This window comes from Cydia amplana, chromosome 4, assembly GCF_948474715.1.
Source record: "Cydia amplana chromosome 4, ilCydAmpl1.1, whole genome shotgun sequence".
NCBI lineage: Eukaryota > Metazoa > Arthropoda > Insecta > Lepidoptera > Tortricidae > Cydia > Cydia amplana.
Window position 1 is genome coordinate 3,239,558 of NC_086072.1, and position 144,179 is coordinate 3,383,736.

Genomic DNA, 144,179 nt, shown 5'->3' on the forward strand with positions numbered 1-144,179 from the left:
AATCGAGTAGTGTGAGTTTAGGAGGAAAGTAGACAACCGCTTTTCCAAAACAAACGTTACTAGTCCCTACTTTCCCCCCGAACTTCTGTGGAAGTTCATTTTATACGTCATAATTTGACATTCATGATGACATTCAACACTTTGTAATTAGCAAATGCCATGCACAGTTAGCTTAGTCCGACTCTATATAACTAAGTGATACCTTACTTCTTGTTCGTTTGTTATTGAGTTTGATTTTCTATACGCTAGCTAGCTTGTTAACCGTCTTAGTTCCTAAGTTGCCCTAAGTTGCCCTAAGTTGCTACTACGTTTACACTGTGCTAGCATTTCCCAAGAGCATCTCGTAGAGCGTCTACGAAGCACGTTCTACGAGTCATTGCTATTCCGTAGCACTAGAAACAATAAATTCTCCTCCGTCTTCCGACTATAGGGGTAATCTATTAATTACATCACACGTTTAGGGGGGAGGGGGGGGGGGGGGGTACAATTAACCTACTTAATTCAATTTGGCGATTTCGTTGAACAAATGTGACGTCACGCCAGGGGGGAGGGGTTTGCCAAATGTGACCAAGTGTGACAATGAGGGGGGAGGGGTCAAAAAACCTAGATACTCGTGTGATGTAATTAATGGATGACCCCCTACGTGTTATTGCCACTAGAGTTGCACTAGAGTAGATTTTATAGAGTAGACACGTATTGCAGCGTTACAGTTCATAGTTATAGATGTTTGGCTACGTATTACTTGGTTGTAACGGAATAATAGTTGCGTAGAGAGTAACACCATCTTTTGGCGTATTGTTGAACTTAGATGACAGGTAGAAGGTTTTGGAACGTCAAGTAGTTTAACTTGGGTGAAGGTAGGTACGAGGTGTGGCGTTTTTGTTGTTTTGGTTGGTACTTAGACTGGTCGGGCAGGTTTTGCCAACTTGACTTGGAGGCGGGAGCGGTTACGCTCCGCGGGCAGAATTGATCGGACCGAGCTAGATATCGGACGTTAGCCAACCTCGTGCTATTTTAGCTGTAAAGTAATACATCGAGGTACTACGCCCACCCGCGATCGCTCATGCATCCGTCATATATTCCGACTGCTGACACCGGCCGTATCCGTCAGCCATCACGGAAAATGTTGAATACAATATGGCGGCTAAAAATAGCATTCGGATAGAAAACCAATTTATCTAGTCGAGATTGGAGCTGGATTGCGTTTGAAACTGTATGATGTCGACTGTACATGATGTCGTGGGTTTATTGCCAGTTCAATGAAACTACAATGAAACACGTCTTAAACGGAAAATGGTATTAACCGAGAAAAAAGTGTCACCCGCGCTACATATTTCAGATAGCCTGCTGTCAGGACTAAGATTTTTAACCACTTAGGTAGCTACAGTGACTGAAAATACAAATATACTTTATTGCTCACCTATAAGAAAAAGAACATGACATAGGTACAGTCAGCAGCAGAAGTTACTAAGCGGGCCAGGTGTTCAAAATGATCTTGACGCAACTTTTTTGTTAAGAGAATAAGAGCGTGTCAAGGTAATTTTGAACACCTCGCCCGCTTTGCAACTTCTGCTGCTGACTGTACAAATACGTGAGTTAAATTGGAGTTAAGTAACTATTTAGAGTTGCTGGATCAGTGTCAAATGGCGTAGGCGGGACATCGCTACGTGATTCACAGTCATAACAAGTATTAAATTCGGCATTGCACGTAACTGCGTAAAAAGTTTCCGGTTTTGCATATTACAGTTATACAAAACCTCAAACTTGTTAAGAAAATTACGAGAGGTCCAGGCAAAAGGCAAATTTAATCAGAAGACGTGATGGAACTATATTAGAGATACACATTTTATTTTAAGTTACTTTAAGTTAAGTAAAGACTTATTGAGAGTATTTCGTTAGACATTAATGGCGTTATTCATAAACGGCTACTATCAGTTGATGATCGTCGTTTGTCCCCATCGGTCGTTATGCCATAGTGACGGACAAACAACGATCATAAGCTGATTAACTTAGTTGACGTTTATGAATTACGCCGTAAATAAATATTTGTACACAAATGCAACCAACATCAGAGCTATCTAAAGAACCGAGTGAAGCTTCATCTCTCAACGTTCCATGCATGTACAAATTTTAAAGTTCCATTTGAATAAGAAATAAAAGTACTAGTTTCTCCTTAAAAAGTTCTATGAAAGGCCAAACACGTGGATTCTACCTATAAGGCTGCAACAAGCTGTATCGATTCCCTGGCGCTGCGCCAACTTGCACAGTTTACGAGTACCTCACATATTAAATTTGCCTAAAGGATGTCTGGAATCTATACGCCAACATTTACAAAATACATATAATATTCCTATACATTATGGACTTGTAAACAGACAAGGTAGGTACCTACAGTGCAATATTGGAACAATGCCTCTCTGTTATAAATAACACAAAGAGTTCTTATAATGTAAATTTATTTAAAAAAATAATTAGTATGTTTTCCAAATTTTCTGTAGGTACTTATTTTTTTATATCAAAAATATATTTAAGTGCTATTTATTGATTAGGAATCAAAATTAAACCTCAGGTAAGAAATTAATTAAATGATTAATTATTTAATCAATTTTGGAGTCATGTCCAAATTATTGCGAGCAATGTCGCAAATTTGTCCGATCTCTGATTATAAAATATAAACGTTAAAAAGTGAATGTTAGATATTTGTCAGCACATTGGCCGCTCCAGTAAGTTATCAAACGTTATGATGACAATTATTGGCTTCTTAGCTTTATGAGAAGTGTAAAAAAAAGTGTCATGTATCCGACACTTTTCTGGAATGCCACTCATCATCTTCCTCGCGTTGTCCCGGCATTTTTGCCACGGCTCATGGGAGCCTGGGGTCTGCTTGGCAACTAATCCCAGTAATTGGCGTGGGGACTATTTTTTACGAAAGCGACTGCCATCTGACCTTCCAACCCAGAGGTTAACTAGGCCCGTATTGGGATTAGTCCGGTTTCCTCACGATGTTTTCCTTCACCGAAAAGCGACTGGTAAATATCAAATGATATTTCGTACATAAGTTCCGAAAAACTCATTGGTACGAGCCGGGGTTAGAACCCGCGACCTGCAAGTCGCACGCTCTTACCGCTAGGCCACCAGCGCTTCTGAATTTCGAATTTCTTTTGCGTTTTCTTACGTTGAATTATTTTTTGATAGGAGTTGGGTGGTTTTAAGGAACGTAATAAAGAGTTCGTTAAATTACTGGTATTAAGAACTTTCACTTTCCCCGTTTTATTAAAACACTACGATACAAAAGTGACCACACGCCAACGAGCTCTATCGATCTACCCTGGCGGTGCGCCAAACTTCTCCGTCATTGCACGGTGAAAGGATTTTTATTTTGTGAGGCAAACAGTGACAAAAATGGAACTTTATGAAAATAATTAACTGTTAGTCTGTGCGGGAAGAGAAGAGTCGTGGGATGTATGGGGCCCAATACATTTCATGACTCATCTCATTCCGCACAGACTACTCGCTTTTGGAGTCGAATGAATCAGGTAACAGTCCAAATAAGGGTCATTAGTGTAGTGGTAAATTAAGAGTGTTTTAGTACAAGTCATTTTAAATTATTTAGTACAAGTTCTCTCAACCAACGATAAAACCCAATTTGCCACATTTATACTGTGCGTTTTTGATGGCAGAATGATTACGTAAAAACATCCAATCTGTCAATCTTTTTAGAGTATTTAACATACTTACCTACTTAAAAAAAGGTAAAAGTACCTACAAATATAGGTACCTAAAACCAGAATCATTAATAATCTGGAGCATTCAAACAAAACGTCGTACTTTTTTTATTAAGTAAGTATGTCAATGAATTAGGTACCGCTACAATATATACATATAATGATTATAATGGTATTAAGCTTGTGGTAAATTCCATTTAGCAAAGCAGCCCACGTAACCACTTTACATTCACTAGCGTAAAATATGATTTACTTGAATATCTGATTTAGCTGATTTGACGAAACAGTATTAAGCGCAATTGCTGACGAAGCTTGGGATAAACCTTAAGGGGATCTATCATTATCCCTATACATATTTTAGTAGTTTATGTGACCGCTACATAATAAACATTTGATTGCCGTAAAAGTATAAAACTTTGTTATTTAACATAACTTTGCCCACCGCGTCACAGTTAAATAAAAGCGAATAAATATCTTATTAAAAGTAGTTACAGTTACAGATACACTTTCTTCAAATCAAATTTCTATTACGCCTTATGTGTATAATTGCATGAATTCTTAGTAATTTAAATTGTATTTTTTTACTTATTTTCTCGTAATGCATGTTAATTATAAGATGTTTTTTTTTAAAGATGTGTCCAATTGAGGGAGGACTTAAATCTTCTCGGGGCAGAGGTGTAGGGTTGGAGCTGGTCTACCTAGCTTTATTTGACGTTCATAAGCGCATTGTAATTATGCCTACTTGAATAAACTATCTTTTATCTTTATCTTTATCTTATCTTCATTGGGTGCTGAGTTACACGACACATTCTGCACTTTTGGTCTCCCAGAAATAGTTGATGTATAATTGTATATGATAACGGTCCACAGTTCACGTCATCAGATTTCAAACAATACTGTAAAAATCAAGGCATTTTGCAAAGGTAATCCATCCAAGAACCAATGGCCGTGAAGAAAGTGTACCTATCTGTAACTACTTTTACGTTATTTCGCTTCTACTGAACTGCGATGCGGTGGGCAAACTTATGTTAAAGGGCAAAATTTTATACTTTTACGGTACTAAAAGGAATGACAAACATACCTACCTCGATCCGTTTCAAAAATAATTCATTTAAACGTAATCTCCAGCGAGTGACTTTTGAAAGAACATTGACACAAAATCTTACGAAACACGATATTGTAATACGAAGTACATTTCTGGATTGAAGGTGTAAGCGACTTCGACTAACTTGCAAAGTTGTATCTGTAGCAAGTATCCTCTTAAATGCAAACTGCTTACAAAACTCCAGATAACAATGTACTCATTTCATGTCTGCAATGCAGAATGAACTTTCTTCGCCTGACTTAAGTTTGCTGCAATCGAGTCATTACACTTTAACCGTAGGTACGCTTAACTTTGACCTTTGTACACGTAACGGAATAAGATATAAAGAAAGTTTGGTTAAGCTATACTCAGAGAATTGCCAGACTTAAGTGGCAGTGGATGGGCCACATTGCTTGCAGAACCGATGGCCTGCCCCATCGCAGGAAGGTTCTCGAGTGGCGACCACGTACCCGAAGACGCAGCGTGTAGAGCTTGCAATTAGAATATTCGAATATTCGAATTTGTCGAATATTCGACCTGTTTTGATATTCGAATATTCGGCCGCTCAGGTTTCGAATATTCGAATATTTTTTATTACTATAAAAAAATCTATGTCATCCGCTGTAGTTACAGTTTCTGTGTGTTTTACGGGTATTTACAGTGAATGAGGAAGGGTAGGTACCCAAATACGAAGGAAATAATATTTTTACTGTATTCCTCTCGATAGACTTCGTGAATACAGTGAAACCTAACTCAATTTAAAAGAAAACGAAATCAAAAAGTATGTTATTTTTACGGTGCGTAAGTTTTAAGTTAAAGGGTCATTCTGTTTATTCAGTATAAGCGTAAGTTAAGCGAATTTTCGAAGTCTAAACCTTGCCACTTATCGCAATTCTCAAATTTAATCATACCAAACCTGCCCAACTTGGTAATCTAACCATGCACCTTTAGCTGACGAATAATCCACCCAGTACTCAACTAACTTTTTCCCTTAAATATTCCAATATTATATAATTAGCCGACCATTAGGAATAATAACTTGCCAAAACAAATAAAGTCAATAAAGATTCAAAATACAATGAAATTAAAGGCCTTTTTACAGGCCTCTGAGTGATTACAAGTTAATTTAAATCGGAAAATAATTAGGTACCTACTAAAAAAAAATATGTTACATTCCTAGGTGTTTGGATGGTTAAAGTTTTATTTCACGCTAAGACGCATTTATAATAAGTTTTATCTAGAAATATTAAATACGTCTAATTTTGGCGTTTTACTTGTTTTTAGAAATGTGGGCATCTTATAAATAGTAGGATGATAAAATCTAGTCAATTAAGTGGATTTCTGCCAAATATACTTAGTTTTAGCAATATGTGAAAAAAGCTTTTGAATAAAACGATAATAAACCGATTTCTCGTTCCTTTTCTTATTTTTTATAATATTCGAATAATTATTCGAATACGTCGTCAGAAAAAGTCGAATATTCGAATATCTGAAAGTTTCGAATATTTGCAAGCCCTAGCAGCGTGGCAAGGCCGCGGACTAAATGGACCATCTGGTTAAAGTCGCGGGAAACCGTTGGTTGAGGGCAGCGAATGACCGTTCGTTGTGGAGATCTTTGGGGGAGGTCTTTGTCCAGCAGTGGACTTTCGGCTGAGATGATGATGATAATATGCTCTTACAGCAACACTCTTTGAACTGCCCTAAGTGGACGTCGTTGAAGACGCAACACTGGCACGGCATAGAAAGGGTTGCCGAAGTGCAGTGGGGAAGAGAAAGTCAGAAAGCGGACATGTAGACTCCAAAATGTGTAATAATTGTTTACCCTACATGCATATTTTAATACATATGCTGAAATTTAAAACGATGTCATTACGCAGAACTTCAAGTTGCTCGCAAAGATATCGATTTAAAGCTCAGATATCTTTTTACATAACACAATTTGAAACCACAAACCGCCATCACGAGCTACCTATGCCAACATCATATTATCGCGGATCTAACAGCAAAGAACGAATATTTACGACGGAAATCTCGTTTTCTAGATCATTCTGTAAGTATATTTATACGGGATGAGGAAATGGTGGGTGCTATTTATTTGAAAGGGAGTATTTTGCCACGAAATATACTGTTACGCTCCTTTAGAATTTAAATAATTTATGTCGTAATGAGAGTGCCTCGGGGTTAGAAACTAGCCTGAGTTACTGGCGGAGCTGCTGCGAGCAACAGTTGCGAACTTCCGGGTTGAGTTGAGGTAAACTGAGTGAAGTTTCAATTCAACCGCTTGATTGATTTCGGTAATAGTCTGCAGTCGACTGCAATTATGTCTCACGAGAGCTAGTAGAGATCATATTTCTAAAGTTTGTGTACCGCTCCAGGTAGAAGTCAGTTATACATCAAACAGCAGTGTTAGGTAAACCTCAGCCAATCAGAGCGATTAATCGCCTGAGTAAACTGACCGAGCTGCGGCGAGCAACAGATGCGAACTTCAGGTTTGAGTCGAGGTGAACTGAGCATTTTCACCCGCTTGATCGACTTCGTTAATAGACTGCAGTTGACTGCAATTATATCTCACGACGAAGTGTGCAAAAATATCAGACTGGTGGATTGCTGTATGTTTTTAATAAGGTCAATACGGACAACTGTGGCTGCGGGGTAAATGTAGATAACTGGCCTTTATACCGGGGCCTATCGTAGACAACATGCCAATCGCTAACGCTACGTTGCGAACGAAACACAACTGTCACTGTTACACTAATATGGAAGAGTGATAAAGAGACACAAAGCGATTCGATGGGGAGCCCAAGCGATTACCACAAGACGGAACCTCTAACATTTTTTTACTGATTGTTCTCGTGAACCTAGGGTGATTTATATAGTTTTTAAATTCATCTTTATTGAACTGCTCTAATGCCAGCAACATCCCTACTTCCTCATGAACCGGCAACATATGGCATTCCGCAAATAATTCCTCATAATTACTTTTTTTACAGCGATTTTTGGTTTTTTCATACATTTACACGACACACGACATTTATACGAGTCCATACATTTGCCACTAAACTCAAATCGATAAACACTAATCAATGTGTAAACAAAGCCCAGTAAAGCCAACCTTACGAGTATACCTTAGTAAGTTTACAACGTCAGATCAGTGAGTTAAGCTAGTATTGACTTCTATTTCATAGAGACCAAAATCCGACTAACAGAATGTAAGACAAATCATTTACGAGTTCTAAAGAATCTCGTTCCAGAAACGAGCATGAGTCATATTAGCCCGCCCACGCCCGATCGATAGCCGTGGGCAGTACCTACAGGTAAGTCGGCCAGTGTAATGAGGAGAATAATTAGCTCAGGCAAATTTAAGAGGATTGCGAGGGTCTTTCCCGCGTAGCAGTTGAAAAACAACAGTTAATGTCATGTAATCATGTTCGTAATGTTTCATAACGTTAAAGTGATTCTGTCAAAAAGAAATCGTGGGTCGTAAGAATGTTTTTTGGAACTAGTGTACAAAATCTGATCCCTACTGGATTAATAGGTATTATAAATGCGAAAGTAACTGTCTGTCTGTCCTCTTCACGCTAAAAGCGCTGAACTGATATATACCTATACTTAGGTAGAAGAAATTTGGTATTGGAGATAGAGTATGATGCCAGGGTAACGATAGGATAGTTTTTATTAATCATCATCATCATTTCACGCAGAAGTTATAATATAACGTCAGGTGACAAGCAAAACTCACTAAGGATAAGCAAAACTCACTAAGTACCACCACAACTTCATAGCCATAGTGAACCATATTAGTACGCAAAGAAGGTTGATTTTTGTTTAAATATTTTATAGTACCTAATTAGTGACTTTTGCTTGTCATCTGACGATAATATAATATACAGGGTGGCCAACTTAGAGGTATACAACTTTTTTTTGCCGCCATTTTATTTTGGCGGTAAATATGACAGTTATTGCATGAAAATTAGTTTGTGTAGATACGGCAAATTTATTATGGAGCGTTTTACGACGGAACAACGTGTTTTAATCATTAAAAACAATAGAAACATTAAAAATAACGTTTCCCGGTCGATTAATTTCGAGAAACGGTGACATTGACTGGCCCCCAAGATCGCCTGATTTAACAGCTCCTGACTTTTTTTTCTAAAGGGACGAGTCTATGCTAATAGGCCAACGAACCTTCAGTAATTAAAACAAAATATTCGAAACACTGTCGCTAAGATAGCGCCAGAAATGTGTGAAAAAGTGATGAAAAACGCGATGAAAAGGGTTCGCATCTGCCATGCTGCTAGAGGTGGACATTTGTCTGACATTATTTTCCATGTGTAATTGCTGACCCTACATATTATATTTAACAAGGAATACTTAATATTTTTTATGTTTTATAGAATAAAATTTCAAAAATAAAGTGTATACCTCTTATTTGGCCACCCTGTATTATACCTTTCGTTATAAAAAGCCGTCAGCCGAAGCGAGTCAAAATGATCTGCAAAAGTAAGCTTAATGACGAGTTAAATAACTTCTGCTGCTGACTGTACTTAGGTAAAGCACCTATTAATGATACATAAATGAGTTACGTGACATTTCGGCCTGACCCGGATTTACCCAAGCCCAGAGATTATTCAAATTCATATTGAATTGTGAAGAGAGGATTCGATGGGTAATTGAGTAGGATCTCAAGCGGAAAAGGCAATGGACCTTGTTTTCAGAGTATAATATTGAGTCATTTTTTGAGAATAATGTTTTAATCTAGGGCAAATGCCAAGCAAAATTCACAAGAATCTAGACTAGGTACATCTGGGGCCAGTTTCTCAAAAGATTGTAACTTGTAATACAAGCGGATGTCACTTATTTTATTGACAGCTTTTGTTAGAAAAGGACGATCAGTCGATCACTTGTATTACAAGTTACAAGCTTTTGATAAACAGGGCTCAGGGGCCCGTAATAATATTGTAATAGGTACAACAGGTTTCTAACAAAAGCTGTCAAATAGTGATATCCGCTTGTATTACAAGTTACAAGCTTTTGAGAAACAGAGGGCACTGGTCTGATATACAAAGCTTTAACAACAAATAAGAAACAGTATTTCAATCGTCGTTAGGACCCTCAAAGCGAAGGTTAAGACCATGCGGACACGTTAGCAGTAAAACTTTACGAGCAAAAAGCCGAAGGTTCCTGTCGAAACAGCTTTCATTGGTTACCTTTTATAGCTCTGGGATTTCATCGGGGAAAGTAATGATAGGTAATACTTTTAGGAAGTTTGTTTTTGTAGCTCAGTTTCTGTTGTGAAAGTTAGGATTTATTTTTTGGCACTTAGAATAATGTGGTGTTGAAGGCAAATATGTTACTATCCGAATACAGGGTGCCATTTGAGTCGTGAACAGTAATATGTTTTTCTAACTCCATAAACAACGAGCAATTTAATGCCCCTACTCTTACTAAAATCAGACAAGATATTTTTTATTTTTTGTCATTTATTTTACTTTTATAAGTGGGTTTGGTATATTACAACGGCTTATTAAGATATTTAAATTAGTAAATTGAATCGCCTCTTTGAATCGGAACTGTCATTGACATCAATTTGGTCATTTGTCCCAGTTAGAAATAAAATTTACTTAATTTTTCATTTGAAATATCTTACAAAGCAGTTTAAATACCACATTGCCACTTGTAAAAGTAAAATAAATGACAAAAAATAAACAAAAAAATAAAAAAAATCTTGTCTGATTTTAGTAAGAGTAGGGGCATTAAAATGTTCGTTGTTTATGGAGTTAGAAAAACGTATTACTGATCACGACTCAAATGGCACCCTGTATAGAATTAAACTACCCATTTACTTGTTATTACCCTAATAAATCCAACAATATATAATACTAGCGACCCGCCCCGGCTTCGCACGGGTTAACAAATTATACATAAACCTTTCTCTTGAATCACTCTATCTATTAAAAAAAACCGCATCAAAATCCGTTGCGTAGTTTTAATGATCTAAGGGACAGACAGACAGCGGGAAGCGACTTTGTTTTATACTATGTAGTGATTGTTTTATACTACTTATGTAGTGACAAACAGTTTTCTTACACAATTTTTGGAATTAGATGATTGACTGAACCCGAGATTCCTTTAAGATGCAATCTCTGAAGATCCCCAATATGAAGTAGGTACATATCATAGGTGTTCAAACAACTCTTTCAGTGTCAAAGTTAAGTGCCAGGAGAAATAAACTTGCCTAGTAAAGGGGAACAGAATTATATACATTTAAACGCGTATGCAAGTGACGGGACGCGCGGACGCTAAAATTCATGTGGGTGGCCACTAATTCCACTAAACGACTTTCTCTAGAGAGAACTAGGTGCTTTATCGTTTATTCATGTATGACCTTTCAGTTAGAGAATTATAGTTTACCAACGCTAATTAATGACGATTTAATTTTCAAAAATGTTATAGTTTTACAGGTAGGAAATATAAATATAACCCTTTAAACTTCACACTATAACCAATCTAATAAACCATATGACTTCATTAAAAAAAAACAACTTTACGACAATTTTAACATTACTCAAAAAATATTGATATTACCTATAGTGCATCGTAGATTATTTGTTGTAATTGTCAAAAACAAACAAAAAACACGGCTAAGGTTGCGAATTTCAGTTAATAATTTCAGTCCTTTTTAACAATTAGGTAACATACCTACATAAAAAAGAACAAAGATCTCGACCAATCACAAAACCTCCTTTTTCAAGTCGGTTAATACCTAAAGCCATATTACAACTACAAGTAAGAGCAATAAATACTGATACTTGGAATAAGAAAATAACGAAACAAGTAGGTACTCACGGTACTTAATTAGGTAAAATAATGGACATGTTAAATCAAATTAATTGATTTTTGTAGGTAAATTGTTTCTCTTAATTAAATATATCAATTGAACGAGTGTACAAAATGATACAGCAGATACCTATTACCTATGTACCTACTGCCTACGCCGGACAGTATGGGCTCATTTAGATGATGCGAGTTTCATTACATTGCGGGTTTTGATCGGTCGGTTGAATTGAACGTAACCAGTTCGCAATGTAACTAAAACGGTACCTATATGACTTCGCGCGCCGTCTAAATCAGGCCTATGGCGCAGAAAAAACTACCCTTAATAATGGAAATAAATAGAAAGTGCCTAGTTATTTCCAGAAGTAACTAATACAATTACCGCGGGGTGTTTTACCCACTAGCTTAGTTACCTATTTGTTTCTAAGCGGTCGGTAGGTATAACCTAAAAATCTCAATCCGCTACGTACTAGATAAGTACGTAAGTAGTATATATGAGAATACCTAGTGATATACATCGCAATTTATCGCATCGCATCGAACGAATGGAAATTCAAATGAACTTGTTATTATCCGCCGATCAAAAGATACAAATACGAATTATATAACCGCTACACTCACAATCCGTATTATGTCATGTGTAATGTCCCCGCGTCAACGCGTGCGCTCTTGACAGAGGCTGCGGCGCAACTGACTGGCTCGGGCAAACTCAGCGACGTCCCCCACCCCCTCCGCATCGAACTGCTCTAATGAAAAACATTTTCGCACAGATCAAGCGAAATAAAACCGTATTACAGATACCTAAAGTCCTTGGCATGTGAAAGCATGTTTGTATCTTGGCATTGGCGCCCAACGTGGGACAGCTAATATTGCGGTACTTTATTACGTTTAGCATACATCGCTGTTTATGTGCGGCGGTGGTATTATGGGGCTATTGAACCAGTCGATGTATGGAACAGTAATCATGTTAACGACATTGCTGGATAGTGATCGTCCATTGTTAGCTATTGATGTGTAGTTTTTATTGAAATGTTTACTTAGTCGTGGTGATAAAGGACGCATTAAGAAATATGAACTTGGACATTGACGAGGTACCAAGGTATCGGTTTTCTCTGTATAATTATTTTGCCCTTCGTCTTGTCACGCAAGGACGAACGTGGAGCGAGAAAAGAAAAAATAAGACTTCAACATATTCGAAGGTTTGTTGAAATAAATGCAGGGGTGAATGAAAATAACAAAATGATTGTATATAAATTAATTTAATATATCATTAAATACGTGTCAATGATTGTACTTACAATAAATAATGTAAATGATTTACAAATTATCACAATTAGCTTTTTAAATTAATTTTTTGGTAGATTTTTATTATTTTACTAATATTTTTTTTGTATTTTTAACCTTTGATCTTATTTATTTGTAATTAGGTTTTTTTCTTTATTTAAACTATCAATATCAAATCAAATTATGCCAAAATAATATGCATCATATAACAATATCGCTGACTATCACAATTTTCAATCTTATATTCTGGAGTACGGGACTCATTATAATTCTAAAATAAATTTAGTTTACATAATACAAAAAAAACACAGTTTTGTAACTCAATAAAATAAAATACTTTAGTTATTACAGAGTATAATCAATAATTAAATGCAAATAAATACAAATTCAATTAAAGATAATCACTGAACTTCGAATACTTACAAGATCACTTCACCAAAATTACGATATTATATATTAGGTAGGTACCACAAAACAAAATAACTATAAGTAGGTTTTCTTAAACCATGTTTTTATATCCCCGACACTACAATGACAGTTCGATTGCCCCATTAAAAACAACCGATCAATCATTAGAAATAAACAATTATACAAAACAATGTTCATTCGATTTTTTTTTCAGAACAATATTGGTAAGCTTGCAAAATTGAGTAGTAAATTGGTCAGTCAAACTTTCATTTTAATTTCTGTGAAATAATACAGGATCATAACATATTATGCCATTCAATTATCCCACTCTCCCTTGCAAAAAAATAAAAAAAAACTGTGCAATACTAAACCGCGCAGACGGTTGAATATATGCCGTCATGTTAATGCCGCGGCTAGCCTAACTTTGTTTGCGCTCCTAATTACCTCGTTTGTACAGTCGAGTTGTTTTCATTTATTTGTGCGATGTTTTGTTAATTCGTAGTTCTTTATAGTGTTTTTTTTTAATATAAAATGGAATGAATATAAAAAAGTAAACATGAAAACGGAAACGGAAATCACATAAGATCGCATCCAAATCTTAAAAAGCAAGATAAATACAGGAAAAATAAGAAATAATTACAACACACACAGTGTCAAAATTAGAATATAAAAAATAATAATTAATATATATGACTTAATAATTGAAATTGAATGCATCATATAATAAAATTGTAGTCAACTTAAGATTAAATCGAGAAACTATGTATTTGACCTGCGATTTCTCACAGCAAAAACGTGATTGAAAGATTGAAATATTTATAATACTAAAATTAAAAGTATCCTAGCGATATACATACTTTCAGTAAAGAAAACTAAAGACAAAACACATGAATCAATAAAAAAATAGTTAATACGTATTAATAATACAACTCTTAGTATTAATAGTCCGTACTCACAATTTTGAGAACAGAAAAGGTTCTAGAAGAAATTATCGTTTTGGCTGGGGCACTACCGTACCCCCAGATCAATCCCATATCTTTGCTATAAGAAACCTAAGCACTGAATTTATTTGTGTGTTCGCCATACTGTGCACTACAATACTTTGTACTTGTGTTATCTACGCCATTACTATTATTTTTACACACCTTCAGTTATTCATTAAAGAGACCAATCAGAATCAGAACTGAAACAAAACATGAAAAAAAGTAAATTAATACAACGATAATCACAGAAATTAATTAAATTAGGTGACGAAAATATCATAAAATAAATAATGAATGAATGAGGACGCCAAGAAAATACTAGTAGTATTTTGTCCGGGAAGCCAACGACGATTAAAAGTAGTGGACGTCACATGTGTGTTAACTCACATTTATAGACAGGTCTAACTCGAAATTTATTCAATTATCTTTATTTACCGACGTTTCGACACAGGTTTCACTGGTCGTGGTCGCGGCTAACTGATGACCCAGCAAACCCTGCTGGCAACTACAGTTGCCAAAATCATGTGAGTAAAACTAATATGGCTCAGCGACCCAAAGAGGGTCTTGGCCTCCGAAACAAGAGCATGCCACTTTTCCCGATCCTGCGCCGCTTCCTGCCAATTATCGGCTTGAAGCTGACGCAGTTCCACTTCAACGCTATCTGGGTTGAAACACTCACTCACGCAGAATAGTTATTTATGATACAAATGCGGAAAAGAGTAAATTCGAAACGAGTGGCGAATTACCTATTCGCACGTGTATCGTACAACGTTTTACAGTACATATGGCAGTTTAAACTTTCGACATACGCACGGAAAGCTCTATTTCCCGCACTAGTTCGGGAAAGTAGCACCATATGTACTGTAATAAAAATTGCTTTACGGCTGTTCTTATTGGTTTAAACGTACCTTGGGTCTTTTTCCTGTGATACCTCGCGTTCCTATACACGTGTCCGCCTTGGGACACGAGGGTACCAAAAGATGAGGCGAGACTTAGTTCGTGGTGTAGAGAAGTGAGAGTGCCGCCATCTGTGGGGTTACACGTGTGTACTAACCTGGGGTTCTTGTTCCTGCGATACCTCGCGTTCCTGTACACGTGTCCGCCCTGGGACACGAGGGTACCACGGGAGGAAGCGGGGCTTAGAGCGGTGTGTAGAGAAGTGAGAGTGCCGCCATCTGTGGGGTTACACGTGGGTACTAACCTGGGGTTCTTGTTCCTGCGATACCTCGCGTTCCTGTACACGTGGCCACCCTGGGACACGAGGGTACCACGGGGAGGCGGGGCTTAGAGCGGTGTGTAGAGAAGTGGGAGAGCCGCCATCTGTGGGGTTACATGTGGCTACTAACCTGGGGTTCTTGTTCCTGCGATACCTCGCGTTCCTGTACACGTGTCCACCCTGGGACACGAGGGTACCACGGGAGGAAGCGGGGCTTAGACCGGTGTGTAGAGAAGTGAGAGTGCCGCCATCTGTGGGGTTACATGTGGGTACTAACCTGGAGTTCTTGTTCCTGCGATACCTCGCGTTCCTGTACACGTGGCCACCCTGGGACACGAGGGTACCACGGGAGGAAGCGGGGCTTAGAGCGGTGTGTAGAGAAGTGGGAGAGCTGGATAGAGGCGAGCCGCCATTTTGCTCGTTTGTGGGAGTTACGTCTCCTGCGGATAATAAATGGGGTTTGATGAGGAAATTATAAAATCAGAAAAGTTTAGTAAAATAACAATAGGGTATTTGAATGTATTTAAAATAAATTATTTTACAGCATGCATGAAATAGAGCACCAGAAGATTGAGAAACGTAGGAACGTAGCAGTTATTTTTAGACGCAATTTCTATTTTAAAACCCCTATAAAACTATAAAGAGTTTTATTGTGACGTCACACGCTAGTTTTTCATATCAATTCCATAATAGCAAAATCGTTTTGACAGTTCGAAAAAAGAAGCTGATTCGACTAGTAGTCATTTGACTAAATCAGTTTCACTGACTGACTGTCAAAACGATTTTCAAAAAGCATCTTTTCGACGCCGTGTCAAACACTAAAGCTGTCACGCTGGCGCCACGTCACCGAAGTGTCAAAACTGAAATTGAACTTTATGCATATGCACGGTAGGTCTATGTTGCTCTGTGATATGTGACCGATTAATCGGTCTTTGGCGTTGAACCTACGGTGCGGATATATCGGTCATTGGCGTCCAAAAGGTTAAACGCAATATTTTTTCTAAAGCATTCTGTCCTAAGTTCTGTTAAATGCTTACCGTCAAGACTACCTATAGGGGTCCGTCGCAAGAGGTCAGGACTACTGTTCCACGGACTCAAAGCCCCGAGGGGGCTGGACAGACCCGCTGTCACTAGGGTGTCATCATCGTCGTCTGTATCTAGAGAAATATAATTACTACACTTTACACACTCGTATCTAATACCTTTAAACGAGCAATTCTTGTTTATTTATTTATTTATATATATATATATATTTCGGGGATCTCGGAAACGGCTCTAACGATTTCGATGAAATTTGCTATACGGGGGTTTTCGGGGGCGAAAAATCGATCTAGCTAGGTCTTATCTCTGGGAAAACGCGCATTTTCGAGTATTTATATTCGCTCGGTCACCCAGATATTTTGCGTTATTTGACACATGACACTGATAACAGCAATAGAACGTAAAATATCTTGCACATCGAAATTACAAAGGAAGATTGCACTGCGAACGTTTACGTTCTACGTCTTTTTTTTTAAATTTAGGGTTGGCCGGACACCACCATTATGGATCGGTAGTCGTCTAAGTAAATCGATATAAATTTTTCAATTTAGGTCGCAACAATTCAATTCAATTCAATGTTTTATTCATAAAATATACATTTTACACGTCAAATTTTTAAACATTACCAAGTCTAGGTAAATTTTGTTATAAATCATTCATATTACAATAGTTATTAGATGTTTATAAGAAAGCATTATTAAATTTATTATATCTTCTTATTATTATTTATTAATATAATTCTAGCTTTATAACCAATCGTAATCGCTTGCTGTGACAATCGATTTGGGTTAGTTACATCTCTATATACGTCAGTCATAATGTGTCAAATAACGTAAATAAGAATAGTTCCACTATATTAACAAGGAACTCGGATCGGGGATTTGACAGACCCCGTCAGCGATGGTTGGATAAACTGGCGGCCTAGCCAAGGTGACGATCGCTATCGCTTCGCCATCGAATCGCTTTGCTTCTCTATCACTCTTTCATATTAGTGCGACAGTGACAGTTGCGTTTCGTTCGCTACGTAGCGATAGCGATTGGCATATTGTCGACGGGGCCTGAACTCCTTGAATGGCCAGACACAGCACTGGATCGAGATCAGTGGAAAAATTGGGTGGAGGCCTTTGCCCAACAGTGGGATAAGAAAGACTCGAAATAATAATAAAGATACCCACACAGGCTTTTTTGGGTTCCTAATTCAAAATGTAGATAGAGATTAAAACGATTTCAATTTTGATTAAATGATTATATAATAATAATAATAATAATTCGCCACCGCGCCCGACACCAGCGAGTCGAGCGACGAGTGCGGGCCGCCGCCGCCGCCGCCACGACCACCTGCGCGACGAGGGCGGCCACCGCTGCCGGCACGCTTGGGGCCTGCGGGACATCCTGCCCCGCCCACGGCTCCCGCTGCCGGTGGTATAGTGCGTCGCATGAGATGGACTCGACAAATGAACGAGAATGTCATGCGCGCCTATTATGGGGCTACAGAGGGGGGAACACAGCTATCCGCCTATCGTTCAAGAATACTGCCTCTGTTTCAGGCTCTTGAACCCACCATCACCGTGTCGGAGCAGCGATTATCGGATCAGGTGCGCGTCATTCAGCGGCTAAAGCGGTTGGATGACTCGACACTTGATCGGCTTCGCCTGGAGGCTCTCTCTGCTTGCGCGGCCTCCACCTCGGCGCGGGACCCGCCCGCGACGTCGCCGAATCCGGTGCCCGCACCCGACCGGGCACCGGGGGCACCGCGGTTGGATCTCAACGCCGACGAGGAGGAGATCGCGCAGAGTGTGAGTAGTACAGCCAATGAGCAACTGAGGAGGACTCTGGATGAGGCGATTACGCAGTATCGCTCCACTCCCAACACTAGGCCACGATTACCACGTTTGCCTATGAATAGACGCAATCTAGCGCTAATGGGAGCCCTAAACGCTTTACTAGAGCCATATTTGCGGACTAGTAAAGATTTAGATGATACGCACGCGATCATGTATTGCGGAGCCATCGCGGCGTGCCGTGTTGCACGAGTCAAGTTTCCGGACTCTGAACGTGCACCTAGGACCGCCGGAGGTGCCCCCGCATGGCAAATACGGATCGAGCGACGTATCAGCTCCTTTAGGACTCTTATCGCAAAGCTGATCTGCTTCAGGGGGGGCAACAATCGCCCCCGAGTAATGCGCTTTGTAAACCAGGCGTTCGCGGGGACGGATATCAGACCCCGCGACTACATGGCCAACGTTACGGAGCGCATCGACTTTCTAAAGCAGAAAGTCTATGCATGGGCAAACCGTATTCGCCGCTACAGAGAGCGTGTGGATCGATTCCAGCAGAATCGTCTTTTCCAGAGTGACCAAAGGAAGGTGTACCGAAAGTGGGAGGAAACCAACCTTCGTGAGTCCGACACGCAGCCGCCGGATCCTACTGTCATGACTGACTTCTGGCGTAGCATCTGGTCGGTGCCTGTCGGACACACCGAGGGGAGTTGGATGAATGTTGTCGAGCGTGAGTGCGAGTCCATCGAACCTATGGGGGTAGTCACTATCACCCCCGATGACGTAAGTTGTGCCATCCGCACGACCCAGAACTGGAAAAGTCCTGGGCCGGATGGATTGCACAACTTCTGGCTAAAATGGTTCCGATGCTCGCACTCCTGCTTGGCAGCACAATTTCAACAAGCCCTCGAGCTTGGTTCTCTCCCACCTTCCTTAACAACTGGTGTCACCTTCCTGCTCTTCAAGTCCGGTAGTACCACGGAAGCAAAAAACTACAGACCCATCACATGCTTGCCTACACTCTACAAGCTCCTTACATCCATTTTGAGAGCAAAAATCAACGCGCACATTGTCGCAAATAATATTTTGGCTTCCGCTCAAAATGGATGTAGGGTTGGGTCCCGTGGTACTAAAGAGCTCCTCCTCATAGACATGACCATATGCCAACAAATCCGGCGGAACAAGGGGGCCCTCTCAGCCGCTTGGATTGACTACAAGAAGGCCTATGATTCGGTGCCTCATTCATGGCTGGGGAGGGTCTTAGAGCTGTATAAAGTTGATGCAACTTTGAGAGCCTTCCTAAGCGCGTGTATGGGGCGGTGGACCACAGTCCTTCGTCAACCAGGAGGCGGGAATGACCGCTCTGGTCCGCAGGATTTTATAAGGATTGAGCGAGGAATCTTTCAGGGTGACAGTCTGAGTCCCCTGTGGTTCTGCCTAGCTCTGAATCCCCTCAGCACTCTGCTGAAAGATTTGGGACTAGGTTGCCGGCTTCGGAGAGAGGGTGAAGTCATTTCTCACCTTCTGTACATGGATGACCTCAAATTATTTGCACCAAATAACCAAGACTTGTTGGACCTACTGAAAACTACCGAAGTCTTCAGTAGTGCCATCAACATGGAGTTTGGTGTCGATAAATGTGCGGTTATACATGTAGAGCGGGGGAGGGTTATAAATTCAACAAATTTACAACTCTCTGAGACAATGGCTTTCAGATCTATCTCTGAATCAGAAACCTATAAATACCTTGGTATGTCACAGTCGTTGGGTATTGAGGACGAGGGTATTAGACGGTCGGTGAAGGAGCGCTTTTTCAGTCGGCTCACAAAAGTCCTTAACAGTCTTTTGTCAGGAGGCAACAAAGTGCGCGCCTTCAACGCCTGGGTAATGCCCCTACTCACATACTCCTTTGGCATACTAAGGTGGACTCAGACCGAGCTGGACGCCCTGGATCGGAGGGTCCGATCACTGCTCACCGCACATCGCATGCTACACCCACGCTCGTCAGTTATGAGATTGTACATCCCACGGAAATGTGGAGGCCGAGGCTTCCTAAACGCCAAGGATCTCCACAACCGCGAGGTGTACAATCTCAGGAATTATTTCCTTAACAACGAGTGTGGGATGCATCGTGATGTGGTGGCAGTAGACAGGAACCTCACGCCGCTCTCCTTGGCAAACGAGAACTGGCGCAAACCTGTGGTACTAAGTACTGCGGATCGCAAGGCGGCATGGGAGAGTAAAGTGCTACACGGGCGGTTCTACAAGGCCCTCACGGGACCTGATGTGGACCTGCTCGCGTCGGTGAACTGGTTACGATTCGGGGACCTCTTCGGAGAAACCGAGGGTTTTGCCTGTGCAATTGCGGACGAAGTAATGATGACGAACAACTATCGGAAATATATCCTGAAGGACGGTACGGTCGACATTTGTCGGGCATGCCGCCGTCCCGGAGAGTCACTCAGGCATATCATTTCCGGTTGTTCTCATCTTGCTAACGGCGAGTACTTGCACAGACATAATCTCGTAGCCAGGATTATTCACCAGCAGCTTGCTCTTCTATACGGCCTTGTGGACCGCGAAGTACCGTACTACAAGTATTCACCTGCGCAAGTTCTCGAGAATGGTCGTGCCACGCTCTATTGGGATCGATCTATCATCACTGACAGGACTATTGTAGCCAATAAGCCTGACATTGTGATAATAGATCGATCGCAGCGCCGGGCCGTGCTCGTTGACATCACCATCCCCCATGATGAGAATCTCGTGAAAGCCGAGAAGGACAAGTCTAGTAAGTACCTAGACTTGGCTCACGAGATAACCGCCATGTGGGATGTTGATTCGACGATCATTGTCCCGATAGTTGTTTCAGCGAACGGTCTAATAGCGAAGAGTCTCGACCAACATCTTGAGAGACTCTCGCTAGGTGGTTGGATCAAGGGTCAGATGCAGAAGGCGGTGATCTTGGACACGGCGCGGATAGTCCGTCGGTTCCTCTCTCTGCAGCCCTGACCACCGGCAGCTTGGGCCTTGCCCCGCTGCTGGCGGCACCCTAGGTTAGGTTTTTTATAATATGTTTATAAGTATTTTGTATTGTTTTTGTAAGTGTTTTTGTATTTTATTTTTATATCCATATTATAAAATAACCTAACTTAAGACCAAAAATAAATAAAGAGAATAATAATAAAATCATTTATTTCAGGCAAAGCCCATAAAAGTGTTAGTGTATATTTACAATTAAAGCATAACTTAAGACTAGCTAATACCTGTACGATTTTATTAATTTAGCAAAGGTATTTAAGGGTTCGTGCATTAAATTTAATAATTATTTTTACCTTCAAACACGTCGAAGAAATTCTCCTTCGAATCATTCTGAGACGGCGTTTTCTTCTTTCGTTTGCTCTACAACAAAAAATATTAGATTAAGGATTTTAATAGTATTTATTTATTTATTAAAAGCAGTACGTAGAAACAATGGATCGTAAGAATTACAGTACTACGTACCACGTGAACAAATAGATTAGATTAGATTAAGTAGAACTATTTATTTCTTAAAGAAAAAGACACAGTATTTTACACAACAGGATAAAACAAAGGCTTTCACTAAAAGATCGTCAACTTAACATTAAAAACAGAAAGAAAATATAATAGAATATAAAATGAATAAATAAAACAATGTCGTAATAAAAATAAATAAGAAAAAGGTAAAGTTTAAATACCTTAGTGAGTTCCTCCGCAACAGACATTTCTAAAGCGTGGTGCGTCCTCGCCAACGCTGCTAGAGCCTCTTCTAATACCCTGTTCCGTTCAATCTGTAACAAAAAAGTATATGAAAGTCAGCTATTCACTTAGAGATCAAAAATTGTATGGAATCCAATATTTATTTCTATCAGGGGCCTTCAAACTGAAGGTAGTTTCGGCCCATGGAAAGGAAGAGAGAAGGCTGAATGACTTTTATGATCAAATTCTTGCTAGGCGATAATCATTAAATTCATTAAACCTCGTGAATGTCAGCTGCCGCTACGTTGGCGGATTGAAAAACGAAATTTTCTCAAAAACGAATTATCAAAGTAGGTATGTTTTTAGTAATTTCCTACAAGTCAAATATACCTCTCGATTGAGTCGCGCAGAATCAGCGTCTCTGGCTTGAGCCACGAGCGCCGCGCAGTGACGTAAAGAGCTAAGCGCCTCGGCGCCCGTGCCGCACGCGTGCTGGAACCTCTGTTGGAAAATATTCCGATTAAATTAAAATAATCCTTATATAAAATAGGCGTGACATGTACCGTAATGGCATCAAACTCTAACTAACCATGTAAGCAGAGTGATGCAAGGAATTTCCAACGTTGACCGATGCAGATGGCAGCGACTATAGCGTTAGCGCCGCATTCTCGTAGTTGCGTGTCGAGTAGAGCGAGGCTTTTGGTCGCGGCGGTCAGTCTGACCGACTCACCATGTAAGCGGAGTGGTGCAACGAGTTGCCAACGTTGACCGATTTGTTGAGAGCTGCGACTATGGCACCGCACTCTCGTAGTTGCGTGTCGAGTAGAGCGAGGCTGTTGGTCGCGGCGGTCAGTCTGACCGTAACTCACCATGTAAGCGGAGTGGTGCAACGAGTTGCCAACGTTGACCGATTTGTCGAGAGCTGCGACTATGGCACCGCACTCTCGTAGTTGCGTGTCGAGTAGAACGAGGCTGTTGGTCGCAACGGTCAGTCTGACCGACTCACCATGTAAGCGGAGTGGTGCAACGAGTTGCCAACGTTGACCGATTTGTCGAGAGCTGCGACTATGGCACCGCACTCTCGTAGTTGCGTGTCGAGTAGAGCGAGGCTGTTGGTCGCAACGGTCAGTCTGACCGACTCACCATGTAAGCGGAGTGGTGGAACGAGTTGCCAACGTTGACCGATTTGTCGAGAGCTGCGACTATGGCACCGCACTCTCGTAGTTGCGTGTCGAGTAGAACGAGGCTGTTGGTCGCAACGGTCAGTCTGACCGACTCACCATGTAAGCGGAGTGGTGCAACGAGTTGCCAACGTTGACCGATTTGTCGAGAGCTGCGACTATGGCACCGCACTCTCGTAGTTGCGTGTCGAGTAGAACGAGGCTGTTGGTCGCAACGGTCAGTCTGACCGACTCACCATGTAAGCGGAGTGGTGCAACGAGTTGCCAACGTTGACCGATTTGTCGAGAGCTGCGACTATGGCACCGCACTCTCGTAGTTGCGTGTCGAGTAGAGCGAGGCTGTTGGTCGCAGCGGTCAGTCTGACCGACTCACCATGTAAGCGGAGTGGTGCAACGAGTTGCCAACGTTGACCGATTTGTCGAGAGCTGCGACTATGGCACCGCACTCTCGTAGTTGCGTGTCGAGTAGAACGAGGCTGTTGGTCGCAACGGTCAGTCTGACCGACTCACCATGTAAGCGGAGTGGTGCAACGAGTTGCCAACGTTGACCGATTTGTCGAGAGCTGCGACTATGGCACCGCACTCTCGTAGTTGCGTGTCGAGTAGAGCGAGGCTGTTGGTCGCAGCGGTCAGTCTGACCGACTCACCATGTAAGCGGAGTGGTGCAACGAGTTGCCAACGTTGACCGATTTGTCGAGAGCTGCGACTATGACGCCGCACTCTCGTAGTTGCGTGTCGAGTAGAGCGAGGCTTTTGGTCGCGGCGGTCAGTCTGACCGTAACTCACCATGTAAGCGGAGTGGTGCAACGAGTTGCCAACGTTGACCGATTTGTCGAGAGCTGCGACTATGGCACCGCACTCTCGTAGTTGCGTGTCGAGTAGAACGAGGCTGTTGGTCGCAACGGTCAGTCTGACCGACTCACCATGTAAGCGGAGTGGTGCAACGAGTTGCCAACGTTGACCGATTTGTCGAGAGCTGCGACTATGGCACCGCACTCTCGTAGTTGCGTGTCGAGTAGAGCGAGGCTGTTGGTCGCAGCGGTCAGTCTGACCGACTCACCATGTAAGCGGAGTGGTGCAACGAGTTGCCAACGTTGACCGATTTGTCGAGAGCTGCGACTATGGCACCGCACTCTCGTAGTTGCGTGTCGAGTAGAACGAGGCTGTTGGTCGCAACGGTCAGTCTGACCGACTCACCATGTAAGCGGAGTGGTGCAACGAGTTGCCAACGTTGACCGATTTGTCGAGAGCTGCGACTATGGCACCGCACTCTCGTAGTTGCGTGTCGAGTAGAGCGAGGCTGTTGGTCGCAGCGGTCAGTCTGACCGACTCACCATGTAAGCGGAGTGGTGCAACGAGTTGCCAACGTTGACCGATTTGTCGAGAGCTGCGACTATGACGCCGCACTCTCGTAGTTGCGTGTCGAGTAGAGCGAGGCTTTTGGTCGCGGCGGTCAGTCTGACCGTAACTCACCATGTAAGCGGAGTGGTGCAACGAGTTGCCAACGTTGACCGATTTGTCAAGTGCAGCGACTATGGCGCCGCATTCTCGGAGTTGCGTGTCGAGTAGAGCGAGGCTATTGGTCGCGGCGGTCAGGGCGTCTTGCATAGAACCTAGGCACGGTAACAGCATTGTGATAATTGGTTGTGACAGATCGTACTGATATTATAATTGTGAAAATTTGTGTATGGATGATTGTATTAATCTGTCAGCTCCCACGGCTCATATATGAGCCAGAACGCTTATGGTGACGTCATATCGTGGGATTCGACAGGTTAAGGAAGTTTACTAACCTAAGGGTTTGCATTCATCCTCCATATCCTCGGTGGCTTCTTTTGCGGTGTCAGGCGACGCACCAGCCCAAAGATAGTGCCCGGAATAGGCTATGTGCTCGTTGAGAGCTGTTATCCATGACTGAAACAAGTTATTGTAGCAAAGTCATCAACTTGACTTCATAGTCAACCGGCCAGCGAACGCAAAGTCTTCTGGAAGTCTATTTTCGCTCATGTCGTCTCGGATATGGTATCGATGCATTCAGTGTAATGCCCTGAACATATATGAGATGACAAGCGCGAAAGTGGTGGGGGTAGTTGCTGTGACGTCATAAAGTCGGCAGTACAAACTTTCATTTTATTTTCTTTTAAACATACCATATGGGGTACCAAATGAAAGGGCTTTGTGAGTAGATCACAAATATATAACTTACTGTAACTTTTTCAATACTTGGTCTAACCATAGAGAAAAAAATACATAGATTGCTCACTCCATACATCAGTTTGGGTACCAAAAAGACTATTAGCATCGGAAAGTCTTATCTCAACAGCATAAAACTTTCCGGTCGGTGCTACATCGATTGTCAAGTAGCAGTACTGATAGTTCCTGTTTAGGAATATATTATTTCTTCTAGCAACATTGTACTTCAAATTTACATTCTTTCATTTTACCGGATATCCGTAATTCGAAACTACATTCAGTCATTTTAGATTTAAAAAAAAAAACACTTCGACAATGGCGGTAATATGGCCGACACCGCGTCCACTTAGTGTTAATTTCGATTAAAGTAAAATATCAGTCCTTGTGCATTTTCTGCCTTCTGCATCCTATTTCTTTTATAACTAGACAGTGACAGACTTAATTTGTGAGAAAGAAGACAAGAAGATCATAGAAGTTCAGCGGGCCCGCTCTCCGCGGGATTGCCAAGTAATTTTCTCTCACTGACCAGGTACTGTTTTCTAAATCCCTTTTAATCTTCGCGCCCATTTCATTCTATCCTTATTCTGTTCCTAACATAAAATTTGGTCCATTCGAGCAGGATATTTAAAAATCTATTTAGTAGAACCGGACATATTCATTCGAAATAATTTCATTTCATACGGTCGGCCATTAATTGTCAAGTCAAATTTGTCCAACTAAAGTTAACTGTCTGCAAGATTGCATTTGTCGTAATTAATTTACTGTCTGTACTCGGTACATTTATGCCTGCAAGTTTGCATTTGTCGTACTTTTAAACACTTAAAAGTAATTGTCTGTCCTCGGTTCGTGGATATTTTATCAAAAGTGACTGCATGTGTTGCATTATTCTTACGAAAGTAATTAGTTTTCTTGTCTACGTGTAACGTATTATATGTATATCATACTTTGTCTTAAACGTTAAAAGAAATACGTCATTATACGTTTAATTGTCTGCTTTGCATTTTAGAGTCGTACGTTTTAAAAAAATTGAAGGTGGAATCACATTTCTTTTTCGTTAGTGGTGGTAGCAAGATAAGGCTAGTGTTCACGTTCACAATCAGTTTGAGCGTTTTTAAAAGTCATTCCCATTCCGTTCAGTTCGAGTACAGTGCAAACATACCTTATTTTTAGTCTATGCTCGTGAACGACTTGAACGAAGTGAAGTGTCATTCGATTCCTGTCCTGTCAGTGTCACGTTAATTTTTGAGGTTAGAATTAAACTTATTCGAGTTGTTTATTGCTTTAGTTTGCATAACAAAGCCCGCAGCTTTGTTACTTTGTGGTTTGTTATAGTGTTTTGAAGGAGTACGTGGTGTTGTGAAAAATGAGTGCAGAAATACGTTACAAATTGGCCAAACTTCAAATAGATTTGTTATACAGTGCCGCGGAATCTGCTGGAGAAGATAATACAAAACTTCTTGAATTCAAAACGAGATGCAGCGATCTCATTCAAACAAAAAACGAGTTTAAAGACGCTTATGTGTCGGTGGAAGCGGCGAAGCGTGCAGGTTTCGATCCTGACAAGCACCTCGAAGAGTTTTTGGCTTATGACGCGAAATTGAACAGTGTAAGTGTTATTTATACACAATTATTTCCGGCGAATACGTCGACGTCTGCGAACGTAGGTAACTCACAGTTTTGCACACCTGATATACCTCTGCCGCGTATTTCGCTTCCATCATTTACAGGCGATGTCACGAAATGGTCAAATTTCATAAATATATTCAAAAGTATAATTGACGAGAGTGCTACCATCAAACCTGTGAGAAAATTACATTATCTGATATCATGTTTATCAGGTGAACCTCTTGATTTAGTCAAGCACTTGCCGCTTACTGATCAAAACTATGGTGTTGCTTTGACATTATTGGAGAACCGATTTTCCAATATACGACTTATTGCCGATACGCATTTAGAAGCTATTATGTCGCTTCCTGCCATTGTGAATTTAAGGTCTGACTTGAGATCTTTCTTGAACACTTTCAATGAACACTTAGCCGCTCTTCGAGCCTTGAAATTTAAAACTGATGAGTGGTCCTTTATACTACTCCATGTCCTATTGAAAAAATTGCCTATGGAGATGCGCAGTAAATTTGAATTAAGTTTGTCTGGATCGGATATTCCTAAATATTCTGAACTTATTGCTTTCTTGGAATATCAATGTAAGGCATTAGAAATGTCTATTGCTTTGAAGGCAACAGTTAGCGGGTCACCTAAACAACCTGTTGTCAAGACACCGCCTCATCGCAATACTAAACTGGTAATGCATGTCCAAGAGGGCAATAAGGAAATAAATTGTCGATATTGTAATTTGGATCATTACATGTATATGTGCAATAAATTTAAGGCTTTGAATATTGATCAGCGTAGAGATTTTCTGAAATCTAAAAATTTGTGTTTTAATTGTTTTGGTACACACAAATATCATGAGTGTAGTTCATTACATAAATGTAAGTTGTGTAGGGCTAAACACCACACTTTGATCTGTCCGTCTTCAACACTACCTGATAGCACTCCACCTGTGGTGAAGTCAGCTGTTGTCGTGGCTGAAATGGTTGAGCCTTCATATCCAGAAGGTGAACAAGAACCTAATAGCATTACCAGTGTTAATAATGCTACAATGAAGTCTTTCATGGTAAAGGATACTAAGCCTAAGTTGCCAAATGTACTGTTAGCTACGGCCATGGGCCTTGCTGGGAATGGCGATGGACATTTCCAACCTGTTCGCTTGTTTATTGATCCAGGCGCTGAATGTTCGATAATCTCTGAGGAGTGTGTTCAAAGACTCCAACTCAAACATAACCATCAACCTGTGTCTATCTATGGTGTAGGGCCGAGTGTGCCTCATCGGTCTCATGGAATGACCAATGTGTTTTTAAAGTCCATGACTTCTGACAAGCCATTGCTTACTGTTTCGGCTGTCATTTTAAAGTATGCTACTGGCGACTTGCCCAGTGTCTCTCTGTCTGCGGACATAAAGTCAAATTATCAAGGCCTGCAATTGGCTGATAATGATTTTTTCCTGTCTAGGCCAATAGACATTTTATTAGGCAGTGATGTCTACAATGACATTTTCTGTGGTGAGAAGGTGTGGCCTTCCACTGACTTACCGGCGGCTTACCGAACCATTTTTGGTTGGGTAATAATCGGTAAATCCTTACCGACTACCAATTCGGTTCCTCATCTGTCATCTCATCATGTGGCGTTAGATGATTGTCTGACTAGATTCTGGGAGATTGAACAAATTCCCGAATCTGTACTTCCTGATCCCGATGATCAAATTATTGAGGATCATTTTTTAAATAATGTATCGCGGGATAATGAAAATCGTTTTATTGTACGTTTACCCTTCAAGGGAAATCAAAGTGAGTTGGGTGATAGTCGTGAATTGGCCGCTCGGAGACTTTTAAGTCTTGAGAGGAGATTTAAAAGAGATCCTAAACTCAAGGCAGACTATAGTGAGGTGTTTCAAGAATATCTGGACGAGAATCATATGGAGCCTGTCTTTGACCCTCCGGGTAGTGGTAAATATTACCTTAGCCATCATGCTGTGATAAAAGAGTCTTCATCAACTACAAAATGTAGGCCAGTCTTTGATGCGTCTATGCCCTCTTCTACGGGCGTGTCTTTGAACAACGTTCTGCATGTTGGTCCCAAACTTCAGCGTAACATAGTAGACGTACTTACACGTTTTCGTCTTCAGCCTGTCGCATTCACTTGTGACATCAAGGGTATGTACAGACAAGTACTTGTGCACCCGGACGATCGTGACTATCAAAGAGTTCTCTGGCGTCAACACCCTGATGACCCCATTAAAGAATTTCGTTTGAGGACGGTCACGTTCGGAGTCTCCTCAAGTCCGTTTCTCGCTATGAGGTGTATCTTGAGATTGGCAGAGGAGGCCAAGACCTCACACCCTGTCGCTAGTCAAATTTTGTCTGATCAAATTTTTGTTGATGACATAGTGACAGGAGCTCCTGATCCTGACACAGCTCGAAAGGTTCGAGCTGAACTGATCGACCTCCTAAGTCAAGGGTGTTTCGAATTGCGAAAGTGGTCGAGCAATAGTGATGAATTTCTATCTGATTTGCCTGACGACGTCCGTGAAGGACCATTGTCATTTGATCCTCAAAATGAAGGGTCTGTCAAGGTACTCGGTGTAAAGTGGAACCCTACATCTGATGTGTTCATGTATCATAGTAGAATTTCTAACACAGGAATGACTAAACGTGCCGTGCTTGCTAACATAGCTTGCATATATGACCCTTGTGGCTGGTTGATGCCAATTGTATTCATGGCCAAGGCTTTCATGCAACGGTTGTGGCTTTTAGGGATTGGCTGGGATGACCCCTTACCTGATGATGAACAGGCTCAGTGGCTTTCTTTTATAGGGGAGTTCTCTAGCTTATCAAACATTAAATTACGCAGATTTGTCTTGCCTACTGATGGCAATAAATTTTCTCTTCACGCATTTTCAGATGCGTCCCTTAAAGGTTACGCTGCAGTGGTCTACCTTCGTGTCGAGAGGATCAACGGTGAAGTGGAGGTCCACCTGCTCTTATCGAAGAGTAAAGTTTCGCCGTTACAGACAAAAATGACAATTCCGAGGCTGGAGCTGTGTGGAGCCCTGCTAGCGTCTAAACTTACCAAACATTCTTCAGAACTGATTAATGTTGCCCACGACATTGTAATCTGGTGTGACTCGAGCATTACATTGTCATGGATTCGCACACCCGTTTATCAGCTCAAAATGTTTGAGGGAAACCGAGTTTCTCAAATATTAGCGAACTCGTCTCCTTCTCTCTGGAGACATGTACCATCTTCAATGAATCCTGCAGATGCTGCCTCCCGAGGTTTGATGCCCTCGGAGCTTGGCTCACATCCTCTTTGGTGGGGTCCACCTTGGCTTAAGCAAGCGCCAGATACCTGGCCATCCGAAGATACCGTTGCGCGAAAAACGGTTTCTCCGGATCCTGAGAGGGAGGTAGTATCTACTGCCCACGTGAGCAAGGTCTCTTGTGAGGTAGATGCGACTGAATTCATGTTAAAATATAGTTCCCTTCACAAGCTCGTGAAGGTCCACGGATACTGTCTTCGATTTGTTCATAATTTGAAGAACCCTACTTTAAAACGAGTGGGTCCATTGACTTGCGTCGAATGGCGTAACGCCCTATACTCGTTAATAAAAATTGTCCAGGGTTCAGTTTTCGCCACTGAAATAAAATTAGTGCAACGTGGGTTACCTCACCGAACTAACTTTCGAAAACTGACTCCTTTCCTTGACTCAGAGGGTTTCCTGCGAGTGTTAGGAAGACTGAAGTATACAAACTTGTCCTCACAACGGAAACACCCAGTCATCCTTCCGAAATCACATCATTTAACAACTTTGTTGATAAACTATTATCACGAATTGTACTTGCATGTGGGAGTGCCCGTGCTACTGTCATTATTGCGTAAGCAATTCTGGATTTTATCGGCTCGGACTGTCATTAAACGACTAATACGTAAATGTCACAAATGCTTTAAGGCTAATCCTAAACCTGCCGATTATTTAATGGCTGATTTACCTCCATCAAGAGTCACGCCTTGTAGACCATTCTCAAAAGTTGGAGTAGACTATGCAGGTCCTTTCTTAATAAAAACGTCTAAGTTAAAACGTGCTCCAGTCACGAAAGCTTATTTGTGTATATTTGTCTGCATGGTCACGAAGGCGTGCCATTTGGAATTAGTATCGGATCTCTCTACAGATTGTTTCTTGGCCTGTCTTACTCGGTTTATTAGTAGACGAGGATGGTGCTCTGATGTCTTCTCTGATTGTGGCACCAATTTCGTTGGAGCAAACAATCATCTAAAAGAACTTTATTCCTTTCTGAAGCGGTGCACCGTGGATTCTGACGTGCAAAACTACTTTCTCAAACATCAACTTACGTGGCATTTCAATCCCCCTTCTGCTCCGAGTATGGGAGGACTTTGGGAATCGACCGTAAGATCGTCTAAATTACTATTAAGACGTATTCTGGGTGAAACTGTTCTTACCTTCGAGGAATTAAGCAGTGTATTTTGTAAACTGGAGTCGATTTTGAATTCTAGACCTTTATGTCCGATTTCTGACGACGTTGATGAGATTGACGTATTAACACCAGCCCATTTTCTCATAGGAGATAACATGGTTTCATTACCGGAATATGACTTACATACTGAAAAACTGAATAGATTATCTCGGTGGCAACTTCTTCAAAATTTAACTCAACAGTTCTGGCGTCGGTTCAATGTAGAATATTTGCATCATTTGCAAGGTCGTAATAAGTGGTTCAAACCATCTGAAAACTTAAAGGTGAATGACATCGTACTTATTGTGAACGAGAACACGACTCCTTACTGTTGGAAGTTAGCTCGCATAGTCTCTTTGTCGCCAGGACGAGATGGCATAGCACGCGTAGCTACTTTAAAGACTAGTACTGGCAATAATTTAGTTCGCCCTGTATCTAAACTTTGCCCTCTTCCTTACCAGCACTGATTGAAACATAGTAAAATAAATTTCATATCTAGTTTTAAGGAATAACGTACTTCTCTTTTAAGTTCTAGCAGATAATTTGTACTCATGTTTTAAGAAATCTTAGAGATTTCTTCCCGGGCAGTATGTTTAGGAATATATTATTTCTTCTAGCAACATTGTACTTCAAATTTACATTCTTTCATTTTACCGGATATCCGTCATTCGAAACTACATTCAGTCATTTTAGATTTAAAAAAAAAACACTTCGACAATGGCGGTAATATGGCCGACACCGCGTCCACTTAGTGTTAATTTCGATTAAAGTAAAATATCAGTCCTTGTGCATTTTCTGCCTTCTGCATCCTATTTCTTTTATAACTAGACAGTGACAGACTTAATTTGTGAGAAAGAAGACAAGAAGATCATAGAAGTTCAGCGGGCCCGCTCTCCGCGGGATTGCCAAGTAATTTTCTCTCACTGACCAGGTACTGTTTTCTAAATCCCTTTTAATCTTCGCGCCCATTTCATTCTATCCTTATTCTGTTCCTAACAGTTCCGCTACTCGATGCTAGATGTAGACACTGAAATTAATAGTCTAACTGATGCATGGAGTGAGCACTCTTGTCTTATTATATTTCTCTATGGTCTAACAAATTATTCTTCGTCGAGTAAAAATACTCAAGTTAACTTTAGGCACTTTTTAAAGGCTTTTAGCTACTTAGCTTTGGCCTTGGAGCCTGGTAGTGTCGCTGACCTGCCTGGTGGCGGCCACGTCCTGGTTGGGCAGCTGCGGCACGGCCAGGCGGTGCTGGTCGCCGTCGCTGAAGGCGGGCAGCAGCAGCGCGGGCTCGCGGTCGGGCGCGCTGACGGTGGCGCCGCCCAGGTACTTGTAGCTTTGGCCTTGGACCCTGGTAGTGTCGCTGACCTGCCTGGTGGCGGCCACGTCCTGGTTGGGCAGCTGCGGCACGGCCAGGCGGTGCTGGTCGCCGTCGCTGAAGGCGGGCAGCAGCAGCGCGGGCTCGCGGTCGGGCGCGCTGACGGTGGCGCCATCGAGGTACTTGCGCGCGCGCCAGCGGCCCGTCTGTCGAGCCGCCTCCGCGCGCGACCCGTAGTACAGCAGCACGCCGCGCTGGAGCACCGCCTGAGAAGGAAAGTTGGTCGAAAGACTTTATTGGTCCCTCCGGGGTTACCTTAAAACGTTGAGATGACGCGATTTGCTGAAATTAACTACTATATATTGTAATCTTTTAGTTATGATGACACTTAGAGACATTTACATCTCTAAATAATTTTAGATTATAGTTTTTGTATCTTTGTGTTTTTTTTTTTCAATACTATTGTTATTGCGTTTTTTGTAATTCGACATTTAGAGGCTTTATACATCTCTATGTTAGTTTGATTTGATATTTACGGCTTAGTTGTATTTTATAATTATTGATGTGTTTTTTTTTGCTGTATGTAAATTCCATATTGACGTGTAAAAGTGCCCTTGTGGCCTATTTGCTGAATAAATGTTGATATTTGATATTAAACAATGTTTCATTTCAGCAAATCGCGTCATCTCAACGTTTTAAGGTAACCCTGGAGGGACCACACCACAGTAGATTTTAAAGTGTAAAATAAAACAACGTTTCATTTTCCACTTTAAAATCTACTGTGGTGTGGATAAATAAATAAAGATTGAGTCTTACGACCAGCCTATGTGTTTATATGTGTGTTATTTATTCCACCATCTCAATATGTACATATTTTACATGGCGCAGTCGGTAGGATACGAACCTACGCTCCCATGTGATTCCACATCCTAAATTTGGAAAGGACTAGGTTCTAGACTGTGATACGGAATAAATAACCGACGTACAAAATTCTCACTGTTTTACAAAACCGGTTTTAAGTAGACAGTGGAACTCCCTAACGTAAAGCACAAGAAAAAAATCTTGTTTTGCCTCAACTTCTGCACGAAACAGTCTTGAACACACTTGAAAAATTAATATACCACTGACTAGTAAACTTTTTTTTAACTTAGGGTAAGTTTTTTTTTTTATTTAAAAGTGGCCCCTCGAAGCGCGCTGCCGTCCGCTGCAGCCTCTGCACTGGCCTCCCGCTGAGAACGTCACGCATTTTCTGGTCTTTCGCCATGTCTATGGCCAGACCGCCAGGACCAGTAAGCTTACCCAGACCGGTCTCCAGCCTAGAAACCGCGACCTCTTGAGCAGTGGCCCCTCGAAGCGCGCTGCCGTCCGCTGCAGCCTCTGTACCGGCCTCACGCTGAGAACGTCACGCATTTTCTGGTCTTTCGCCATGTCTATGGCCAGTTGACCTGGATATTAAATTAAATAAATTAGTATAAATCATTTTAGACCATCTTATACAGATCACCTAGCCCCAAACCTAAAAGAACAGAGTGTATAGAAATTATGTAGCCACAGTAAATTTACTGTCATCTTTCGACAGAATATTAAAACGTTTAGAACACCATTTGACTTTGATCCTTATTCTTTCACTGATAAGTATGTGTTAAATTTGTTAAATATCAAATAGTGTCGCCATCTACTCGAGACTAGGCCAAAGGTATGGCGCCATCGCTCGAAAAAATTGCACCATACCTTTGGCCTAGGCTACATAATTTACGTTGACAATCCGGCTCAAGATTTTTACTCTTTATATTACACAACGACGATCGTAAAAACAAAAAAAAAATAACTTAATTTTACACGATTAAGTCCCGTCGTTGTGAATAATAACAAGCAAAACTTGGTAAATAGTAGTATATTGCGCTGAAATGCTACATGAAAAAACCTTGTATAATATTAATGAGATTTTAAATGGACGGTTCCTTTAATTAAATAAATTTCTTAGCTTTAGCATTGACATTTGAATTATGTTGTATATAACTGTCTATTTTGATTAATGTGTTGTATGTCCTAGAGTTTAAGGTGTAAATTTGCATGCTACTATGTAGTTAATTGTGTGTTACTTAATAACAATAGCATAAGAACCACTGTACCATGTATTGCAAATAAATGAAATCTAATCTTTTAATCTAATGTTGCAACATCGCGACTAACGCGAGGAAGATGTTTTTCGTGCTTCTGAAAACGTACCACTATTATTTTTGAGAGTGGTATCCACTCCGTTCTGGAGCAGCAGTACGGCGAGGCGCGCGTGCCCGCGATAAGCTGCGCAGTGCAGGCACGTGTTGCCCTGCGCGTCCACGCAGTTGATGTTAGGCGGGTTGGGACTGCTTAGCTGCAACAAATTGTTATTTTTAAATTTACGTTGTTTTTACACACTTTTATTTAGCCCCGTATATACTTGAATTCTTTGATACGAGTATATGGAGCTTCAAATCTTGTAACTTTAATTTGTACCACTTCCAGGTGTCTCATTGAACTGAAATTTCGCATACTTCCGTATTTGCGATGACAATGCAATAATATGCTAACATGGAGCTGATCTGATGATGCAGTCGGAAGTTCGCCAAAGGAACACTTTGATGGGAAGAAATATAAACACATTGAGTTTAGGCTCATTTTAAAAGTCTCGAGAAGTACTTGATAGACATGCACATACGAGAATACAGTCGGCAATAAAAGTATAAAAAAATATTTTTGACGGTTACTTGTTTTTATGTAAGAAGGTGGTGGAAAGGGAGGCTTAACACACACACTACATGCGCCTATCTAGAAATTTTCTTTATAAATTCGCTTATTAATTACAATATGTGAAATAGTAGGTAGTTCAGCAGTTTCCTCTCTCGCTCATGCCGCTCAGACTAGTTGAGACAACATGACTTAGGCCAGTGAGGACTTATAAGCACAAAGGAGATCCTAAGAAGCTTATAGTCTCCTACCAGCGCCTGTAAACCCTCTATCTGTCCCGCTTTCGCAGCGTTGAGCAGTTTCCTCTCTCGCTCATGCCGCTCAGATCACTGGGCCACCACTTGAAGTCTGTACGTCTCGTACAGTTAAAGATATGTCTTACCAGCGCCTGTATGTCCTCTATCTGTCCCGCTTTCGCAGCGTTCAAAAGCTTCCTCTCTCGCTCATGCCGTTCAGAGCGCTGGGCTGCCTCTAGAAGTCTCTGAACGTCTCTCGTCTTGCAGACGTCACAGGCCGTACGTCCCTCGCCGTTCATGACGTTTACGTCTGCTTTGTGTTTTAGGAGGAGGATCACTAGTTCCTGTGAAGAAGACAGGGCTTTAGGAATGTATTAGGTAGGTACCACTACTAATGAAAAATATCCATTTATTTGCACATAAAAAGGGTTTACATTGAAGGTGTTATAAAAGTTACATGTCCTAGCCTTTTTGGTTTGATCAATCATTGGTATTCTTATTAGAAAGTTTAGTTTATTAGAAAAATAATTGAAACACGTTTAAACATGTTCTGCAGAGGGCGAGGGCTAAAGCCCCGTCTCCATATCGCGCGACAAGCTATCGAACATTGGCTCGCGCGGCTGCCGCGCGCAATGGATACCTGGTTGGCTCGCGAGCCAGCGAGTTGGCTCGCGAGCCAACCCGGTATCCATTGCGCGCGGCTGCCGCGCGAGCTAATGTTCGATAGTTTGCCGCGCAATATGGAGACGAGGCTTAATATCTTCCATGGACCACACACTCCACTTTTAATAAGAATGATGGGATTTTTGGTTTTTCTACTAAACCTTAAAATTATTTAAGGCTTCACTGTTGCTAAACACTCCAGCCCTAGTAGCACGGTCGCATTTTTATCGTTTGTCACCATGCCTGTCACGTTCTAACAAGTATGTAAGTGCGAAAGTGACGGGCATAGTGATAGTCGATAAAAATGGAACCGTGCTGAGCCCGCAGTACTCTCTTGGGAAGAGTCAACATGTTATAACCGACATCAAATGCTTCAGGTACCTCGTTCCCTATGAAAGAGGCCTTGTGCAGCGCGGTATCCCCCGCCTCGTTCACGTCGTCTACGTCCGCACCGGCTTCCAACAACGCCTCCACAACTTCTACGTGCGCGAAATATGACGCCAATATGAGCGGAGTCCATCCTAGATTGCTTTTTGTTTTGCCTGAAAAAAAAGACAAGTTACTCATGTGGGCTAGTAGTGGGGCTGAGTGGACGCTCGAAGCAGAGCGTTGGGCGGGGCGTGCAGCGTGGCGCCGGGATCGCAAGTGATTTAAGCAGCGTGCACTAAGGCCGCTCCTATACGTTTGCATTTGTTTAACATGCACGCCGCAGCCGTACGCCCCGCCCCGCTGCACGCCCATCTCGAGCGTCCACTCAGGACTTACACTTAAGGCTTCGTCACACAGGCGCGTTTTCCGGGCGGGGCGTGAGCGTTTTGTATGTAAAAGCGGCGCGCCCCGCTCACGCCGCGCCCGGAAAACGCGCCTGTGTGACGAAGCCTTTACGCAAGGCCACCGGCGGTCTACGTGCCGTCCTCACAGCGATGGTGAAGCCATGAACTTATTTTATATTTTTTATGCTCTGAAAGTGGCTCATTGCATATCTACGAAGCGGGTTGAAAGTGATACGTTTCTGCTATAGGGCGTTTTAATTTCCAAGTACGTTTTTATTCTTTTTAGGGTTTCGTACCCAAAGGGTAAAAACGGGACCCTATTACTAAGACTGCGCTGTCCGTCTGTCTGTCCGTCTGTGCGTCTGTCTGTCTGTCTGTCACCAGGCTGTATCTTACGAACCGTGATAGCTAGACAATTGAAATTTTCACAGATGATGTATTTCTGTTGCCGCAATACCAACAAATACTAAAAAGTACGGAACCCCCGGTGGGCGAGTCCGACTCGCACTTGTCCGGTTTTTGTTCAGTCTTTTAAAGTGGCTCATTGCATATCTACGAAGCGTTGTTTCTGCCCTAGGGCGTTTACTTTCCAATTCCAAGTACGTTTTTTTTATTGATGAAGAATGAAAATTCGATTTTAAATGGATTTGTTGTACAATTTCCATTCTGATATTAAATATCTGACTTGGAACACTCACTTCGTTCGGGCGCCATTGATGTATCTCGTCAGAAATGGATGCCTTTCATCCCTTGGTTAAATATCTACTTATTGATAGACTGAAATAGTTTAGAAACTGATATTTCAGATGTTTGTTTAATAAATCAATATACAATTGATATTTATTGTAAATTTAAACTGGCGTTTTGTTATCTAAATAAAAATGTCAAGTCAAAGGCGAATGACTAATGATAAGGAAGACTTTATGATATTAAAAATAAGATGTTTTCATTTTAATTATATGCCTCCTACTATAGCTAGACAGTTGAAATTTTCACAGATGATGTATGTATTTCTGTTGCCGCTATAACAACAAATACTAAAAACAGAATAAAATAAAGATTTAAGTGGGGCTCCCATACAACAAACGTGATTTTTGACCAAAGTTAAGCAACGTCGGCCGGGGTCAGTACTTGGATGTTGTTGTTGTTGTTTGTCCTAGGGCACCCCGGAGGTGCATAGGGCCTCCACAAGAACCTTCCACGCCTTCCTGTCTTGAGCAACCGTCTTGGCCTCGTTCCAGTTCAGTCCTACGGCTGTCAGCTCGTTCTCTATGCTGCGCCTCCAGGTGTGCACAGGGCGTTTGCGGGCTCGCTTCCCGCCCTGAGGTCGCCACTCCAACGCGATACTGGCGATGTTTGTATCTCCTCTTCGCAGGGTATGACCGATCCATCTCCACTTCCGCAGCGCTACTTCTTGGGCGACCGGAGGTTGTCGGCACATACTCCACAAATCCTCATTTCTTATGGTCTTCGGCCAGAATATGCGGAGAATCGACCGAAGTACTTGGATGGGTGACCGTTTTTTTGCTTGTTTTGCTCTATTTTTTGTTGATGGTGCGGAACCCTCCGTGCGCGAGTCCGACTCGCACTTGGCCGGTTTTTTACTATTGACTATGTGCGAAGTTGGTGGTGAAGTTGATAGATATATAGAAGTTGTTTGATATATTTGGCTTTACTTATTTTATTCTCCATTTCAATGAGATACTGTTCCCAAGCCATATGAGCAAATATGATATATAATAATAATAATAATAAGCCCGCAGGGCAGCTTGTGGCGAGCTGTTGGGGAGTAACGACCCCACGGACCCGAGTGCTCCAGAGAGTCGGTCAGGGTCTCCGTCTCTGGCGTGTCTTCGTCGGTCGGAGTGGACCCCAAGGGGACCCGCAGGACTCTCGGCTCTGGCTTGCCTTCATTGGCCGTCCAGAGAGGGGTCGTTAGAGCTGTATGCTCCAGGGGTGGAAGTGAAATTTGCGTAAGCGCGAGTTGGCACAGTGGCTGTTTACAGCCACTGGGTAGAAAGCGGTGTACACCTCTCGACACCCCTGAGCCGCTCACACCGATGTTGCCCCTGGTCGTCTTTACGACGACAGTTTCAGGGGCCCATCTAGTCAGCGGCGAGTCACCACCTGCCTCGATAACGTGTGTTAGCATTGTTATGGCAGGTGTCCGGACTTCTTTACAATAGCCCAGTATCATTGTCCACCCAAACTTCAATCCATAGACTGATATACTGTTTACTTTTTCTACAATAGTCCCAATGCCTGCTGCGACCGGTTCATGAGTGTCTATTGTTGCACCTGTGAACGGGTTCCAGCAGGCGTTCTACATGACATCAAATCTCTCCAAGGGGCCTCTACGTGTTGGATCTATATCCCCACGCAAGCCTATCAAAAGACCGGGATTTATAGGCCCGTGATCCCAAAAAAGGAGATACAAATAATAATAATAATAAAAAAAAACCGCTCTGACAATGACAGACGTCTCGTAAATTTTATTTGCTATAATTATATTTTTATACGTTTTTATTGTTAAAACTATTGTGTATTTTGCCATCAAATGAACCTTTGACCTGGCTAAATATGTGAAAACATAAAATATCCACTATAAATACGTGTGACTCAAATTATATTCACACGCCACGGACATGACATTTGTTTGACAAAACGGTCAACACAATATTACAGCAAACGGTAAAAAAAACGTATGAAACAATGATTACGAGGAGTCAAAGACGTGCAGCGGAGTCAACCAACAACGCACGCCCACCACCCCCGCCCGCCTCGTCCAGTTCCTCGTCCACACCATCGTCAGGCGACGAGTTCGCAACGGCGCCTGACACAGACGGGTCCAGTGATGAGAGCGGGCCGCCGCCGCCGCCGCCACGACCACCTGCGCGACGAGGGCGGCCACCGCTGCCGGCACGCTTGGGGCCTGCGGGACATCCTGCCCCGCCCACGGCTCCCGCTGCCGGTGGTATAGTGCGACGCATGCGATGGACTCGAGAAATGAACGAGAATGTCATGCGCGCCTATTATGGGGCTACAGAGGGGGGAACACAGCTATCCGCCTATCGTTCAAGAATACTGCCTCTGTTTCAGGCTCTTGAACCTACCATCACCGTGTCGGAGCAGCGATTATCGGATCAGGTGCGCGTCATTCAGAGGCTAAAGCGCCTGGATGACGCGACACTTGATCGGCTTCGCCAGGAGGCTCTCTCTGCTCGCGCGGACTCCACCTCGGTGCGAGATCTGCCCGCCATGTCGCCGGATCCGGTGCCCGCACCCGACCTGGCACCGGGGGCGCCACGGGTTGATTTTTGCACCGATGAGGGGGATTTTGCGAGTCAGAATGTGAGTACAACTGCTAATGAGCAACTGAGGAGGACTTTGGAAGAGGCGATTACGCAGTATCGTGCCACAACCAACTCTAGGCCCCGATTACCACGTCTGCCTATGAATAGACGCAATCTAGCGCAAAGCTGATCTGCTTCAGGGGGGGCAACAATCGCCCCCGAGTAATGCGCTTTGTGAACCAGGCGTTCGTGGGGACGGATATCAGGCCCCGCGACTACATGGCCAATGTCACAGAGCGCATCGACTTTCTAAAGCAGAAAGTCTATGCATGGGCAAACCGTATTCGCCGCTACAGAGAGCGTGTGGATCGATTCCAGCAGAATCGCCGTTTTCAAAGTGACCAAAGGAAGGTATACCGAAAGTGGGAGGAAACCAACCTTCGTGCGTCCGACACGCAGCCACCCGATGCTACTGCCATGACTGACTTCTGGCGTAGCATCTGGTCGGTGCCTGTCGGACACACCGAGGGGGGTTGGATGAGTGTTGTCGAGCGTGAGTGCGAGTCCATCGAATCCATGGGGGCAGTCACCATCAGCCCCGATGACGTGAGTTGTGCCATCCGCACGGCCCAGAACTGGAAAAGTCCTGGGCCGGATGGATTGCACAACTTCTGGCTAAAGTGGTTCCGATGCTCGCACTCGCGCTTGGCAGCACAATTTCAACAAGCCCTCGAGCTTGGTTCTCTCCCACCTTCCTTAACAACTGGTGTCACCTTCCTGCTCTATAAGTCCGGTAGTACCACGGAAGCGAAGAACTACAGACCCATCACATGCTTACCTACACTATACAAGCTCCTTACATCCATTTTGAGAGCAAAAATCAACGCGCACATTGTCGCAAACAATATTCTGGCTTCCGCTCAAAATGGATGTAGGGTTGGGTCCCGTGGTACTAAAGAGCTCCTCCTCATAGACATGACCATCTGCCAACAAGTCCGGCGGAACAGGGGTGCCCTCTCAGTCGCTTGGATTGACTATAAGAAGGCCTATGATTCGGTGCCTCATTCATGGCTGGGGAGGGTCTTAGAGCTTTATAAAGTTGATGCAGCTTTGAGAGCCTTCCTAAGCGCGTGTATGAGGCAGTGGACCACAGTCCTTCGTCAACCAGGAGGCGGAGATGACCGCCCTGGCCCGCAGGATTTTATAAGGATTGAGCGAGGAATCTTTCAGGGCGACAGTCTGAGTCCCCTGTGGTTCTGCCTAGCTTTGAATCCCCTCAGCACCCTGCTGAAGAATTTGGGACTAGGTTGCCGGCTCCGGAGTGGGGGTGAAGTCATTTCTCACCTTCTGTACATGGATGACCTCAAATTATTTGCACCAAATAGCCGAGACTTGTTGGAGCTACTGAAAACCACCGACGTCTTCAGTAGTGCCATCAACATGGAGTTTGGTGTCGATAAATGTGCGGTTATGCATGTACAGCGGGGCAGGGTTGTAAATTCAACAAATTTACAACCTTCTGAGACAATGTCTTTCAGATCTATCTCTGAGTCAGAAACCTATAAATACCTTGGTATGTCACAGTCGTTGGGTATTGAGGACGAGGGTATTAGACGGTCGGTGAAGGAGCGCTTTTTCAGTCGGCTCACAAAAGTCCTTAACAGTCTTTTGTCAGGAGGCAACAAAGTGCGCGCCTTCAACGCCTGGGTAATGCCCCTGCTCATATACTCCTTTGGCATACTAAGGTGGACTCAGACCGAGCTGGATGCCCTGGATCGGAGGGTCCGATCACTGCTCACCGCGCATCGCATGCTACACCCACGCTCGTCAGTTATGAGATTGTACATCCCACGGAAATGTGGAGGCCGAGGCTTCCTAAACGCCAAGGATCTCCACAACCGCGAGGTGTACAATCTCAGGAATTATTTCCTTAACAACGACTGTGGGATGCATCGTGATGTGGTGGCAGTAGACAGGAACCTCACGCCGCTCTCCTTGGCAAACGAGAACTGGCGCAAACCTGTGGTACTAAGTACTGCGGATCGCAAGGCGGCATGGGAGAGTAAGGTGCTACACGGGCGGTTCTACAAGGCCCTCACGGGACCCGATGTGGACCTGCTCGCGTCGGTGAACTGGTTACGATTCGGGGACCTCTTCGGAGAAACCGAGGGTTTTGCCTGTGCAATTGCGGATGTTAGGTTGGTATTAACTATTTGTATACTTTGAATGGTGTGTGTTGTCTGTGGCAGCTGACTCTCTCTTGCATTGAAGATGGCGTCGGTAACACTTATTATTGTTAGTGCTCCCACAAATATTAATCTAATAAATATATAAAAAGTCGTCAAGTGTTTCTTTCCACAACATGGTGTCAGAAGTGTTGTGATACTGATGAGTGACACAGAAGAAAACACGCAAGTCAAGCGAAAGCGAGACAAGGTCACACAAGGAAAACCTAAAACATCGGCAATGGCGGATGGAACTGAAGATCTCGGAATCAAGCCGCATGTGCTTGGTACATCTTTACCGAAGCTCATGATCTCGTCGGACACCACAAATAATAATGCAGAAGAATGGAAGAGGTGGTGGCAGCGGTTTGAAATATATTTATTGGCATCGGGACTTGACAAGGCGGAAGACAAGAGAAAAATAGCGATCATGTTGCACTCGATGGGCGCTAAAGGTTTGGAAATATTCAATTCTTTCAGCTTAGAATTCGACAAATGTCAATTGGCAGAAGTAAAAAAGAAGTTTGACACACATTTTGAACCACAAAAGAACCTAACCATGACTCGATATATGTTTTTCACACGGAAGCAGATGAAATCTGAAAACATCGATGATTTCATAACTGATTTAGAAAATAAAAGCAAAGATTGTGAATTTAAAGAGCTTAGGGAATCTCTCGTCAGAGATATTTTTATTGCAAACATGAGTTCAGAACTATCACATGTGCGACAACGGCTATTACAAGAGCCCAATTTGTCTTATTCCAGAACACGCGAGCTTGCAAAAGCTGTCATTGCGGCTCAACAAGATTCAGACAGAATAGTACAGGAAAGCACCGGCACACAGAATGTGTTGCAATTGAGGGGCAGAAGCAGTAACCGTGGTAGCAGTCATCACAGATCAAACAGTCAGTCAAGACATTCAACGTCAAGTCAGTCAGCATCAAGAAGTCAGTCAGCATCGAGAAGTCAGTCAGCGTCAAGAAATCAGTCAATGTCAAGGAATCGGTCAAGTCAATCAACGTCGGGATACCAGTCGTCGAGTCAACCACAATATACCCAGTCAGCTTCATCAAGATCGTGGCAGAGAGGTCAACATCAACAGTCTACATGCACGCGCTGTGGGCAGGTCCATCGCTTCAAGTGTCCAGCAGCCAACGTACAATGCAGGTCATGTAACTCTTATGGTCACTATGCTAAATTTTGCTTTAAAAATAAAAATATTAGACAACTTGAAGTAGACGACCTCAATGATGAAAATGCTTATTGCTCTGAGAGGTTATTTGTGGGGCAAGTAAAAAACAAAAATAGAAATAAAAAGTCTTGGTACTTAAAAGTCAATGTCAATGGTAGAGATATTAATTGCCTTTTGGATACAGGAGCAGAATTGGATTTGATGTCATTACACACTTACAAAAGTTTAGGTCTTAACAATCTAGTTGAAACAAGTCTTACAGCTAATGCATATAGAGGTCAACTACCGATTATAGGTGAAACTGAATTGGAATGTCATTTTAATGACCGTGTTGAAAAAATTACCTTTGCGGTCACAACCGTAAATGGTGAAACAATATTAGGCCTAGACACATGTGATCGAATAGGTATAGTCAAACGTGTGTATCACCTAACTGAAGAAGTAATAAAAGAAAGTAATTGTCAAATGCTTACACAATACAATGATGTTTTCCAGGGTCTGGGGTGCCTGCCTCCTGTCTGTCATCTGAAACTGAAGCCAGATGCTGTGCCATGCATTGATCCTCCAAGGAAGGTACCATTTGCGCTACTGAAGGATCTACGTGATGAGCTGGATCGTATGGAGAGCATGAAAGTCATTGAAAAAGTCACCAAACCAACGGCATGGGTCAACTCGGTGGTAGTCACTGTCAAGTCAACAGGTCAGCCTAGAATATGTCTAGATCCTAGAAATTTGAACAAAAATATTATGAGAGAACATTATCCATTAAAAAACATTGATGAGATTAGGTCACAATTGAAAGGTGCTACTTGTTTTTCACACCTTGATGCGTTCTCAGGATTTTGGTCTTTGAAACTTGATGAGGAGAGTTCAGAACTTTGCACATTCCAAACTCCCTTTGGCAGATATAAATATCTTAGATTACCGTTTGGCATAAATGCATCAACAGAGATTTTTTATAGGGTTATTAGTGAACTATTTGGCGACATAGAGGGTGTTCTCATTTTTGTAGATGATTTTTTAGTTTATGGAGAGACACCAGAGATTCATAATCAGAGACTTAAAAAAGTGCTAGATAGGGCTAGACAAGTCAATTTAAAATTAAATAAGTCAAAATGCAAATTCGGAGTGTCGGAAGTAGAATTTTTAGGATATATTTTTAACCGAGACGGTGTCAAAGTCAGTCAGGAAAGAGTCAAAGCGATCAAGGAAATGCCAAGTCCAAGTAATGTTAAAGAATTACAAAGATTTCTCGGGATGGTAAATTTTGTAGGATGTTTCATTGATAATTTGTCGGCAAAGACCACACTCATGAGAACTTTGTTAAAAAAAGACGTTCCCTGGCAGTGGGACAGTAACTATGAAAGAGAGTATTGTGAATTAAAAGAAATAATATGTAATACACCAGTCTTAGTACACTATGATGTCAATTTACCTCTGATTTTGTCAGTTGACTCGTCCAAGTCAGCGATAGGTGCTGTAATTATGCAAAATAATAGGCCAATTGCATATAGTTCTAGAACACTAACTAAGTCACAAGAAAATTTTGCACAAATTGAAAAAGAGCTATTTGCAATTCAATTTGGATGTTGTAAATTCAATCAATATGTCTATGGAAGTAAAGTCATAGTGCACACGGATCATAAACCGTTAGTTTATCTGTTTAAAAAACCTTTGCATGAGGTACCGGCAAGACTGCAGCGTATGATGTTAACTTTGCAGAAGTATGATTTAGAAGTGATTCACATACCTGGCAAGGAGATGTATATATCTGATACTTTGTCTAGAGCAGCTATGAAAGACCATTTTATTCCAGAAAATGAATCTGATATGTCTTACCATGTAAATTTAGTCGAGTCAAATTTGGCGATCAGTCAAGAGTACAAAAATAAATTGAAACGGGCAACCATTGATGACGAAACTCTTCAACTGTTAAAAAAATATTATTTTGAAGGATGGCCCAGTAGTAAAGATAAAATCAATTCATTAGTCAAACCATATTGGAACATGCAGGGTGAAATTCATGTTATAGGAGATTTAGTGTTCAAAGGGTCAAATTTAATTGTTCCGAAATCCATGCAAAAAGAAATATTAAATAAATTGCATGAAGGTCATCAAGGGATAAATAAGTGTCTAAGATTAGCTAGAGATTCATTATATTGGTCTAACATGTCTGCTGATATAAAAAATGCAGTGGAGCAATGTGACGTCTGTGCCAAGTTCAAGCCTTGTAATCAAAAAGAACCTTTAAAGAACTATGAAATTAGCAAATATCCTTGGCAAAGAGTCGGCATTGATCTAATGCATTTTGATAACTTAACCTATATTGTAGTAACTGATTATTACTCAAAGTACATAGAGACAGCCTTGTTAAAAAATAATAGTACAGCTCAAAATGTCATAATAAATTTGAAGTCAATATTTGCCAGACATGGGATACCTATGACATTAGTGTCAGATGGTGGTCCTCCCTTTCAGTCATCAGAATTTAAATCATTTTTATATGAATGGGACATAAACCATATAGTGACAGCTCCTTATCATTCTAACTCCAATGGTCAGGCAGAAAGTTCTGTCAAAATCATAAAAAACATATTTAAAAAATGTAAAGAAGATGGATCAGATCCTTACTTAGCTTTATTGCAGTATAGAAATACAGCTAAAAATCATATGTTGTCACCAGCTGAGTTATTAATGTCTAGAAAATTAAGAAGTAAAATACCAGTAAATTTTAACAAACTCAGACCTAAAGTTGTAACATTTAACGAATACAAGCAATCAGCTGTTAAAAATAATGAAGAGATGTCTAGATATTATGATAGGAATGCTAAATCATTGTCCATATTGTATCCAGGTGATCAGGTTTATTATAAGAAAAATCCACACAGTACTTGGGAAAAGGCTGTAATTGTAAAACGGTTAAGTAATAATAGGTCATATGTGATAAAAACTGATAATGATGTAACTTATGTAAGAAATAGGATTCATCTTATTCATAACTATAGTATCTTGAACAGTGACTTGACACAATCGTCTCCCATGCGATCTTGCTCACCACGAGGGGAAAGAAGTATGGAAGTGGCAGAGGCAAGACAGGAGACGGATACTCCAGCATCAGTAATGACTGATCACCGGGTGACTAGATCAGGACGTACTGTTATACCTCCAAAGCGTTATATAACAGAAATTTAAAATATAGTTTAGTCAACTGAATGTAATGTAGTTTTGTAGTTGTAGTTTTGTAAGCTATTTCATAAAAATGTAAACAGTCGTACTTAAACATAAACACATTAAATTTTAGTAATGACTTTAGAGACCAGTTAAAGGGATAGACTGTAATGTTTAGATGTGTAGATCATTTTATTGTTAAAACTTAGCTAACTCAAAGACTAACATAGCATGTTATAAAGATGAGTTAAACAAGAGACTGGTCATTAATGTAATTATGATGTATAACGTAAACTTAAGGAAAGGGATGTTAGGTTGGTATTAACTATTTGTATACTTTGAATGGTGTGTGTTGTCTGTGGCAGCTGACTCTCTCTTGCATTGAAGATGGCGTCGGTAACACTTATTATTGTTAGTGCTCCCACAAATATTAATCTAATAAATATATAAAAAGTCGTCAAGTGTTTCTTTCCACAACAGTAATGATGACGAACAACTATCGGAAATATATCCTGAAGGACGGTACGGTCGACATTTGTCGGGCATGCCGTCGTCCCGGAGAGTCACTCAGGCATATCATTTCCGGTTGTTCTCATCTTGCGAACGGCGAGTACTTGCACAGACATAATCTCGTAGCCAGGATTATACACCAGCAGCTTGCTCTTCTATACGGCCTTGTGAACCGCGAAGTACCGTACTACAAGTATTCACCTGCGCCAGTTCTCGAGAATGGTCGTGCCACGCTCTATTGGGATCGATCTGTCATCACTGACAGGACTATTGTAGCCAATAAGCCTGACATTGTGATAATAGATCGATCGCAACGCCGGGCCGTGCTCGTTGACATCACCATCCCCCATGATGAGAATCTCGTGAGAGCCGAGAAGGACAAGTCCAGCAAGTACCTAGACTTGGCTCACGAGATAACCGCCATGTGGGATGTTGATTCGACGATCATTGTCCCGATAGTCGTTTCAGTGAACGGTCTAATAGCGAAGAGTCTCGACCAACATCTTGAGAGACTCTCGCTAGGTGGTTGGATCAAGGGTCAGATGCAGAAGGCGGTGATCTTGGACACGGCGCGGATAGTCCGCCGGTTCCTCTCTCTGCAGCCCTGACCACCGGCAGCTTGGGCCTTGCCCCGCTGCTGGCGGCACCCTAGGTTAGGTTTTTTATAATATGTTTATAAGTATTTTGTATTGTTTTTGTAAGTGTTTTTGTATTTTATTTTTATATCCATATTATAAAATAACCTAACTTAAGACCAAAAATAAATAAAGAGAATAATAATATAGCCTTTATTTCTGACATTTCAACTTAATCTATATACATATATTAAATTGTTTTTTTTTTTAACTTGGTGTTTCCTTGTCAGTTTGCCTTCTGGCAAAGGCCTCCCCTAGAATTTGCCTGTCTTCCGTCCCTGGCTTGATTCAGGTTAGATTCTTGTTTTGCGTTCTTGAGTTGCTTTATTTATATATTTATTGTTTTAGGTATCTCGTTTTTATTAAGTTAGTTATGTTTTTACATTTTGTTTTTATATCTCGGTTTTTACATTTCGGTTTACTTTTTCTAGGGGGTGTTGGTCGTACTCCCCACGGGGACCAGCCGGATTGGGGAATGTTAAGTAATTCTAAGTTCTTGTTGTTATTGTAGTTGTTTTGCTTTCTTCCTCCCGGGTGCCTGCTAGTTGTTATTATTTCGAATGCATTACAGCATGAGCATCTATTTTATTCTTTTTGTTAGGTTGTTTCTTCTCAGGTTCATTGCTTGGACGTTCTGAACTCTTCTGAACATTATTTGGAGATTGTGTGGGAGATCGCTTCCTCTTCTCGTTGGGGGTTTCCTTTTCACCTGTGTTGTCCTCTACGATAAGTTTATCATATCGGATATATGCTTTCTTTCCCTTCTCTCTTTCTTGTATCAATTGTTCTTTTAGTTCTTTTCTTTTTATAAGAATCTCTTTAGGATAGTCTTCAGTAGCATAGATGTTATTATGGAATTGCTTGTTGTTTTTAAGAACCTCCATTTTTCTCCAAGTTAATGTTACTGTCACTAGTATCGGTCTAGGTTCGTCTCTTTTCTTTCCTAGCCTTGTTACTTTACTGATTTCCCATATATCCCACTTTTCCGTGTTTGCGTTTTCACTGAGTTTATTCAATGTTTCTACCACCAGTTTTAATAGATCGTTGGTGGACGTCTCGGTTTCACTGACTTTATGAAGTATAAAGTTATTCTTCTTAACTTCCTTCTCCAATATATGAACTTTTGTTTTTAATCTTCCTACTTCTACTTTGAGTTCCTTATTATCTTGTATTAGTGGTTTTAATTTCTCCTCTATAGTGGTAGACAAATTATCTGTTAATGTTTTCGTTTGGATTTTCATCTCTTCCTTCAGTTTTTCAAAGAGTGTTTCCATTTGCGCGTGCATAGTTTTTAGTTATCGAAATTAGCAGTTTTTCTACCAAATAGTAGTGTGTTATTCGCTCTGGCAATAATTACGTGCGAGTCTGGCAACACTAACGTGTTATGTCAACTGTCACTGACGGAACTGTCGGAAGTGCGTTAAATCAACTCGTATTTATAGCGCAATGTATACGTAGCTATATATAGATTTCGTCACGTTTTAGCACTTTTTAATCACTTTTTCGACAGGACAGGCTGTATTTCAGTACACTTCACGCGGCGCTCGATGTATATCACTGTTTTTTGTAACCTGCGGCGTAATTTGACGAGAAATAACTACTTTTCGTTTAATTTAATCACGGACCGAGTTCCCAACGATGCTTCTTTGACAGCTGCAACCGGAATACGAAATATGATATACTGCATACTAGGTCACTGAACAATACTGTGACACATACCATAGTCCACACTGTTGACTGACAATTTTAAACCATATGACACAGACATAAGGTTCACAATGAGTAATTTTAGAATGTTGCTGTTCATACAAACACAATGACTCATCAAGCTAAGGTTGTTCTAAGAAACAAACATAATCTTATGCATTATAAAACAATACAAGTAGATATAGTATGTATACTATCATTAAAAAGATGTAAAATTATTATTCTTATATTGAAGTGGAAGAAAGAGAGGGAGGCCTTTGCCCAGCAGTGGGACACAACAGGCTAACAAATAAACAAATAATAATAAATAAATAATTGAAGTCAAAATACCTCTTCAAACTGAATGAATTGATCTCATTTGCAGAGCATATATTATATCATAATCATATGCATTTTAGAAGATCAAAATAAAATCCGAATCTGTTAGGGCACTAAACATCCCTTTTACCGCCATTGTCAGTCATTTTATGCTCCCTTTTTAATGCGGCCAAGAGGTGGGTCCCAAATTTGACACTTTTTGTTAGACGGGTCAGAGCCCAGTCAACTTTGGGAACCACCGGGCTAAAGTATAAAATGAAAGTTGTTTAATTCTAATAATGTTTATAAAATAGTTGTCACAGTCAAGAATAAGGCTCTTGATCACCAAACCATAATAATATGAGTGAAAGACAAAGTATGTTGAAAATAAGCTTGCACTAAAGTTGATAATGTGAATACTTTTTGATGAATTTGAACCTTCTGGTTTTGACACTAAGGTTTATATTTAATTAGAAATAATTATGTGTAAGAATTACAGGAAAAAATGGTTTCTTTATATTATCACTCTATCCTATCATTCCTATTATGCTAGTTCTAATGAATACAAGCAAAGTTGTTTACTATGTGTTATCAGTCTGTATTGTAAAATCTTACCTAAACTTTGTGTGTTAGAAGAGTTTCAGAAAATCTAAGCATATTACATATTTTTCTGCGAATTTAAAATGGGCATGAATACCTCAATTGCAAGCAATCTTACTAAAGTTATTTGTAAGACTTATTTTATTGTCTAAAAAAAATACCAATGAACACTTTCCCACCAAAAACATTTCCTACCTCTCATTCAACCTTAATTTAATCTAGAGAAGGTAACCCCTGAACAACACAACCGCTTATTATAAACACAAACAGGATTGTTTTGCTAAAATGTACGTCACAAAACTTACCTTTGCAATTTATATCCAAGGTCAGTTCCCCCTCCTTTCTAGCTTCCAGCAATGCCTTGACTACCTTCAGCTCTCCATGTCTCGCAGAATACAGCAGAGACTCCTCCACTTCTAACTTAGGGTCACTATTATCTGAAGTAGCCATGGTAGGTGTTTTATGGTAACGCAATACGCGTTTATTTAGTAAACAAGGTGTACGCCATCGATCCTAGCCTGTTGAACGACTCTGGCCTTTCAAGTCGAATTAATTATTAACGCCGCGTTAAGTTTGTGTGCCGTGTGGGGATTTATTTATACTTCGATTAGCATTAACGTCGCAGTGCGATCGCCCGTCCTTAAATTTATTTGACAGTTAACTGACAGATTTGAAATTTTCGCGTTTTGTTTTGCAAACTGCAGTAGTAAGCTCACTTGACCCCATTTTCACAAATAATGGTATGGTTTAGCCGTAGCTTCTATCTTTACGTCTAGCAGTGCTAGAGAAAGAGACATGACAAGAAAAAAGGGTCAAGGTCATGCTATACTTGGTCAAGCAGATCTTGTCAGTAGAAGAAGGCGGCAAATTTGAAAAATGTAGGCGCGAAGGGATATCGTCCCATAAGCGTCCCGTAGAAAATTTTAATTTCGCGCCTTTTTTTTACTGACAAGATTTGCTTAACCAGCTATATACTTGGTCAATCTTGACAGTAGAAAAAGGCGCAAATTTGAAAAATGTAGGCGCGACGGGATATCGTCCCATAGAAAATTTGAATTTCGCACCTTTTTTTACTGACAAGATTTGGTTGACCAGCTTTAGTTACCATTTAGTTAAGCTTTGGATTCCTCCGAAAACGGTGCCGTCATATGACGGCCGTCATATAGCGGCAGCAAAAGACGGCCGTCTTTACGGTGGCGACATGTGGAAAGTACCACGGCGTCATAACACACCGTCATCCACCAAGGTCAAAGCGGCAAATTTGAAAAATGTAGGCGCGATGGGATAACGTCCCATAGAAAATTTGAATTTCGCGCCTTTTCCTACTGACAAGATTTGCTTGATCATCTATAATTTACTTGGAGGATGAAATATCATCAGAAGAGGAAAATAATCGTAGTACGGAATCATTTATTCAAATCTCGTGTCATTTATTCAAAATGGCGTCACCGCTATCTAATAAAACGTTCACGAAACTATCGACAAGGTCATGACGGCCGTCATCTTACGTTACGTTGACAGTCAACGTAACGTAACGCCGTCTAGGAAACCGCGCCATCTTGTTTACATAGACAACGTTCTAGTGACGTCAGTCAACGCTATATAGCGGCCGTAATATGACGGCACCGTTTTCGGAGGAATCCAAAGCTTTACGCATAAAGATGATAGCCGGTTTAACCTCTCGCGCGAGCCACGAGACGAGCCCAAAGAGTAGTAGTAGGGCTGAGTAGGGCTCGCGGCTCGTCTCGTGGCTCGCGCGAGAGTCTAAACCGCTTTTGACAACTTTGAAATTTGATTGTTTTTTTTTTCACTTGCAATACCAATAAGTTATTTTTTTTTGTACGACTAAAGACTTGTATCCATGGTCATGATATAAATTAAAAAAATAAAATTTTGACATTTAATTTGTTATTTGACTCGACATATCATATCTGTCAACTTTGTTTTGGTACCTATCGTAAATATTGAAAATCCTATTTATTTTATCTTTAGATATGTAGCCGATTCTGCTATATAATGAGTGAAAACTTTCAAAATTGTTGTCGAATATGTCTAGATGTAGATTCAGAGCACGTATCCATTCTTCAAGATCCTATTATCCATCTCCACGTGAAGTCTTGCCTTGCAATGACTATTTCGGCCACAGATACGCTTCCAAAAGAAATCTGTGGTTCCTGTGTCTCACAATTAAGTGAATTCTACAATTTCCAACTGAATGCACGCTGCTCACAAGACTGGCTGGAATCTTCTGCTGAAGAACAGTCAAAAAAATCGACTGAGACCAAGACACCTATTCAGCCATTACCAGACTCTGAATACAACTCGGATTCGCTCCTAGAGTTTTTAAATAATACTGCTAACATAGAGGAATACTTACACAACTTAGGGAAAGAAGATATACCATCTATAGTGAATATGTTGGATAGGAATAATGAAAATTCAATGGATGGGGTCAGTAAAATCTTACATGCTAAATCAACGAAAAACACTAGTCCAAAAAAGAAAGATAAGATTAAAACTGGCTTAAGCATGGAGGTAGATGTACTAGACTCTGACATAGAAATAGTGCAGGAAATTTTAATGAAAGAAGTTCCAAAGAAAATTGAAACAAAGATTTTAGAAGGAAATGTATGCTTTGCTTGTAGAATGAAGTTCGACACTATTCAAAAGCTATCCCAGCACATAAGTATTTGTGATAATGCCACAAGAACTTGTCTTGAATGTGGTCTTCTCTGTGATTCTAGAAGGAAAATGCTGCAGCATAGAATGACCCACAATACTTTAATGCCACTGACATGTGCTTGCGGAAAACGGTTCCAAAGCGAAGAGTTGCTATCGGACCATTTCCGAGTCTGTCATATTGATTACATGGCATTGCTTGGTTGTAACTTTAGGTGTAAGCAATGTGGCGAGTGTTTTAAGGAGAGGTTTCAGTTGTACCGGCATGCGAGGGGACATATTATGAAGGCTCAAGAAAGAGCTTGTGACATTTGTGGGCACGGCTTTGTTGGGGATGACGCACTATCAAAGCATAAGCTGGAAGAACATAATAAGAGTGATAAAACTCTGTACAGGTACTTATTCCTCTTAATTATTTTATCCCTACTGACAGAATACAAAATAAATGTGAAAGTAACTCTGTCTGTTTGTTACCTCTTCATGCTTTAACTGCTGAACCGATTTTGATAAAATTTGGTATGAAGATTGTTTATGGCCTGGGAAAGGACAAGGTAGTTTTGTCCAATCATCATCTTATGCAGACAAAATCACAAGCAGGACTCAGGAGCTAGTCATTTATACATATTTACTATTTAACATTTCCCAAAATTTATGATTTTTATATTTTCCATATAATTAACTATCTAATCTATTTCTGTTTATATTTTCAGATGCAAAGTCTGTGGAATGACCTCATCAAACCGTAAAGAGATCTATACACACATATTAGGCCACACAACCAAAACGGAACCCACCCGTCACCTCTGTGAATCCTGCGGCCGCAGCTTTAGCACTCACACATCTTTAGCCCGACACGCTATTCTACATAAAAATACTTACAGTTGCACTTTGTGTGAGGAGACGTTTACATGTGTGCGTTTAAGGGACGAGCATGTATTAGAGCATAGGGATATGACAATGTGTGAGAGATGTGGACAAAATGTTTATTGCTGTGAGTTGGAAAAGCATTTATGCTTTTGATTAGAGAGGTAAGCCAGTTGGTTTACACAAATTTCTTAGTTTAGAAACCCATCTGGGGACCGTCCATGCAAGAATCGCAAATTGTCTCAATGTGTCTAGTTAATACCTGGACAGTTTCAATGGTATTCTTATATATTGGCCACATAAGTGATATAACTTGTGATGCAAGTACCTTTTAAGTCAAGCTATGAAATAAGTGAAATGTCGTAAACATAATGACTACTGTTTAAAAATAAAACAAACTGAAATACCTAAAACAATATTTAATTGTTTAAATTCAATCATAAACCAATCATTATCTATTAAAATTAACTATAACGCCTAGTGAAATATACACTTCTATAAAACCGTAACTCCACTGTGAATTTCGTTTTTTATTACCTTGTACCATAGCGTCCATATGATAGCTATCATCTAACAGGGTAACTAAACTTATATGCTATTAGAAAAACTTATAGAGGTGACATTTAATATTAATAGTGACCTTTCTGTCTTTTGTTTGTAAATCCACGGGCTTGTGTGCCAAAGAGTTAAACTAAATATTTTTTATAAAGTCAGATATACGGCACTAATTTCCTGCGCATAGGAAAAACAACTTTAGTCCAAAACCGCAAGGTTGAAATTCACTCAACAGAAGCAGAACCACCCTCGGTGGCCAAAGTTGAAGAAGTCTGTGAAAATAATCCTTATCCTGTACGGCATAAGGTTGTTAAAGTCGATCAGTGTCTTCATAAAGGATGGTATGCAGACAATGCGATTGTTTTGCCGTATACCTGTAAAACAGAGAATAGCTTTAGACAGCTGAACCTCTGTAGATAGTCGCATTGAATTCACTACAACCGAGGCAGAGTACATGCCCCAGATTTAATTATTGCGAAGATGCCTGGTAACAAATACAGATGTGCCATTAGAAAGTTTCAAAACTTGCGAAATTCCTACAAGAGAAATTTTCGAAAACTTCTCATTTAAACCCTTTTCCAAAATATAAATTTTCCGCAACGCACGTCTGTAGAAACAAAGTATGAGACATTTAGATATGGAATTCATAGATTACAGCAAATAAGTTACGTTCGTATTGGTTATCGAGTTATCGTTAACCTCACTGGCGCAGTCAGTGGGATGTTCCATGCAACTTATATCGGAATCGACTTTGTTCGTGAGTTTATATCATATAAACACATTCTAAGAGGCCTTGTATAATACATACAATACATGAGACAAATAAGAGTAGGTAATATAAGACTTGAAATTGACCTAACCTTCAATGATCATTCTAGCCGCGTCATTAGGCGCGAGTTCGGGGCAGTAAAATGAGAATCTGTGCGTAGGTGTCGGATACATTCCGGTAGCCATGGTCGCCACGTACACGGATGTGGTGTGGATGTTCTTCGTCCACGCGTCCAGGCGGAGCTCTTCTGATATAGAGTCCATTAGACCTGGAGACGTAGGTGAGGAGTTTTTTTTTTTTTTTATAATAGGTAAACTGATCGGCGATTGGCTCTAGTCACACCTGATGGAAAGTGAAGATGGAGCTCACCGGTTCAATAATATTAGCCCATTCACTCTTGCTTTAAAGAGTCCGAGGTCATATTTCTCAGGGAATACAGATGACGGGAGCGCATTCCATTCCCTAGTCGTCCTTACCAAAAAAGACGAGGCAAATCGTTTTGTGCGGATAATGGAATGTAATTTTTTTGGAATTTAAATTGAAACCTAAACCTGTACATACATACTTAGCCACTTTTTATGCCTGTGAAACTAAGTTGGAAAAGTAATCGGAAACCTTATGGGACACTTATATGGAATCACTTTGGTCTTGCAAATCGGTAATTTTTTACTGCTCCTACAGAGTACTAAACGTATAACGTCGAGTTCAGCGTTAACCTGGAGCACAAAATAAGCCCGGAGAACGACTCATACGAATGTGTATGGGCAGGCGTGGCTCACTCCGCGATTTCGTCGCTTTGCTACAGGTAGCTAAAAGTACATCCGTTCCACCCCAATTTTGGGGAAAGCCATAAGCCGCGCGTGGCGCTGTCGCCACCTAGCGGCCATATCTGTGCTGATCGTAACAGACGCGTTTTGTTAGAGAGTAAGTCTTCTGTACCTAGTACTATTATTTATTCTGTGTGGTATGGGTTTTACCTACGGCGCCATATCGGCACATGACATAAGCCCTATCCATTACAAGTAGGTACCTACGTTTAGAATTGTGGTAAGTTAAGCGGTTGATCTATGTTACCTCTAAGACCGAATTTGGCTGCGCAGTACGGAGCCATATCTGCACAAGGCATGAGTCCTGCGCTTGAATTGATGGCCACGATGTGACCCCGCCGTCTTTCGATCATACTTGGCAGGAAAGCTTGGAACACCTGGCAGCAAAGAAAAGTTAAAGAAATCATTTCACCTGATCACCTTTCCAAGTAGGTACGGTAGTTACTTATCATTATTTGCTGCTAAGGAGTGACACTACGTATGAATGCGAACCATGGCGATAAACATTTTAATGAGTAACGTTCATTTTTTTAGCATTAGAAAGAACTTGAAAGAAGGTAAGCGATCTTGACATGTCTTTTAATTGAAAAACGCTTTTTAAAAATCAGTAACTATTATGAAAGCAGAAGAATATAAATGATCGTATTAGATTCATAATTGTTACATATTTGCCGTAACTTATTTTTAAAATGTGTTTTTCAATTAAAAGACACATCAAGATTGTTTACCTTATTTCTAATGCTAAAAAAACGAAGTATAGCCGTGTCGTGAAGGTGAGTTCTGGTACCGTTTACCCATATGTAGTGTGTACTTCAACTATCTTGACAACCTACTCGGACAAAACTACGGCGATGGCGCAGGGGTCTGTGGTTTTGTTGACAACCATTCCTGCCTCCGTCAGCTGCCGTTTCATGTTCTAGTTAACAATCCCATCCCAAGTGTCTGTGTCCCTGTCTCTTCAAGGTATTAGCGGATGAATTACAACGAAGATAATTATACCCAGAAATGCGCTAACAAGTTGACTTCAACTATCTTTGCGACCGCCTCAGGCCGAAGACAGGTGAGTGGCGCGGCGGTCACGGCACCCGCGTTGCTGACAACCATTGATACCTCCGTCTGCTGCCGCCGCATTAGGGTCGCTAGCGCGAATACTTGCTCGCGGACTGTCACGTCCACCGTGTAGCCGAAGCACTGGAGGGTTAAATAGGAAAAAGTTAAATTAATGCTAATGAAACAGTCAGCAAATAAACAATGGTAATCTGCACTATTAACTTGGCAGTGATAATGGCCGCGCCATATACGTAATATCTGAAATTAGCGGTCGTAGATACTGTAGATAGATTCGATATCTGGGGATGCTTCTGGATTGATCTCAAATCAATATTATTCGGAATTGGTAGGTACATACATATTTTAGTACTACACCAGCGATAAGATTTGGAAAATCCATAGGCCTTTCTCTTTCTTATTCTCAAGAACTGAGAGTGTTGAGACCAACCCGACATTGGTTCAGCCAAAGACCAAGAACTTAACCACCAGAGTAGTCAGCCCTTCAGATAGGTACAGAGTTTACCTCGCCATCCTTGCTCCTTATTTCGTTGACCACTGCATCGTTCCGCCTCGCGTCCTTGTCCCAGCAGACAACTGTAGCACCCAGTTCAGCGAATTGCATCGCTAGCTCCCGGCCTAGGCCATTGCCTGCTCCTGTTATCTGAAAATCAATTGGTGTTAGTTGTAATAGCATTCAATGTTCAAAAAATAATTCGATCCTAATAATTTATTAACAACTTCCAGCGCCCATTTCCTCTTGTTTACGGAACCACATAAGTATAATAGGCCCTTCCCCAAAGTGAATGAGCCACAAAGACAAACTGGGTATCTGTAGTACCTACCTACAGACTTTTTTGGCAAAATAAATTGTAGCAGGACTAAAGAAGTGCCTGACACCTGACAGCTGGTCCACGAAGACCCGCTTTTGCGGGTTTTTGCGATGGAGGAGGATCATTTTTATGCGTTTGGAAATTGTCATAATAAGCCAGCTGTGTGTTAAAATAATACAAACAAGAAGGCATTGTATTTCTTTGTCATCAGGTCATCACTCACCAATATAGTTTCTCCATGCAAACTCTTCATAACCGGCGGCACCAACACCCGAAACACCGCCATAGCACAAGTCGAACACAACTTAACCACCAACACCACCGTATCCAACGCCCACAGAGGCGCTAAAGCCAACCTACTACTCCCCCACCAAGGCAGGATCCAGATCTCCTGTAACGCCCTGAACTTCCTAGCCGCAGTGCCTACGCAACGCACTAATAAATTCTTCCTTCCCATAAAGATAAAATACATCTAAACAAATACAGTGAGCATACTGAATATGACAGTTATTTTTCCTTTCAAAAAAAACCGAATACAATTGCAAACTTTTTAAACTCATGTCATTTTTGGCACACAGCTGATTCTATGTTTATTTTTTTGGGCTGAATTTTGCAAAATAATGGCAAAGCCTTTGCAAAAGGAAAGAGATAATCGGTCGGCGGAGAAGAAAGACCTAACTTTCCACGCGTATACGATAACACCGGAGAGTGCTCATACTTCGATATTGCTTTTGGAGTCCACTGAACCGGAGATACTATGTCAGGTACCTAACAAGTTAGAGTGACTGCTATAGGTAGTTTATTGGCGACTCTTAACAATAAGGGCCAGTAGCACCAACCACATTTGACAGACTGATCAACGTCAGCCCGCACGCCCCAGCGCTTTACTATGAAACTTTCCATACATATAAATTTTGCGAACTCTTTAACGATACGAACAGTTTGGTGCAACCGACCCTAAGACTTCTATTGCCTTGTTTCTTTCAGATTTGTTAAGAGCGGTCAATTACTATGGAGGGGCCAATAACTGTAGCAGTCACCCTACCTATATACCTACCACTATCTTCACAGTTTCTTGATTGAAATTCGTTATTCCACTCTGACCAAAACTCACCTACTAATCGTATTGCTACCTATACCTACAGATGTTACTGTATACTTAGACTTATACCTCTAATCTTGGCAATCGATCAGGGTTTAATTCTATTAAACACCAACCAAGCAGTTTGCAAGTTGCGGAATATTTTCAAAAAGTTGAATATGTTCTCAGAAAATCGAATATTTTACTATAAATTATATACTTAGGACGTTTCCATTTTGAAAAGGGAAAATACCACCGTCTGCACCTCAAGTTTTCAAAATGGGAAAATATACCACAATTTTAACACAATTGAACATTATCTAATTTAAAATTGCCTAGAACTGCAATTTCTTTCTTGTAGACACTTCGAGCGATTACAAAGTTCTCCGCTCAAGATATTTACAACCGCTACGTGCTGTTCAACCTGAAGGCGATGGACTACATCTTACTACACGTAGACCACCGTGAACTAAATATTCGCAGGTTCGTCTTCTTTCTTCGTAGACTACACACCAACCACCAATTACAAAGTTCTGGTTCCAATATAAAGTAGGTAAAACTTCTACGTTCTATGTGATGTAGAACTTTCTCTTACCTTTTATATTCTTCACTAGCTGTGCCCGCGGCTCCGCCCGCGTGGAATTCGGTCTGTGTCAGTAAGCTAATTCATCCCTAATTTCTCTTTCTCTCCCCTGGAGGCGGAACTTGAAGTAAAGTTGACAGATGGATACGATTAGCGGACTGAAGTCCAGATAAAATATTTTACAATTAGGTAGGTACTTACCACTAAACAAAACTACACTCCAAAACCAATAGTTTTTTTCGCCCTTATTCCAATATTAGACGTGATTTAAACGACACAGAGTTATAGTAGGTGTATAACGGACCCCTGCGTGGGCGGGCGCGATGTGTAGCCAACGCGCCCAATGAGGTGAAGGGGTGATTTCCCCAAGAGTCGGGTCCGAGTCCGGACGGCCGCTGGTGAGGTTGCGGAAGAGTACTTCGGCGTTCCTGGGACCTCGCCTTATAGCAGCGAGGCGGCAACAGAGGGGTTTTAGTGGGTAAACCTGGGGTCTCATTAGCTCACAACACAACAGGGAGTCCCACATAACCATCCCGGCCCGTCCCCGCGCCGGGTGGTATGCTTAAAGCATTTCCCCTCTTAAAAAAAAAAAAAAAAGGTGTATAACGGACAATACAGTACTACTTTTGTATTTTTACGTTCTTGAGTGTACCTATCCAAAACATGTCCATAGCAAATATCATCCAATTCTGTCCTCCAGTCAAATCATTCTGAGCATGAAAAATTAAGATTTATACACATAGAAATCCATACTTCCTAACAAACTTTCGAATTTAGGTCTAATATTATATTAGTTAGAAGTAAGATTACAGGAAAGGAGAATATTATAAATATCAAAAACTTGAGGCCGAGTATTTACACTTTATTTACAGTTATGTTTATGTATGCACAACTAAATATCTACATATATGTATGTACCGGGGATTACTTTTAACAGTGTAAAAAAATGTAATTATAAATTGGCCTAAGTCGTAGTCGCTTGGTAGGGTGCCCAGAATGCCATCTTTATTAAAGTAGGGCTTAACCCTTAAAATCGTATTAAAAACGCGAGCGCAGCGAGCGCGAATTTTTTTTTATAGAAAAAAAATTGAGAGATGGGAGTAATGTTGTCAGGGACACAGCCGCAATGGTTTACGTGAAACGTTGGTGTGGATATCTAATGCGAAAGCCGAAGGCCGAGCTCCATGTAGGGCCGAAGGCCCGAAGCGTCCAGGCTGTCAGTACTTAAGCACAGAACAATAGTATCAGTGTCTAAATGCGAAGGCCGAAGGCCGAGCTCCACGTAGGGCCAAAGGCCCGAAGCGTCCAGGATGTAAGTGTTTAAGTCGTAGTAGTAGTCGCTCGATAGGGTGCCCAGAATGCCACCTTTATCAAATTAGGCTTAACCTTTAAAATCGTATTAAAAACGCGAGCGTAGCGAGCGCGAATTTTTTTTGATAGAAAAAAAATTAGAGAGGCTATGTCAGGGACATAGCCGCAGTGGTTTACGTGAAATTTTGGTGTGGATATCTAATGCGAAAGCCGAAGGCCGAGCTCCGCGTAGGGCCAAAGGCCCGAAGCGTCCAGGATGTCAGTGCTTAAGTCGTAGTAGTAGTCGCTCGGTAGGGTGCCCAGAATGCCATCTTTATCAGATTAGGCTTAACCTTTAAAATTGTATTAAAAACGCGAGCGAAGCGAGCGCGAATTTTTTTTGATAGAAAAAAAATTAGAGAGGCTATGTCAGGGACATAGTCGCAGTGGTTTACGTGAAATTTTGGTGTGGATATCTAATGCGAAAGCCGAAGGCCGAGCTCCATGTAGGGCCGAAGGCCCGAAGCGTCCAGGATGTCAGTGCTTAATCACAGAACAATGGTATCAGTGTCTAAATGCGAAAGCCGAAGGCCGAGCTCCGCTTAGAGCCGAAGGCCCGAAGTGTCCGTCGTAGTAGTAGTCGCTCGGTAGGATGCCCAGAATGCCACCTTTATCAAAGTAGGCTTAACCTTAAAAGTTAAAAACGCGAGCGTAGCGAGCGCGAATTTTTTTGATGGAAAAAATTGAGAGAGGCTATGTCAGGGACACCGCCGCAATGGTTGAATTTTGGTGTGGATATCTAATGCGAAAGCCGAAGGCCGAGCTCCGCGTAGGGCCGAAGGCCCGAAGCGTCCTGGATGTCAGTGCTTAATCACAGAACAATAGTATAACTGTCTAAGTGCGAAGGCCGAAGGCCGAGCTCCGCGTAGGGAGGAAGGCCCGAAGCGTCCAGGCTGTCAGTGCTTAAACACAGAACAATAGTATTAATGTAGGTTAATGTGTGTGCTGGACTCTCCAGTACCCGCTGATGCACCGCAGTACTTACCGTCGAGCGCGTCTGTCGTGCGAATCCGCTGAGCGGTCAACCGTTCTTCGCACTGCGTGAACGTCTCCGATTCTTCCTCAGATTCCTGAGACCGTGCTACCTTGTAACCTCAATACGTTGCGAGAATTTCGCGAAAAATTCGTTTTTTTCGGATAGGTATGGTAACGCGTTTAAAATGCAAGTCCCAAATTGTTTGACATTTACAATTACTTAATACCTATTTAAAAACTTTCGCGTTTCGAACACATATTAACTCACATTTATAGACGGGCCTATCTCGAAATTTATTTTATTACCTTTATTTACCGACGTTTCGACACAGGTTTCACTGGTCATGGTCGCGGCTAACTGATGTCCCAACAAAATTTCAAAACAGAGATTTGTGCAACTACCCGACGAAAAGTGTATGAAAAAGTTTGGGGTAGACATCATATTTTCAAACCACCCACTTCACATAATGTTAATTATATTGTCAATAAACCCGCGATAGACCCGTCTATAAATGTGATTTAATATGTATTTGCAAAGACGTTTGACATTGACTAAGAAAAATGTTGTTTTTTTTACAAAGTACATTCACAAAAAAAAAGTGTGCACCACTTTCTTAAGTTAGCGCCATAAGATTCAGGTGCAAACATAACTTAATTGAGTGTAGTGGCCACCCCCCCTTTTAGGGGTTGAATTTTTCTAGCCTAAAATAGGGCCAGGCAGTTTCTTGACAGATTAGTAAAGTTTGCATCAAAATCCGTTCAGCCGTTTTCACGTGATGCGCGGTCAAATAAACAGACAAACAGATAAACAGATAAACAGACAAACAGACAAACAGACAAAAATTCTAAAAACTGTTAGAACGTGTTCTGTTATCGATTCTAAGTATCCCCAACCAACTTTTTTTCGAATATCTTCCATGTACAGACTTTCGACCCTCTTCAGCTTTATTATATGTATAGAGTATAGATTATATTAAATGCCCTTGCCGTCATACGTACCGTTATATTTGACACCGTAGATCCACATAAGATATCCTTATGGTCACCACACACGTGGAAAAAAGTAGGTAGGTACCTAATAAGGTAAATATAAAAACATGTTCGAAAAGTTAGAAAATGTGAGTAATTCGATTAATTAAATGAGCTAATTTTACCTTGTAGGTACCATCGTTTTGGTTGTGTATATAATTTATTATTAAGTACCTAAAAATACATATTAGAAAAATGGAAGATAAAAAATTACTTAAATGCTGACGAAGCTATGTTTGCCCCAGGTTCGCGCTAAAAGCTCTAGCGCAGCTCTGCCAACTGCCGCGCGGCCCCGAGCAGGTGCTGGTAGACCCGCAGAACTTGAGGAAGATCGCGTATATGTTGGTGAAGGTAACTCTCAATAAATACCTAAGCCAGATTCTCAGCATTATCCAAAAAGTATTTACACTCGTACCGATACTTGTTTGCTACCGCGCAAACGCGCAAATCTCAGTGTTTTCCCTGTTACATCTAAGAGTCTGTGTGGAAAGAGAAGAATCGTGGAATATATTGGGCCCCATACATCCCACGACTCTTCTCTTTCCGCACAGATTCTACCAACGCAGAAGAAACATGGGTAATATCTCGTTATCAAGTCATATGAGTCATATCTGTTCAAAAACTGAGGCACTAAAGCCTTTTGGAAGTTAGGCAGGCGCTTGAGGGAGAAGATACCTACAGTGATTCTCGATCTGGATCGTGACTGGTCTATCAAGTTTCCATTATTATTCCGCTTGGTAATGCTACCCATAATATACGTAAGTATATCTTAGGAACTTTAAATCGGATGTCGGCTGGACTAAAAATTCGTTTAAAGGTTGCTGATAACATTTTTGTTTATACCGGATATAGAGTATAGAGTCCGTTCATTTTTAACTCAACTTACAGATTGAAGATATATTCGTCCTAGAATTCGCATCACTAGTTCTATCAGAGCTGACGAGAGAACCGCTCGGTTGCGAGCAACTGGTTTCAGCCAATATCCTGAACAGCCTTTTCTCGAGGATGAAGAACAGTCTGGACCCTGATGTGCAAAATAATTGCCTTCAGGTACGTAAGCAGTACTGTGTAGTGTGTGTTCAATTTAATTCTAAATAAGTACAGTAGAGTCCGGTTATAACGACGCCCAAGGGACCGCTGATATTACGTCGTACTAACCGGACGTCGTACAAAACGAACTGCCAATTTTAATATATATATTTTTAATCAAAAAAATTACGTGATTTTGTATTTATTAATACTTATAAATGCGACAATCAATAAAAAAAAAACATTTCCTTTAAAATATTTATTTACGTTAGTATTTACAACACTTTGTCTTAAATGGCTCTAGACTGGTGTGTTTAGAAGAAGCCACTTTTCAAGGTACGCGTAGTCAACACACTCGTCATCCGCAAATTACTCGAATCCCGTAAAATAAAAAGTCGTAAGTCTTGGGGATCTAATCCAGCTGACGTTGTTTTATCACCAGAGATCGGACAAATTTGCGTCATTGCTCGCAATAATGTGGACATGACTCCAAAATTGATTAAATAATTAATCATTTAGTTATGTAGGTATTCTTTATTCAGTTAGGTAACAAGACAAGCATTTTCGAATTACTTGTACCTTGTACCTAATCCTTAAATTATTTACTTAGTCATGTAGTCATAGTACATGACATCTGACAACTTTACATTTACATAGATGCAAACGTACGAACGTGTCTTGCTATTTCAGTCAGTCTCTGTACAAAAGTACTGACGTTGACTGAAGTAGCATGCTATTTTGGATTATATTTATTAATTTTCGACGGAGCTTGTTTACTGTAATCGCGTCTCCCTCGAGGTACTCAGATTCAATCGTTTACGATCATATTATGTGTGGTGTGTTCATTAATTAGTTAATTACTTTATCGTAGACCCTCAGCAACCTACTAGACGACCCGGTCTGTGCTTCAGAAGTAACCAAGAACCATCAATTCAGTTGGCCCTCACTCCTAGCACTGATGCAAAGCAAATACCTGGCCATACAGCATGCAGCGCTCAGGACGGTGGATCAACTGATATGTCGGTACAAAGACGAAGCGGTGCAGAAGACTTTTAGATCTTCCACGGGTGTGTTGGATCTTTGTGACATTTTAGAGGTCAGTAAACCGAAAGTAGATTTGATTTTTCCGAACTGACCTTATTAATACTTTGTTTCTGTTGTTGTACGAATTTACGCCTACCTACTACAGACCTAACCTACCTACTACCTACAGATTGTTAAGATAAGACAATGAATTTATCCACTTTTAATTTATTTCGAAACTTAATTCTATTACGGATGCTATTCAATCTCCACACAAAAACATAATAAGCTTCCGAAATTTACATTTGTAGAAATTTCGCAACCTTAGAAATTTTCCAGCAGCACATCAGTAACCTCAACTCTTCTTTCTTCCTCGCGTTGTCCCGGCATTTTGCCACGGCTCATGGGAGCCTGGGGTCCGCTTGGCAACTAATCCCAGTAATTGGCGTGGGCACTAGTTTTTACGAAAGCGACTGCCATCTAACCTTCCAACCCAGAGGGTAAACTAGGCCCGTATTGGGATTAGGCCGGTTTCCTCACGATGTTTTCCTTCACTGAAAAGCGACTGGTAAATATCAAATGATATTTCGTACATAATAAAGTTCCGAAAAACTCATTGGTACGAGCCGAGGTTCGAACCCGCGACCCCCGGATTGCAAGTCGCACGCTCTTACCGCTAGGCCACCAGCGCTTATCAGTAACCTCAACTACCCTAAAAATTATTATTTGAACAGTCGTACGAGTTCCGCGACGTTCACGCGGTGGTGTTAAACGTTCTCAAAAACTACGTGGAAACCGAAGAGAACGCGTCTCATGTATACCAGTCCGGGTGTATCGTGCGGCTGCTGGCATACTTGGAGATGGCGCTGCCGATGATGAAGCCCCACTGCTTGGCTGTGCTCACCAAGATATCCTTCTCTAATAACGGCAGAAATGTAGGTAGCGTGCTTCAGAATATACGCGTATCTAAGGAAACTTATTAGATAGATATAAAGCTAAGAACGAAACGTACATATTAAGAACCTGTCAGTCTCATTTGCAATTAATATTTCTTGTAGGTAGACCCCAGAGGCCTATGTACCTATGTATATGTATGTACTTATATATGTCATGAATTAAATCTTATTAACGTCAGCTGCTGCTCCTGTTGGTGAGGAACGGTGTTGGTCAAGCAAGAAGCAAGTTTGAAAAACCTAAATATTGGGAAAATATTCACGCATGACAAATCTTTATCGGATGTTTGTAAATCCAGTTTAGATTTAGTAGTTCTAGGCTACATAAAAAGTGCGCATAAATCGTAGTTCGCCTAGTAACGTGTCAATTTAAGTGCTCCTGGTATATCTTCAGGCTCTATACGAGACGGGAACAGACCTGGTCTTCTGCCATCAACTCATGGGATCTAACGTGGGTCTGCTTGCCGACGCGGCGATGGGCGTAGCCAACATGACCAAGCTGTTGCCCTCTGCAGTGCGCATGTCCGACACCAGCATTATCGAGGCCCTTTGTGGTAAAACATGAATTTCCTAATATTCGAGGAACGTCTTTGTTTGTCTTGGGTAGGTACTTTAAATGTCACAAAAACTCATTGGAGCCAGGATTTCAACTCCGGATCGAAAATCGGACGTCATATCCACTGAGCCACCACCGCTTCCAATGTTTAATTATAAAATGAGCAATTTAGTAGCTGGTCTTTTGCGTAGCTTTCAGATAGAATAAGTTTCCAATTACCATTTGTCCTCAACAGCGATACTAGCCGACGATGTAGCGGTGTGGTTCTACATCAGGATGAACGCGCTGCGGGCACTGGCCGCCCTCTGTCTGAAGATTCCGAAGGCGGCATACAGTCTCGTGGAACCGAAAACGTTTGCTGCTCTGAGGAATATTAACAAAAAGTGTAAGTCCAAAGACTGTCGCAAACCTAAGTACATGGGATAATAGCAAGCGAGCGACGTGAATTACTTTATTCCTAGGCGAATCTTTTCTCATTTTGTATGAACGGAAAATGAAATTATAATAGCTTTAACTATATGTGCTCATAACTCAATGTGTTGGTATTTCAGTTAAAGACAACCCAATCGAAGCGCAGCGTCTAGCCGTACAGTGCTATATGAATCTCCAGACTTATCACGTGAGCATGAAGGCCATGCTCAATGTCGATTTCGTTCAAGAGATGCTCAACATCTTGCAGGTACATGTCCTCCGAATCAACAACTACTTAAACAACAACGAAGAAACAACAACAATTAAATAATTGCTGAATCCTCATGCATAATCTGAGGGTCGTAGCGTGAGATCGTGACTACTATAAATCGCACTCACGAAACATTGTGCCCTACCTTTGTATATACTTAGCCTGATTTGGGCATTTTAATATGGTTCAATCTCATTACTCTCATTAGGTGAATAAACCATTGATCGAAGCCACCTTAAACGTTTTTACGTTTTAACCGTTATGTAAAGTTAACTAGAATAAGTGCCAGTTGCACCATCCGCACTTGACAGACTAATCAACGTCACACGGCGCGCACGGCGGTTTACTATTAAACTTTCCATACAATAAAACTTAGCGAACTCTTTAACGATGACAAACAGCTTGGTGTAAGTTGTAACCCTTAGGTAATAGGGCAGAACCCTTGGTATGATTTATACGACCCATGTTTTGTTTCAGCGCATTGACATCAGTTTGAAGAAGATGGCTTGCAACGTGCTATCTGGTCTTATGGTCGAGCCAGTCGCAAAGGAGTTGTTCACCCGCTGCAAGGGCGAGGAGGTAGAGTCTAGCTAATGAAAGGTGAGACTGTGAGATTTATTTAAAACTTTTTATATGGCAACTTTTATTGCTATCAAATAAGCTGTCATTTAATTTCATAGTAATTTTATTGCCAGGTGCGGTTTTTATTTAAATTCCCGCGTTATCTCAGTCTCACCTTTCATTAGCCAGACTCTACAGTCAGCAGTAATAGTTGCTAAGCGGACAAGGTGTTCAAATGATCTTTTTTTGGGTTTACTAATGAATGGGCCAAAAACGTTTCCCAAAGTATCACATCCCAAACTATGTTTCCCAAATTATCATTTCCCAAAAAAATTTTTGGCAAAACAACTTATCGCAATTTTTCAGTTAGCAATAGTCTTTTTTGGCAAGTTATTGTTTAGCAAATAATTACTTGGTCAAGTTTCATTTTACCAAGTATTATTTAGTCAAATGTATCATTAAGCATAATTTACATGTCCCAAAATATTACATGGCATACAATTTACATACCAATAGAGGGCCTGCAGTATTTTTATTTTTGCTTTCATTTGAAATACTTTATCATTTTGGTTATGTTTTACGCAAACGGATGTAATTTGTTGAACCATGAACATATCTGCAATAATATTTTAGAATTATATAAGGACCTAAAATAAAAATTAAGGAATTAAGATTCGGTAATCAATGGGATTGGCCGGTCAAAGTATTTAGCAGATGGCGCCAGCATAGATTGCTCTGTCAATCCCTAGAATTGTGTCAAATTCTTATTTTTTATATAGAATTTTATGCCCCTTTAAGCCAAATCTCATAGAACTCAACTAGAGAAGGGGCAAGCCCCGGCAAGCTATGATGGTGCCATCTATGCAAACCATTGACAGTTATCCAGACGGGATGATCAAATCGATCGATTTGATCAGAAATGAAATTGACTTGATTTTGACATTTTGATGATTAAAAATTTAATAAACATAGTAATTTTTTTGGTACTGCATTGTACCTACTATAACTTAATTTATGAAGATTACCCCCAATCTGCATTACACAGAACTGTGATTTTTTTGTATTATTTCCAGTCAGAATCACGAGCTCTTTCGACCCTAATACGAGTAAAAAGTGGCCCCAAAATTTCATACAAATGCACCAAAAACTTGTGGACATTTTTTCTCAGTAAAAATGGAGAAAGCAACTGATCCTGAGTAGAAATATTATATAAATTCAAAATTCTAACAGAACGAATTTAGGTTCAAATTTAAATAGAGATGCCTATTTGCCAAATTTGCGAAGTGACAATTTGAGCAAACATCTTTTTGGAATATAATATTAGCCAATAAAAAACGTTTGCTAAATAAGTTTTTGTCCTAATAACATTTGACAAAGTAAAATCATGCCAAATGATAATTTGACCAAATAAGTTATATGCGAAGTGTAACTTTGCTAAAGGTTCCTTTGGGAAATGAAACTATTGCGATAAGTTTGTTGGGAAGTGAAATTTGGCGAAATGTATTTGGGCCAAACGGAAGTACACCCTTTTTTTGAACACCATCGCCAGATTAGTAACTTCTACTGCTGACTGTACAGTGAAATACTGGACCAACTCCAGCTTTTCTTAAGGATTACATTGGTGAGATGCAATACAATATGTCAAGTTTGTTATACCTATTAATTTTGCGTATTTTTTTGGAGCAGGGGAAAATACGCACGTTTAACTTACCAATATTAACAACAGGACGTTTTTTTAGCAAATTTTCATATTGTGTACTTATTGGTTCTTACGGTGTACTTCCGTTTGGCCCAAATACATTTCGCCAAATTTCACTTCCCAACAAACTTATCGCAATAGTTTCATTTCCCAAAGGAACCTTTAGCAAAGTTACACTTCGCATATAACTTATTTGGTCAAATTATCATTTGGCATGATTTTACTTTGTCAAATGTTATTAGGACAAAAACTTATTTAGCAAACGTTTTTTATTGGCTAATATTATATTCCAAAAAGATGTTTGCTCAAATTGTCACTTCGCAAATTTGGCAAATAGGCATCTCTATTTAAATTTGAACCTAATTTCATTCTGTTAGAATTTTGAATTGATATAATATTTCTACTCAGAATCAGTAGCTTTCTCCATTCTAACTGAGAAAAAATGTCCACAAGTTTTTGGTGCATTTGTATGAAATTTTGGGGACACTTTTTTTCTCGTATTAGGGTCGAAAGAGCTCGTGATTCTGACTGGAAATAATACAAAAAAATCACAGTTCTGTGTAATGCAGATTGGGGGTAATCTTCATAAATTAAGTTAGGTACAATGCAGTACCAAAAAAATTACTATGTTTTTTAAATTTTTAATCATCAAAATGTCAAAATCAAGTCAATTTCACTTCTGATCAAATCGATCGATTTGATCATCCCGTCTGGATACCGCTTTACCAGTTACACTACACTGAATAGGATTGGCAACTATCAATGGTTTGCATAGATGGCACCATCATAGCTTGCCGGGGCTTGCCCCTTCTCTAGTTGAGTTCTGTGAGATTTGGCTTAAAGGGCTGGCATCTAGGGCATAAAATTCTATATAAAAAACAAGAATTTGACACAATTCTACGGATTGACAGAGCAATCTATGCTGGCGCCATCTGCTAAATACTTTGACCGGCCAATCCCATTGATTACCGAATCTTAATTACTTAATTTTTATTTTAGGTCCTTATATAATTTTAGAAAATATTATTGCAGAAATATTATTGTTCATGGTTCAACAAATTACATCCGTTTGCGTAAAACATAACCAAAATGATAAAGTATTTCAAATGAAAGCAAAAATAAAAATACTGCAGGCCCTCTATTGGTATGTAAATGGTATGCTATGTAATATTTTGGGACATGTAAGTTATGCTTAATGATACATTTGACTAAATAATACTTGGTAAAATGAAACTTTGCGATAAGTTGTTTTGCCAAACTTTTTTTTGGGAAATGATAATTTGGGAAACATAGTTTGGGATGTGATACTTTGGGAAACGTTTTTGGCCCATTCATTAGTAAACCGGTTCTTACATGTAGGTGGTGTCAACGAATCTGCGAATCAAGCACGTTGGGTTTAACACGGCGTTGTGCACTCTCATCACGGCCAGCGTGACGGATGAAGGAGCGGACGTGTATCTACACCTCGGCACTGTGCATTTGTAAGTTGCCCAATAGAAACCTACACCACAGAATAAATAATAGTACTAAGTACAGAAGACTCACTCTCTAACAAAACGCGTCTGTTACGATCAGCACAGATATGGCTGCTAGGTGGCGACAGCGCCACGCGCGGCTTATGGCTTTCCCCAAAATTGGGGCCGAACGGATGTACTTTTAGCTACCTGTAGCAAAGCGACGAAATCGCGGAGTGAGACACGCCTGCCTACACGTCGGGTTTAACACGGCGTTGTGCACTCTCATCACGGCCAGCGTGACGGATGAAGGAGCGGACGTGTATCTACACCTCGGCACTGTGCATTTGTAAGTTGCCCAATAGAAACCTACACGTCAGGTTTAATACGGCGTTGTGCACTCTCATCACGGCCAGCGTGACGGATGAAGGAGCGGACGTGTATCTACACCTCGGCACTGTGCATTTGTAAGTTGCCCAATAGAAACATTTGTGACACAATTAATTTAGTCGATTTGTGTGAAACAGTTAGGCTAGGTTCACACGGTGTAATTTTTTCCCGTATACCGTATACGGGATTTTATCGAATACCGTAGTGACAGCCAAATTTGTAAGGAAACGTTCAAAATCGTTCACACGGCGTCTATGCGGGAAAGCCGTCTGAACGATTTTGAACGTCTCTATACAAATTTTGCTGTCACTACGGTATTCGATAAAATCCCGTATACGGTATACGGGAAAAATTAACGCCGTGTGAACCTAGCCTTATTTTAAAGTGACTTTGGGATTAGTTCCTACTTAACTAAAAGTTGTTCTAAAATTTTTTCATCAAGCCTGATTTTTTTGGAATAAACGTAGCTTCCCTAGCTTCAAATTTGGTACTTCAACTTTCAACTTCAACTTCAACATTTATTCAGCAAATAGGCCACAAGGGCACTTTTACACGTCAACATTGAATTTACATAAAAGCAAAATAATAATAATTATACATCAACAATTATTAAATACAACTACAACTACCAAATCAAACTAACGTAATACAATTACATAGAGATGTATAAGGTCTCTTAATGTCGAATTACATAAAAAAACTATAATAATAATATTAAAATAAAAACAAAACAGATACATGGAAAAAAAAATCTAAACTTATTTAGAGGTGTAAATGTCTCTAAGTGTCAGAACTAAAAAATAACATAGTTTATCAAATTATCCTTAGAGATGTATAGTATATTCAGTAATTGGTTAAACGTCCCAAGCGAATAATAGCGCATACCTACATTTTTCTTATTTGAAACTAATAACTGATAGGTACATTTATAGAAAGTTACAAATATCAACGCACTTCTCAATTATCAGGGTCGTTCCAGAATTACATGGAAAAGAATTTCTATTTACTTTACAGTATGGTTGAAAACCGTTTAGCAAGATACGTGGTGAGTGCCTGGGAGCCCGCCCTGGAAGCGATCTTCCGGCACCACCCGTCAGCTAAGCTGGCCTATACAGGACGGCTGGATATAAACGACTTTACTCGGGTTTGTTTAAGGCCTGTGCACACCGGCTGCGTGTGCGTGACGTGCACGTGCGCGTGCGGCGTTGTAATATACAGATCCTTGTGAGAGACGGCACACCGCTTGCGTGACGTGTGCGTGTGCGGCTCCAACATCCAACAGTGCACGTCACGCACACGCAGCACTGGCCCCGTAGACAACATGCCAAACGCTAACGCTACGTAGCGATCGAAACGCAACTGTCACTGTCACACCAATATGGAAGAGTGATGGCGGCCTAGCCAAGGTGACAATCGCTATCGCTTCGCCATCAAATCGCTTTGTGTCTCTCTATCACTCTATATTAGTGCGACAGTGACGGTTGCGTTTCGATCGCTACGGAGCGTAAGCGATTGGCGCGTTGGTTACGCAGCCTGCTACGGTCACGTCTGAAAATATCGATCAAAAGTGCCAAAAATATGTAGGTATACTGCGAACGATTGTCATCTTGGCTAGGTCTCCTGAAGACGAGAAGAGCATTTGTAAAAGATTATTTTGAAAACCACTCCTTATATAAGTACCTACTTCCACTATAGTAGACCCAAACCAAACGGACGACCGGGGTCTTCGGTCTTCTCATTCACGCTCGCCTGGTCGAGAAGTGGGGTGAGAGACACAGTGTAGCCGCCGTGCAGGTCAGGAGCTCGACGACTCAAATAAAAAGCTTCAATTCTTAGTGAACTGATATAATTCTTCAAAGTACTGGTTTCAAGGGGTTCTTGCCAAAACGGTTAAATGTAGAAGTGGTGTAGTTACTGTATGAAGGCTGATGAGAGAGTGATTTGCAATATTTGATCAGTACAAAAGGTGGTTTAAATTTAGGTGCCTCTAATTGGCCGCGATACAAAGTATGTGGAGCGCCCCTATTGGTGCTTAAGAAAAAGCTTCCGAATACTAGCCGAGCCCGACGGCCGCGTTTAGCTACTGCATTAGGAATATAGGTATTGAGATTTTATACAAATATAAAGGTTGCGTTCGCAACAGATAGAGATCGTCCGTTTGCTTTGGGTCTACTATAGTACAGACTAGACTAAAACTAATGAGGATCACAAAACGTTTACCATCGCCCAGACTGTTAACTGTACATCGGTGTGGAGTTGTGGACCTTATGCCTTTGGTAATAAGGTCGACCGATAGGAGTATTGCTGTTTGTACATTTGCAGGAAGGTTTCTACGTCCAAAAGCGGCTGTCCACTCCGTTCCCCACCATCCAGCAGCTGGTGGACAAACCGCCGCCCCACGAGGACGCGGTGTTCGTATCCTTGTTCCAACCCCCAGTATCCGCATCCGGGATCGCTTCTGGCGTCGATTTCGGACAGCAGTGTAAGTGCAAACCGAGACTTTGGGTCCCATGGGCCATGGGCATAGAGAAAAAAATACATAGAGTGCTCACTCCATACATCAGTTTTAGTACCAAAAAGACTATTAGCATCTAGCGTCGAGTAGCGGAACTATCAGTACTGCTACTTGACAATAGATGTAGCACCGACCGGAAAGTCTTATGCTGTTGAGATAAGACTTTCCGGTCGGTGCTACATCTATTGTCAAGTAGCAGTACTGATAGTTCCGTTACTCGATGCTAGATGTAGACACTGAAATTAATAGTTTGAACTGATGTATGGAGTGAGCACCCTTGTCTTACTATATTTCTCTATGGCCATGGGTGACATGAAGGCGTGGTCTACACCGCAGGGGACCGTAGGGCTGGAGCGTACATCTCTCAACGTATCGTCCTAGCGGTACAGAAGGGGTAACGCCGCCAGCATATTTTTCCTGTTGAGGTAGCGTCAAGTAGAGTAACTGGGCACATGAGGGATGACGTTAGACAAATGAACGTGGCTGACAGCAGTGTACTTTTTGCAATCCTTGAATCAGTTTTCAATAGATAGTTCATAGTCAAAAAACCGGCCAAGTGCGAGTCGGACTCGCGTTCCAAGGGTCCATACATTAAGTCCGACTCACGCTTGACTGCACATTCCTAATAGGTTTTCCTGTCATCCCATAGGTAAAGAATTATTTTGTATATTAAAAAAAAATATTAGGCCCAGTAGTTTCGGAGATAAAGGGGGTGGGGATGGTCGGACAGACAGATGCACGAGTTCCGTTTTTTCCTTTTGAGGTACGGAACCCTAAAAAAATACTAAAATTAACCCACTGTCCCCGTTAACCCACTTGACGGTATCTACTAGAATTGTATCAACTTTATGCCTTAGGTATATGGCATTGTTTCAGTCCATGGTAAATCGTCGTCGACCTTGGCTTCGTCCTCGACGAGGCTGCGGCCAGCGCTCCCCGATGACATCAACTTACGAGGATACGTGCTGCAGCAGCGGCTCTGGTTTGGCGACCCGTGAGTCGAAGCCGACATTATTTTCTCCGTCTCTGTTATTCCAATACAGTAAGATAGAGATAGACGATCGTCGATGATGACAGTCCTCGACGAGGCTGCGGCCAGCGCTCCCCGATGACATCAACTTACGAGGATACGTGCTGCAGCAGCGGCTCTGGTTTGGCGACCCGTGAGTCGAAGCCGACATTATTTTCTCCGTCTCTGTTATTCCAATACAGTAAGATAGAGATAGACGATCGTCGATGATGACAGTCCTCGACGAGGCTGCGGCCAGCGCTCCCCGATGACATCAACTTACGAGGATACGTGCTGCAGCAGCGGCTCTGGTTTGGCGACCCGTAAGTTCAGAAATATAAACTGTTGTTAAGACATTTACTTATTGCAAATTTTAAATTAAGGGAAAAATACGGCGAGCAAAAGGACGGAATGGAAGAATTCGCACCTGCTAAGGAAAGCTTCCGTAGCTCAGGTCAACACAGCGATCAAACCGGCGCCGGTATTTCGAAAGATCGCGATTTCGACTCTAGCCGGGATGCGAAGTTTTTTATCTTTTTATTCTTAAAAATTGTAGTATTGTAGACGTCTCTGTTCAGTACAAAAATGGATAATTATAGTGTATCCGTCTCTGCTAATCTAACTTAGTAAGATAGAGATGGACCAGTTTAGAACTGGATGTTAGCTTCTCTTGTAGTCGGTGGACGCATAAAGTGGACTATGCTACCTTCGACAGCATCGCCTGTAATTCGACGATCTGTGAGTTCAAAAATCGAAAAAAAAAACAATCCAGTTGTGTAGGTATATAATACATCTATAATTTGTAATGTTTCTAAATTCTATTTCATTTCAGAACAAAGTCTCTGCGATATATCGAGATAGAAGACGCACATTATGAAGTGAGGTATAAAGCTCATTTTTTTAGAAGTCGAATAAAACAAATACCTAAATACTCGATATCTATACTTTACAACATTTAATTTAATCAGCTATATACAACATATACAGATATCGAGACAAATGCGACGAAGTTTCTACGTCGCTAAAGGAAAGAGCGGAGCTGCTAGCCGAATTTGTGGCGGAGCAGATGTGTGGAACAAGCCAAGAGAAGGACTGTTCCATGCCCACCGTGGCCCTACACCTGTCGGACTTAATGGTAGGTGGCATGACTGGCATAGACAATATGTAGTGGAGCACATGCGTGGAACAAGGAATAAGCCAGAAGGACTGTTCCATGTTCACCGTGGCCCTGCCGGGCTTAATGGTAGGTGGCAAAGACGATATTTGTAGTGGAGCATATGTATGTTCACCGTGGCCCTACACTTGTCGGACTTAATGGTAGGTTGCAAAGACGATATTTGTAGGGGAGGACGTGCGTGGAACAAGCCAGAGAAGGACTGTTCCATGCCTACCGTGGCCCTACACCTGTTGAACTTAATGGTAGGTGGCAAAGACAGTATTTGTAGGGGAGCACATGCGTGGAACAAGGAATAAGCCAAAAGGACTGTTTCATGTTCACCGTGGCCCTGCCGGACTTAATGGGTAGGTGGCAAATACGATATTTGTAGTGGAGCATATGTGTGGAACAACCCAAGTGAGTGGAACAAGCCAAGAAAAAGGCTGTTCCATGCCCCTACACTTATCAGACTTAATGGTAGGTGGCAAAGACGATATTTGTAGGGGAGGACATGCGTGGAACAAGAACAAGTCAGGGCTGTTCCATATTCACCGTGGCCCTGCCGGACTTAATGGTAGGTAGGTGGCAAAGACGATATTTGTAGTGGAGCATGTGTGTGGAACAGGCCAGGGGAAGGACTGTTCCATGTTCACCGTGGCCCTGCCGGACTTAATGTACGATGGATGTATGTAGTGATCTGTTCTTTTCCCAGAGCTGCAAACCCTACCTAATATGTTTTAAGTGAGTCCGCTAGCTCCCGCGGGTGACATTACCTATTAAGTAAAATTCGTCGCACGCGTAAGTCCAGTTATTTATTAAGCAGGCAGGCAGTTGAAATAACTGATAATGCCTGGATCCCGAGTCATCAACAGAGTTTTCCGTGTTGAGTAGAATTTGCATTGTGCTTATCTAATTTGTTCTTGAACTCATTGACACTTTGGGCCGATACTACGTCTTCTGGGAGTTTGTTCCAAGCTTTGACCACTCTGTTGCTAAAGAAGTGTCTATGAGGATTATTATAGGAGCTGCGAGACTGCGAGTTAGCGTCGTTAATACTATTTTCCATTAACCCACTCACCCGCCGCTTGCAACCACGCCAGTCAGCGGACGCCCTAAAGGCCGTTTAATGTTTCAGAATGACCTGGATTCTTGTGTGATAGGCCTGGGATGGGTCCGCTGCGGTGGCGCGTTGGAGAGAGCAGTTTTATACAAGGTGGGTGAAGGCGGCACCCATACTGCCCTGCTAAATTAAAAAGCAGTATTTTAAATAAAAATTCAATGCAAATATAAACTCGTACCTAATTATCTACCTAGTATAGGTACCTACTTCAAAATCTCATATGAAAGGTAAATTTTCAAGTTCATTTGTTGTTGAGTTAGGAGGGCAGCATAAACTAACAGCTAGCCCCAAAAATGGCCTACGATAATGAATGAGCATTGAGCAATGAGCATACCCCGGTATGGTATGTCGGGTGCAATTTGGTTTGACGTTTAAAAAGTCCGAGGATTTTGAATTTAAGTGCCATAAAACCAATCAACCAGGCAACCGCGCGTAACCATGACAACGAGTGAATATAAGAAGTTGATTTACCCAAGTGCTGTTTTAGGTTTTGGCTGATCGCGTCGGACTGCCTTGCGCGCTACACAGGCGAAGCAGCGCGCATGCGTGGTGCGAAGTCGCCATTCCTGAGCTGGACCCGGTAATATGAGTGGAAATGAAAATCGTAGAATTATTTAAAATAAATAAAAACACACTTTATGGCTGCGATGCCGGGTAACCGTCGACATCTTTAGCCTCGTGCGCGAGTGTGGAGGGGGTTTTTCGGTCAAACAAAACTCCTCAGCAAAGGTGTTTAGACGTTCAGTCGGAACACTGGTGATCGTTCAGACTGAACATCAAAAGAGTAAGGTAGGTAATAGCACGAATCCAGACTTGACTTCGTACCGTCCACGTCGATTTGTAATTGTCCTAATAACGCAAGAATAATCCATATAACAAATGAAAGTTACATGTGAGTCTGCATGCACACATTATACGATTTATACGGGAGTACCGCGAGGAGGTATATTAGGTCCTCTGCAATTCCTTCAATACCTTAACGACCCGATGCTGTAAACTGCAAAGTAACTAAAAGTACAGTTACCTGCAGAGATAACTGACCCGCCCTGCATATAAATTTGCAGGGGGGTCAACTATCTGCAAAAGAGCTAACAAGTACCTAAATGTTTTAGGAAAGCAAGACGAAAGAAGAGAACTACCCCGCAGGCCTACTCCGCGCTAACTACGTGGTGGACCTGACGGTGAATCCGGGGCGGCTGCTGCCGCGCGGGGGGGAGGACGCGAGACGCGTGTGCGGGTGTGATCCCGCGCAACCCAGCTATACGTCTCGCGCGGCTACGGGGTGCTTCTGCAAGCCGGAGGCTCGCTAAATAGTCTTAGCGCCACTTGCACCATTCCACTAACCCGGCGTTAATCGGTTAAACCTGGAGTTAACATGGTTACCAGTACAATTTGACACTGGATTAACGGTTTAACCTCTTAACCCCGGGTTAGTGAGATGGTGCAAGTGGCCCTTAGAAATGAAAATGTAACCCGGAAAATATCTCGTAACCATTCGAAACCCAGTTTGCAACGCGCGCGGCTACGGGATGCTTCTGCAAGCCGCGGAGAGTCGCTAAATATGTAGTCTTAGAAATGAAAATGTAACCCGAAAAATATCTCGTAACCATTCGAAACCCAGTTTGCAGCGCACGCGGCTACGGGGTGCTTCCGCAAGCCGGAGGCTCGCTAAATGTGTAGTCTTAGAAATGAAAATATATGTAACCCGAAAAATATCTCGTAACCATTTTAAGACCATTCGAAAACCAGTCTGCAGCGCGCGCGGCTACGGGATGCTTCTGCAAGCCGGAGGCTCGCTAAATAATCTTAGAAATAAAATAGTAACCCGAAAAATATCTCGTAACCATTCGAAACCCAGTTTGCAACGCGCGCGGCTACGGGATGCTTCTGCAAGCCGGCTCCCTAAATATGTAGTCTTAGAATTGAAAATGTAACCCGATAAACCCGAAAATGTAACCCGAAAATGTCGTAACCATTTTGACCCTTCGCAACCCAGTTATAAAGCGCGCGCGGCTACGGGGTGCTTCTGCAAGCCGGAGGCTCGCTAAATAATCTTAGATATGAAAATGTAACCCGGAAAATATCTCGTAACCATTCGAAACCCAGTTTGCAACGCGCGCGGCCACGGGATGCTTCTGCAAGCCGGCTCGCTAAATATGTAGTCTTAGAATTGAAAATGTAACCCGATAAACCCGAAAATGTCGTAACCATTTTGACCCCTCGCAACCCAGTTATAAAGCGCGCGCGGCTACGGGGTGCTTCTGCAAGCCGGAGGCTCGCTAAATAATCTTAGAAATGAAAATGTAACCCGAAAAATATCTCGTAACCATTCGAAACCCAGTTTGCAACGCGCGCGGCTACGGGATGCTTCTGCAAGCCGGAGGCTCGCTAAATATGTAGTCTTAGAAATGAAAATGTAACCCGATAAATATGTCGTAACCATTTTGACCCTTCGCAACCCAGTTATAAAGCGCGCGCGGCTACGGGATACCTCTGCAAGCCGGAAAGTCGCTCCATAATCTTCGAAATGAAAATGTAACCCGAAAAATATCCGTAACCATTTTGAGACCCTCCGCAGCCCAATTGTAAAGCGCGCTCGGCTACGGGATGCTTCTGTCGGTCTAAATAATCTTCGAAACGAAAATGTTAACAGAAAACAACTGTCAACACTGTCAACCTCCGCAGCCCAATTGTAAAAACGAAATTACTGAATGTCCCAGGAGGACAACTCCCCATAACCGATAACATCCTCAGCTATAACAGATTAATTGGGATGACACATGTTGAATTTTATAACAAAATCTAGCCGGTAAATGAGTAATTTATCACAATAAATGATGGACAAAAATATACTTAAGTATGGAAATGATATCCTAAAAACCAAACGGATCATTGATAAAAACTTTTGCCATTATTGCATTTGTTTCATTGTTGCTTGTTATCAAGAAGAAAAATGTCATCAAATAAAAAAAAGTGGTAGGTACCTATACTATTTGACAATATAATAAAACATAAAAAATATCATCATTTGTTTAATTTCGTGTAAAATAACTATGCAAGATAGATTGATAATAAATAACTAAATACCTTTCAAGGCACATTACAAATAACACACGATTGCACAAAATGGACGGACAGACGATCACAAACATTTAACCTTAATTATATTATAAAAAAATGTCTTCATATCTAATACCACAGGAAAGATAGCTAAGACAAGCTTGTGACTTCATGGCAATCCGAATTTCGTACGCACACATACTTATACACTGTTTGAGTCATTCATTTTAGATTCCCTTAGGTTTTAAGGTATTAATTTTATCTTCCTTCCTTTTAGTTTGTGTTTAATGTGTTTTTGATTAATATTTTCGATTTATGAACGTGTGCGTGTTGTGAGTATAGTTGGAATTTTTTAAGGTTTTGAGCTTATAGCCCTAATATGTTAAACAAAAGGCATTCTTTCTTTTATACACCGGTTACTACTAATACTGACTCATAATGTGGGCGACCGATCGTTCTATATCACCCTACATCACCCAAACGTGTTATCTCAGAATGAGCTATTACATAAATGTAAACCTTAATACTATCACAATACAGTTGCTTTTAAAACGTCGTTGGTACTTTCCGCATGTACCATTGACGGAAACAGACTGCTCTGCATAAAAGAAACAAAAGCTGTTGTGTTGTTTAACATATTATAAGGTTTAAGCCCAAAATCACCAGAGAATTTAAACTATAAACACGAGGATTTCAGCTTGTTATGAAATCACAGTCTAGTCTAAGCGACGCTACTTTTGTCTAAGATCGTTCTGTGTAACTATTTAATACGCGTAAAATTAAGTAGTAAATTGCACATTGCAATATTCTGTAAGTTTATCATGATAAAGTTCTTATTACCTTTAAGGTAACATGTTCAAAAAATAAAGTAAAAGCTTATAATTATAAACATATGCATTTCTTAACGCCAAGGCACTAAATTAGAATATGTTATTTATCAATATTTTAAAAGAGACGTTATGTTATAGAGTATTTTGTGATATGGTGTATTCGCTAATTGCTCTGTAATTTAGTACAAAATGTAACGAAACTCACAAGCAAGGCAATTTTACTGTATACAGAGTGTCCCTAAAACCAGCGATAACATTGGACTACTACAAGCTCCAAAAAAAAAAATTCGACCACTATCTTATGTAACTCTTATTTAGAATTTCGTATCCATACTCGTATTATGTATCAAGTTTCATCAGTCATCGGTTTACGTAAAACAGTCATATTGATATCATTATCAAATTCACTAAAATAACTAAGCATGCTTAAAAATAATATTTATGCCCTTTTAGGAATTCTGATGAAGTTACATTTAACGTTCAATGGGATGGTAAAACTTAAATATTACCTTCTCAGTCTAATAGATAGCTGCCTCCTGCTCTTAAGCTAGACTAGCAAGAACTTGCATGTAATTTACGTTACATTGCCGACAGGTAAGATCTGCATTCAAAAGTTTGATCAGATACCGCAATGTAATGAAAATTGCATGCACGGTCTTGCTATAGTTCGTTTTTTTAGCATTAGAAATAAGGTAAACAATCTTGATGTGTCTTTTAATTGAAAAACACATTTTAAAAATAAGTTACGGCAAATATGTAACAATTATGAATCTAATACGATCATTTATATTCTTTTGCTTTCATAAGTTACTTATAGTTTTTGATTTTTAAAAAGCGTTTTTCAATTAAAAGACATGTCAAGATCGCTTACCTTCTTGCGAGTTCTTTCTAATGCTAAAAAAAACGAACTATAGGTTATACTCCGCTTTACATATACTGATATTTACTGAAAGCAGGATCGTAGGTATAATAGTATTTTAGGTTTTATACAACTATTGTCTTTATGTCCTAACAGTGCTTCTTTGAGACAGTTAATTGTCTTTGAAACAGCGTGGATACACTCAGTCTAATACACAATTGGTAATACAAAATAATAACTGTGAACAATGGAATGTTGATTTAATACTGTCATAATAATTGTTAAGGTACAAACTGGCTCATAATAGTCATAATTATACTTAAACTATTAACGGTGGTATTAAAACAAAACAAGCAAATCAAAACAAATTATAAAAAGCAAGAAAACAAAAACTTATCATAAAATATTAATGAGTACAGGTAAAATATTAAGAGTTAGAGATAAATACAATCATGGCTTGAAGATTAAAAAAGAAAATATAAAAAAATATATTCTTTTTAACAAAATTTTACTAAAAGGGAAAAAAAACGTTTAATTTAAAACCGTTATTTTTTCTGTGCATTTTTATACACGAGGACAGAGCGTTGAATGGCTCAAAGCCAAGGTTGGAGGGTCTGCCAATTCTGCCAACTGGTGACCTGAATCGAAAATCAAAACAGTACACGCTTCTAAGCAGGTGCTGGCCCCTACACTTCACGCCGGCTCTATTTGACAAAGGAGGGTCTGCCATCTTGCAGTTTAAATCTAAAAACGGAAACTTGACATAATGCTTTGCGCCAATGAACAGGGGGCTTCTGTCCTGCCGTCTACTGTTCATGCACGCGCCCTTGTTACGGAGTCAGTCCGTTATATTATTTACAGCACATATGGTGCTACTTTACCGCCCTAGTGCGGTAACTAGCACAATACGTGCCTATGTCGAAAATTTAAAGAGCCATGTATTGTAAAACGTTGTAATACACGTGCGAAAAGGTAATTCGCAACTCATGCCGATTTAAAGCATTCCCTTCGGTCGTGTTTCAATTTATCGCCACTCGTTGCGAATTTCCTACTTATCGCATTTTGTATCGTAATGTACTAATTTTCTACTCGTCGACTGCAATGCTTGAATTAAGACTTCGTATACCAAAGTGAAATCGCATACTTTTTTCACTATGGGACCCCAACTCAACTATAATATTTATTTCGATACAGTTTAGTCAACTATAATGTTCATTTCGATACAGTTTAGTCAACTATAATGAAATTGACCAATCAAAAGCTGTCTAAAAATTGAATTTAGTGCGGAGCAAGTACCAGGGCCTCATGAGTTACGAGAAGGTGTCGTTGACCAACCGGCCGCGGGCGCGGGGCGCGGGGGCCGGGTCGCGTACGAGTATGAAGGTATCGCGGCTGCTCGCGCATCTTAGCTGTATACTTTTGGTTTTTTTACCTACATATATGATTCTTCTACTAGTTTTAAGTATTTTTTTTGTTGACTCGTAGAAAAAGTATTGTTTACAATAGTGATATAATCAAGCTTTTCAATCTCGTACCTTTACTTCTGAAAAGCTCTCCATTATATCGCGATTGTATAAAATACTAATGTCAGACTAGTGATTTAAACGGTGGTTTGCGGTACTCCCTTAACAATCTGTGTCCTGGAGCGCGCGCGGGGCAGAGGCGGGGCGGGGGCGGGGGCGGGGGCGGGGGAGCTGGCCACGAGCCCCTCCTTGAGGGAAAGGGCGGAGCCCGTCGACGCGGCCGATGGCGGCCTAGTCGACAACGTGGCCAGGGTCGCCGGCTGCGAAGTCTAAGGACAAAAAAATATGAAGGTCTGTTAACTCTTTGAACGACACGCCTATCGTGAACCTTGTCTGAATGCACGAAGGTTGATATTGGGCTAGAGGGTTAAAGAAATCACAATATTTGAGATGATGGAAAATTTAACGCCTCTCTAGACACACCGGACGGTAGAGACGAGACGTAGGTATAAAGCTGTTTCAAAAAATTGTGCCATGAGGCCTCGTGAACGTCAGCTGCGACTCCGTTGGATGGTGCATCGGTGGTGGAGTTTGGCGCAAGTAGAAAAAAAAAACAGTTTGTGATTGCCACTAACAAATTATAACGTGGCCGATATTATGACAGGACTAGTAAGTACTCACAGGGCGACAGAGGGTAGAAGATATGTTACTTGACCTATCAAATAGAATCTCAAGCGTAGCTAGGTATTCACAGAGCTACTAAGTGTGAAGTAATGAGGAAGGTGTGCTTCTTGACATGTTACGGCACTATTGATTGTGCGTGGTGAAGTAAGCACTTTCACTGTCAGACAATAATACGCAACGTATTTTTTAACTTTGATTCATAAACGTCAGCTGCAGCTCCGTTGGTGGCCTTCACCACATCTAGGAAAAAATAATTTCGGGGAATTTCTTAATTGAGAATTTGTCAAGTAGTTTAACTGATTTCTTAAGAATAGGTCTAAGTACCAGGGATGTTGCGGATGTAGATTTTTTGACATCCGCGGATGCGGATGCGGATATTTAAAGGCTCACATCCGCGGATGCGGATGCGGATATTTAAAGGCTCACATCCGCGGATGCGGATGTCAAGATTAGTAAACGTCAAATATTACATTTTTAGTATTTTTTTATTTAAAAAAACGAAACGTTTAGTATTTGAGCAAGAATATAGGTGCGTTATATTTAATAAACAGTAACTTCGCCGACTTTTCTGGATCTAGACGATTTCGTTATAGGTAATGACGAAATTACCTACAACTTACACCGCCGCTAAGACGTTCCTGTACCGACTTGTTCGACATCCGCATCCGCATAAGCTCCGCATCGATTTTATGCGGATGCGGATGTTGAAAATAATGCGGATGTTCCGCGGTTGCGGATGCGGATGTTCGAAACATCCCTGTTAGGTACTCACAGCTCGACTAAGGGTTGGCGGAGTGTGCGGTTTCTTGACGGGCACGTCGCGGTACTCGTAGATGTTGTCGCGCGACCGCGTCGCGTTGTCGATGCCGCTCTCGTCCAGCTCCGGCACCATGAATATGTCGCCGTCGTAGAAGCGGTCAGATTCTCTGCAATCACGATATTTTCTCGTATGGCCCGGCAGCTTGAATATGTCATGCTCGCTTAAAAGTCTTTGCTTACGGTGGCGTTGTTGATCGGGTCGCCACTTTCCCGAATGAAGGTTGAGAGAGGCGATGGCTGAGATACGCGTCATACTCGTGAACGGGTGCTGTTTGTGGAGACTGGTCTATTTAAGCTAACTCGAGCTATTATATTTAGTTACTCTATTTTTGAGGATAATTACATGGACACAGACACACATCATTCGGTTCTCGTATGCTATTTTATTTTTATTGTCATTTTCTTACTTAATGAATGTTTTAATTAGGTATACAGGATTTTGACTCTTGGAGACCCTATCTCTAAGGATAATTTGATTAACTACTATATATTGTAATCTTTTAGTTATGATGACACTTAGAGACATTTACATCTCTAAATAATTTTAGATTATAGTTTTGTATCTTTGTGTTCTTTTTTTTTTTCAATACTATTGTTATAGCGTTTTTTTTTGTAATTCGACATTTAGAGACTTTATACATCTCTATGTAATACTTTAGTTTGATTTTATATTTGCGGCTTAGAAAGTTGTATTTTATAATTGTAGATGTGTTCTTTTTTTTTGCTGTATGTAAATTCCATGTTGACGTGTAAAAGTGCCCTTGTGGCCTATTTGCTGAATAAATGTTGATGTTGATGTTGATGTACAGTCAGCAGCAATTGCTAAGCGGGCGAGGTGTTCAAAATTACCTTGACGCGCTCTTATTCTCGTAACAATAAAGTCACGTCAAGATCATTTTGAACACCTCGCCCGCTTAGCAACTATTGCTACTGACTGTACTTCGAATTTAGAAGCTGATGTAAATGGCGATGTAGGTACATTATGCAGCAATAGGGCTTTGACTACTAGTCAAATCAGCGGGCTCAGCACGGTTCCATTTTTATCGACTATGACTAAGCCCGTCACTTTCGCACTTACATACTTGTTAGAACGTGACAGGCATGGTGATAAATGATAAAAATGCGACCGTGCTGCTAGGGCAGCTTCTTTTTTCGAACTGTCAAAACGATTTTGCTACTATGAAATTTATATGAAACACTAGCATGTGACGTCACAATCAAATTACCTACTCTTTATAGTTTTATACGGGTCTTAAAACAGAAATTGTGTCTAAAAATAACTGCTGTCTATAGTTCGTTTTTTTTTAGCATTAGAAAGAACTTAAAAGAAGGTAAGCGATTTTGACATGTCTTTTAATTGAAAAACACTTTTTTAAAATCAATAACTATTACTTATGAAAGCAGAAGACTATAAAGGATCGTATTAGATTCATAATTGTTACATATTTACCGTAACTTATTTTTAAAATGTGTTTTTCAATTAAAAGACACGTCAAGATTGTTTACCAAATTTCTAATGCTAAAAAAAACGAAGTATACGTATCTCTATTAATCTTTTAGTGCGTTATTTCATGCATGGTGTAAAATAATTTAGTTTAAATACAGGCAAATACCCTATTCTGTACACACAGCTCGATCTACTTCAGCTGTAGATCTCGAAGCTCGACTTTTACAAGTCTTTGCTTGACATTCAAAGCTTAGGCAAAAAAATGCTCACTCAAAATGAAAAAAAAAAAAAAAACAAAAAACACTATTCTGTAATTTCTGTCACATCTACGTAAACCAAAACTGCAAACATTATATGGCAAACCGAAAAGTGGACACATAACAAAATAAAAACCAATTGAATCTAATAAAACATTTATAAAACAGCATAACATTGACTTCTAATATTTCACCTACATTGCCGGTAGTAATTTCCATTTAGGAGGTATAGCCCTGTGTGAAATATAAAAAAAATATTAGAAGGTTGTATACAAATTGTATAGGTACCTACATCTATAATCTATCTATAACGTTATATTTTTCATCCTTTTGTTAAACATGTAACTTTTGACTAGAGATGGGTCGTTATGCACCTGGATAACCACTACATCTTATAAAACAAAGTCCTCCACCGCGTCTGTCTGTCTGTATGCCTGTATGTTCGCGATAAAGTCAAAAACTAATGAACGGATTCAGTGGCGTGTCTAGGGTTTTGGAGTAAGGCAAGCCGAAAGATATGTTTTCGTAATAACTCTCCAATCTTCACTCTTCGGACTCAAATGCATTCTGCTAGCCTAGCGTATCGAGGCGAGCTAATCATAACGCACTAAGGGCATAGGTACGGCATACTATTACTAGATAGAATTTATCCACGAAATTAATTTAACGACTTTACCTTGCCTTCGTTGAGTAATACGTGGACACATTTCATACCGTCACAAGCAACAACTTCATCCATTGTTAACGAATTAGACACTTATAAACACCAGTAACACCACAACAAACGAACAAATCCACATTCACTAATTCAACTTTTGTTTCGACTAAATAATAATACACTTGAAGCAACGCACATCAACTCGCGCTCGTGCAAACTTATGCAGCTAACTTCACACCAAAAGCCAGGCTTAAATCGCCGTACAAAAGTGCTATATATACCAACAAATAGTTACATTCATTATATGGCGGTTTGTAGGCTGGAGCGCCTAAGAGTGGGACGAAAAAGTAAGCCCGGTTGCAAGCCGACGAGTGCGAGCAGGATAGCGAGCATAACCTGCGACTTATTTCTTTCGCGCGGAAGTGGCGCCACGGCAAAAATTTGCAACACGCGCCGCGGCCGGAGAGCTGTGGCTTGAATTTAATAATACGATGATACGGGTTCTTTTAGCGCGCGGTTTTTAAATAATCTATATTGATCTTATCACTACATAATTTCGGTAAGGCAACTAAGGCAAGCCCGGCTTTTGGGCTTGTATGGAAGTACCGCCACTGAACGGATTTTCATGCGGTTTTCACCTATCAATAGAGTAATTCTTGAGAAAGGTTTAGGTGTACAGTTTGTTAAGGTTTTGTGTACCCGGGCGAAGCCGGGGCGGGTCGCTAGTTTACCCTCCTAAGGCCCAAGGTCCTACCTATAGTACCTATTCAGTTCGATGTAATTTAAACCATGTTCAATTGGAACAGAGTCTTTGTTTCGTTCAATTTCTATTCAAATTTCAGTGGCAAATTTTGGATGTTTCGTTTGTATAGCTGGGGCTTTAGGAGGTTAAAATAATAATTAGGGAAGATTGAGTTAACTGTAATTAATTTACCTTTTAGCATTCCGCCACAGCATACAGCAGACAACCACCAATACTATGAGCAGGAGACACGCTACCGACACAGTCCAAAAGGCGATTTGGAGCGGTTGTTTCGGCTCCCACCAATACTAAAAACAAAACAACAAACTTAGAAATCACTAGCCCATCGCTCTGCCAAGTGAGCTACCGAGACTGCGCTCGATGACAGCAGATATTTCCATCATATCACTCATATGCAACTTAGGGAGGCGCCTAGCGACATCTACTGTAAGAGCATTACACTTCTTAAACGGCTACCGAAGTTCCAAGTCATATTGGAAATTCACCAGTAGCGATGCGTTTCTGATGCAACGTTCTGCTTTTAATACAGAATTAATTTTAATGTTGAGTTACACGTAGAATTTTATTCCTCGATACCTATTGGGAAATAGCAATATGGCTGGTTCCTTCTAACGCATAACGTATAAATTAAATTTAGAGAACGTTTCTTTTCGTTTGTTCGTTCGATTATTATTTTTTTCTACTCCCGTACTTTTATTTGTCATTTAAAGGGTCGTGCACACACCTTTAAAACCCTACCTTATACCTAGTTGTCAAGACAAGTCTTTAGTCTATGCCCCAAAAAAGAATTTGTGCATACACGCAGTATCTTTTTGGCGATTTTACGATACTTCGTGTAACGACCACTTAAAAAATATTGAATGAAATACAGTGTTGCCAACCTTATTTTAAATGTCATCTCTGACAAATATGAACCATAGACATGTTTTTTTTTAAATTTCATTCATTCATTCATTCTTTTCCCGTCCGTACCCTCCATTTTTGCTACCTACTTCTTGATTTAAAAATATTTGTTAATTTTACAATTTTATTTCAAAGTAAGTGCTTGGTCGTAGAAAAAGTATTGTATGCAACGTTGTTTAACTGAGTCAAAAAATACTCGTGGCGTCTTTAGAGAGATAGATACTGACCTCAGTAATAGGCGGGTAGGTCGGCACGAACCGGCCCACCACTGTTGGTAGATACATATTCCAGAAGGCCAGTTCGGTCTGCCGGTAGTTGAGCTGTATGGTGGAGTTGTATGTGGTGCTAAGGTAGTAGTGTGTGGCTCACCACTGTTGGTAAATACATATTCCAGAAGGCCAGTTCGGTCTGTCGGTAGTTGAGCTGTATGGTGGAGTTGTATGTGGTGCTAAGGTAGTAGTGTGTGGCTCACCACTGTTGGTAAATACATATTCCAGAAGGCCAGTTCGGTCTGCCGGTAGTTGAGCTGTATGGTGGAGTTGTATGTGGTGCTAAGGTAGTAGTGTGTGGCTCACCACTGTTGGTAAATACATATTCCAGAAGGCCAGTTCGGTCTGCCGGTAGCTGAGCTGTATGGTGGAGTTGTATGTGGTGCTAAGGTAGTAGTGTGTGGCTCACCACTGTTGGTAGATACATATTCCAGAAGGCCAGTTCGGTCTGCCGGTAGTTGAGCTGTATGGTGGAGTTGTATGTAGTGTTGAGGTAGCGCTGTGTTTGTCTACGGATAGTTACCTCAGTGATCGGAGGGTAGGTCGGCACGAACCGGCCCACCACTGTTGGTAAATACATATTCCAGAAGGCCAGTTCGGTCTGCCGGTAGTTGAGCTGTATGGTGGAGTTGTATGTAGTGTTGAGGTAGCGCTGTGTTTGTCTACGGATAGTTACCTCAGTGATCGGAGGGTAGGTCGGTACGAACCGGCCCACCACTGTTGGTAAATACATATTCCAGAAGGCCAGTTCGGTCTGCCGGTAGTTGAGCTGTATGGTGGAGTTGTATGTAGTGTTGAGGTAGCGCTGTGTTTGTCTACGGATAGTTACCTCAGTGATCGGAGGGTAGGTCGGCACGAACCGGCCCACCACTGTTGGCAAATACATATTCCAGAAGGCCAGTTCGGTCTGTCGATAGTTGAGCTGTATGGTAGAATTGTATGTAGTGTTGAGGTTGAGGTAGCGGAGTTGGCCTTCTGTTGCTTGTTCGAAGTGCACGCCGAGGATGCGAGTGCGGGTTGGGTTGCTGAAAAACGATTGTTATTATAACTTCTGATACTGCCCATTCCTTAGCTAGAGTACAGTCAGCAGCAATAGTTGCTAAGCGGGCCAGGTGTTCAAAATGATCTTGACGCGACTTTATTAATAGAATAAGTGCGCGTCAAGGTAATTTTGAACACCTCGCCCAATTAGCAACTTCTGCTGCTGACTGTACCTATGGCCAAAACGACGTGCCTTTCAAGATTGAATATACTCAAAAATTGGGACAGATGCCGTTTAGTCGGATATTTTCGAGAAAACAGTGGCAAAATGCCGGGACAACGCGAGGAAGATGATGATGATGATGATTTTCGAGAAAACAGTACAAATTTTCGTATCTTTAAGTTAGCATGATTTATGCTTAGTTTAAATTTTTAGATACTCTATATATACGTAAATAAATAAACCCGCTATAAAGTATGAATCTCATGACGTTTATGATAAAAGAAATTAAGTAATTATATATTTACCTATTAATAATACCGAAAGCCTTTATAAATAACATCTCTTGGAAAAATGCTAACTTATCAAAAGAATGGTACAAGATACCTTTTTATAATAAACATAGTACATTATTGCAGAGGCCGGGAAAGGGCAATTCGTGGATGAGTTTCGATTTTGTCGGACGACGCGAAGCGGAGTCCGACAAAGAAGACGAATCCACGAATTGCTATTCCTGCCGAGGCATATATAGTGCTTTTCTCCAAACATGCGAGGAAATAAGGTAAAATAATAATTATTTAAGCATCAAGCATGACTCAAATCGAACCTTCACATCAAAAATGTCAAAAACAATTTCCCTCTAAAATTAATTTTTAAAAGTTAAGGGCACAAACTTATTCTGCCATTCAGTACCATTCAATATTCGTTCATTCAATATAATTGTGCAATATAGTTGGTCAAACCAATTTGTCAGTCAGTAAGAACCAGGAAAACTATACCCATCCTTTTGTTTTGGGTGCTAGTACTAGTGTAAGACAAAGATAGTATGATACTCTCTGTCTATGTTTGAATGAGAAAGTCCTTTGACAAACTATAAAAACTTTATGTACATGGATGAGATCCTTAAAAAAATATAAAAATAATCTTTGATTTTATTAAGCAGTATTCGCACGATCATACACGAGCACAACGGTCTTGTAAGAACGAGACAAGTAAGGTCGTGTATCTTACTATCTCACTCTATCCTATACCTTGAAATGATAGCTGATCAGGTCGTGTAGACGCGGCTCGCGGCTATAATAATTGGCTGTTTGCGTTTTTTATTTTTAAAAAGTAAAATACACTACAGTAATAAGTTATTACTGTAGTGTTTTTTTCATTCCCGTCCGCTAGAACAGGACAGCGATAGTTTGATTTTTTTAAATTAGAGTTTGACAATAACGTAGAACTTCCCGTACTATTTTTGCTACAATAAGGTGAACATTTCCGAGCATATTGGAGAAAAAAACATAACTCACCCAAACCTAGCGAAATCCGAGAACGCCTTCATAAAGAAATGGCTCATATTCCTATCATTCGGCGTCCACATCTGCCTGTCGATCCTCTGCTTCCTCGGGAAGAACTCCTGGTCCATGAACGGAGCCCCGGTTAGGAAGTAATGTTCGATGTCGTGCGAGTATTGTCTCCAAAGGGACCAGTTGTAGGACTCGACGGTGGTGTTCAGGACGTACATGTAGACGGGGACCTTTTGTTCGAGCAGGAGTTTCACCATCTTGTCGGTTGGCGCGCGGTATAGAAAATCCGAGAGGAGCTGTGGATGTACATAGATAGAAGATACTCCTTATTGTAGAAGATACAATTTTAGAAACACATTATCGCTAAAGAGTTTTAAGTAAGCTAGTCCACAACTTACGCAACTATGGTCCAAATTCAAGTTCCAGTAATATATGTATAAATATTTTTCAAATTATATTGAGTATCTAATATAGACAAAGCATAAGTAAATCTTAGCACCAAAATAAATGAAACGAGTACAAATCAAAAAGGCTCGTCCAAAAACTGGATCATAGTTGTATAATAGGACTATACCGACTACCTGAGTTTACGGTACGTTTTAAAGTGTCTCTACTCTAGTGTTTATAAACACACGTGCACATATTGGTCCCTGATGGCGCTGACGTTGCGCGGGTCAGGGTGGTACGTGTACATGTACCGGATCGTTTCGTACACTCCTCGCGGGTTCAGAGTATAGTTGTACCGCTTCACCAGCTCGAGCGAGATAGCCACGTGTCGGAGACTCCAGTGCTGTCTCTCTCCTCCTAACACGCTGCTAAAGGAAGCAATATGGTTGTAGACAAGTAACTTACGTGCACATATTGATCCCTGATGGCGCTGACGTTGTGCGGCTCAGGATGGTACGTGTACATGTACCGGATCGCTTCGTACACTCCGCGCGGGTTCAGAGTATAGTTGTACCGCTTCACCAGCTCGAGCGAGATAGCCACGTGTCGGAGACTCTAGTGCTGTCTCTCTCTCCTAACATGGTGCTAAAGGAAGCATTATGGTTGTAGACAAGTGACTCACGTGCACGTATTGGTCCCTGATGGCGCTGACGTTGTGCGGCTCAGGATGGTACGTGTACATGTACCGGATCGCTTCGTACACTGCTCGCGGGTTCAGGGTGTAGTTGTACATTTTCACGAGCTCGAGCGAGATAGCCACGTGTCGGAGACTCTAGTGCTGTCTCACTCCTCCTAACACGCTGCTAAAGGAAGCATTATGTTTGTAGACAAGTGACTTACGTGCACATATTGGTCCCTGATGGCGCTGACGTTGTCTGGCTCAGGGTGGTACGTGTACATGTACCTGATCGCTTCGTACACTCCGCGCGGGTGCAGTGTGTAGTTGTACCGCTTTACCAGCTCGAGCGAGATAGCCACGTGTCGGAGACCCTAGTGCTGTCTCACTCCTCCTAACACGCTGCTAAAGGAAGCATTATGTTTGTAGACAAGTGACTTACGTGCACATATTGGCCCCTGATGGCGCTGACGTTGTCTGGCTCAGGGTGGTACGTGTACATGTACCTGATCGCTTCGTACACTCCGCGCGGGTGCAGTGTGTAGTTGTACCGTTTCACCAGCTCGAGCGAGATAGCCACGTGTCGGAGACTCTAGTGCTGTCTCTCTCTCCTAACATGGTGCTAAAGGAAGCATTATGGTTGTAGACAAGTCACTCACGTGCATATATTGATCCCTGATGGCGCTGACGTTGTGCGGCTCAGGGTGGTACGTGTACATGTACCGGATCGTTTCGTACACTCCTCGCGGGTTCAGGGTGTAGTTGTACATTTTCACAAGCTCGAGCGAGATAGCCACGTGTCGGAGACTCTAGTGCTGTCTCTCTCTCCTAACACGCTGCTAAAGGAAGCATGGTTGTAGACAAGTGACTCACGTGCACATATTGGTCCCTGATGGCGCTGACGTTGTGCGGCTCCGGGTGGTACGTGTACATGTACCTGATCGCTTCGTACACTCCGCGCGGGTTCAGGGTGTAGTTGTACCGCTTCACCAGCTCGAGCGAGATAGCCACGTGTCGGAGACTCTAGTGCTGTCTCTCTCCTAACCTCACGTGCACATATTGGTCCCTGATGGCGCTGACGTTGTGAGGCTCAGGATGGTACGTGTACATGTACCGGATCGCTTCGTAGACTCCGGGTATAGTTTCGCTTCACGACCTCGAGCGAGATAGCCACGTGTCGGAGACTCTAGTGCTGTCTCTCTCCTCCTAACACGCTGCTAAAGGAAGCATGGTTGTAGACAAGTGACTTACGTGCACATATTGGTCCCTGATGGCGCTGACGTTGTGCGGCTCAGGGTGGTACGTGTACATGTACCGGATCGCTTCGTACACTCCGCGCGGGTTCAGGGTGTAGTTGTACCGCTTCACCAGCTCGTGCGAGATAGTTGGAGACACTAGTGCTGTCTCTCTCTCCTCCTAACACGCTGCTAAAGGAAGCATTATGGTTGTAGACAAGTGACTCACGTGCACATATTGGTCCCTGATGGCGCTGACGTTGTGCGGCTCAGGGTGGTACGTGTACATGTACCGGATCGCTTCGTACACTCCGCGCGGGTTCAGGGTGTAGTTGTACCGCTTCACCAGCTCGTGCGAGATAGTTGGAGACACTAGTGCTGTCTCTCTCTCCTCCTAACACGCTGCTAAAGGAAGCATTATGGTTGTAGACAAGTGACTCACGTGCACATATTGGTCCCTGATGGCGCTGACGTTGTGCGGCTCCGGGTGGTACGTGTACATGTACCGGATCGCTTCGTACACTCCGCGCGGGTTCAGGGTGTAGTTGTACCGCTTCACCAGCTCGTGCGAGATAGTTGGAGACACTAGTGCTGTCTCTCTCTCCTCCTAACACGCTGCTAAAGGAAGCATTATGGTTGTAGACAAGTGACTCACGTGCACATATTGGTCCCTGATGGCGCTGACGTTGTGCGGCTCAGGGTGGTACGTGTACATGTACCGGATCGCTTCGTACACTCCGCGCGGGTTCAGGGTGTAGTTGTACCGCTTCACCAGCTCGTGCGAGATAGTTGGAGACACTAGTGCTGTCTCTCTCTCCTCCTAACACGCTGCTAAAGGAAGCATTATGGTTGTAGACAAGTGACTCACGTGCACATATTGGTCCCTGATGGCGCTGACGTTGTGCGGCTCAGGGTGGTACGTGTACATGTACCGGATCGCTTCGTACACTCCGCGCGGGTTCAGGGTGTAGTTGTACCGCTTCACCAGCTCGTGCGAGATAGTTGGAGACACTAGTGCTGTCTCTCTCTCCTCCTAACACGCTGCTAAAGGAAGCATTATGGTTGTAGACAAGTGACTCACGTGCACATATTGGTCCCTGATGGCGCTGACGTTGTGCGGCTCAGGGTGGTACGTGTACATGTACCGGATCGCTTCGTACACTCCGCGCGGGTTCAGGGTGTAGTTGTACCGCTTCACCAGCTCGTGCGAGATAGTTGGAGACACTAGTGCTGTCTCTCTCTCCTCCTAACACGCTGCTAAAGGAAGCATTATGGTTGTAGACAAGTGACTCACGTGCACATATTGGTCCCTGATGGCGCTGACGTTGTGCGGCTCCGGGTGGTACGTGTACATGTACCGGATCGCTTCGTACACTCCGCGCGGGTTCAGGGTGTAGTTGTACCGCTTCACCAGCTCGTGCGAGATAGTTGGAGACACTAGTGCTGTCTCTCTCTCCTCCTAACACGCTGCTAAAGGAAGCATTATGGTTGTAGACAAGTGACTCACGTGCACATATTGGTCCCTGATGGCGCTGACGTTGTGCGGCTCCGGGTGGTACGTGTACATGTACCGGATCGCTTCGTACACTCCGCGCGGGTTCAGGGTGTAGTTGTACCGCTTCACCAGCTCGTGCGAGATAGTTGGAGACACTAGTGCTGTCTCTCTCTCCTCCTAACACGCTGCTAAAGGAAGCATTATGGTTGTAGACAAGTGACTCACGTGCACATATTGGTCCCTGATGGCGCTGACGTTGTGCGGCTCAGGGTGGTACGTGTACATGTACCGGATCGCTTCGTACACTCCGTGCGGGTTCAGAGTGTAGTTGTACCGCTTCACCAGCTCGTGCACTTTCTGGTTGAACCACATTTCTGATATCTCGAAGTTGGGGGCTAGAGATTGGTTGTTATCTGAAGAAAGAAAAACAAAAATATTAGGTACGTTTTTTTTGTTCTTTTAAGAGCATGGATGGAATTTAGTAAAGGGTGCGTGCATGAACTGCGCAGGAGTCGCCTGTTTATTGACAGGAAGGATAAATGTAGAGTTTCAGCGTTAGAATTTAAATTGCGCAAAGAAGCATGCGTTAAATAGAGTCAATGTTATGTTTCAGTTTTCGATTTAGGCCATAATGTGGCAGGCAAAGGTTTCGGAAGGAACTCCAAAGAGATTTAACCATATTGTATTTTTAGGGCCACAAGCTAAAACAAATTGACGATTTAGATTATTCAATTTACGATTAATTTCGCGAAGTATTTTTCTATAGCGATTACCGAAGGGACCAATCTCCCTTTAAACGAGCCCTGTCAAAAATCGTTACAACTGTAGGAAGAAAAAAATCAATTTCCCTCAAGTCCCTTAACCGTCAAGGTTATGTCTCAACAGTATGTAGTTAGTTGATTGGGTTACTTACACAGCACGTAGGCCGCCTCCTGCGTGGTGACGCCGGTCATATACCGCAGCGCGGGGTTGAACTGCCTCCTGCGGATGAGGTCTTCGGGCATGGCGTCCAGGAAGTGCCAGTCTCGCCTCCAACCCTCGTGGTATCCTGTAGTGTATAACCTGTCTACATGTACTCACACAGCACGTAGGCCGCCTCCTGCGTCGTGACGCCGGTCATGTACCGCAGCGCGGGGTTGAACTGCCTCCTGCGGATGAGGTCTTCGGGCATGGCGCCCAGGAAGTGCCAGTCTCGCCTCCAACCCTCGTGGTATCCTGTAGTGTATAACCTGTCTACATGTACTCACACAGCACGTAGGCCGCCTCCTGCGTGGTGACGCCGGTCATGTACCGCAGCGCGGGGTTGAACTGCCTCCTGCGGATGAGGTCTTCGGGCATGGCGTCGAGGAAGTGCCAGTCTCGCCTCCAACCCTCGTGGTATCCTGTAGTGTATAACCTGTCTACATGTACACACGTGGTATCAGCACGTAGGCCGCCTCCTGCGTGGTGACGCCGGTCATGTACCGCAGCGCGGGGTTGAACTGCCTCCTGCGGATGAGGTCTTCGGGCATGGCGTCCAGGAAGTGCCAGTCTCGCCTCCAACCCTTGTGGTATCCTGTAGTGTATAACCTGTCTACATGTACTCACACAGCACGTAGGCCGCCTCCTGCGTGGTGACGCCGGTCATGTACCGCAGCGCGGGGTTGAACTGCCTCCTGCGGATGAGGTCTTCGGGCATGGCGTCCAGGAAGTGCAGGCTCGCCTCCAACCCTCGTGGTATCCTGTAGTATATAACCTGTCTACATGTACTCACACAGCACGTAGGCCGCCTCCTGCGTGGTGACGCCGGTCATGTACCGCAGCGCGGGGTTGAACTGCCTCCTGCGGATGAGGTCTTCGGGCATGGCGTCCAGGAAGTGCAGGCTCGCCTCCAACCCTCGTGGTATCCTGTAGTATATAACCTGTCTACATGTACTCACACAGCACGTAGGCCGCCTCCTGCGTGGTGACGCCGGTCATGTACCGCAGCGCGGGGTTGAACTGCCTCCTGCGGATGAGGTCTTCGGGCATGGCGTCCAGGAAGTGCCAGTCTCGCTTCCAACCCTCGTGGTATCCTGTAGTATATAACCTGTCTATATGTACTCACACAGCACGTAGGCCGCCTCCTGCGTGGTGACGCCGGTCATGTACCGCAGCGCGGGGTTGAACTGCCTCCTGCGGATGAGGTCTTCGGGCATGGCGTCGAGGAAGTGCCAGTCTCTTTTCCAACCCTCGTGGTACCCTGTAGTATATAACCTGTCTATATGTACTCACACAGCACGTAGGCCGCCTCCTGCGCGGTGACGCCGGTCATGTACCGCAGCGCGGGGTTGAACTGCCTCCTGCGGATGAGGTCTTCGGGCATGGCGTCGAGGAAGTGCCAGTCTCTTTTCCAACCCTCGTGGTACCCTGTAGTATATAACCTGTCTATATGTACTCACACAGCACGTAGGCCGCCTCCTGCGTGGTGACGCCGGTCATGTACCGCAGCGCGGGGTTGAACTGCCTCCTGCGGATGAGTCTTCGGGCATGGCGTCGAGGAAGTGCCAGTCTCTTTTCCAACCCTCGTGGTACCCTGTAGTATATAACCTGTCTACATGTACTCACACAGCACGTAGGCCGCCTCCTGCGTGGTGACGCCGGTCATGTACCGCAGCGCGGGGTTGAACTGCCTCCTGCGGATGAGGTCTTCGGGCATGGCGTCCAGGAAGTGCCAGTCTCGCTTCCAACCCTCGTGGTATCCTGTAGTATATAACCTGTCTATATGTACTCACACAGCACGTAGGCCGCCTCCTGCGTGGTGACGCCGGTCATGTACCGCAGCGCGGGGTTGAACTGCCTCCTGCGGATGAGGTCTTCGGGCATGGCGTCGAGGAAGTGCCAGTCTCTTTTCCAACCCTCGTGGTACCCTGTAGTATATAACCTGTCTATATGTACTCACACAGCACGTAGGCCGCCTCCTGCGCGGTGACGCCGGTCATGTACCGCAGCGCGGGGTTGAACTGCCTCCTGCGGATGAGGTCTTCGGGCATGGCGTCGAGGAAGTGCCAGTCTCTTTTCCAACCCTCGTGGTACCCTGTAGTATATAACCTGTCTATATGTACTCACACAGCACGTAGGCCGCCTCCTGCGTGGTGACGCCGGTCATGTACCGCAGCGCGGGGTTGAACTGCCTCCTGCGGATGAGTCTTCGGGCATGGCGTCGAGGAAGTGCCAGTCTCTTTTCCAACCCTCGTGGTACCCTGTAGTATATAACCTGTCTACATGTACTCACACAGCACGTAGGCCGCCTCCTGCGTGGTGACGCCGGTCATGTACCGCAGCGCGGGGTTGAACTGCCTCCTGCGGATGAGGTCTTCGGGCATGGCGTCCAGGAAGTGCCAGTCTCGCTCTCTCCAGCCCTCGTACCAGCCGTCGGCCGGGTACGTGAAGTTGTTCTCGTAGACCGGGCCCCAGGGGATGAAGCCGACGTGGGGCTGAAATATGAAAATAATGTTATATGTATTTCTTGTCGCTTTCTAACGTATCCAGCCCTAGTAGCACGGTCGCATTTTTATCGTTTATCACCATGCCTGTCACGTTCTAACAAGTATGTAAGTGCGAAAGTGACGGGCATAGTGATAGTCGATAAAAATGGAACCGCAGGTCTCGTCATTGTTGTCTGGGCCGTGCTTCATGAGGCGATCACTAAATGACTGGTTGAGACAACTTTTATGAGTGTATCCTACAGACGTGGCTGGCCTAGTGCTATTTAAGTAAAGCGGATCGAATGAAATACAAGCCTCTTAAAACCAAAAAGTTTGACCAAACTTATGGCAGAGGGAGACGTTAGATATGTAAGGACGCATAACCAGTAATTGTCGAGATTTTCCATTTGAAAAATGACCAACCAACCTCCACCTCGTAGATCTTAACGCGACAGTTAACGAGTTTCTATGAAAAGTCGATGAGGCGAAACAGCCTTTAACGAGACTAGAACAATATAATTAAAAGTTAATTTTTAAAGTACCTCAAATTCAGCATTCCCCGACTCGTAGAACCTGTGACCTTGACGGAGACAGTTGACCCAGCTTCCAAGAGGAGTCGATGGGACAGCCGAGTAGACGTGCGAACACGAGCCAGGTCTTCCAATTAACTCATATAAAAACAGGCTACTGTAGTAAAATACCTCAAATTCAGCATTCCTCAACTCGTAGAAGCTGCGGCCTTGACGGAGACAGTTGACCAGCTTCCAAGAGGAGTCGATGGAACAGCCGAGTACACGACCGAACACGAGCCAGGTCTTCCAATTAACTCATATAAGAACAGGCTACTGTAGTAAAATACCTCAAATTCAGCGTTCCCCAGCTCGTAGAAGCTGCGACCTTGACGGAGACAGTTGACCAGCTTTCAAGAGGAGTCGATGGGACAGCCGAGTAGACGACCGAACACGAGCCAGGTCTTCCAATTAACTCATATAAGAACAGGCTACTGTAGTAAAATACCTCAAATTCAGCATTCCTCAACTCGTAGAAGCTGCGGCCTTGACGGAGACAGTTGACTAGCTTCGAAGAGGAGTCGATGGGACAGCCGAGTAGACGACCTAACACGAGCGAGTTAGGTCTACCAATTAACTGATATAAATAGAGGCTAGTAAAGTACCTCAAATTCAGCGTTCCCCAGCTTGTAGAAGCTACGACCTTGACGGAGACAGTTGACCAGTTTCCAAGAGGAGTCGATGGGACAGCCGAGTAGACGACCGAACACGAGCCAGGTCTTCCAATTAACTCATATAACAATTAACTCATATGTATAAGAACAGGCTAGTGTAGTAAAATACCTCAAATTCAGCGTTCCCCAGCTCGTAGAAGCTGCGACCTTGACGGAGACAGTTGACCAGCTTCCAAGAGGAGTCGATGGGACAGCCGAGGAGACGACCGAACACGAGCGAGGTCTCCCAATTAACTCATATAAATAGAGGCTAGTAAAGTACCTCAAATTCGGCGTTCCCCAACTCGTAGAAGCTACGACCTTGACGGAGACAGTTGACCAGCTTCCAAGAAGAGTCGATGGGACAGCCGAGTAGACGACCGAACAAGAGCGAGGTGTTTCATTAATAAGACTCACACAACATAATTATACGTTAAAGTACCTCAAATTCAGCGTTCCCCAGCTCGTAGAAGCTACGACCTTGACGGAGACAGTTGACCAGCTTCCAAGAGGAGTCGATGGGACAGCCGAGTAGACGACCGAACACGAGCGAGGTGTTTTGCACGCGAAACTTGTCTTCTATCATCGCCCAGTCTGCTAGCGGTGAGCCGCTCTGTAAGAAGTTAAATAGATAATTAAACCAGCCATTATGGTCAAATTTATAAATAACTGGGTTTTAGAACGTGTTAACACATTCAGTGCCGAAAATCCGACTATCGGGTATTTTATGATTTCGTTCCCAGGCCGGACGACCCGATAGTCGGGATCGTGGTACTACACCTTTATATGAAGAATTTTTTGTGGCCTGGCGCGGATGTCCTGTTTAGCTGGGTGGCAATGAATGTGTTAAATAACCTGCATACAGTCTAAAAACATTAGATATTCTTTATTCTGCAACGTTTTGGCACAGGGCGTACACGCCATACATCAAGAAACATTTGCGTTTATATGTGTGCGCGGCACGTCTGTACACGCGTCATTGTATATGTGTGGGTAAGTCGCTTTACTCAGAGGACGCCAGAAGTCCGCCAGATTCATGCCGCGGATGGTCGCGGGGTGAGGTAATGCGAGTCGGGCGGGGCGGTGCGTGGCCGTTCTGTATTAATACTATTACTTATTCTGTGGTTTTGGGGTGTTCATATTTTTGCATAGAGATCTGTGTGCGCGTCACTCCCGGCTTTGGGATAAGTACATTTAGTTATTTGGCAATTGAGACTTCAAATAAGTTATGAAAAATATTGCGTACGAAAATACACATTGTCGACACATCTCGACCGAGACAACCGTAAAGTATGGCGGTTAAAAGCGTACGACCACGAAATAAATCAAAGTTGAGTGTTCAGAACGCATCCTATGTGACGTCACGGACGGCCGATTGCCTCCGAAATTCGAAGATCGGCAACGATCGGATGCGTATATAACGTCCGCCGCCAGCAGCCAACGGCAATTTTCCAAAATCTATTGAACGACAAACTGTACTTGTAGTTGTACTGTATTAATTTAATTTTACAAATAAATCTCTGTACATAAGTTAAAATAATAAGTCTTCATTGAAGATCCACTTAGGCATCCCTGCATCACTAGAAAGGAGCCTAGGCCTCAACAGTTGAGTATGCAACAATTTAGTTATTATTCGTTTTTTAAACGTTTACCTGAGCTATAATGCCGGTGACTATATCCCTTGTGGTCGGCGCTAAGGCCAACAAACCAGCAGAGGCGGCGCCAGCGCCCGGCCCGAAAAGGGTGATGGAATTGCGGTCCCCATTGAACGGATCTACAACATGGAAACCGATTATACTTCAAAAGGACTATAGTTATTTCCAAATGAGGCATTTAACTGGTAATTAATGTCGTTAAAATTATCGCTTAAATGATTGTAATTATTATATTATATTTACTGTTACATTAACACTAGGAATAATTATGGGCCTATATTACCACCCTGAGGTATACCTGTGAAATATATCCAAGATAGTAACCTGCAAGTTTTCTTTAAAAACGTATTTTTGTGAGAATTATGCGCGCAATACAATTGTCTCTTTCCTGTCACAGAAGAAATTTTAAGTAGTGAAAGGAACAAGATATTCAAGGTTCAAACCAGTCAAAAGCCTTACCTATGTTGTCTCGGATCCATCGTAAAGCCATTGCCTGGTCGAGGATGCCGTAGTTGCCAGGGGAGTTGTCGTCGGCGGTGGAGAGAAAGCCTGTAAAAGGAATTGGGTATTTCTGGGCTGCAGTGCCTCCTTCCGTCTAGGATAAGAAACCTTATTGCGAAGACATAAGGTCTATTAAGTGTTGCTATTAGTACCATCACAGGGTAGTTCGTAGGTAGTTCTTAACATTCTTACCAAGAGCGCCAAGCCTGTAGTTGATGGATACCACGACGACCTTGTAAAAGGCCGCGAGCATATGCGCGGGGAACAGATTGGAGGCTCCCGAGGAGAACTGCCCGCCGTGAATGTATACCATTACGGGGTATTTCTGGGCTGTGGTGCCTGCTTCCGTCTGAAATAGAATTAAAAAAATAAGATTTTGGCAAAAAATTCATTTTTGGTACAGTCAGCGTCAAATACCTACTTTGTAGCAACAAAAGTATCCAAATAGTTCGGTACATCATATATTTAGTACGGTGTTTACTACTATTTGGCCACTTTGACTGCTACAAAGTATTTGACGCTGACTGTACAAGCTTTTATCGCTGTCTCTAAGGTACTTCTTTCTACAGGCAACTAATCGAGACAATTCTAAAAACCCCAAACACAATTAGGTTGCCTTGTTTTATCAGAGTTCCTATGGCCACCTCCTGTCTCCATCGTCAGATCAGTAGTAGTAGTAAACACTTTATTGTACAAAAACGCATATTAAAAATAACATACAATTAGTAAGAAGTACAAAGGCGAACTTATCCCTTTGAGGGATCTCTTCCAGTTAACCTTTGAGTAGATGAGAGGAGAAAGTGAAGAGATTTGTCACCCAAATGCAGCAAAATGTACAACAAGGTACCAGAAAGATAAAGGATATAAATACATACAAAATGTATAGGATAAACATACCTACATATATTACACAAAAAGGAATGGGGAAAATACACTAAAAATTGGAAAGAATTAGAAAGATATAAAGCAACTATACAAAAGAAATATAGACAAATTAATCAGTCAGATCAGATAGCCATAGCTTCTTTAACCTCTCCTTGAACGACGCAACCGATTGTGCCTGCCTGAGCGAAACAGGCAGCTCATTCCACAGCTTCACTGGACGCACTGCGAAGATCAGCTCGATGATACCATAATATTGCATTGTCACCAGACTTACATATGTATGCCAATTTTCAGTTTCATTGGAACTATTGGAAGTGGAGAAGTGGGTCAAATTTAACTTGCAAGATTTGAGCCGTATACATACGTTGCAAGTTAAATAAAAGCTTGTATTATTGATATAATTTTTACAATTTTTGCCAATGCTTATGCCTATTGAGGCAAGCCAAGCCCAACTTAAAAAGGCAAATTAAACTTTGACTTATCATCCCATGTCAAGTCCACATTTCAAAATTGAACAATGCTAACGACAGTTTACTAATACCAATCAAGTCAATCAACCCCATCTATCACGCATATTGCAGCATTAATCCGTCAATTCATTGCCAAACAGACTCTAATGCTTTCGCCATAGAGTTCAAGTTCAGTTAGATTGACGTGTCACGCCGTAGTTTATTAATTATAAACTATCAGCCTTGTATGTGTAAAGCAGGGATGTTGCGGATGCAGATTTTTTGACATCCGCGGATGCGGATGCGGATATTTGAAGGCTCACATCCGCGGACGCGGATGTCAAGATTAGGTACTTATAAAACGTCAAATATTTCATTTTTAGAATTTTTTTATTAAAAAAAACGAAACGTTTAGTGTTTGAGCAAGAATATAGGTGCGTTATATTTAATAAACAGTAACTTCGCCGACTTTTTCTAGATCTAGACGATTTCGTTATAGGTAATGACGAAATTACCTAGCACTTAAGCTTTGGATTCCTCCGAAAACGGTGCCGTCATATTACGGCCGCTATATAGCGTTGACTGACGTCACTAGAACGTTGTCTATGTAAACAAGATGGCGCGGTTTCCTAGACGGCGTTACGTTACGTTGATTGTCAACGTAACGTAAGATGACGGCCGTCATGACGGTGTCGATAGTTTCGTGAACGTTTTATTAGATAGCGGTGACGCCATTTTGAATAAATGACACGAGATTTGAATAAATGATTCCGTTCTACGATTATTTTCCTCTTCTGATGATATTTCATCCTCCAAGTAAATTATAGATGATCAAGCAAATCTTGTCAGTAGTAAAAGGCGCGAAATTCAAATTTTCTATGGGACGTTATCCCATCGCGCCTACATTTTTCAAATTTGCCGCTTTGACCTTAGTGGATGACGGTGTGTTATGACGCCGTGGTACTTTCCACATGTCGCCACCGTAAAGACGGCCGTCTTTTGCTGCCGCTATATGACGGCCGTCATATGACGGCACCGTTTTCGGAGGAATCCAAAGCTTTACGCCGCCGCTAAGACGTTCCTGTACCGACTTGTTCGACATCCGCATCCACATAAGCTCCGCATCGATTTTATGCGGATGCGGATGCAGATGCGGATGTTAAAAATAATGCGGAAGTTCCGCGGTTGCGGATGCGGATGCGGATGTTCGCAACATCCCTGGTGTAAAGTTCAAATGCATATTAATAGCGCAATATTAGTAAGATATATTATAACCTCTAGCCGCCCAGAGACCTATAAAAAGGTCATCTGTTCCATTCTAATTTGAATCTTTGTTTTGACGAGACAAAATTGCATTTTTTTTAGCAAGTTTTGACATCACTGCATTTGATAATTTATTTCATGAACAAATTCAAAGACAGTATGAGAAATTACTGCAAATTACTTTAAATGCTCAATTTAGTGATGACTAATCTGTGTGCTAAGATAATAAAGGTCATTTCGGCATATGTGTCATCGTCCACAATATTAACTGATTATTTGTAACCCTTATTCCATCGACATAAAGTTTATTATTAGTAATTTAAAAGCTGCTAACTGCCACGCGCTTTACGGGATGAATTGGAGCAATTAAACCGATGCAAGCTTAATGAGATTACGGGTCAATGAACTTTTGACTCATTCAGCGTGAAATCACTATGCTAATTTCAGTTGAAAGAGTAATCGTTTTCGGGCGTATATGTACCTAAAGAGATTATCGCGTTATGGTATAGATTCTATAAATGTTGATACTTAAAGTTACTTCTAAATAAAACTTTCTCCATTTTAAGATTGGTATTATTATTAGAAACCCTAGACATTAAGTATTTAGTACAGTCAGCATTAGAAGTAGCGGACTAGACTACCCGTCAAAACGTATGTACAGTCAGCTGCAGAAAAAAGGTACCACCCCTGCATAGAAGTTTGCATGCAGGCGTGGTACCTTTTCTCTGCAGCTGACTGTACCCTACTATTCTCGAATAGCTTAAGAAAAAGAGACATATTTCAATATGTAGAATAATTTACAGTGTATAAAATATTTTTTAACGAGATTTACGAGATCTATAGCATAACTTTATCTCTATTTGGAAAAGTTTGAGAGGGTGGCAGTTACTTCTGGCGCGTTGTTTCATCTGCTATTATTGATGCTGACTGTACCTACGTAAACTTTACATGCATTGCATACGTATTATACTATTTATTTATTATAATCCATCAAAAACCCTGTAAGTTTTTCCAACAATTACTAAGTACTGGCTAGATACAAAGTTCTTAAGAGGCCGGTATTGATTTTAGCCGCAAAAATGTAAAATTGATAGATTTAGGCAATGAAGTTGTACACCTTTTGTTACGTAATAGAAATAACAAGTACTCGTATCTATTAGCACGTCTTCTTATCTTCCACTTGTACAGATCAATTTTTTGAAAACAGACTCACTATGTTAGTAATGATGGTTTTTCTGATGGACGTTTAGGTAAACGCGCGTTAAGCACTGATTTAGTCGATCTTATTTGTGAATTTCGTAAAGTTTGGACTGCTAAAAATGGTAATTTTGTATTACACATATCCTGTACTTCAACTGTCGTAGACTACATTTTTATTTTTATGACTTTGAAATAGTGTAAATGAAGGTTAGACGAAATCAATTTTCTCCAGAAATTACCTCAAAACAAGTAGCAATTTCTCCGAAAATCTACTTATTTTCGACGTAGTTTTCATACTCAAATAATCTGCAACAAGATCTGAACGCCATCTAGTGAGTTTCGCTCTAACTGGTAGGTATTAATATAACTCGAGTACTAACAGTGATGTGCTTAGGGGTTTCAAGTAATGCGACGAAATAACGCTAGATGGCGTTAACCTCAATTATACATAGTGCATTTTGCACTAGTCTTTGAGTTTTCACTTCTGCCGGCACTCCCTGAGTGCAACCCGTTGTTTTTTTTTTAAATAAAAGCGTGTTACACCTTTTTTATTCCTCTTGCTGCCAAAATGTAACACGATTTTATTTATAAACGGTTAGTAGTAGCTTTATATATATATATATATATATATATATATATATACAGGGTGGATTTTCTTTTTGGGTCAGTGAGGGCAGCTACCAGATCCCGTGCTGCTACGCGAAAACGGTCTAAGAAGACCTTCCCTCGATTTCAAATTAATGAAGATTGGCTTTTACAGATTTTGGAAAAAACATATACAGGGTGCGAGAAAAAGGTAATTTTTGACAAACTTTTTATTTGATGCCAATCGATCCCATTTCTATTGAGGATCAAAACCTTGTATGGAAGCAAAAAAAAATTTCCGGCTAGAAAAGCCACAAATCGAGGAAAACTTTTCCCATACAATTTATATGAAAATGAAAACTTTTATTTTTCACATGATATTTTTATATGCCAATCGATCCCATTCCTATCCAGTATCAATAGTTTCCTAGGGGTCAACTTACGGTAATGTACTAAAATGCCACAAATTAATAAAAACTTTCTCCATAAGTAATCAATTTGATGCCAATCGATCCCATTTCTATTGAGGATCAAAACCTTGTATGGAAGCAAAAAAAAAATTCCGGCTAGAAAAGCCACAAATCGAGGAAAACTTTTCCCATACAATTTGTATGAAAATGAAAACTTTTATTTTTCACATGATATTTTTATATGCCAATCGATCCCATTCCTATCCAGTATCAATAGTTTCCTAGGGGTCAACTTACGGTAATGTACTAAAAAGCCACAAATTAATAAAAACTTTCTCCATAAGTAATCATTTATTGTCAGATTGTGAATGTCAGTTTACAGATGTTACAAAATTATGTATCATACAACGTTTTATGTACAGTAGGTACATATGGCCATTTTAATATTCGACATAGTTACGTAATGTGCTAATTATCGTACTAGTGCCGTAAAGTAGCACCATCTGTATTGTAAAATGTATTAATATAATGGTATGTATATTTTTTATCAAAATTTAATTATTTAATTATTTTAGCATTATTTTAAGCTTTTTAGTTTTTGTTAGGTATTAACAAATAAAAAATCTTATATTCATATATATTTTTTTGAACTTTTTAGCTTCATCAAATCATCATCAAACTCTTTAGGACCAAAGTACTCGCCAAGACGAATCAAACGAGCCCAAACTCGATGGGATTGAGTTGTTTTATTACGGAGTTCCTATGGCCACCTCCCAGCTCCATTATCAAACCCTGGAAACTATCGAGAGACCAAGTACTCGTCAAGACGAATCGTACTAGCCCAAACTCGATGGGGTTATAGCGTTTTATTACGGAGTTCCTATGGCAACTGTTCAGCGCCATCATCAGACCCCGGATACCATCTAAAGACAAAGTACTCGTCAAGACGAATCAAACGAGCCCAAACTCGATAGGGTTGCGACGTTTCATTCCAGAGTTCCTATGGCTACCTTCCAACTTCATCATCAGATTAGCTCCATATCATCATAATATTGCATTGTCACCTAAAATTTTCATTTACTAAAAGGGTAACATATAATATATGTTACCGTAAAATTGCACTAAGGTTATATATATATATATATATATATATATATATTATAACCTTATGCAATCATCATCACCATGCAATATAATTTTTACCTCAGCAGCTCGAACAAGGGTACTTTGCTACTTAAAAACAGTGAGCAATATCGCATTTTGCTCACTGAGTGAGACAAAATGAGCAAAATCATTTTGCTCACTGTTTTTAAGTAGCAAAGTACCCTTGTTCGAGCTGCTGAGGTGAAAACTTAATTGTTGGTATATCTTAAGAAAACATGAGTGAATAGGTAAGTGATGAAGAAGGAATACATTTTTCGGGTTCTCTAATATGTTCTCACTGCTGAGGTGAAAAGTTTTGTGAACTACACGAGATCAAAGTTATTTACATCTCGTGCGCTTTTGAGTCCCTTACTACGCTCAAGATTCTAAATTAGATTCACGAGCGTAGCGCTTTCGCTTGCACGGGACTCAAAATAAGCACTCGAAGAAATATCAAACTTTGATCTCTTGTTGTACAAATAACTATTATATGAATACATGGTTGGTAAGTATAATAAACGAATATATCAAATTTACCGAAAGTTTTATTTTAACCCAACTAAAGTTCTAAAGTTACGCATATTTTGTTGCGAAAGTATCAATATTGTTTAAGACGGTCGCGTTGTTTCAAGCAGGGGCCGGCGTTCGGTTACTGTGTAAATGTCGTATCTTCGCGCGTTTTCAAATCGACTACGGCCTCTTAATATGAACCTAATGTAGTGTGCGGGTGCGGGTTCGCGATGAATGTTAAAAGTCGAGAGAAAGTAGAGAAAATGTTTATTAATGTTAAAATGTTAATAGTTATATGATTGTTAAAAGTTATGTTATGAAATGTTATAGTGATCGAATGCACCCGGCCGCGATGGTTCCGAAAAGTACACTGAATTTAGGTTAATGCAAATTATTGGTTAACGCGTCTTTTGCTGACAGGGCGCGCACGCGCCGCACGAGGCTTAAAACGTGTTAAAGGTGCATTGCACCGAACATGTAGGTTGTACAACTAATTATAAAATCATATTAAACGAACTACATCTCTGGGGACGAGACCCATACACCTAATTATCAACTCACTACTAACACAAATCCGTTCCAAATGTCATAATAAAAGCGACTCTACGCCATTTACATAAGTTGCCATTTTATGTGACATTGGTTATGACAAAAGAATTATTAATATAATACGGTCCGGCACGCAGACCTAGATTATGAAGGACATAAGACAATAGACGGCCTTAAAAACGGCCAATGGCTTGAAATAGTTACGTATGTGTTTTGGGAAAGTTATTTAATAGATTTTTTAAAATTATTGTTCGGCTATACTGCACCCCTAGCACATGATAGGCGCGACAGTATCTCGCAGCGAGATAAGACTATCCGTCTTTTTCTATGTTAATAAAAAAGGGATGGGTATTTGGGTAGTCTATCTCACCCCGAGATACTGTCGCGCCAATCATGTGCTAGCCTGGCTGATTTAAGCTACATTTCATTATTTCCCACATATAGTCATAAATTGTGTGCTTTTATGATTAAATTATGTTTTATTTTTCGAGTATACAGGTAAAGTAAATATTGTACAATTCCATATTTCAATCTTCAAGGTCGTTTATTCTCTAACAAATATAGATCTCTGGACATTGAGGGGTTAAATCTGATGTCACCTGTCACTTATACATGTATAAATAAACTGGTACTTACATTAGGAGAGAATATGTTGAGATACAGGCAATCTTCGTCCATGTCGCGGATGCCTTTGGTTGCCCCGGTGAACCTAACTGGTTGGGGGCACGCGGGGCCCCAGTCTACTGCCTGGAGGAGCTGCCAGCCTGGGTGCTGCCGAGGGGGCTACGGAAGGAAGATAAAGTCAGGGATCGGAACCGGTTTTTAGCAAAAACTTAAAAATAACCATATTTTTCGAATTATTTTATACTCGAAATGTAGGACTCAGTTGTGTTTTTAGGTTACGACTTCGTATTATTAGATTGCTCAATTAGAAATGAAGTAATTAGCAAAGAACGAAAAAATACCGTTTCCGTTCCCATACAAAAAATACCGGTATCCGATCCCGGGATAAAGTAAATTAACCTTGTTTAATACTATATTAATGCAACAGGTAAATTATCCCAATTTTTTCAAATAATTTTAATTTTAATACAAAAATAGGATGAGAGGATTAATAGGCTACATGACTAATTTTCATTTATGGTATCAATCGATCGGGTTTGTTTTTAGGATCAAATGTCTATATGGGACCCATTGCATTAAAGTAACACAAAAGTCAGAAATTGTAGTCAAAGGCCGACAGTCGCACTTCACTCCCGAAACGCCCTATACAAAACGGCCAGAGGCCGTGACGTCAAGGTCTCTGGGAGCCCATCTTGTAGTATGGACAAAACAAGAAAATTACGTTTTTGTCGGTGAAATATTGCGTTTATGTATATAGTTGCTATACAATATTTTTTTGGATGAAATGTAAGGAATCGAATGGTACCCTTACTTTTATCGTTTTTGGAAGTTAAAAAAAAACTTAAATTTTGAAACTTGCAGGTCCTGTATTTTTGTAATTTTTCAATATTTTATTTTAATATCCACATTATTGTGATAAATTGCTCGTTTGCTATCTATTTTTTACTAGATTTTGTTATAAAATTCAACATGTGTCATCATCCCTATTGGCCAACCAGACTACCATTTTAGTAGCGTAGAGACGTGGTCACTCACAATAAGTTTTATAAGAAGGCTCACAGACATTCGATCTCAATGATGTCATTTAGTTATCGTGGGTCTCGCTCGCGCCAATACATATGTACGGACAAGTATGAGCGAAATGCAAGATAAAACAGAATAAATAATAGTACTAGGTACAGAAGACTCACTCTCTAACAAAACGCGTTACTACTACAGATATGACCGCTAGGTGGCGCAAGCGCGAGCAGACCATTCCGTAGCGGCGCGCGGCAACTACTATGGCTAGACACCAAAATTGGTGTGGGCCGCATGTACTTGTAGGTACTTGTAGCGACGCGACGAAATCGCGGAGTGAGCCACGCTTGACGATAACAATAACATCATTCTGATCAGTCACGGATAGATTAATGGTCAGAAAGATTCTTGAATGGTGATTGTAAATTGGACAATTCAATGTAGCAACTGACCTTGAATCTTCCATCTAAGACCGGAGGCCTAGCATAGGGAATCCCCAGGAAAACTGAGGCCTCTCCCTGTATCCTTTCAACTGGGGTCAACCAGGGTCTGTATCCTGAGTCTGGGTCTGGATTGTCGTATAAGTGGACCTGAAAAAAAAGCGGTTTTCAAAAACGAATATTTCAAGCAAAAACAGTGCTAAAAGCAAGAAACAATTCTTTCTTTTAGCACTGTAAATAAGGAAAAAAACATTTTTTTCTTTTAGCACTGTTTTTGCTTAAAAATGTGGTTTGTCATCAGGAACGATTTTGGCTTGTATATCCTCTAGCCACTTGCGAAGATAAATTAAATGCAATTAATCAAAATAAAAATTCAAAACACATTGGAATGGAAGACCTTTTAATAGGTCTCTGTGTGGGCTATTGGCTAGAGGATAATACTCAACCGGAAATTTAACTTTTAGCACAGAAACTACAACTTTCAAAGGTTTATGAAGATTAAAATTGTTATCAAGACTGCTTTCTTGGTGTTTTTGCAACCTTACATAAAATAATTTCATACATAGCTCTAATGATCGAAGATTGTTTGATGTGCATTGAAACGCAGCTGCTTCAGCTGATTGATCCAATTTAACCAATTCTGTTGAGTGGCAGAATTGTTTAATAAGAACTTTGACAATTCATCAATTATAAACACAAAAATATAATTGTTGTTTTTAATGTATATAACCTTCAGTGAGTGCACAGTGAGTGCTATGAGGATACAAATAATTTGTTAGTGTTTTGAGAAAAATAAGAGAAAAGTTTGGATTGTTTTTGATAACATTTAACTTTATGATACACTAGTGACTGGCGCTGGCTTCGCACGGGTTAACAAATTATACATAAACCTTCCTCTTGAATCACTGTCTATTAAAAAAACCGCATCAAAATCCGTTGCGTAGTTTTAAAGATCTAAGCATATATACAGACAGACATACAGACAGCGGGAAGCGACTTTGTTTTATACTATGTAGTGATTTGTATAGTGTATTATAATATTCTTCAAATACATTACCTTAAATCCTTGCACTTGTCCATAGTTAGTGTTAACAAAGATGTCTCGCTTGAGCATCCGCGAGTCCCGTCGCTCCCTGCCTTGGAGGTCTTCTCTCCAGCCCCCGAGCACCCCCGGGAACAGGGCATCTGGGTTGTTTGGGTCTTGGGGCTGCAATCATAGCATATGGTATAGATTACCAAGATAGCTGTTTAGTTGTTACAGATAATAAATTTAATTACAGGTCCAAAAATATGTTGACAAAGAATTTTTAGGAATATTTTCCTTATTTACAGATTCTTCTACAGAATGTCAATAAAAATGAAAACTACAGTCATTAAACTAAAACAAAATAGGGTAATTCGCCAGTAACTGGGCACCCTAAACTAAAAATAATTCTATTCACCTATAAACTAATGTTACTGGCGAATTACCCTAATATTTTCTTTAAATGTTTGTTCAAATTATCCCGCTGTAAAAAAAAATTGTCAACTCAATTATTTTTGGGCCACACTGTTGCACATACAATGTTTTCTTTTTTAACTGGATTAGGTCCCGTGCTTCCACATCTAAAAAATATAACAGAAACTAAAAAGCAGAAGCCCAAAGTAAAAGGGTTGAATTTAGGGTAGATTATTCTAATTAGATTATATTTTAAGTTACTTCAGACAGTTTATAAGATTCTCAGAAGTGTTGTTATTTATTTATTCAAGTAGAATTTTTTTTTGTGTAATTTATGCCAAAATTTGATATCATATTATAATAAAACATGTTATAAAGCTTAGTAATGTTCTGCAATAAACTTTTGTAATGTAAGTACCCAATTATTTTTAACATTATCAGGATATCAGGACCACCCAATGAAAAGCAAGGGACCAGAAGACATGTTAGTAATCAAGGAAGTAACCCACAATATTCCTCAAACACGGAGTAGCAATGAAGGATTTCGTTGAGTGTTCCATTTTCGAAAAGTTCCATTCCAGTATTAGTTGCGGATGGCATGTGTCATACGCCACACGTTAAAAACATTGATGACACGCCTGTCGTGCCATCCGCATCGAAACGGTTAAGAAGCAAGTTTTGCAAAACTGTTAAATATTAGTTACTATTTATTTTCTTTGTCTTATTGTCTTAAGTACTGTTCAACTGTAAGATAAAAAGTTTCTGTTAGATGTCTGACAAAGTGAACAAACAGTCATGTAATCAAGGAATTCAGTAGACAAACAAGTTAAAAATTCAAAAACTTACTGTGTTAAACTTGTATGAGTCATCCAAAGGGTTTGTGTTTAGGGGATTGTATGGAAAACCTCCCGGCTGGTTTATACTAGGGTTGAAAGGATTGTACCGGGTTGGATCCGTCCCATACCTCCTGCTGTTATAAACATAAGTCCTATAATCACTGTCTCCAGGATTAGGCAGTCTTGTCTCTTGAGAACTGTCCGTTCTTTGCGTTTTATAATATTCGTTGTTATACTGTCCATTGTATAAGTCTTTGTTCGATTGGCATTGCACATTAGCAGTCAGAAAAAGGGCTAATAATGTTTTCTGGAACATTTTTCTCGCATCACAAGCACCCTTGCACACAGTAATTAAGAGAAGTTTTGATGAATCACATAGTCGATGTAAGTTGTAGTTTGTGTCACTTTACTTCGAACTTAAATACTTCCATGAAATATACATAGTTCATAATCACTTTATAAATAAAACAACACTAATTAAACGTTATTAATCTTACAATTTATAAGAAAATCTGGTTACTCAAGTTACTGAAGAACAAAACATTACACTGTGCCCTAAATGTGATGTATTTGCATTCTTTTTATCAGAGTAGCCCTATATTTTTATCTAGTACAATGTCGCTACAGCATTAGGGCCTTATCTTTTATAATCAATGAATTTATCAGATAAAAGGCGATAGTGACTACGCCCACTACAATCACTGCACAATTTTTGTTTATATCTTGTTAAAGTTGAACGGACTCATTCGCTAGTTGTAATAAAATAAATTATTTATGTCTATGGTACGGTATCTTTACCACAGAGTAGAAACAAGCTGTCGTTTATTTAAACACGTTTAAGTAGACAAAGTTAAAGCCATAACACACTACCGCACCGTTCAAGGTCCGCGCCGCACCCACAAGTAATTATGTTTTGTAAGGTAATCCATGTTGTAACAATTTAATTTAAGATATCTCTTTCTCGCCTCACTTAGCGGTGCACCAAGGTCGCGGTGCGGTGCGATAGTGTGTTGTGGCTTTAAGGCAAGGAGATTTGTTATCACAGAATATTCATATTTTATAATAGTTTGGCAAGCCATTTCCGTCAGTAGAAAAATAAAAGGCTGCAAGATGGTTGCAAATAAAAAAAATGTAGGTGCGAAATGGTGCGAAGGATTGCCTACTACCAGATACATTATGTACATATTACCTGTTCATGCCAAGTTTCATGTAAAACATAAGCATGTCGTTTTAAAATGAGAGCATTACTTCGATTGTATGTGAGCGGCTTTTTGTGAGGGTTCTTCTGACTCTTAACCCTTAAATGCATAATGATGTATATATGCATCGTATATTTGATGGTCCGTGGCTCAATATGCAGCTATCCAAAATAAATGACAATGAGTGATATCATAAGAAAAACTAATCCGGTTTCCGATTTTTTATATAAATTTACGCAATATTTTAATTTATAAAAATTACATTCGTTTTAAGACGATATGTCAGAAAATTTGAAAAAATTCATAATTTGATGATTTTTAGTATGTGATATTGTATGTTTTTTTGGGTTTAGTAATTATTTTATATTTAAAAACTCTATCATAATAGGTGTATCACAAATAGTGTACCTTTCTGATGATAGTAGTATTTATCATATATCTCTTACTGAAAATTGTATATTTACATAAATATGATTTAGCCTATGCAACTTCTAACACTGATTTCGCAGTGAAAATCGATGTTATATTTTTTTTACCATTTTTCCCATAATCAGCAAACAATTACGTAACACATATATTAATTTCGGGCAAACAGAAAAAATCATGCATTTAAGGGTTAATAGACAAGAAAGCCTAAATTGTTTGCCTCAGTTTCATTCACTAGAAAAAAATTAATCGCCTGCAGTTTTTAAGTAGCAAGGTGGCCAAGGTGATTAAGATTATGATCCATAATGAAGAAAATCACATAAAAGAATTAGTAAGTAAGATACCGTAAAAGTATAAACCTTTGCCCTTTAACATAAATTTGCCCACCGCGTCACAGTTTAGTAAAAGCGAAATAACATCTTAGAAAAGTAAATTGGGGTACCTACGTACCTACTACCACTACTATTTAATTTTCCCTTCTGTTACATTTAATATGTTACCGTAAAATATAAAACTTAAAAGATACACTTTCTTCACTTTCTTCAGAAAGTACTATTACATACTAGAGAAAATGATCTACCAAACACTCTGTAAGTATTTTTGCCGCCAACATTTCAAGTCATCAAAAAATACCTACAGCCTACCTAAATGCACATACACTTATCCCGCAAAAATTGTAAAGGGAAAATATTTTCATCTGAAATTATATCGAGGCCCGCATTCCGCGAACCGTCTCGTCGGCAGTTCTTGCAAACGCAAAGAGAATGAAAGACGGAATGAATATATTTTGGATGTATTATCAACGACGTTAAACGTATGGATATTTTATTCAAGTTTACCCATAAGGGCATTAGTCTGATTAATTTTTATTTCTTAGAATTTTGGAATGTGTTGTTATTAATGACCCTGGAACCCTTATTTTTTATATTCAAGGAAAAATTGAAAAATTAACTGCATCGGGCCAGAATTGAATTTGCGACCGATCGGGACACCGGTCCGATCGCACTTATCCAAATGTGCTAGGTACCGAAGTTAACCAGATCCAGAAGCGGGAGAATCATTCCATTCCCTCCTTTTTTGTTTACAGACCTTAGTGACCTTGTCGCTAATGCGCCTCCCTGAACCCACCCTCTGCCTGAGCAGTGGCTAAAAGTCGGGACATCGAGAGAAGATAATGTTACAGACCAGCAGGTGAACATTAGAACTGCGTGAAGGAATATCATATTTGATTCACCTAACTTTAAAAAAAACATCGTTTTTTTAATGTTCCAATAAAGTAACGATATATAGTTTTTCAAAGGACTGTCTCATTTCAAAGATAGACAGAGATAATCATAGTATCTTTGTCTTACACGAGTACTAGCACCCAAAAGAAAAGGATGAGTATAGTTTTTTTGTTCATATTTACTGACAAATTGGTTTGACCAACTATACACTTAAGATGTCGATATTATAAGGTAACCTACCGAAGTACAAAAAAATTACATGTTCATATACAGCTGTCTCAACTGATTATGTAGAGTTTTGCAAATGGTAGCGCACTTAAGACTTCATCATGCTTATGTGCAGGTCGGTTCAGTAAAAGAAACCAGTTAAGGTGCCTTTTGTGACATACGGCTGTGCAGCACAGCAGCTGTTTGTTGCTTTTCACCACACCAACTGTTAAAGGCTCTCTCGAATGTTCAAAAACTGATAGCAAAGTTGCATTTTATTCACATGTGAGGGAAATTAATCAAATGCAAATTATGAGTTGTTTTCTTATGTTTGCTGGTAGAATTGACTTTTATAATCATAACCGGGCACGATTGTGTGGCTAAAAAATATAGAATGAAATGACGGGACTCCGGTTTCTACAGTTTTATTTCATGAGTAACTTCTATCGCGGTAATATTATGTCAGTACCTACTCTTGGATCGCCGTTTCACCCTCTAGGTACTTTTGATACTGACTGTACAATGTAACATAATATATCTATTGTCTATATTATTGATTCTTGTTTGAATTTACTACAACCAGCTAAAACGTGGTTGTCTAGATTTCAGACTCCACCCAGCCAGACAGATACCTAGGTAATGCTGGTACATTATCTAGACTACCACAAAGCACTTAAATCCTAAAGTCAATTTCCATGCGATACGATACGAGTTCCATTACACGTTACTAGGCATCCGGCACACAAAACCTAGGCATTCAGCCGCTACCAATCCAATCTAATATTTAATTTAATTAATTTTATCTTAACCAATGCCTCTTTCTAGGAGGTAGAGGGATTTTTTCTACCTAAGTGTACTATTGACCCCGTGAAAATTGTGTGTGAAAATTTCCAAAAACTGAATCGTAAAATATTCTATATAAGTACCTACATAAATACCTAATTATACGGGCGTCGGACATGTAATTTTCTATGACGGCTCATCGGTGATTACGTGGTGTTTTCCATAGAAAACGAAGCCCTAGCTGGAAGCTCCGGCCCGGTCCCGGCCCGGTCTAGCGTTAGTCAGTCAATGGTTATTCCCTCAATGTGTCAGGCAGGGGGCAAGTCCATTTAGACATTCTCTGTCTGCTTTTTAGCAGATTCCCCGATTTCAGTACGTACCTACATAGAAAGTCTAAGTGAAATACCCTACGCTGAACGCGCGAACCAATACGACTTCAATATAATTTCAATATCTCCACTCAGCGCAATCGGAAATAGACCCTCAAGTCACGTGCGCTCTTTCAATCTCGACTGTACTAAAACCACATATCACAAACGACTAAAGGGTATACATTTGTCTAGGTGGTTAGGCCGTTTTGGATGGGTTGACATGGATGATTGGATGACGATCTCTGCAGGAGCTTAATTCCATATCGTAAACAAATCGTGGATCGGCTGGGAGCCGTGCGGGCACATTATTCATCGGTACCGGGAGCTAGGGCAAAATAGAAATTGCCGGATGAAGGTGGTACTTTCATAATAGCATTCAAATATTTGGTCACGAATGCTCATTGAAAGGGATGTCTTAAGCAGTTCGAGGTCATTTCCTGACGGCCAGCGTCCTACATCACCTACATAATACATGTAGTCTGTTCGGAAAGAGAAAAATCGTGGAATATATATGTATTGGGCCCAATACATTACACGACTCTTCTCTTTCCGCACAGACTCTACTAGTAGATATGAAAATTAAGTTAAAATTTTACGGTCACAACACGATGATATCAAAACGATGTTTAAATGATGTCAGTTAGTTATTTCACAGTCATTTTCGTTCTGACTTGTCTGCATGTACATGTACCTGACCTAGCCACACGTACCTACCTATTAACTAGACTAGATTGATCTGCTCTAAGAGACAATGTAGATCCGAATCGGAATCTGTCGCGGCATGCTTCTGTAAACAGCTAACGATCGACATTTTTACAGTTATTTCTGTATCAATTAACCGTTTTCAATGTTTATTTTTGTTTCCTTGCCTTCTCCCTGAAATACTAGCTCCATGTATTGACTAGATTGATCTGCCCTAGACAATGCGGATCCCAATCTGCCGCGGCATGCCACTGCAAACAGTTCGCGGTCGGCATTCCTGCTGCACCTCAATCTTGCAAGCTTAATTCGAGGTTATGTCATTTGGTGCGGGCCTATTTGCTTTTCAATTTTCATGTTCAAGCTTGGTAGGCTTTAAAAGCTCCGGCGCAGTCTGACATACCTTATGCCATTCGCATTTTGAATGTAAATACGAGTAACCTCGTGACACGATCGTACGACCGTTGATATATGTAGGCCTTCAGTGGCACCTGGTCTAGAGTATCAAAATGTCCATGTAACCAGAAAGTCTAACTGTACAAAATGAAGAATTCAAAATGTCCACACTATCAAAATGACTACAATATTAAAATGACATAATTTCAAAATAACTAGATTATCATAATGTCAATATTATAAAACTGACTGGATTATCAAAATGTCAATATTATCAAAATGACTAGATTATCGACACTATATTTTGAAAATCCTTCAGTGGCACCAGTCTAGAGTATCAAAATATCTAGGGTTTATCGAAAGAAATATTTTAAATATAGGTATAAAATAACTAAGATTTATTTAAATGTTATATTACAAAATCTACATTATAGGCATTTATCATTTAGTTATGCATTTATTCAAATAAAAAAATATACAATGGCGACTCCACTGCATTACTTGTGCTAAAAAATGCCACCAGAATCCTAAACCTAAGAGCGAACTCCTATTGTGAAGACAATTGTTTAGGCGTTACTTTGATTTATTTTTATCAAGCAGAAACGTCTGCTAACGATACCCACTCCACTTCCACTTTTCCTTTATCTCTAAGATTTGTTACTTTGATTATTTCGAAGCATTCTAGTCATATTGATAGTTTAGTCTTTATGATATTATTCTAATAGTCAAGTTAATATTGTCGTCATTTCGATACTATGGTCATTTTGTATAATTGGTCAATATTAACACTTGGACATTTTGTATACGGAGACATTATGATACCCTAGACATTTTGATACTCTAGACCAGCGGGCTCAGCACGGTTACATTTTTATCGACTATCACTATGCCCGTCACTTTCGCACTTACATACTTGTTAGAACGTGACAGGCATGGTGATAAACGATAAAAATGCGACCGTGCTACTAGGGCTGGTGCCACTGAAGGCCTAGTACCTACTTAATTCCATATAGGTATTATTAAGTAAATGTTGTGTCAACCATGAATCCAGTACGGACAAGTGCCCTTATGGGGGCACCTAAGCTCACCCTATTTACAACCACAAATAAAGGGTCAGACGGCTTTCTATTGTGAACAATATTTACCTAGGTACTTGCTGGGAAAAGTGCGGTAAAGGTGGAAAGCTCTAACTATTGTTTTTTGTGTTAGTGCGTAGTTGCAGTTATACATTAGGTACATGGTTACACTTACTTTATTCGTGCGCCACGTAATACGAGTAGGTAGGAACACAAACTTACAAACATTCTGATAGTTACGCCAGGCGTGTCTCACTCCGCGATTTCGACGCTTTGCTACAGGTAGCTAAAAGTACATCCGTTCGGCCCCAATTTTGGGGAAAGCCATAAGCCGCGCGTGGCGCTGTCGCCACCTAGCGGCCATATCTGTGCTGATCGTAATAGACGCGTTTTGTTAGAGAGTGAGTCTTCTGTACTTAGTACTATCATTTATTCTGTGGTTACGCATAAACTAAAGACATTTGGTACTTTTTCCTACGGCATTCTACGCAAGAACCCTCAAAAGGACTTCCATAACCATTCTAGAACTACATAATTCTACTTGTTTAAAACCAGTTCCCAAGCCCTTTGTAACCTCTTACGTGTAGAGGGTCTCGAAAGTCGGAGGGCCCTCGGCTAATCTGTCAAGTTACTGTTTGAGCAAGTTATCGGCGCAGGGTACGGGCGAGATGAGTTGGAATTTGTTTCTTAAGAGCATTAAGATTCCGGGGCAAGGGTTATGCAAATGATTTGCTAAATAGTTAAAGTTAAAAGAGATAAAAACCTGCCAAGTGTAATTTGAAAGAGACTGAGCGTTCGGTAGAGTTACAGTTAAACCATGAAAGCATCGAGAACTAAGGATGAATCAAGCTAGACCGGACCGGGACCGGGCCGGAGCTTCCGGCTCTTCGTTTTACATGGAAAGCACCACGCACGTGATCAGTCGTCATAGAAAATGACATGTCGGAGGCCTCAGCCATCCGCTCATGCTTTAAAAATGTATTGTAAGTATATGTAAGTAGGTAGGTATACCTAGAGTGGTGGTGGTGGGGATTAGTCCACGACTGACCCTATCGTTTTCTTTATGATGAAACTGGCGACCCGCCTCGGCTTCGCACGGGTTAACAAATTATATATAAACCTTCCTCTTGAATCAATCTATCTATTAAAAAAAACCGCATCAAAATCCGTTGTGTAGTTTTTAAGATCTAAGCATACATAGGGGCAGACAGCGGGAAGGGACTTTGTTTTATACTATGTAGTGATGAGAGCCTTTCATCCCTTGGTTAACAATCTTCTATTCTATGTGTTATACAGACTTACGGGATAATTTATTAATGCTTGATAATCTGCAAGTACCCCATGGACCCATTTTGACGAACTTTCACACAAAGTTCAGGGCTATATTTAATCCGCCAAGTTAAATTTGCTTAGCGCTCCCTTAAGTAACAAAACTTTAGTTTTAAATCATCGCCCTCTGGGAAAAGTATTTTTTTGCCATTTTTACATAAACCACAGGGATATAATGTTAATCATAGACTATGTATCATGTCTCATACCTCATTCTTGAACTTATGTAATATCAGTTCAGTCATCAGCTTTAATTAACGTATTGACATATTTATTCATGTAGAATAGAATATAATAGAATTTATTCAGGACGGTTAAGGACAAAAACACCAAAAACTTAACTAAAACATGTCACAAAAACACCTTATAACGTCAAATAAAAGGTTCCCACTTAGCTTGGTATCAAGGTACATTGACGCTGGTCTTCCATGGAAGCTTCCTTCCTCTTCCTTCCAAAAAACGCGAAGTAGCTATACAAATAAGATAAAAAAGTTCTTACTAAACTTGACAGTTTAGTTTTTTATTCATATTTAGACAATATTGCAGTGGATACATCCTGGTATACTCCTATAAAGTATACTCCTACAGCTAAAGTTCATTGTGACCTATGGTACCAATTCTGTCGTAAATATTCTTGAACAAGCTTTCAGCCAATAGATTCAATCTGCGAATCTCCGGAGCACCGGCTAATCTCTATTCGGCGTAGCAAGTTGATGTTTTGACAAGATTCGGCATTCAGCAATGTCGCTCTGTATTCTGAAGCCACAGCTTGTTGGAAATTGGTGGTTTTAGATTGTGAATGTCTACGACATAGCAAGATGTTCGTGCCGGTTTCTATGAATGAAGTTGGTTACCTACATTCTTCAATGTAGATTTGCCAATTTTTTTTTGCCTAATTTCATATGCGGGGTTCTCCCCGCATATGGCCACGGGAAGTAAACGTAGATACCCGGACAAGTGGGTCAAAATAGTTACCTATTAGACCCACGGAACGTCATAGATGGTGGAGGTCGGAGCGTAAGTACCTAACACCGAAAAAAGATGACGGGACAAATTGGTCTCATTTTACCTGGAATGGTGGGAAACGACAGGGTTCAGTGGAAAGCTAGGGGAGGCCTATACCACTAAATTGACAAAAGTGGGATACTAAATTATCAACAATAAGTACCTATCACAAATAAATTGTCAACGTATTTTAGGGCCAGTCTGTAAAATGAAGGAAGAAAACCACATTGACCAGAATTATTTTTATAGCCTTTTACTTGAACTTTTTACTATTATACGTTATATCTTACGTAAAAAACTGATTTTCCGATTCATTTCCATAATATCCTTCAAACTGCAACATCTGCGTGTATATTAGCTATCTCCCCGCAAAAGGGAGACATTAGGGGTTGAATTGAATTTCGCAATAGTTGTGCGCGGTTTACCGTCAAATGTAAGCCTTTGAAAAGATGCCAGCGGAATGTTTAAGTAGTTATAATAATTCAGTTTCTACACGATGTTTTTCTACGTTGAAAGTTAGTGGTGAAAAGTGGCTGTTAGAAAAACTTGGGGAGTGTCTTAGCGAGGATAAACTTGTAGTGGGTGCGCTACGCGTACACTCACACTCCCTTAGTTTAGCCCCATATAAGCTTTTACATGACGTTATTCAAGACATTATAGATCGATACTCCAAGCAAGTTGTTTCATTCAACGTCCCACATCACATGGCGATCCTGCCAGTGCGGCCTTGCGCTGCACTGGCGGCGCGCCGCGCTAGGCAGAGAACCAAAAGCAAAATTCATCATTAAATTAAATATGAAAAATAATTTATGGACAATTGTGATAACTATAAACAATAGTGAAATTGACAGTGGACAAATTTAAATACTGCGAAGTGGAATTAACTATTAACTACTATTAAAATCCGTGGAACTGTTTGAACACTTATAGTGAATTGGTTGCTGGAACTTTACTTCATCAATTTGTGCTTTGATAAACTAGTGACAATGGACAGTTGGACACATTTCATTAAGTTATTACTAGATTTACAGTCATAAAAAGACGAAGTGCGTGAACAGTGACTCTCCTTCGATCGTGAAATAAATTGGTTATTTTGAGAAAGTGTAAAATCTTAACTACTGGTGACTTATGGACAAAAATTTGGATGGACAGAAAATAACGGTTTTAAAGATGGTCTATTTCAAAGTTATGTAATAAAAAGGCGGGATTTGTAGTGATGGTGTTGGTATGCTGCTGGGCGTTGTTCGTGTCGTGAGGCTGAAGGATGGGTGCTAAATAGAAATAAAAAGGATCGGCACAGACGACGAGAAATCCATCATGTTAAAATGAAAGAGTGCTTTATTGATATAGTTATAATTTCGTAGATTTTTTTTTCTGTTCTGAAGTTGTATTCCTAAAATGTGTAATACCCAAAGTTATGTAGTTAGTTGTTATGTAGTCTAAAAAAAATATAGGTATTCTAGCAATATATTTGGCTTAAGGGTATAGGTAGGTACATGACATACTTTCATCCTTGACAAATATGGCACATGACGGCGGCGCGTGCACTCCATACAAGGATTCGCAGGCGTCGTCTGTTATTTCATCTCAAGTTTCATAGTCTTCGTACACAGATTTAGATCATTTAAAATTTATTGTAATAAAATTAAATTTAAAGATTAATAAGTAACACTTAAATTATATGTTTCAAGTTTCAGATTTAAAAATATGACAGTAGGTATGTCACGTAATATGTTACGACTTTATCCATATACATTTAATGTTTAACTTTCATAGATTAAGTTTATTTTTACTTCGAATTTTAAATGTTTTTTTTAATGATGTTGTTTAATATTGTATCAGTCTAGACATTTTTTAATACACGGATTTGACATAAGAAACAAACAAAATAATGAGTATAATGACTTTTATATTAATGGATATGACTTTTAAAATAAAATGCGGTATTATAAAGAATAATATTGAATTAGGATTAGGAACAGAGTTTGCGGGTATTCGGTATGTTTAAAGTAAAGTTTAATGTTGGATTTCAAGGGTTGAATTAAAAGGTCTGTAAATATGTTTGTAACTGTGTGTATGGAAAGTCCTAAAGAAAGTTTGGTTTTTGATTGTTTTATGAGTAAAATGGAATTTGTTTGTTATTAGAAAAGTGCGTTAGCAAAATGATTGGGAAAACTAAAACAGATAAGTTTTTCAAAGGACGATTAGCCTGATCAACTAAGAGTTGCTGAAACTCTTATATGTTGCAGTTTTCATGGTGTATGTGGTTGATTTTTAAATGTGTTTCTTTTTGTGACAGTGAAATATGAAAGAAAATGAATAGAAATAAGTAATATACCTATCGCATCTTCGGTGGCCCGAGAGGCGGCCTTGAGCGGTTAGGTTAGCAAGGGTACGCCAGGATACAAGGCAGGCACGGAATCCTTGGAGGTCTGACCATGATTCGATCGAGCATCAATCGTGGAGACTCCTTGGACACATGGAAGGATATGATGTAAGGAAGTGTTAAAAGAACTGCCTGAATGTGAATATAATTAAATAGTATGTGTGCGCGCTTAAAAATAAAATTTCCTTGTATCCTGAGTAAATAAATAGATATATTATTGTAAGGTCGGCCGACCACAAATGTAAATGCGTTGTGTACCCTTGCCATAAAAGAGATGCACGCTTTAGATGCACACCTTATGAAATAATTTAGTAAATATATGTAAATGATGAAAGTACTGACGTGTTTAACTAGTGAGTAGGTATACCTAAATGAAATGAACTTAAAAATAAATGCTTGCAAGAACCATGATATGACAAGATAAATTAATGAAAAAGAAACTACGTACGAAAAATAACAAACATGGACATTTTTTTTTATTGTATTTCTTAATTTTTTTTTTAATTATTGATTTTTGAACTTTTACTTGATATAAAAATGTTTTCTTATAAGTATTATGGACTTTCTTTGTGTGAATTTAAAATTATATTTTCGAATATAATTATCCTAAAGATAAGCGATACATATTATGTGAAAGTTTCGTTTCGTCATCAAGGCACGAATTTGTAATTAAGTGATTATATTATAAAATTAAGTACTTATGCATGCTTAAATTGTAATCATCATGTTTACGCGTTATAGAAATAGCTATTCCAGAGTAGCTTACATAAACATAAGATATTTCTTTTATTGATTTTACATAAGTGGGTAGGTACTTACCTAAAAAAAAAAATGTTTATATTGAGAATTTCAAAATTAGATACTTTTTGTTTGTTAACTTACTAATTTTTTTTATCATATAAAATTACAACCATGAATTATTGAACCATAAATGTTACAGGTTAAATAAAAAAAAATAGATTATTGAGTTTATTATATTATATTACGGTAATCTATTTTTTTTCTCAAGGAATGGAGATGTAGTGGGTGCGCTACGCGTACACTCACACTCCCTTAGTTTAGCCCCATATAAGCTTTTACATGACGTTATTCAAGACATTATAGATCGATACTCCAAGCAAGTTGTTTCATTCAACGTCCCACATCACAAACTCTGTTACCATGAAGCTTATTCTGATTGTAATATATATTAAATTTGATCTGGATTTGTTTTTGATATGATCTCTAAGTTCTTCTGTTCTTCTGCAACCGGAAAAAAAAATCTAGATAAAAATCATAACCGTTATTACAATCAGCATAAAGTATAACTCACGTTGGTACGGTCCAGGTTCAGGCCGAGGCACCACCACCATCCGACCATTCGTTTTCAATAGAAAGCATCACGTTCATCACTGTCATAGAAAACGAATTGTCCTTAAGCCTCCATTTCTACTTAGGTGAAAATTCACATATTTCTCTGAAGTCTGAACCTATTTTACTCGAGCAAGGTGTACAATATAGGGGTGTTTTTATAGCAAGTTTCAAAGGAACAAAGTGCAAACACCGTCTACCGATAGCAACATTGCGGGATTGTTGTCCTCAGGGCGTCTGGTCAGAGTACATATATGAAAGAGTATTATATATCTAAACAAATACTGCATACATGGGTAGTTACAAGGACCGTGACCGTGACCGGTCAAGGATTATCATGAATCCATCAGTGAGCGCTATTTCTCAAATGAGCCACGGTAATAATAATATTATTACCGTATATTATAGTAGTAGTAAATTCTTTATTGTACAAAAAGACATATTCAAAATAACATACAAGTAGTGAGAAGTACAAAGGCGAACTTATCCCTATGAGGGATCTCTTCCAGTTAACCTTTGAGTAGATGAGAGGAGAAAGTGAAAAGAGGGTTTTTTTACACGATTGTTATCTGCATCTGCACACTAGAACAAATTAAATTATTTTCAGAAAATAATTTAATTTGTTATTATTTTGAGTAGTCACACTACTATATAAATTATAAACTGAAATAAATGTCATATACTCAGAAAAAGTGACCCAAGCCTCTATAGTGCCCCAGGCTGGAATCGAACCAGCGTCCTCTGACGTCATGACATTTATTTCAGTTTACGATTATTATCGTTTTAACAACCTTACATGAACGACAAGACTAATCAGAGGAATACTAGAGACACATTTTATAACGTTGGCAAGTTCGATTCAGAGCCACACAGCCATATTCGAACTTTAAGATACGTCAAATATAAGATATTGAAACGATATGGATCGGATATCGGATAATATGTCAGTGTCAATATCTTATATTTGACGTATCTTAAAGTTCGAATATGGCTGTGTGGCTCTGAATCGAACTTGCCAACGTTATAAAATGTGTCTCTAGTATTCCTCTGATAGTCTTGCCGTTCATGTAAGGTTGTTAAAAAGATAATCGTGAAAAAAAAAATCCTAACGTACATTTACAACAAAATGATATCTAAATGATATCATATATTCAGTTGTCGTGTGTTTCGCCCGTGCCAAAACACGTACGGACAAGCGAAAAGCTAGCTAAATTGTATCATTTCGGTATCATCGAAGTGGCCTGTTAGGCTTCTAAAAATTTACACATTCACGATGATTTGGTATAGTAAAAACAAGGAGTCAAGTTTTAAATGTCGTTTTCTTAAATATTTTGAGATAGGTTACTGTCATTGTCTCTACTGTGCGCAGGGCAAAATACCCATTGTGGTCTAATCTGTTCTTTATATGAAACAGCTTATTATTTTATGAAATTACCTACAGTTGTGACCATCTGTATACGGAGACTGGACTGGAGATATAACTAGAAAGAAAATACTGTTGCAAGGTGTTGAAAATATAACACTTTAAACTATCGCGTTTTGCACCTACACATAACGGAAAAAGGTAAAATAATGAAATTTGTTCGTGTCACCCCCGTTACACTTACTAACAATATATTTTATTGTTTAAGTAGTTTAGGTTTCAGCAAAGAGATTAGATAGTATAGAGGGGTCCTGTTATAGTAAATTTTGTAGTCACAGTAAATTTACTGCAATTTATCGACACACGACTAAAACTCAAAATGAAAACGTATAAATCAACAAAAATTATATATAATATGGATAAATTATTTTATTATTTTCGTATCATTTTGACCTGTTTTTTCACTGATACCTATGTGTTAAAATTGTTAAATATCAAACGGTGTCGTCAACGCCATCTAGCCGACCGTAGGCCAAAGGTGTGTGCGCCATTTATCCGACAATGACTTTTTCTTAATTTCCACGCACGTTTTTCCTTAGACTTTAATTCATCTTATACGGAGTTACATAATAATATGTCTTTGGTTTCAGGTTAGGTTTCTAAAAGTCCGAGTTTAGTTGTTTGTAACAGTTTGAGCATTTAATTTAAAGAGTCGTAAGGCCAAGTGCTACGACACTTGCTACGAATTTACGAGGGTCAGTGCTACGGCGTAGTGGCTCTACGGGGATTCGAGTATCAGGCCAATTCGAACGTGCAACTGATATCATAACTATTTTTGAATCATATTGGAATCATATCAGTTAGTTATCATTCGCGCGGGCGTCTGGCTCGCACTAATAATACTTGTAAGGACAAGTCTAAGCGAAAAGAACGCGCGAATGGCAGCTAACTGATATGAATCCAATATGATTCAAATAATGTTTTGATGTCAGGTGCACGTTCGAATTGGCCTGTATGTAGAGACCTGAAGGTGAATTCAGCTTTGATTATGTATTGGATTTTGAGTTTCGTTATTTGATAGAGGAAAAACAAAATTTATTTTTGAAGCAAACCATAATTTGATACAGAATGATTTTGTTATGTCTGACCATACTCGTTATTTAATTATGGGCTCAATACCACTAGTTTTAAATTTTCGCTATTATTAAATGACATGTCTTTGTGTGCGTGACTTCGTAAAAATCTCTTATTTTATTATAAAGTAGGTATAATTAAAAGCTACTTACTCTTCTAGAGACATTTTTCATAAAAGTTATCTCTCGTTCCTCTCAGCTAGAATGGACTCCTCGAAGGAAATTAGGGGGATGCATAAATTATAAGTTTTTGCCGTTTCTTGATAAATGGGGGGGATTTAAGTTGAGTTAGCTTAAAAATTTATAATCTTAACTTATTATGTAGGTACATTGTAAAGAAAGTTCGGAGATTTGGTTTGTTTAGAAGTTATGGGACAAGATGGGTCTTTCAAAAATAATGACAATTATTTTAGTGTGTAAAATATTTTGATTTAAATATTTAATAGGTACCTACTCGTAAATATTTGAAGGTCATACAAATAATTGCTGCTTTAATGCTTTGCAATTAGATTTCCCAGTGTAATAAGGTCTAAAAATTAAAGCACTCATATTGTCCATACAATAATATAAATAAATCGATAACGCTACAACTGTTATAAAAGCTTGACAATACAAACATGCCAATTAGAACGTACATTGATATAAGAATATTTATAATTTATAGCGTATATACGACATGTTTTACAATTAAGCGCAAACTTTACAGATATTAACACCATATCACAGCTATAGTGAAAAATACCAGAGAACAAAGATAGGCATTACAATATATTCGACAACTGAAATTAACTCCTTGTAAATAATACTAGGAAATACATGACAGAGGTTGGACACCGAGCTAGAATGAGCTTTCGGCAAGAAGGTAACATACGATGTAACAGTAATAAATACGACGAATGTTTATTTACAAGCAAACGGGTTTACTTTACCCATTCCCCAAGTTAAAAAGAGGAAAAGCTGAACACGAAAAGTCGCACAGCTTTTTGGCCGAATTTAGCAATTTTAATGGAGACGTCTCAAGCCAAACCACACATATTTTACTTTGGCAAATCTTAAACCCTTTGAGCGCCACGCCTATCGTGCGAAACCTGAACTGAACCTTGTCGGAATGCACGAAGACTGATTTTAGGCTGTAGTCGCGCGCGTCTGTTGACGTCTTTGGCGGTCAAAGGGTTAAAGAAACTCATACGAATTTAAAGATGCGAGAGTTCCCATTTGCAACTGAACGTTTAAAACATGGGTTTAAGGAGGCAAGGAATGTTTGAAGTGATATTGCCTCGAGCACTATTTTGCAAATGTTACTTCAGCACTTTTGATTTTGTGTAAAGGTGGTGCTTTCGTTATTTTGCTCCATTTTTTAAGTATAAAGTATACGGAGTGCATTAAATTTCTGTAGGTACAAGAGGGCCTCTCAATTTCAACCTCTAAATTAGACAATTTAGAGGTTTTCGCAAATGACTGTTTTACTCGACTACGGACAGGATTATAAATTTAGGTCTCTAGGTATTTATGTGATTACTAGCTTCTGCCCGCACAGCATAACTTCGATTAAATATGTGGGAGCGGCTTTTTGGAGGCCGATTCGTGTGACTTAGAGACGATACCTAAGCCATCGCCTGTGCCGAGATTCACCATAGATGGCACTCCTAATTTTTTAATTTCCTTTCAGTCAGCTTCCATCTAAGGGGTGTGAGACGAAAAGTGTGTAATTTGGTTATTCTATCGAGTCCGTCGGGGTAATTGGTGCGGACGACCGGCGGAAGAGCCAGAGATCTAAAGATTATGGAATAGGGACCGCGCGCGTTGCGGGTCTGCCATCTTGTGGCGAATCGGAAACATAAACATGTACATTGCCAAAGCAAGTGCTGCCATCTACCGTTCTCGTACGTTTTCTTGTGTATTGTGAGTTCTGCCATCTTGTGGGCTACATCGGAAGTTATGCTTCACGTTTACGCCTCCCGCCAATAATCTGACAGCTGCCGCTATAGTGCATGTACGCTCCCTTTAGGTAAGTATATAAAATAACAACTTAGGAAATCTTTCTAATAATACATACCAACGTGATCACACCTTGCGTACGCTGATTTCATTTCCATTTTGTTGTATACCCAAGCTATCAATGTTGCAGTGCATTGAAAATCAGTCGGCAAAATAGATAGGTAAGTCCCTAAATTCGACTGTAGTATATAAATTCATATTAAATCGTAATTCCACTATAACTAGTATTATGGGCGTTAAAAAATGACCAGGCGAAGCTATCTCTGCAGTTGACTGTACATATACGATCAATTACGAGCGAAATAAATACACGCGTGGGTGATAGTAAAATGACGTCCTTTTTATATCCGAATGCACGTTTGAATTAGCCTTTTATTTTTGGAGCATATCCAGCTTGCCCCGATCCTTGTCGACACATCACTAATGGAGCTGCGATGGCCGACGACAACTTCCGGTTCGATTATTGACGTTTCAGCCGACGTCACTTGCGACCACTCAGCCCCGACAATGTCTAGGTAACACGGTTTAAAGTTCATCGTTTGAAGTAAAATCGACTTTTCAATGGCCAAAAATGTTATATTTGAAAATTAATCATCGCAAAATGTTAATGATGATATCACGATATATCTATAGAGAGGAACAATGTTTTCATTCGTGATATTCATAGTCCGGTATGTCGGGGGCAAAAAACATGCCATACGTCATAATTCCTTCTATGTACTTAAGAGTAATTTTCACTTTGTACTTGCACTTTTTAAACATCAAACCAATTTGCACCCACCAAACCGGGGTATGGTCATATTTGCTAAAACAAATGCTGGTTGTACGATTATTTAAAGACAAAAACCAGTAAAACATATAGATAGTTGGTCAAACCAAATTGTCAGTAAATAGGAACAAAAAAACTATACTCATCCTTACTTTTGGGTGCTAGTACAGTGGAATCCGCTTATAATGACAAACACAGTAGAATCCGCTTATAAAACAGGGTAGTGACAAACACGTCATACTAAGCGGATGTCATATAAAGCATTATAGCTGATTAACTTCTTATTTTTGTTAATTTTTTCCGAATTAATTTCGAATTCCTTTGTAAGAAATGCCACGCACGCACTAACGTCCTCGCAGGGAAAGACATGGGGACGGCCACGAAAACCAGCGAACGTGTCATTATAACAGGACATCATTTCATGAAAATAGGATTTATAGGTCATAGTAAGCGGTTTGTCACTATAAGCGAAGTCATCTTATCAGACCTTGTCACTAAGAATTTTATATGAAAACCAAACTTCGCACAGTTATTACGTCATAGTAAGCGGTTGGTCAGTATAGACGGTGTCATAATAAACGGATTCCACTGTACTAGTGTAAGACAAAGATATAATGATTCTCTCTGTCTATGTTTGAAATGAGACAGTCCTTTGGCAAACTACACCTATTTCATTGGCTGAAAAAACATCTTCCCCATCATCCCTCATTCCGGAACAAAAGACCTAAAGATCTTTTAAAATTTAAAGACGTTGAATCATCTTCAGGGGTATTTGATTTCTCAACATAATAGGCTCTACGGACAAAAGGAATCCTTTAATTAACCGAAACTTGCGAAAGGATAGAATTACGATGGATCAGGGAATCAGGGAAAAACGTAGACTTGAACCGGGTTCAGTGGCTTAAGCTTTTGAATGAATGAATGATCTTTTAATCTTGTTTTAGTAAAAAGAAGGTATAACACTTTAAACCCTCGCGTTTTGTACACATAATTAATGTTATTAATGAGTCGCGATTAAATTTCATTATTTTACTTTAAAGGTAAATTCATGAAATTTAATCACGTTAGGCGTTAATGACATTAATGAAAAAGAAGATACTTAATGATAAAAGTTTAATTCAGGCCACGGAATCTATGGGAGTTGCGTTGGTTTAAACTCTTTTTCGAAATGTCTTAGGTGTTACTGAGAAAAACTTTGGTTACGAATTTCAATATAAACATACTTTCTGGACAGCCACAACCTCAAAATATCAACTATTTCTTCCATGATCCCTCTGTTCTTGCAGGCGTCCATGGGCGACGGTTATTGCCTACAATCAGGTAATTCCTCAGCTTGTTTGCCTTCTATATATATTTATTCCTTCTACACACTATGTCTTATGGCTCCTCTACACGATGGGCCAGCGCCGGCCACTCCAAGGGACGCAGCCATGCGGTAGAATGAGATAGCAATATCACTTGCTCCCTCTAACGCATAAATGCGTCCCTTGGAGTGGCCGGCGCTGGCCCATCGTGTAGAGGAGCCATTATATTAATAAACACACGTATACAAACAATGTCTTGCTTATTCCATTGACTAAAGCCCAAAATTGTGTAAATATTTATGCCTTCTTACCTGTCCTTTGTACACTTAACAATGAAAATTAACCCAGTGAGAACCCTAAAGGGATCGTTAGTCCAATTGTTTAAGACTGAACAATTGAAAGTAATCTTAAACATAAATTTAAGCTTTGTACTTCGGTGGAATAAAAAAATTGCTAATCTTTTGGAGTTCTGTCGCTATTGTGACAAGACTTGATATTGTACTAAGTTACGGGATAATGGATAGGCTTTCATAAAGTTAATGTAAGTACTAAATTAATTTTGCGCTACTTAAGAATCGTCTGCTAGTGAAGCTACAATTCAATTCAACAGTTAATGTTTTGTTTTTATTACAGCAAACAGTACAAATTGTATTCCGTACTGCATTTGTTTGAAGCAAGCATGCATCTGATTACTCTTTGGGACTATTTGGTTGAGCAAATGTTTACCATGTTTAAACTGCATGTTAATTAACACGGGGAATATTCTACTTGCAATGTTAAGATTCTGGTTTAGTGTTAAAACAATTGTAGACAGAGGAGGTTTTCTTTTTTCCTGGTAGGCAATTATTTGTGTTTTTTCATAAATATTTTTTTTCTTTAATGTATACTTTCTATGTATAATATGTATACATATAAGTATTAATATTTAACTTTATATTACGTTGTCATCAAGACCTACAGCAGAAGCTTCATGAAATGTGTGAAAAGGTAACAACTTAAGGAGATATAAACTAATTGGCATTTGTATTATAAGTTATTGCAAAAAGGTTCTACTTTGCTCCAGTAACAAAGGAAATTATTAATATATATATTTTTTTGTTACTACATTTTAATAAAATAAACTTACCACTTTTAATAAATTATACCATTTTACATATGTACTTGAAAATATAATTACATGAATTACCCATCATAGGGAAGAAATATATGGTAGAGTCTGTGCGGAAAGAGAAGAGTCGTGGAATGTATGGGGCCCAATACATTCCACGACTCTTCTCTTTCCGAACAGACTCTATAGATAATTTATTTTTATGTAATATTAAAATTGGATACATAGTGATTTTAATTTAACTTTGTATACCTACAGAAGATAAATTCATTGTATAATGAATAACGTAGAATATGATTAAATACGGTAAAATTTAAAAAATCTATACAAATGGACTCAATTGATACGTCGATTTCATACCTGAATGGCGAATCAATGAAATGTTATCAACTCGTATCAAATTACTGAAAATTATCGATAGCTACTATCATAAATAATAAATAAATAATATCTTTTGATCCCAATAACATATTGAGATAATGAGTTAGTACAAGCTTATCTAGTATTAATCCATGCAGTTAAAAGATTAGGTAATGTTTAATTTATTTCTTTAATTGGTTTTATCATGATTCGTGCATTATAAGGAAATGATAAGAATACCTAGTAGGTACCATGTAACTTCAGGCGCAAATAATATTTTAGGGTCCAAGATTTTTTATAGTTTCCACCACGGATGTAGTATTTTTGATATAAACGCAAACTTAAACTAGACGTAGGTTTTAGTGCTACAAAACGATTTGAAAGATTTTTTGATAGTCTTATTTACAAATTAAGTGTGGCTCACGTTATTCTCACGCTAGACCGATCCGTGCCCGGGCCGAGGCGTCCTACATGTCATTTTCTATGACGGCTGATCGGTAATCACGTGGTGCTTTCCATAGGAAACGAAGCGCCGGAAGCTCCGGCCCAGCCCCGGCCTGGTCTAGCGTGAGTCATCCTTTAAGATGTGAACGTTTTGTTTGATAAAAAATATATAATAATAATTCAGCCTTTATACGTCCCACGGCTGGGCATAATAATAATATAATAATAAATTGGGTAAAAATATCTTCGTCTTTTACAGACTAGGTTAGGAGTTTATAATTGAGAAATGTTACTTTTTGAATGACATTCTGAACAGCACTTCAAAAAACCATTTTTCCTTCTGTCTCATCATATCTATCTGGAATTATTCTATTAATATAACTAAAAAAAGAACAAGGTAAAAAAGAATAGGTTACACACACATGTACAAGTACGCAGCATAGGTGAATCTCGGGTCACTTTTCACGACAATCCCTGGAAGCCTGCCTGAAAACACCGGGCAAACAGAGATTCAATCCTATACTGTTTAATTTGTTCCCTATTTGTCCGATCCACTTTTCCGCACAGTTCTTTGCCACAGTTTTTATATCGTACAAACTAAAACTAACTTAAAGTGAAGAGAACAAAGTTTAAATTGCAGCGGCGAGTGATTTAACTATCATTGGATTGGAAACTTTATCAGTTGCTGTTAATTCCGAGTGTGAAATAAATGTATTGGGTACGTAGTAACGAAACGGCTTGGCCGTTTCGTTACTCCAAGAACTATTGTATTATAAAAAATAATGAATAGTGAATACATTTTTCACCTTACGTCCATGTGACAGTAGCGAAACGGTCAAGCCACATATTTTGACTAAGGTGTAGAGTTTGTGAAGTTAGGGCTTGTACTCGTAGAGTTAGAAGCTTGGCTCTACAAGAGATCTGATAACTTTTTGTCAGTGCGAGCCTTATGGTTTCGTCTTGGCAACATTTTACATGAAAATGTTTTTGGTGGGATTTCACTTCTTTTTGTAAGTTGCTTCCATCCCCTAATTTAAAGGGTTGCGCGTGTGATTTAAGGACCTACTATTAAAAATCCTGAAATACGTACCTCAGGGCATCTTTTATACAATCTGCTTTTTACTGATTCCCCATACAACCTTCAACCCTCTTTTTCCCCTAACGCCCTTTTCCACCCCCTTTTCACCCTTACGGGGTGATTTTGGGGTTGAAAACTATTCTATGCCATTCCCCATTACAAAAACTATCTACATACCAAATTTCAACTAAATCGGTTCAGCGGTTATTGATTTCCCATACAAAATTCCACCCCCCTTTTCCCCCCCTTAAGCCCCCACCACCCCCCTTTTTAAAAATGTCAAGTTTTGAATTTTTTTGTTGTTTGTGTACTAATATTATCTTACATACCAAATTTCAGCTTCCTAGGACTAGGAACTAGGACTTCAGGAAGTACCCTAGAGGTTTTGATGATCAACAGTGAGTGAGTGAGTCAGTGACGAAATCGGGGTTTTTTAGTTATGAATAAAATCTTAAGTATAAGAGCTATGCAATTGAATTTTTTTATGTTTAATAAGTCCACTATTGACATCATATCCCGAGAATCCCAAGTTATGAGGGTTCAAAAAAACGACGAAGCGCTTCGAGAAAAGGTAGTAGTGCCCTTGCGCTTCGCTTTGCTCGTCTTGGCGGGGGCACTACCGTGCCCCCAGATTTATTCAGGCGAAATAAACCCTAATTGTAAAATTTTCCATTTTCCATAACCTGTGGAAGGTTGCAGGAGATCTTTGGAGATTTATTAGAAATACGGGAAGGCACTTTAGTTAGTCAATACATTATTTATTATTTAATTTACAAACACAACATTTCATGATGGCTTATGGAAATAGAGTAATTTGACATTCTCAAGTTTGATTTAAACATCGTTCAAACTTGAGCTTCTATAGGTATTCAAAGTGTGTCAAGTCAGTGTCGATTGCATATCCACCCTCTTCATACCAACAACCATAATAATTATTACTATATGCATGACACATACCTTTAACATTGTTTTTATTAATTATTGTTCTTGTGAATCTAGAGTGATTTATACACCACTTCGTATAGATAGCATTCCTATGGCAAAATATCCTTGACAAAATGAGTGATATTAGCAGCGGCATTGCTGCTGTTATTATGATATTCAATCCGTCATTCATCAATGAATCGACAGATGGTGCGCCCACATTCAATAAGGTAGCTCGCAGTAATGTTGTATCAGTAATGCAGCTGCGGATATGGTAACAACATTGGCTAGACTTAGGGTCGGTTGCACCAAATCGCCAGTCACCGATAAAGCGTGCGCAAAATTTTATTGTACCTATGAGAATTTTCATAGTTCTCTGCCGAGTGATGCGTTGATCAGTGTGTCAAATGTGGTTGGTGCAACTGGCCCTTAGTTTATAGATATAAGTCGCAAAAATAATTATAATTGTAGAAATACTAAGATGTTTGCATGCAGACGCTGCTTATCATCTGTCAAGATGTCAGGCCTCGTGATTTACCTGTACACATATATATCAGCAAGCCAACCGTTTCAAGTTTTAAGCCAAACCCAATCAAAATGCACCGACTTTACCGGCTTCAATATAACTCCGTCCGTAATAGTTTTATGCTCGCCGGCACTAAAATCCTTCGCACCAAGTTGATCCCGATTTCCATGCCAGTCATATTTCCGCCGGCTAAAATCTGACAAGCGATGCCCGGAGGCTCGGTCAAATGCCGGATTAAGAAATTCTGAAACTATTATTGCTATGAGCTTGTGATTTTTTAATAGGTGGGATCTAATTGTAGATGGCGCTAACGGTGATATTCATAGAAAAGCCATAGAAAAAAATTTTTTTTTCTCATTGTCGTTAATGTAATTATTGTATGGATCTTGTTATCCGAAATAAATATATTAAATAAATAATGACCATAGCCCGCATAGATAGTGCTATATTCAGCCGTGCAAATCAGATTTTTTAAATTACGTATTTTTTGAGGGACCATAGGGGTTTCAAGTGCGTTGCCGGTTTAAGATGGGAGTGCCTACGCTCTTTTCTTACAGGCGTACTTATCGCTTTAAGAGATCTAACCTGATACCTACCTAAGGTATCAGGTATTTTTCTTCCAATTAGGCTTTAAAACGTAGGTATGTGGTGTTTTTAGGTTAGTCTCAGTTGTAGCATAGCAAAATACAAATAAATACAATTTAATTTTTTGCAGAAATATAATTTAGTTGTTATAGTTTGCCTAACTAACTGTTAGTAGCATTAAAAAAAACTTGGGACAATCATACACGGTAGGAAGTAGGTATCGGCCAGGTTATCCCCTTTCTACTCCCAGCGTTTTTGCTAAAGTATCGTCTTACGCACACGGTACCTTATAGCCTCAATCTCGCATCAATTTCGAACGTAACGTGAGATTTTAGCTAATCATCGACGAAATTAGATGATTCGGTTTTTCTTTCAGCCTTTAATTAAGGGAGCGTAATTTTCTTAACGTAGATCAACGAGGTGGTAAAGTAAGCGAAGCAAATGAAAGGTAACAGTAACGACCTTTGTTTACGAATAGATTGTTCAAAGTTTATTCAATCGTTAAATAATAGGGTATTTGACTGTATTTAAAATAAATTATTTTACACCATCCATGAAATAAAGCACCAGAAGATTAATAGCACAGCAGTTATTTTTAGACACAATTTATACCTATTTTAAAAGCCGTATAAAACTATAAAGAGTAGGTAATTTGATTGTGACGTCATATGCTAGTGTTTCATATAAATTTCATAGTAACAAAATCATTTTGACAGTTCGAAAAAAGAAACTGATTTGACTATGAGTCAAATACCCTATTGTAAGTATTAATTGTTTTATAATAGACTTTGTGAGATTTTCCATGTAAGTGTTGTTAAATTACCTTTTGGCGGTGGATTCGTGTCACGCCGGAATTATTTTTGCCGGAAATCGGAGAGCACAATACAGGAACTTATTTCAGCCTCCTTCACATTCTACTGTATACGACAGAAATGCTTACAATATGTGTATAGTTGTATTCAACAGTCTTCCCGATGAGCTAAAGCAAATTGATTGTAACCAATTTAGCAATAAGATTACAAAATGGCTGTCTGAAAATTGCTTTTATAGTGTAAGGGAATTTTTAGAGCACAAATTGTTAAATCAAATAGAATAATATTTTAAGTAGCAGAGATTATGTTTATTTCATGACATCTTACTATTAATTTATATTCCCAATGACTTTTAAATAAATTATGTACGTACAACTATTATGTAATTTGCCATTTCACATAATATTTTAATTATCGATTTTACTATTTAAATTGACATTTTTTTTTATTTAATACCTATTCAATTTGATACAAGTGGATGACTTTTTTTTTAACTATAAAAAAATTATCCACTGTTTCTAAACTGTATCTAAGTTTTTTCAATATTGTGTTTTTATTTTATTTACAATTATTAATGTCAATTATGTATTTGCATGTCGTGTCTTCGATTGAATACTGATACTTAAAGTCTATTTTTTTATTCGGTAGACTGAAATGACAGTTAATAGTATGAACATGAAATGTCATTCCATACTATTAACTGTCATTTCAGTCTACCGAATAAAAAAATAGACTTTACATGTAAGTAAAACTGTTGTCATCTCGTACCATACGTATTCTGGCAAATAAAGAAATTATATTCTACTCACTCTAAAAGTATGACTCACGCTAGACCGGGCCGGGACCGGGTCGGAGCTTCCGGCGCTTCGTTTTCTATGGAAAGCACCACGTGATCACCAAGCAGCCGTCATAGAAAATGACACGTCGGACGCCTCGGCCCGGGTACGGTCCGGTCTAGCGTGAGTCATCCTTTAAGAACCATCATTCACAATTTGTTTACTTGGACTTGTGAGCCCGACGCCACGCTGCACGCCCCGCCGAACGCTTCGCTTCGAGCGTCCACTCAGGCCTTAGGCTATGTGTAAGGCCTGAGTGGACGCTCGAGTTGGGCGTGCAGCGGGGCGGGGCGTGCGGCGTGCATGTTAAACAAATGCAAACGTATAGGAGCGGCCTTAGTGCACGCTACTCAAATTACTTGTGAGCCCGACGCCACGCTGCACGCCCCGCCGAACGCTCCGCTTCGAGCGTCCACTCAGGCCTTAGACTAAGGATTTTTGGTAAGGCTATCGGCACCGTTAGCCATGATTCAATACCGTTCAGAGCGGCAGTGCTGGCCATATATCTTTATTATTGCCGAGCTGTGCCGTAGAGGAACACAATAAAGTCATGGGTCAGTAACTTAACTGAATTAAATTGAAGGGATGTTTACAAAAACAACATAACTGCTTAGAGCGGTTGACACTTTTTTAAGAACATTGTTAATCGTTTCAGGTGTCAACCAGTGTAGTCAGTTATGTTGTTTTTGTAAACATCCCTTTAATTAGTACATAATCATTTTAGGGCCAGTTGCACCAACCACACTTGACAGACTGATCAATATCACTCAGAAGACAACTATGAAAATGGCAACTTTAGGTTTTATTTTGTAATTTATCTTGTAACTAGCGACCCGCCCCGGCTTCGCACGGGTTAACAAAATATATACATATAAACATTCCTCTTGAATCACTCTATCTATTAAAAAAAACCGCATCAAAATCCGTTGCGTAGTTTTAAAGACATACAGACAGACAGACAGGGAAGCGACTTTGTTTTATACTATGTAGTTATTTATCTTAGAATATTTGTAGATAGAGTTGCGTTTACATGACACTTTACTATGAAAATTCCCATAAAATAAAATTCTCTTTAACAGTGACAGACTGTTTGGTGCAACCGACCCTTAGTGCCAGTTGCACCATCCGTACTTGACAGATTGATCAACGTCAGCCGGCGGTGCGCCGCGGCGGTTTACTATGAAACTCTCCATATAATAAAATTTAGCGAGCTCTTTAACGAAGACAGTTTGGTGCAACCGACCCTTAGGCTGTGGGTAATTCTGTCATAGGGACTATTCCGTCCATTAGCGTTTTACTCGAACAACGAGCAAAATTGATAAATTCAGTTTTAGTTTCAGCAATCAAAAGCAAATGTGTTTTTTACGATTGAAAATCAAATAAATATACACTCGTAAATAAAAATATAACATAATACACATTTCTGGGACACCCACCCATCACGCTACCTACAGAACTATAACAATAACTATAATAAATGAAATCTAAATCTAAATCTAATGAAGGATATATTCCAGCCTGAGGATTTTTTTATTTATTACAAAATTAATTGGTGACCGAAGAGCTGGCGGCTACCTCGCACAACGTATCAGCATTGCGATACAGCGAGGAAATGTCGCCAGCATCCTTGGTACAATGCCTCAAGGGCCTATTTTAGATTTAAGCTAGTTTTTAATTTCTTTTAGTAATACCACTGTATATATCTTGTTTGTAAATAAATGATCTCTAACAAATTCAATTATTACAAAATATAAAAATATTAGGTTACTGCTTTAGTACATCAACTGTAGGCGAGCCGCCTCAGATTTTACGCGTGACGCGTGACGGAATGATTTGTATGCACTATGCAGTAGCACACGTAAAGTGGTATTTTAGCGAAAACTCATTTCTTTCTATTTAGTTGTAATAGACGCATTGTGTACGATTGCCAAGTCATTTTAATGTACTTATTAAAATAATAACAATAGATGTGTTTTGTTTCTGGAAACGCGGCGCTATCGGTATACACTTTGTTTCCAGGTGTGTAATTGTCCTAGTCGGGATATGGTGTTTGTGTGTTTTGTGATTGTGAAGTGTAGTATGTGTGTGTGTGTGTGTGTGTGTGTGTGTGTGTGTGTGTGTGTGTGTGTGTGTGTGTGTGTGTGTGTGTGTGTGTGTGTGTGTGTGTGTGTGTGTGTGTGTGTGTGTGTGTGTGTGTGTGGTGAAGAATGAGAATGAGAAATGAAGGAATGAACAGATGAGTGATTTCGTTTTAAGTGCCGTTGAAAGATTTTAAATTGTTAACAATATATTCTATGAAATCATTGAAGCATTTTGTGGACGATTCTTTTGTAAGTATGGCCTGTAAGTTATGTGGGTCGATGTTAAGGTTTTGACAGGTGATTATTAGGTTGTGGCGTCTTGGAGAGAATCTTGGACAGTTATATATTAAGTGGTCGAGTGTCTGTGGTGTGTCGGTATTTGGGTCGCATGGACATTTATTGTCAGTGATTATCTTAAATCTGTGTAAATATGTCTTGTGGTAGCCATGATTGCTTAAGAATTGGGTTATGGCAAAGGTAAGTTTGGTCTTTTCCAGATACTTCATGAGGTCATCATGGGTGGAAAATAGGGTTTTAGTGTACAGGCAGTTGTTCGGGTGGTTATAGTAATCTTTCCTGCCGTTCTGAAGCTCGGCTTTTAGTAGATGTTTGACGTGACTAATTGGTATACGTATAAGTCACGTCTTCACATGTAATCGATAAAATAATAAAACCATAATTTAATTAAGATAATAGAGTTCGCGCGGATATCGTGGCTCGAAAGATTAATCGTTAAATAAATATTTAATTTAAAAACAAAAGGAAAATATAATATTATTGCGATATATTTTTCTTAGTTTGAATGACTTTTGTACTATGTGGGTTCATTCATAGTAATGAATCTTACCATTAAATATCATGTAAACTCCCTGCAGGGCAGAGGCCACTTATAAACCACTCGAACGTGCCCCAGACGGGCAGAGGGTTCATACGAACCACAAACTTTTAGATCGAATATTTTATCAGAAAACAATAACTAAGGTAACTTATGACTTACTACACATACATTATCTAATAATCTACCATAAAAATACAAAACAAAATACAGTGCTTTTTTCGGCGTAGCGAACTTATACAGCGGGAGAAACGTACAAAAACTGCCATTTGTTGTCGATTTGAACTTGACAACTAAATTGTCAAAGAAATTTGTTTTGACACCTGTCATTTTTTTACGTTCCGATATCATTCACTTAATAGACTTTACGGCAATGACATTTTGCGGTCGTTGTATTTACTCAGCTCGTCAAAAAAAAAAATCATTTGCAATGTGGTACTTATAGATACACAACCTGTTTAAGGGTTAAGTACTTAATTGAAGTGAGGATATTCTCACTTTTATTATATAGTTTTCTATTTATTTCTTAACAATAAACCTAATTATCTAGTATATGAAGTAACTTGGGTAAATGCACTAATATGCCAGTACGAGCAAGACATATCTTAAAAAAGTAAGTTACGCAAACGTTAGCGAATATATAAGTGTCAAACTCGTGATAAGGCTGCAGCCTCACCTAGAAACCAATTCTTATTTTAAAAATCGTAACCTGATTTAATATTTATTTAACTTTAGGTACAAACACATTATAAACTGAAATAGATGTCATATACTAAAGAAAAAGGGTCCAAGCCCTCCAGCGGTGGAAACCTGATTCGATCCGGCGTAATTAATGTATAGTACCTAGAAATGAATACGTCTATAGAAGTGTGACTACTTAAAAATACACAAATATAAATATTTAATAAAATTATTTGATTTGTTCTCCAATTGCTGTTGCGCGTACAGTTGCCATCAGATATATCGGAGCGGCCAAGGCGCTCACAAAATATCTGAACACGCCTCTATTGTCAAGGCGTTAGAGTACGTTTTCAGATTTTGTGAACACCTTGGCCGCTCCGATATATCAGAGGGCCTACCGCGAACCACGTTCGACGTGTTACCTCTCTGTCACACTTGTGTACGAATTGACAAGTGCGACAGAGAGGCAACACGTCGAACGTGGTTCGCGGTAGGCGCTCTGATGGCGACTGTTTAAGCGAGTTGCTTTGCGAGAATTGTCGAGTGGAAGTGGAAATCGAATCAAGTTACGATTAATAAAATTCGATTGTAGACCTAAAAGTGCGAGCGTATTTATATGCAAAGGTCTAGAGGCATTTGTTTCGGGATTAGATCGCCTTAAAGTTGGACCCTTGCTGATGTATAGAGCTTCGAACGGAAAGTTCGTTATTAACAAAGGTCTTGTATGTAGTAGACGAATGAAACACCAGATGAGTTGCAAGTGCGTTGCCGGCATTTAAGATCAGAGTAC

General features: G+C 40.3%; 5 protein-coding genes across 7 annotated transcripts; 2 read left to right on the forward strand and 3 right to left on the reverse strand.

Annotated features, from left to right (window-relative positions):
* Positions 1-15,501: 15,501 nt before the first annotated feature.
* LOC134647490 (oxysterol-binding protein-related protein 1-like) lies at positions 15,502-51,579 on the reverse strand. Its single transcript, XM_063501841.1, has 13 exons — positions 51,192-51,579; positions 36,865-37,025; positions 35,967-36,164; positions 35,087-35,231; positions 34,157-34,302; positions 32,737-33,123; positions 25,048-25,168; positions 24,728-24,867; positions 22,464-22,574; positions 22,073-22,165; positions 21,689-21,755; positions 16,572-16,691; positions 15,502-15,974 (listed from the first exon to the last, which is right to left on the reverse strand). Exons 1-13 carry the CDS (start codon positions 51,334-51,336, stop codon positions 15,502-15,504), a joined length of 2,307 nt encoding a protein of 768 aa, XP_063357911.1. The 5' UTR covers positions 51,337-51,579.
* A 1,270-nt stretch (positions 51,580-52,849) lies between these two features.
* Positions 52,850-54,600, forward strand: LOC134663036 (zinc finger protein 530-like). Of its 3 annotated transcripts, XM_063519329.1 has the most exons (3): positions 53,206-53,337; positions 53,631-53,960; positions 54,276-54,600. In XM_063519329.1, exons 1-3 carry the CDS (start codon positions 53,318-53,320, stop codon positions 54,583-54,585), a joined length of 660 nt encoding a protein of 219 aa, XP_063375399.1. In that variant the 5' UTR covers positions 53,206-53,317; the 3' UTR covers positions 54,586-54,600. The 3 variants fall into 3 exon arrangements, with proteins under 3 accessions (XP_063375398.1, XP_063375400.1, XP_063375399.1); XM_063519328.1 differs by having other exon boundaries at positions 52,850-53,960; XM_063519330.1 differs by lacking the exon at positions 54,276-54,600 and having other exon boundaries at positions 52,850-53,337; positions 53,631-53,756.
* Positions 54,601-55,159: 559 nt separating this feature from the next.
* LOC134647575 (epidermal retinol dehydrogenase 2-like) lies at positions 55,160-58,984 on the reverse strand. The gene is made up of 6 exons (XM_063501929.1): positions 58,684-58,984; positions 58,154-58,291; positions 57,580-57,771; positions 56,828-56,957; positions 55,845-56,021; positions 55,160-55,358 (listed from the first exon to the last, which is right to left on the reverse strand). Exons 1-6 carry the CDS (start codon positions 58,930-58,932, stop codon positions 55,213-55,215), a joined length of 1,032 nt encoding a protein of 343 aa, XP_063357999.1. The 5' UTR covers positions 58,933-58,984; the 3' UTR covers positions 55,160-55,212.
* Positions 58,985-59,059: 75 nt separating this feature from the next.
* On the forward strand, positions 59,060-78,937 carry LOC134647576 (armadillo repeat-containing protein 3). The gene is made up of 19 exons (XM_063501930.1): positions 59,060-59,224; positions 59,903-60,024; positions 63,724-63,829; positions 64,367-64,528; positions 65,379-65,603; positions 66,265-66,465; positions 66,878-67,037; positions 67,275-67,424; positions 67,591-67,718; positions 68,199-68,300; positions 71,341-71,462; positions 72,840-72,969; positions 74,148-74,307; positions 75,217-75,334; positions 76,182-76,232; positions 76,337-76,484; positions 77,641-77,718; positions 78,113-78,205; positions 78,738-78,937. Exons 1-19 carry the CDS (start codon positions 59,081-59,083, stop codon positions 78,933-78,935), a joined length of 2,598 nt encoding a protein of 865 aa, XP_063358000.1. The 5' UTR covers positions 59,060-59,080; the 3' UTR covers positions 78,936-78,937.
* A 5,037-nt stretch (positions 78,938-83,974) lies between these two features.
* LOC134663106 (cholinesterase) lies at positions 83,975-114,841 on the reverse strand. Its single transcript, XM_063519439.1, has 16 exons — positions 114,110-114,841; positions 112,883-113,032; positions 111,838-111,975; positions 110,381-110,527; positions 102,943-103,099; positions 102,709-102,798; positions 102,247-102,368; positions 101,037-101,207; positions 99,180-99,381; positions 96,152-96,339; positions 92,137-92,429; positions 90,467-90,662; positions 88,637-88,752; positions 87,243-87,278; positions 85,294-85,447; positions 83,975-84,166 (listed from the first exon to the last, which is right to left on the reverse strand). The coding sequence occupies exons 1-16, from the start codon at positions 114,413-114,415 to the stop codon at positions 83,975-83,977; spliced, it is 2,658 nt and encodes an 885-aa protein (XP_063375509.1). The 5' UTR covers positions 114,416-114,841.
* Positions 114,842-144,179: the final 29,338 nt, after the last annotated feature.

Excerpts from the sequence above, each read along its gene's own strand:
- LOC134647490 (XM_063501841.1), bottom strand. The coding sequence starts at position 51,336 with ATGGCTACTTCAGATAATAGTGACCCTAAGTTAGAAGTGGAGGAGTCT. Across the intron at positions 37,026-51,191 it reads CTTGGATATAAATTGCAAAG|GCAAAACAAAAAGCAATCTA; the intron begins GTAAGTTTTGTG and ends CTTTTTTTTCAG. Across the intron at positions 25,169-32,736 it reads ACGTGGCCGCCACCAGGCAG|TCATGGATAACAGCTCTCAA; the intron begins GTCAGCGACACT and ends AACTTGTTTCAG.
- LOC134663036 (XM_063519328.1), top strand. The coding sequence starts at position 52,903 with ATGAGTGAAAACTTTCAAAATTGTTGTCGAATATGTCTAGATGTAGAT. Across the intron at positions 53,961-54,275 it reads AGTGATAAAACTCTGTACAG|ATGCAAAGTCTGTGGAATGA; the intron begins GTACTTATTCCT and ends TTATATTTTCAG.
- LOC134647575 (XM_063501929.1), bottom strand. The coding sequence starts at position 58,932 with ATGTATTTTATCTTTATGGGAAGGAAGAATTTATTAGTGCGTTGCGTA. Across the intron at positions 57,772-58,153 it reads TAAGGAGCAAGGATGGCGAG|TGCTTCGGCTACACGGTGGA; the intron begins GTAAACTCTGTA and ends TTAACCCTCCAG. Across the intron at positions 56,958-57,579 it reads ACTTGTTAGCGCATTTCTGG|GTGTTCCAAGCTTTCCTGCC; the intron begins GTATAATTATCT and ends CTTTGCTGCCAG.
- LOC134647576 (XM_063501930.1), top strand. The coding sequence starts at position 59,081 with ATGGCAAAGCCTTTGCAAAAGGAAAGAGATAATCGGTCGGCGGAGAAG. Across the intron at positions 63,830-64,366 it reads TCGCGTATATGTTGGTGAAG|ATTGAAGATATATTCGTCCT; the intron begins GTAACTCTCAAT and ends CTCAACTTACAG. Across the intron at positions 65,604-66,264 it reads ATCTTTGTGACATTTTAGAG|TCGTACGAGTTCCGCGACGT; the intron begins GTCAGTAAACCG and ends TTATTTGAACAG.
- LOC134663106 (XM_063519439.1), bottom strand. The coding sequence starts at position 114,415 with ATGTTCCAGAAAACATTATTAGCCCTTTTTCTGACTGCTAATGTGCAA. Across the intron at positions 92,430-96,151 it reads TCAGGGACCAATATGTGCAC|CTCCTCTCGGATTTTCTATA; the intron begins GTGAGTCACTTG and ends GTACATCCACAG. Across the intron at positions 85,448-87,242 it reads TGGAAATTACTACCGGCAAT|AGAATCTGACCGCTTCTACG; the intron begins GTAGGTGAAATA and ends TCGTGATTGCAG.